The sequence below is a fragment of the Stegodyphus dumicola genome, chromosome 1 (assembly GCF_044657685.1).
Source record: "Stegodyphus dumicola isolate Sdum_Otavi_A_Nest chromosome 1, ASM4465768v1".
Taxonomy (NCBI): Eukaryota; Metazoa; Arthropoda; class Arachnida; order Araneae; family Eresidae; genus Stegodyphus; species Stegodyphus dumicola.
In genome coordinates this window covers 117940390-118084568 of record NC_140768.1, presented here as the reverse complement: position 1 = coordinate 118084568, position 144179 = coordinate 117940390, and the positions used below count along the sequence as shown (strand labels likewise).

The 144179-nt window shown below is 33.1% G+C and overlaps 1 protein-coding gene across 1 annotated transcript; it reads left to right on the top strand.

Annotated features, from left to right (window-relative positions):
* The first annotated feature begins 41038 nt into the window (after window positions 1-41038).
* On the top strand, window positions 41039-126675 carry LOC118192583 (tudor domain-containing protein 5-like). Its single transcript, XM_085813814.1, has 14 exons — window positions 41039-41123; window positions 42236-42384; window positions 50659-50715; window positions 58347-58491; window positions 60339-60481; window positions 62398-62506; window positions 71502-71578; window positions 83397-83458; window positions 88830-88899; window positions 93840-93923; window positions 113134-113265; window positions 115596-116044; window positions 122145-122306; window positions 125918-126675. Exons 1-13 carry the CDS (start codon window positions 41039-41041, stop codon window positions 122278-122280), a joined length of 1698 nt encoding a protein of 565 aa, XP_085669940.1. The 3' UTR covers window positions 122281-122306; window positions 125918-126675.
* The last annotated feature ends 17504 nt before the right edge of the window (window positions 126676-144179 follow it).

The following is a 144179-nucleotide window of genomic DNA, read 5'->3' as shown; positions in this document are numbered from 1 at the left end:
CGGAATACGATTTCTATTTTTACTAGATTTACGTATTTAGCGCCAGTGTCCAGTTTGGCGTGAAAAAGATAACCCTCCAACCAATCACAGCAAAGTACACTTTTCCGTAAACATTTAGCGTTTGTCTGTACATAATTGTTCAAACTCCCTTTTTGCCCCCTCTCTTATTTTGATTATCTCTTGTTTTTCCCTTGGCTCCTTATCTTTCCACCACAGGGTGAAAGACTTAGTGGCTGCAAAACCAAACATTGCACATTCTATACAAAGCTTACATACAGCTTTGATTGTATCTGTGCGTAGAAATTTTGAATGCAGTATATGTTATTATTCCTGCGACTTGTCGATGCAAGTTTCTGTGAGATGTGGAAGATTTAATGTGAAATTTCCTTTATATTTGTTTTGGATTTCTTAATATATATTTTAAAATTGTGATCTTTTAATCCATTAGCACCTGCATGAAATTTCATAACAAGCAGCTATGTGAATGAACCTTTTTTATCATTCCCGTGGAGGATGCTGTTGTAAATTTTAAGTTATTTTTCTGGAATTTTAACGTGAGTATTTCAGAAGTGTATATTATTATTATTCTTAATTTATTTGTAATTATTATTAGGAAGTGAAGTGTAAAGGTAATTTCATTTTTCGGTAAAAGGATAATATATAAAGATAAAATTTGAATTATTTTGTTAGCCATGTTACTCCCTTTTTAATTTGTATAAGGGTGTGCGTTATTTTTCTGCTGTTTTTAGTGTTAAGATTTAATTTAGAAATGGAAAATTTCAGTTCTAGGTAAGCATGGTTTAGTGTGCAGTTAGTTAAAACATAACATGCAGAGGATATAAAATAAATTGAATATGTGAATAACTGTATTTTACTAATCCTTGTAAAATATTTTCTAAAAGGGGATATATTTCTGTATTTATTTGATCTTTACATTATGGTAACTTGGCGATTTTTTGGCGAAAATTTGGCAACCAACTCTCCTACAGCAACCCTCTATTTTTTTCCCCGCCGCCATTTTGTCTTCACGAAGTAAAGACATGTTTCTTTTCTTCTTATCTACTGAACACTTCTTCCAACAATCTACTAGCCGAATTACACTTATGCTAGAAATTTTATCAAACAAAACTGCTTAATCATGACAAATATTCACTGCAAAATTGGGAAAAAGTGCACAATACCATACTCCTTAACGCGTTTTTCAAAATAACACATACACATAAACCATGTACACGCCGACTTATTTATACTTAAAAAAACATCCCAGAATTGCACAAAAATGGCATTGCGCACACTCTTCACTATATCCATGTACACTGCTTTTTTCTCATAAATTAGAAAAATTTCACGAAAATACATGACAATTTTCTGAATCTTTAAACCCGGTAAAAAGAACATATATGAAATTACCTGATCGCGAAAAAGTATTTACCCTTTCCAAATATGAACATTTCCACATATAAAACAAATAAAATATCCAAAAACTTTTACCTCTAAATCATCTATTACATTATACACTTCACCAACGAATTCATACCGCAAGCATTACAAATACTTAGTATCAAATATTTAAATTATTTCCATGCACGTTTACTTCAACTAAAACGTATACCAAATTCCTACAAACATAAAATTTACAAAATAACTATCATTTCATTAAAATATAATTAAAAACACTACTTAAAATATAAATGAGCACATACATTAAATTAATAAAAATTACCTTACAATCCTAATTACTTTAAACTAAATCATTGCTAATAACAATTTTCCCAATAATACCAAATTCCTTTCCACCTTACATTTAGAACAATGCATAAAAATAATATCCTCAAATAATTAAAAATACTAACTTACCTAATCTTCTTCAGAATCTTGATTACGTGGCGGATACGCTTTTCTAATTCATTCAATAAAATTATTGAAAGATTTTTTCTGCGAATTTTTCCTCCATACTTCCTCCGCTAAATAAAAAGCAAACTTCTCTTTATCACAATGCCTAAATACCCATTTCGAATTCACTTTAGTTAGAACCATGGGATCCAAAAATTAAACAACACTGTTTCACACAACACAGAATGAAGCTAAATACAAAATTTCCACATTTTTTCCCGATTTCCCCCCTTTTCCGATTAAAGAACCGTAATTCGTCCATTAATATCACATGACATATCCCATGATCTCCCATTTCCCTCAGGCAAAATAATGCGTAATCGAAAATGAGTACTGCTCACATTGTTACCAAAGTCCCAGGTAGTAACCTTTATCGCCTCCAAAATGTCACCAAACTACCAGTTACCATATTGTAACGATCAACCGTTACTGTTTACCGCAGTCAATTTCTTTTCATGCATGCTTAGAATATTTAACAACAAATCACATTTTCTTAAGCCCGAATTGTAATAATGCTGTTTACGCTCACCAAGACCACTACAGAAGACAAGTATCATTAACTCCTTAATATTTCTCCTCAAAACACAAAAAGTGCTTTAAAGAGTAGCTTTATTTAGAAAACAAATGTACCTCATATTAAGTCTTCCTCCCCATATTTATTTAAGAAAGCATAAAGTAATTGAAAAAGATCACAAAAATATAGGGCTAATCTTTGGAATATGGTAACAGGTAATTTGGTGACATTTTGGTAAGGCGATAAAGGTTCCTAGCTAGGACTTTAGCAGTGTGCATGGATAAAGTCAAGAGCGTGCGCAATGCTATTTTTGTGGAATTCTGGGATTTTTTTTAAGTGAAAGTAGGTTGACGTGTACATGGATGATACCATGTATATGCAATTCTCAAAAACGCGGCAAGCAGTGGGCGATTCTGCACATTCTCCCAATTTCGCACTTAATCTTCGTCATGATTAAGTACTTTTGTTCCATAAAAGTTCTAGCATAAGCGTAATTTGGCTAGGAGATTGTTGGGAAAAAAATCTTGAGTAAAAAAAGAAAAAAAAAATGCCTTTACTTCGTGAAAACAAAATGGTGTCCAAAAAAAAAACAAACTAGCAGGTTGCTGTAGCAGGGTTGTTCGTCAAAAAATCGCCAAGTTACCATAATCCGAAGATTAACCCAAAACGGCGCTATAATTTAAAAGTGACAGTTTTCGCTAGCTGAAAGTTACAGATTGAAAACAACTTAATTAGCTAGTTTGTTCACAATCTATAAAGCGGAAAACTTGCAGAAAATCACAATGTAAATAATTATAAAAAAATGCAGCTGCAGTAATTTATTGGTTGTGGCTGCCATCCTTTTTACTACAGGTTTCCATTCTCAGATTGCCACAAGTGTGGCACTCCTCTTACATCTGCTTCAACCATACCTCTAATAACCACAGAGTTGTCAGACAAAATTTTGTTGGTATATTCCAGTCTCTTGAAATTTAGTTTTACTGTGACCTGAGGTTTGTTCTTTTGTTCCAAGGTAACCCTATAAGAAAAACATTTGATGGGGCCAGAATGAAACTTTGCCTCATTTGTAAAACAATATAAATGCATTCATGAAAAAAAGAAAAAAAAAAAAAAAAAAAAAAAAAAAAACATTTTTACTTTATTACTGTTAAAAGAACACCAGGTGTATTAAAGCGATTAAGTATTGGGCTAATCTTTGGAATATGGTAACAGGTAGTTTGGCGACATTTTGGTAAGGCGATAAAGGTTATTAGCTAGGACTTTAGCAGTGTACATGGATAAAATCAAGAGTGTGCATAATGCCATTTTTGTGCAATTCTGGGGTGTTTTTTCAAGTGAAAATAGGTCGACGTGTACATGGATGATACCGTGTATGTGCAATTCTTAAAAACCAGGCAAGCAGTGGACGATTCTACACTTTGTCCCAGTTTCGCACCTAATCTTTGTCATGATTAAGCACTTTTGTTCCATAAAAGTTCTAGCATAAGCGTAATTCGGCTAGCAGATTGTTGGAAAAAAATTTCGAGTAAAAAAAAAAAAATGCCTTTACTTCGTGAAAACAAAATGGCGTCCAAACAAAAACTAGTAGGTCGCAGCGTTGGTCGCCAAAAAGCGTTGGTTAGCAGCGTTGGTCGCCAAAAAATCGCGGCTAATCTTTTGAATATTGTAACAGGTAGTTTGGCGACATTTTGGTAAGGCGGTAAAGGTTATTCGCTAGGACTTTAGCAGTGTACATGGATAAAGTCAAGAGTGTGCACAATGGCATTTTTGTACAATTCTGGGATGATTTTTCAAGTGAAAATAGGTCAAAGTGTGCATGGTTACCGTGTATGTGCAATTCTTAAAAACGCGACAAGCAGTTTGCGATTCTGCACTTTCTCCCAATTTCGCACCTAATCTTCATCATGATTAAGCACTTCTGTTCCATAAAAGTTCTAGCATAAGTGTAAATCGGCTAGCAGATTGTTGGTTGTTGGGAAAAAAATGTTGAGTAAAAAAGAAAGACAGACTTCGTGAAAACAAAATGGTGTCCAAACAAAAACTAGCAGGTTGCTGTAGCAGGGTTGGTCGGCAAATTTTCGCCAAAAAATCGCCGAGTTACCATAATCCAAAGATTAACCAAGTATTGAATAAGTTGATTCTAGCAAGAGGTATAATTCAAATGAAAAGAGTACTGTTGATTAATAGGGAGCCGAAATAAATTATTGGGATTTACTTCAGGCTCTTTTTAAAAAAATCAAGGAGTTTGGCTTGGGCAACATTTTTTTAATATAAAAAGTTCACTAGTTAAAATAATTAACAAGTAATATACTATTGCAGGAAATGCTGATTTTCAGATACATTAAAATTACCAGCTTTCGTGCAGTTCTTAAGAGTTCTTAAAAGTCCTTAGGTTTTTTTTTTTGGAATCAATATTTGGCCCTTAAAAGTTCCTTAATTTCACCCAAATTGGCAGAATGTCCTTAATTTTAATCATCTGAAATTTTTGTCTGTTTTTACAACTGCCATTTTGAGTGTGAATTAGCATTTTGGAGGAATATTTTTGGCGATTCACTGACAAATATGTATTTTATGGGTTATCGTTTGAATTCTTTCAATTTCTAATATAAACGGTGTGATACTTGAGTTTCTGAGCAAAACATGAAATCTATTTAACATTGAGTAAATTACTGTCTCACTAATTGGCGAAATAATGCCAAGCTTACAATGGTTTTCACAAGAAATTGCCAAAAGTCATCAAATGGGGTGATTATTTAGGTCCGGTCCCTATATCTCTGTAATATATATTGTACACTGGTGTGCAAAACTTAAGCAACACCAGGGTTTTTTGCCATAACTCCATGAGAAATCAACTGAGAGACATGAAATGAAAGAGAGCATTATGTACGTAAAGGATGACGAAAGCATCGGAGCTGAAAAAGGAATACAATGCTTACAGTATGGAATCAAACAAAAACAAGCTTTATTGAACACATAGAATCGTGACTCATGATTGTCTATCCAAGAGGAAGAACAACAAGCAGATGCTTCTTAATATGGGATATGCCCTCCCCTCACTGCAATGGTTGCTCCGCACCATCTCCGCATACTCAGAACCAGCTGGTGCAACATTTCTTGCGGTAGGAGTGCCCATTCCTCAATCAGCATCTGTTTGAGTTGTTGGGTGTTCTTCGGAAGATATAAGCGTGCTGCAATACATCTCCCTAAAGCATCCCATACATGTTCGATGGGATTTAAATCTGGGGAGTACGCTGGCCAATCTATTCGAGTGATATCTTCACTTTCCAGTAGCTCCTCAACAGCAAGAGTCCGATGTGGCTGTACATTGTCATCCATAAAAATTAAGTCTGGGCCAATAGCACCTCGGAGCAGATGCACATGGGGAAGAAGTACCTCCTTACAATAGCGATACCCGGTTACAGACTCTCTGTCGAAAATGTGGAGCTCAGTTCGTCCGTTCAGCATAATGCCTTCCCAGACAAGAACTCCAGGACCACCGTTATGGTGTCTTTCCTTGATGTTACTGGGGTAAAACCGGGTACCGACCTCTTTCCAAATCAAAACTTGCTGAGAATCGCTTCTGGTACTGGACCGACTCTAATTCGTAAAGAGGACACGACTCTATTGATCAGTTGTCCAGTTTTTGTGCTCTCTGCACTACTGTAAACGGTGGCCATCTTTTAACGGGAGGCAGCGTTCAGGATGGCCGGCGAATAGGCCCCCTTTGTGAAGGCGTCTGGCCACAGTAAACCGCGACACTTATCGCCCCATTGCTGTACAGAGTTGCTGAGCAGTGGCGCTTGCTGACTGCTGTCAGCCTCTTTTCGCCTGCAGGACAATATATTGGTCATCCCTTGCAGTTGTTCTCGGGCGACCACCACCAACCTTTCTAACAGCTGTACCTGTGGTTTGGAACGCTTTCCAAGCACGCAAGACGACACTTTTGTTGATTCCGAACTCAGCAGCTCTACTGGTGACAGTACGCCCCTCCTTCAGCTTTCCGATCATTCTTCTACGTGTGAAGTCGTCCAGGTGATTTCTTCTAGCCATATTTCACGAATTGACTCACTGGCGCTTGCAGCGAATATGTTGAATTGCGTCTCCGCCCTTCCTTTTATTCTAATGTTGAGCTTCGCAAGCCGACATCATGCATTTTGTGTACGCTCACGTCGCCTCTAACGTTTTGTTCCTGATATTTGCATACGCATGACGTTTCTACTGACTTACGTATTTATTGTACTGATCTTCAGACCTCCTTTTCTGCAATTTCATGGCTATTTGCTAAATTTTTACATTGTTGTTTAAGTTTTACACACCAGTGTAATTCAAGGCACTCTTTAGACTGAACTGGTTTCAGAAATGTATGTATGGATGTATGTGTTCATATATTCATGTACGTAAATGCGTATATATACACATACATGAACATGTGCGCACATATATGTATTTCTGAATCCGGTTCTGGTGACAGAGGAGTACCTAATTCAATAAATGTAATTGGTCACTATATTAGCTAACCATATTAATTAGTATTTACAGGCGCAGTCCACCATATGACTAAAAGAAGGACCGGCATTAGCTAACCGTATTTGGTCCTCATATGCCTTCCAGTAATTTTGAGAAGCAAAGAGTACTTGAAATACCTTGGCAGCCGGGTGAAAACTATATAAAGCCAGAGAGAGCATCTGCCCTCAGTTCTTGTTCTGAGTTGTTAGTTCACAGCGACTTCAGAGTATCGAAAGCTTCACCTTTTAGATGCTCTTTGCTCGCACAGTGTTTAATGTTGTTTAAAGTGTAACTACTGATTGTACTCTGTGTTGTTATGAACACCTGTACAAGTATTTCTGTGGAAAGTTCCAGAAGTCTAAAATGTTTCTTTTGATAACACAGACGATAAGTAAATTTTATTAACTTATCACCTGTGCATTCGCTGCATTCAATCTATTACAAACTCGTACATATGCAACAATTTTATATTATGTTTAATAATAATGTATGCTACAGTCAAATTTGTTTTAAGAATGGTATTAGAAAAATGAAGTTCAGGTATAGACAAGTGCTTCAGTTTATTCAATATCTCTTGCTTATAAGTCATTGTTATTTATTTATTTTTGATTAACGTTCCTTAAAAGTACTTAATTTGCATGCGCAGAAAGTATGTGAACCCTGATGTACGGATTTCAGCATGCATCCAAGTTGCTGTGTAACAGGTTTGCATAGCTTCCAACTCTCCCTGGGGAGACTCTCAGTTTTTCATCACATCTCCCAGCAGATCACATATCTCCTGTTTTAGACTTTTTGCCTTTAAGAAGCAGAAAATGTTTCCTAGCAATAAATGAATTCATTTAATTAATGAAACTTAAATTAGGCAAATTGCATTTCCATACCTCTAAGGATTTTCAGAATAATTTTCCTATTAAATTTTATTTTAAATGAATTGTGTTTTTTTCTTATTGCATTTTATTGACCTTATAAAATTTCATTTGATCCAAATTGTCTTAAGTTACTGTAGACAACTGTATATTTTTATATGAAGATTAAAGAAATGTTTAATTAGTTATATTTATGCTTAATTTTGTGTTACATCAGTATGTGGTACATTTCTAATTTATCAACACAATAGTATGTATATTATTAATTTTACTTTTCTTCTTCTTCAATGGCCAGACAGCCCGGGATGGGCCCTTGCCTTCCTCAGAATCAAATTCCAAGCTCTTCTATCCCTGGCCATGGACATCCAATCGGTTATTTTTAAAATTCTTAAGTCTGTTTCCAAACATTCGAGCCACCTAAGTTTAGGTCTCCCTCTTTTTCGAGTGCCGAATGGTCTGGCCGAGAAGATCTTTTTGGGTACTCGATTTTCATCCATTCTGCTTTTAGCTTTTTCTGTAATCGCTCAGGTCTCAGCAGAGTATGTAAGAATGGGTCTGATTAAGCTTAAAATTAATTACTGATTAATTAAAATCTTTGTTTTTCTGCTAATGAAGTTAGACTTCAAGTATTTTTTTAGACCGAGAAAACATCGGTTAGCATCTGTGACTCAACTACAGATCTCGGGCATTAAATCATTGAGAGTATTATTCTCTGATCCTAAATATTTAAATTTGCTAACAGTTTCAAATTTGTAATTCCCAATTTCAAAAGAGGGATTGCTATTATTACCACATGGCATGTATTTAGTTTTATTTTGGTTGATTGCTAGATGCATTTTGCTGGCTGCAGCCTCTAGAGATGTAAAAGCCTCTCTAAGTGACTCGGGACTGCATGCGACTATGTCAATAATTTTACTTTTAGTTTTGATTTATTTACTTATTAATTTTATTATTATTTATTTACTTTTTATATTATTAATATTTATTTACATTAAAAAATACTGAGGTAAATAAACTTTCCTTTCCTTTCCTTCTTGAGATCTTCTCGGTATAAAAGTGTAATAAAATTAAACTGTAAATTAGCCAAAGAACATAAAACTTCAAGTATCCGATTAAATGCTAATACATTTTACATCAGAATTGAAGAACCACGCATTATAAAATGAATTAAAAGTCTGGAGTTCATTTGAAATGGTTTCACTCTGCAGCATGAAAATCTCCCTGTTTTTAAGATTTCAGAATTGGCAGCTATGGGTGTGTAAAAAAACGGAATTCTCATCCATCTCATTAATTGTGAGTACCAGCCTTATTCATTTTTAGATAAGATTAACCAAACTCTAATTATTGAAAAGATTATGGATTTGCTTCTGTTAACTTAACTACTTAATATTGATATAAAATTAAATGCATATTAATTAATTGTATTTTAAAAATATGAGTATACTATTAGTAACATATGCTAAAAAATTGTTTTCTAAGGGTTCAAGAACTAGGTGGTCTGCAAAAACTTTCTAATTTTTAAAAGTTGTCTGTTGGAAAAAGTCTGGGAAATGCTGCAATAAAATAATTACTTCTCAGTCTTATACCGTTTTATTTTGGTAATGATTATAATGATGCCACATGCTAAGGTTCATAGATTGTTTTAACATCACTCAGTAGACACTTCCTATTTTTATGAAACAAAAAGTGGATTGTATTATGTTCTGCACATCTTACATAGGAATGCCCCTTACATGAAATTACATAGGAATTACAATGGAATACGTTCCATGGTGTTCAAATGGATTGAAGAACAATAAACATAAAAGCTAATTTTCCAGCAACTGAATAAGTTTGTCAGTATGGAGCTTGCTTCAGAAAATACCTTAAAGCGGTGTCATCCTAACAGGATATGGGCTCTTGGCAAACCAATGTGCTGGAGCCTCTCAATAGTTACTCGCAGAAATGCAAGTGATACATGATTGGATGAGCATGGGTCTGCTGTGCTTATGGTTTCTCTGGGCAAGTGCCCAGCAGGTGAATACATTAAGACAGCCTTGTCTTCAAGACATCTCTCTTAGACAACCTTTTAATGCTTTGCTGTGATAAATAATCTCAATCTGTAATAAAAACAAGTATATGTAGTGTTACGTTAGCCTTTTAGTAACCTTGCTTTTCAGCAGTTTATATTCATCATTTCAAATATATGGACTAATATCCAATTTGAATAATTGCAATGTAGCTGTCCTGGTCCTATTTATTATAATAATGATCAGCTAATTTTGTTTTTGTAGATACAGAGTTTTATTCTAATAAAGGATCGTACAATTAAAATAACATTACATAAAATGGCTGAAGGAAGGAACTGACTCCATGTGAGAATTTTTTGGTCAGGCTTGGAAAGGCAATTGACACAGGGTCATCACATTTATCAGTTTTTAAATTGTGTATTAGTAATTTTCAAAAATTTGCAATTATTTGTAGTTTTGAAATTATATAATAGTGTATTAAAATTTATCTTTTTTTCCTTCAGATTTAAAGGACAAAATGAACTTAAAAGACATAAAAGAAAAAATTAGGAGTGTTTTGTTTACTTTCAAAAATGGATGTCTTTTGTCAGAGTTTGCTAGTAGTTACCAAAGCCTGATTGGTGAAAAACTACCCTGCGAAAAATTTCATTACACAACAGACTTCAAATTTTTACTATCAGTGCCTGATGTTGTCTCTATAACATGGCTCAAGTCTGGAGATTTTTTATTAAAAGGAATTATTACCAATGAATTTGAGGAAATCCTGAATCCTGTTTGCTTGCAAAAGGCTTTGAATTCTGGGCCTTCTGAACAGCTTTCACATGAACTTCCACTACGTTTCCAAACACAGACTCTGGAGAAGTCTGTTGTAAAAGACTTGAGGAACAAATTAGTTGAACTTTTTTTAAATCATCCTGAAGGTCTTCTTTTAAGTAACTTCATGGAGCATTTTATAAAATTATTTGGATTAAAATTTCCTTTCAAATCAATTGGCTTTAGGAGTTTAGAACAGTGCCTTGACTGTGTTCCAGAACTCATTTTAAAACATAAAGATAAAGATACAATTATATACCATAAATCATTTTCCAAAGATAGAAATAAGGATAAAAGTACAATGCAGAAATCATTTATGATAGATAGAGAATCTGCATTTGAATTGAAGAGCAGGAATAATTCTAGGTGTGAGATGTCCAAGAATTACAGATTTTAGTTCGGCAGATTGGGAATTAAGATGTAAGTCTTTTTTTTTTTTTTTTTTTTAACTTTACTTGACAATTTTGTGCCTTTTAGCACCAGAGGTGCTATTAGTATATTTACTTTTTTGCTTGTATCACTTTCATGTTTATATCACTTTTCATATGAAAGGATGTTGCTGCCAGATATTATCACCTTGTATTATTCTTAAAGAAAGTGTATAGTCAAAAGTGTATGGCAATGCATAATACGCTTAGGAATTCAAAGATATGCTGTTTTTAAATATTTTTTGCTTGGAATATTTTATGGGACGTAAGTGAAAAGAAAGTGAGGTTTATTAAATAAAGTTAAAAAGACAATAATAATAAAAAGACAAAGTTGTGTAAGTAAAACTGAACTTTGATATGGTGAGCTGAGAAAGACTGAAAAGAATTAATGGTAACACTGCACTGATTATTCTAAACAAATGCTTCTTTTAAAAAACGTTTTGTTGAATTTTATGGGACGCAAGTGTAGAGAAAGTAGTACTTAATGATAAAGTTAAAAAGGCAGAAAAATTCTGTCATGGTCATCTTGTTTAAAGAAACTGAACGTTGATAGAATAGCTGAAAAATGTATGCAACACTTATCAATTTATCGGGAATTCTTAAAACATACTGCTTTTAAAAATTTTCGATTTTATTCTTATAGTTTGCATGGTGTGAGTGCAAAGAAAGCGGTGTTAAATAATTAATTAAAAAAAAAAGCTTATAGCAGTTTAGGAAGGCCTTAAGGCTGCATACATTTGCACAGTATACAAAAGATGTGTGGATTTGAACTGACAGTCACAGTTCTATCCAGCATCTGCAGAACTGGCCCAGTACAGTCAAAAGTCGTTAATTCGGACACTCATAATCCGGAATGATCTATAAGCTGGACCTCAAAGCTACAAACTTTCTGCACATGCGTCGTGTTGAAGCATGCACATAGGCATTTGCGCGTGCACGTAAGACCTTTACGGCTGCGATTATGCATGTGCGCATGCGCATAATACGTTTACGCATGCACGTTTAATGTATAACGGGCGGTATAAGCTAAGCTAAAATTATCTAATTCAATTAATGTTGCAGATTGCGTTGTTCCTTAATCTTCAAATTGGATCCGGCTTATTATTTTTTGCAGACTGTTAGAGCAATTTTATAAAAGTAAGCTTGAACTTTTGATTATGTCAAATAGAATTTCCGATATATATTTACTAATATGTAAAGGATCTACAAAGAGAAAGTATGTTTCGAAGTCCATTAAACAAAAAGTGGATAAAGGCATATCCTTTGTTTTTCTAACCATTCCGAAATCTGTTTATCAATTTCATGCTACTCTGCGGCGGGGAGGGGGGGACGCTGCGGCGCGCAATGAATTGGAAGTTGATCTGTCAGCACTATCCTTATCTTCAGGGCAGATATTTTTATTTTATTTGGCTTATAATTCCTTACTAAATGTAGTATCTCATCTCGATGTACTCCGTCTTTGATATGATTTAAATCAAATTCCTCATCATTATAATTCGCTTCCGATAGTGAAGAAAGTGACACAGAGGTTATTGAAAACGAAAAAATTTCGATTGACAAATTAGTCGATATTCTCGACACAGCAATTATAGGACTTGAACAGCGGAACTTTGTAACTGAACAAGAAATTATGTCTGTTTGTAGAATTAAAGAGAATGTATTATCACATAAAAAATGAAGCAACTTATTACATTGAAAGAAATGTTTAATAAAGTAAACAAATAAATATTAAGCTTTTTTTTTTTTTTGTAAATTTTGATACCCTTTAGATCATAATTGTTCTTTATTTCATAAATTACGGTTTCATATTTTTAATTTTATAATTTCTGCATGCCATCTTACCAGATTTAAACTGATGATCTATAATCTGGAAAAATCGATAATACAGAATCGCCGAACTCCCGACGAGTCCGGATTAACGACTTTTGTCTGTATTAATGATAAGGCTTCTCTGTTTTGGCTTTACTGTAAAAACTCTTCCCATCATGATGTAGATCTGCAATGGATCCCTTCACATATTGGTCTCAGTGGTAATGAAATGCCTGGTACCCTGGCTAAGGAAGGTACTTATGTGACTCTAACTACTGGCACCCTGACCTTTTTGGAGATCTGCTTGAGAGTTAAATCTACTGTTGCCTCTTCCTAGCATTATCCGACTTATGGTTGGTACTCTGGGAGGTGCTATTGCTTTTGGTGGATAATCGTGCTCAGCAGACTACTTTGACAAAGCTCCTAAGTGGACACTTGAAATGCCTTAAATTTGACTGGGGAAATAAGATCTACCCCCATCTGTAGGAAATGTAATACTAATAATTTCACTCCTAGACATCTTCTCACTTGTTTGAGACTTGTATAAGAAGATCTATTGAAAAGACCTACCTGTATATTGGAAATATTAACGGCTCTTGGATTCGTGGATGATGGTCTAGCCTAATGGCTAACCAGATAGGATCAGCAACAATAACAACAAAACAGAAAAAACATTGCATTTTTAAAAGTGATTTGAGAGATATATAACTTTAACCAAACCTCTGCTGCACCGTTAGAAAGCTAAATCCTTTAATTTTTTTTTTAACTATTTTATTTTCAGTTTTAAAAGGTTAAGTTTTTGAGAATGTAAAGTTTCTAAAATATTTAAATTAAAGCAGTCTTTCTGTAAAAATCTAACTAATTTTTTTTTCTTTAGATTAGGTTCATGTTTATTGTAAATTATAAATGAAAGTGAAGGAATATAATTGTTATTTATTTAATTTCCCACCCCCATTTCAACAAAGATTTTATAATTTATAAATAAAAAAAAATTATTCTGTAAAACAAAACATAGTAGAAGGCCAGAAATCCATACAGCTTAAAAGTATTTGTTATGTGGATTTTTTGTTATAAAAGAAAAATTGCTAATTATTAAAAAGCCTTTGTGCTTAATTACAAAATTGACAGATTTTAAAATGTTTGCTAAAGATATATTAGATGGTCGCTTTTACTAGCAGGTTTTAATAAGTATATTTAGATTGTATTATTGTAGTTATTCATCAAAGCAGAATTTGTAAACAGCAGATTAAAATAAAAACTTAAAAGTAATTTCTTGTAGACAAAAAAAAAAGGGGGGGAGGGCATATAATAAGAATGCTAGGACAAAAACATATAAAAAGGCAAGTAAAAATTATTGGTACTTTTCCATTTCGCCGGCGCAAATCTCGCCAAGTAGACTTTATTAGCAACAACATACAGTAGATGCATAAAAAATGTTTAGTTGTAAGAATTTTTTATTTTGGAGGCATAAACATTTTAATATTGTTTAAAATTTTGTCAAAAGCCAATAAATAAAGACAATAAATTTGTAAAAAAACATTAGTTTAAGAATTTACTATGCTTTCATGGTTCAACGGTTCATATTAAATGACCTCAAGTGATCTCATCTCACGTAAACTACGCTACAAAAATCTAATTCTCTCAGTAATTATCTACATTAATTTCAAGTTAAATCTTAATTTGGAATACAAATTAAAAGCAAGAATTATTTCAATACGTACGAATAACTTACTTAGAAATTATGTAAAACTGCAATGCTTTACTTTGCTAGTGCATTCTTGTTAGAAATGATGAATTTAACCCTTGACTTTGCCTTTTCTATATTTTCGCCTTTGAGTGAGCGCTATGATTACATCCTAATTGACTTAATTATCGCAAATGGCGTTAGGGCATAAAATTGAGCTATCTGGTAAAAATTCTATGTAATTGTATGCCAGTATTGAAAGAAACAGTCAATCTGATAAGAAATGGCTATGACTTGTTTTGAAAATGAGGCATTAAAGATTATCAGCAAGGACATCCCGTTTGGCATCAGTTGTATTATTATTGCCGACTTTATTGCCTGCATCTGCAAAATGGAAAAGTACCAAATTATTTTACGTTTTCAAACTTTGGTTTTATAGAAATTTGTTTTAAAATCTTAAAATGTTTTATTTATTAGTGATTATTTTATGATCGGTGACTAAGCTGTGGTCTAAAAATTTCGTATATTTTCCTTCTTTTGAAGAAGTACTATTAAATTTATTTAGTTAAATTTTCATCAAACAGCATCTTTTGATCCTCAATCATAATTGAATTTTTTTTTTCTTTCCACTGTGTTTAAAATATTATCTATGATTTCATCATTAAATAATGATGTTTTAGTTCAATAACTCTAACTTGCCATGTTGTTTTCTTAGAACACTTTTTCATTTCGCATCAGCCTTCCACCAGTGGCCAAGTGGTTTAGACTGCTGATTACAGGGAGATCAACCTGGGTTTGATCCCTATCAAAGGAACTGGCTGTATGTTTGGTTAGCATGGTTTTTTCCATGTGTAATGGGAATATGAGCCAGTTTCCCTAATAAATTCCCACATGAAAGGCATCTCTCCTCTTAGGCAGATAAGCACTTTGTCATAATTCAGGTAACCTAACCTAACCTTCTCAAAATTTCTTTTGAATAAAATAGCAATACCTAAGATTTAATTATTATAGGATCGTAATTGCAGAAATCTACTACTACCGCACTTTGTTTCAACAAAAACTAAATCTGTAGGGTAAGTTATATTATATATTTTATAAAGCAGACTTAAAAAAAAATAATTTTAATTTAAGAGTTTTGTGGTTTTTCAGTCTAATTAATTGTGAATTTTCCCTATTCACATCTGGTAGGATATGTGGGTTTTTAATACTTAGGTATGCAAACTAATTTTTTTCCAGCAGCATTGTTATCAATTTGCCAAAGCCTCGCCCGCGTGTGTACAAAAACATGCAAAATATGTAACTTATTGTGATGAACAATTCGGTTAATGTATACAAAACATTATAGAATAAATTTTTTAATTGAACTAAATTTGCCAAATAAGGTAAAAATTGACTATAGAAATTGCCTAGGAGACAGAGAAATGTCACCAAGTGAGGAGTTAAGTCACTAAACAACTTGGTTTCAGTTTCAATCAACCATTTAAAATCAGATGAATAAGTAACCTTAGTTTGATGTGTATTTCAATTAACTTTGTTGATTTTGCTTGCAGCACATGTCTTTCTTCTTTCAGGAGGGAAAAAAAAAAGTTCTGTTTATTCTTTTCTTTTCCTTTGAAGAAATAAAATTCCCGAAAATATCTCTTACAAACTAAGTTTGCTTTTCTTGCTTAATTTAAAATTTTACATTAGCATGTTATCTTCCAATAATGGATGCCCTCCGAATATTAAGATCAGGGATACAGGTCAAATAATTTTCAGAAAAACATGATGAACAATTCATAAAGTTTTTAAAATTTTCCTTGTTAAAATGTTAGGAAAGTATCTTGGGGGGTTTTGGTCACTGGTTGTGGGAGTGACTGTCAGTGTATAATTCTTAGAAAATAAAAGGTAAAAGGTACTAAAAGGTTTACCTTTTAGTCGATCTTCTTTCTTCTCCAAAGCATATCCGGGAGTATTTTTCCTAAGTACATCTACACACTACTACTCACAGAAAAAGGTAGGCTTCTAAGATAAAAAGATATTTAATTTACATCACAACACTAAACTAAAATATATATGTAACACAGAAGAATGAGATTAACATGTTTCACTCAAACGTCCATCACGAGTTCTCAAAGTTCAACTAAAAAGTTCTGATTTAGTTTTTACTGCACGCATGCGCAAATCACGTGGTTGTTGGCGAGAGTGTCAACATACTCCCACCTTTAAATATGCTGAAAAATCAAATTTAAAACTGTAACCTTTGAACAGGCTTTACCATTCGATCACTTCTTGTAGTCTTCGATGGAATCTTTTCGCTGTTAAGATCTTGAGGCAAGTCATTACAAATATCAGGATCGCAGTAAGTCTCTGTTTCATCTGAAGAGCTGCTTGCCACATTTCTAAATCTAGACTGTTCATCTGATGATGTTATCTCCAAAGGATACAAACGCTTGGTTGGTCGCAAAACTTCTCCAAGCTTAGTCTTGACCTTAACTAAATGCACATGTCCATCCCGAGATTTAAAAATCTCGGTTACTTTCGCCAATAACCAGTCTGTTCGCTTCTTATTATCGTCGGACACTAAAACAAGATCTCCTATTTTCAAAGGTTGTGAAACTTTTACATATTCATAATTTTGCCGTAACTGTCCGAGATATTCGATTCGAAATCTTTTACGTAGATCTTGTAAAAGTTTTTGTCGATAAATAAGCCTTTTGTTTAAAGATTTCGCATCTATATTGTCCAGATCAGGAACTCCAATTTGTCGAATCTCACGGAGAAACATGGAAGGTGTGATCGGAGATAAATCTTCCGAGACATACGTCAATGGACAATTATTCATTATTGCTTCACAGTCACACAAAATTGTTATCATTTCTTCATGATTCAGAGTTGAGTTGAGTTGAGTTGAGAGCAGAATCTGGACACCCGTGCGGCTTACTAAGACTATTTGGGTCTAGTCCAGGTTCTGCAACTATCCGGGGCAACACCTCATGGGGTCTATAAGGGCATACATTGGTCCTGTATACATGCTTACATAGTTACATAGTTCATAATATATGCTTACATAGTTCATAGTACATGCTTATATACAAGTAGTTCATAATACATAGATCTTTCATAATGCTTGCTTACGTAGTTCATACATATACATGCTTACATACGTAGTTCATACATATACATGCTTACATAGTACATATTGGCTTACATAGTTCATAATATATTGAGCCTGTTACGTAATACATACATATAGTTCATAATAATTTTCATTGCCCATAGTACATACATGTTTCATAATATATTGAGCCTGTTACATAATACATAGTGGCTTACATAGTTCATACTTGCTTACATAGTTCATAATATATTGAGCCTGTTACATAATACATACATAGTAGTTCATAATAATTTTCATTGGTCATAGTACATACATGTTTCATAATATATACAATAAAAATAAAGATAATAATAATAATAATAATAAATTTAAAAAAAAAAGATAGAAGAGAGAGATTGACAGGGAACTACTCCACACTGCACAAATCTGTTCCCAATTCCTCCAGTTTCTGCATTATCTTGCATATTTTGATGCGAAATGCTGGCTGTTTGATCAGATAACGCTTATGAGAAGTTGCCTGTTCCGGAAGCTGCACATGTCACTGTGCGGTTAGAGGGCATTGGGTCAAGTAATGGTCTGGTTTACCAATGCCTCCACAGACACAACTTTTGGTATTTGCAATTCCTCTCTCATAGTAATAAGAGAGGAAAGGCCCGTGCCCCATCACAAATCTCGTTATTTGTGGGGATGACTCGAGATGATCGAGCGAAACGTTATGGTAATATTCATAGGTCTTCCTGCTTTGTTCGGTAGAGTCCCATTCCCATTGCCACTGGTGCTGAGCTGCTGTCCTTGTCACTTTTTTAAGGTGAGACCACGTGTGTTTGGTAATTACGCATTGTGCATCTATATTGTGAGCTGCTTCTTTTGCTAGCCTGTCGGCTTCCTCATTACCTTGAATGCCGGCATGTGCCTTTATTCAAGATATGAGGATATTCATTGTCGACGAACGCTCCTTCAGCGTGCCCTGAATCTCCGCTATGATAGGAGAAGGATGTCTGGGATTTCGTAAGGCATATATGACCGAGAGGCTGTCTGTAAGGATATTAACAGTGGATCCTACTGGGGGGCTTGTTAACTCGATAGCTTTACGAATCGCAATTGCTTCAGCCTAGAAAACGGAATTATTCTGTCCCATATGACCTTTCCATCTTATCAGCGTTTCCTTGTTCTTAGTTACTATAAGGTCACAGCCTACTTGTCCGTTGACTTTTGAGCCATCCGTACAAACATAATATTGATCCTTTATGTCAGAGTCATCTTTCCATGATGTGTGGGCCGAGACTCCTTTTCCGTAGTTAGACGAATGGATGACATTTACTGGCCTTATTTTTTCATGGAGGCTGTGCTGAGAGGTGGTGTGTGCTACAACCCCTTTTCCATGGTCTGAAGGATGGGTTGCATTTATGAGATGTTTTGTTTCATACTCCTCTGGATCATAGCATAGCGGTTCAAAAGTAGTGCAGAGATGTAATTGGAGAACAGTCGTTACTGCTGCTTCTTGTGCTGCTCTAATATGTAATGGCAAAAGTCCCGCCAAGTATTGTGGCTGCCGCTGTCGATGTTGTACAGTATCCTTTTGTAATATCCAAAGCGAAGGGGCGTTGTATACTACAGTCAAAAGTCGTTAATTCGAACACCCATAATCCGGACCTCAAAGCTAAAATCTTTCTGCGCATGCGCATAGGCGTTTACGCGTGCGCGCAAGACTTTTACGACTGCGCATATGCGTCTGCGCAAGCGCAGAATACGTTTTCGCGAGCGCATTTAATGTATAACGGACAGTATAAGCTAAAATTATCTAATTATCTATTTCAGTTAATGTTGATGATTGCGTTATTCCTTAATCTTCGAATTAGATCCGGCTTATTATTTTTTGCAGACTGTAAGAGCAATTTTATAAAAGTAAGCTTGAACTTTCGATTATGTCAAATAGAATTTCCGATGCTGGAGCTCCCAAAGGATCTACAAAACGAAAGTATGTTTCGATGTCCATCAAGCAAAAAGTTGAATTGCTACAAAAAATGTATAAAGACATATCCTTTGTTTATCTAACTGTTCCGAAATCTGTTTATCAATTTCACGCTGCTCTGCGCGGGGGGGGGGGGGACGTCGCGGCGCGCAATGAACTGGAAGTTGATCTGTCAGCAGTATCATTATCTTCAGGGCAGATGTTTTTATTTTATTCGGCTTATAATTCCTTACTAAATGTAGTATTTTATCTCGATGTACTCCGTCTTTGATATGATTTAAATCAAAAATCGTCATTATAAATATCACGAATACAAATTAAATAGTTTTCTTTGTTGCAATTTTCTAATTTCGGCTATGCGTAATGTATGCTTTACGCATGCGCGCGTTGAAAGAAATGTTTAATAAAGTAAACAAATAAATATTAAGCTTTCTTTTTTTGTAAATTTTGATACCCTTTAGATCATAATTGCTCATTATTTTATAAACACGGTTTCATATTTTTAATTTTATAATTTCTTCATGCCATCTTACCAGATTTAAACTGATGATCTATAATTTGGAAAAATCGATAATCCGGAATCGCCGAAGTCCCGACGAGTCCGGATTAAAGACTTTTGACTGTACTGAGCAATTTCCTTTTCCTTTCGTTCATTGGAGTTCCCCAGATTGCCGCTCCATAGAGGGCCATTTTTTCCACGACGGACTGATAGAGGATTTTTAGGATATGTGGTCTAAGGCTCCAGTCTGAGCCTTGAAGCCTCCTTAAGGTATTTGAAATTGCGTGTGTCCTCGCGCGGACTGCTCTGAGATGAGGCAGCCAGGAGAGCTTTTCATCGATTATAAGCCCCAGCAGTTTTAGTTCCCGAGTTCGTTTGATTGTACGGCCCTTTAGTTTCAAAACTGGATTTCTTGCAAGAGTTTGACCTGGTTTGTGTACGATCAAATACTTTTGCTCCAAGATGGTGAGTTTCTTGCCTTCACAGAGCCGTACAAATTGTGGTATGGTCTCATTACTGTTACTTTCCAGCTGGTCTCTCGATTTGCCTCTGATTATAAATGTCGCATCATCAGCAAAAGCAATCACCTTTGTGTGGGTTGGCCACAGTGATTTGAGAATGGAATTAAAAGTTGCATTCCATAGGTCAGGACCTGCACATGAACCCTGAGGGCAGCCCCTGGTCTGCTTTCTCTCAGCAACTCCTCCGTCATGCACTGCTACAAGAGTGCGATCAGAGAGATAACTTTTGCACACCTGCAGCAGATTATCAGGGATCTGAGCGTCATGAAGTGTTTCCAGGATTGCTGGCCACCACAGGGAATCGAACGCACTTTTCAGATCCAGATTGAGTACGGCTACATGGTTGTTAGAGTCATACGCGTCATAAATTCCCTTTTGTATGGCACTAAGAGCTTGGATAGTTCAGCGCTGGTCTCAAAAACCATACTGAGAGTCTGTGATCTCACCCTTAATCTCCAAGTAGTGTAATCCACCCTTAATCTACAAGTATCTTTATTCTCTGAACTAAAAGTTTCTCATAAATTTTCCCTATGGCGGGCAGGAGACAGATGGGCCGGAATGAGGCCGGATCGTTCGGGTCCTTTTCTTTCTTTTGGAAAAGAATAATTTGCCCTGTCTTAAAGGGCTTGGAAAAATAACGCAGTTTGAGCAATTTATTGTAAAAATTTTTAGGAAACGTTGGTTTTGCCTGATGCATCGCCTTGACAATGTTGTAGTCTAACGAATCGGGCCCTGGGGCTTTGTTTCTCGGTAGATTTCGCAAAACAGCGCAGACTTCAGGCTGCGTGAATGACATGTCATCTTCTGTTGTGGAGTGTAGAAGATAAGCTGGATGTTCTGGATTGGAAGCATCCAATGTATTGTCGTCTTGAAAGACTGCATCAAGAATCTTGGTGAGTGTTGCCGCGATAGTGCTCCTGTGCTCCTCTGTCGGTTGCGGATTACTGGTGCCGTCTATGTAGACCTTGTGAATTGGAGAGGCAAAGACCTTATTCGTTGCGATTTTATGCAATACCCCATAGGGATTTTCATTGTTTGTGCAAAACGCCCTCCAGCTGTACAACTTGGCTTCTAGAATGGCCTTTTTATACTGGGCTTGTGCTTTTTTGTAGATAATGCTTAGTTCTTCTCGGCGTTCTGATTTATGCTCCGACTTCATCTTTCTGCGAAGAGCTCGAGTCTTACTCCTTTGTATCCTGAGGCTTTTAGTCCACCAGTTGGCAACATAGTGTACCTTTGGAGATTTGATTTGGAAAGTCGAATCACAAATGGCCTGAAGCTCTTTAATTAGGATACTAGTGAAGTTATCAACATCATCTGTATTGTGGCAGTGTTCTAAATCTTGTTCTGCACGTGTGAGTGTACTGCGGGCCTTTTGGCTGAAGAGCTTTAACGTCCTTCGCTTGAGTTTGTACCTCTTGATTGAGAATTTTTTATAATGGTGTCCTATGCTGTACATAATGTATTTATGGTTCGAGTTAGACGGGGTATCATCAACCATCCAGGAATGCAATTTTGATGTAAAGGCCGCTGTTGTTAAGGTTAAATCTGGCCAACCCTGCCCGTGAATTGTTTCATATGTAGGTTGACTGCCTGGAACATTATGCAGGACGAGATTGTTACAGGCAATGAAGTCCTCTACCTGTCGCCCTCGAGCATCAGTATCTGAGTAACCCCACAGTTCCGAGTGGGCGTTGAAATCGCCCGCTAGTAGATGGTGTGCTTTTGGATATGCTTTCAGGATTTCTTGTTGCTGATCAAGTGAGGCTTGCATGTCTGCTGTAGGAGGAATATAAATGTTAGTAATTAGTAGGTTCAGTCCTATTGTTTCAATTGCTATAGCAATTATGTCTCTTGAAAATCTGATTACATTGGGAGACCATCTTTGGCGGCAGCAAATGGTGGCAACTCTGGGTTCATCAGTAGCATTGACTACTGTCCATGAAAGTGGGAAGTTGATGATTCTATTGCCATGCTGATAATAAGGTTCCTGAATGAGTATGAAGTCAATTTCATGCTCCATTGAAATTCCTCCGAAGTGTGTGAGTTGGGCCGTTGCTGCTCGTGCTCTTTGCAAGTTTATTTGCACAAATTTGACACCAGCAATATCCGTGATCAGCTCATTCAGGTTCCCGTTGCTCAGTGCAACAGGGTGGGAGTTTTGGAGCGTATCATAACTTGATTGAGGTAAAACGGTTTCTTCATCAGGAATGGGTACTCGGCCTGGCCCATTAGTATGCCGTGATGTTACGGATGTAACTTGCAGCTCGTTGGTGTTCCGGACATTGCGGTGAGTAGGCAGGATGCCTGAAATCATATTTGAAGCCGTGTCTGTGATTTGAATCACTGCAGTTGATGCAGATAGGGTGCTGTGAGTGACATTCTCGTACACTATGGTTGTCTCCGCAGAAGGAGCAGTAGCTACTTTTGCTTTTACAGACATCTTGGGTATGTCCCAGCTGTTGACATTTGAAACAGCGTCGTATTCCGAGATGGTGTGCACATTCCACCCCGTGAACACCTTTTTGACTGTAATGATGGCTGCAAAACTGGAAGGCTCACATTCAAGGATCCACTTAAGTCTGTTAGACCTTCTCTCCTTGAGCTTAAAAAGTGCTCTAATCGCATTGTGGGAGGCATTTGCTGTGCTGCAGAGTTCAGCGATAATATCCTCTGGCGTGACTAACTCTGGTACGTTGTGAATGGCACATCGTGGTTTTCTTCTCTGCCTTCTATGCAGTTCGGCATGTACATTTGCATGTTCCAGGTGTTTCTCGAGCCTGTTGACATCCTGTGTGGATTTGCAGAAGACCTCTAGCCCTCCTTTTTTGGTAGGCAATATTCTGGCAACTGTCACCTGAAGTTTCGAAATCGGAGCTTTCTCTTGAAGTTCCTTTTTCAAGTCTGCTTGAGAGATATTGCCCTTCGGCTGTATAATTAAACTTGGCTTGCTAGACTCTCGTAATATGTCTGCAAAGGTTTTCGGTTGTATGTACTGAGGACAAGGAACGGGAAAAGCTGTTGAAATGTCCAGGGCGCTCCAGTCGTCGGTGTTAGTTGCCACGTGCACAGCTGGTTCTTTAATCGTGTTCTTTCCAGCGTCAGCAAAAATCGACTGAACTGTGCAATCTGACCCGTGGAGTGCCAGACTCTTGAGTGCCTCAAGAGTAGACAGAAGTCGTACTCTCTTGTCCTGAGGAATAACAAATTTTCTACTTCTTTTCCGTTTTCCGATAGCAGTGCATTTGTTAATCAAAGTTGTAATTTTGCCCTCGTAAGTTATTTCATATGAGTAAGTTGGAGGTGCCCGCGATGCTGACTCCGACATTACTGAGGAGGATGATGAGGCAGGGGCTAAATCCTTTGCATTTGCATTGGCCATTGGTACAAGATAACAGGAAATAAACAGTGGGGTCGTAGGCACATAAAGGAGTCACAGAGTAATAAGTACAAAACTGAGTATCAAGGGTCCTTGAGTATGATGCTATAGTGAGTGAAACCACAGGGAAACACAGAGAAATATACGGTCAACTTAATAATAACTAAAATGAGATATTACTAAAGCAGTGCGCATAAGGAGCATGTGGAAAACACTACAGAATCAAGTGCATAAGAAAGCGTTACACACAGAAATACTTTTGGCATTAAAATCTGAATGGGCTGAGAGTTACTTAAAAATGTAAAATGTATTAAAATGTAAAATAATGCTAATTTTTACACCATAACAGTTCTAGGCAATAATAACAAAGATAATACTTCTAGCCACAAAATCACTGAACGGAAGCATATAAAACAATCGTGAGTGAAGGATATGAGGATAATAAAACAGTTATAAATAGCATATAAAACAATCGTAATTGAAGGAAATGTGGACAATATAACAGATATAATAAAAACAAGTGAAAGTTATTGCATAACCTTAATACGAAACAGAATTTCAGAGATTAAGAATTATACAGTCAAAAGTCGTTAATCCGGACTCGTCGGGACTTCGGCGATTCCGGATTATCGATTTTTTCCGGGTTATAGATCATCAGTTTAAATCTGGTAAAATAGCATGCAGAAATTATAAAATTAAAAATATGAAACTGTAATTTATGAAATAAAGAACAATTATGATCTAAAGGGTATCAAAATTTACAAAAAAAAAGTTTAATATTTATTTGTTTATTTTATTAAACATTTCTTTCAATATAAGTCACTTCGTTTTATGTGATAATACTTTCTCTTTAATTCTATAAACAGACATAATTTCTTGTTCAGTTACAAAGTTCCGCTGTTCAAGTCCTATAATTGCTGTCTCGAGAATACCGACTAATTTTTCAATCGAAATTTTTTCGTTTTCAATAACCTCTGTCACTTTCTTCGCTATCGGAAGCGAATTATTATGACAAGGCATTTGATTTAAATCATATCGGAGTACATCGAGATGAAATACTACATTTAGTAAGCAATTATAAGCCAAATAAAATAAAAACATCTGCCCTGAAGATAAGGATAGTGCAGGCAGATCAACTTCCAATTCATTGGGCGTGCCGCGGCGTTCAAGATAAACAAAGTTTAGATAAACAAATGTTAAAATTTAGATAAACAAAGGATATGCCTTTATTCATTTTTTGCAACAATTCCACTTTTTGTTTAATGGACTCCGAAACATTCTTTCGCTTTCTAGATCCGTTACATATTAGTAAATATAAATCGGAAATTCTATTTGACATAATCGAAAGTTCAAGCTTACTTTTATAAAATTGCTCTAACAGTCTGCAAAAAATAATAAGCCGGATCAAATTCGAAGATTAAGGAACAACGCAATCTGCAACATTAACTGAAATAGAGAATTTTAGCTTAGCTTATTCCGTCCGTTATACATTAAATGCGCATTCGTAAATGTATTTTGCACACGCAAATTCGCAGCCGTAAAGTTCTTACACGCATGCGTCAAAGTGACGCATGCGCAGAAAGTTTGTAGCTTTGAGGTCCGGATTATGGGTGTCCGAATTAACGACTTTTGACTGTATAACACATTTGTGGGAGTTATTACAAATCATAAACACAGTGCACAATACAAAGGATTTACACACAGAGATATAAAACTAACAGTAATATTAATAGTTATTAATATTAGAATAAGTACTCATAAAGCAACGGTAAAATTAAAAAAAATAATAATAAAATAAAAAATAAATAAATAAATAAATAAATAACAATTAACAATTAGAGAAACATCCTAGTAACAGTGGGATAGTGGGAATGATAAGTGTGTAGATAAAGTCGCTAGAATGTCAATCGTAAACAACAGAAACGTATCAAAAGGGACACTGGAGGCGAGCTACGCTCAAAACAGCAAAGTGCTAAATGTAAACAAACATGCGTGCAGGGCGACTGTCAACCACACTCCACTAGACTAGACGAGCATGCGCTCTAGAAGGGTGACAGGAAGTCGTCAGACAACTGCGATAAGTGACCTGTCCTGCTGGTCCAACCGCGATAAGTGACCTGACCTTCATGATTCAGAGATGATCGTCCTAAAACTTTGCGAAGGATTCTTTTCAGGACTCCTATTAATCGCTCCCACCATCCTCCCCACTAGGGAGCTGATGGCGGAAGAAATTTCCATGTGATCCTGTGGATACTAGCTTGTTCTAAGATTTTATCCCAATTTAAGCTTTTGAATAATCTATCACTTCCTTTGAAATTCGTTCCATTGTCGGAATAGATGGTGTAGGGTCTTCCACGTCGAGCAATGAAACGTCTCAGCGCTTGCAAAAAACTTTCAGTTGATAGCGAGAAAATCAATTCCAAATGTACTACGCGAAAAGCAGCACAGGTAAAAATCACTATCCATGATTTTTGATTTCCCTTCAATATCAAAGGTCCAGTCAAGTCAATACCTACAATCTCAAAGACTGCTGCTTCTCTTACTCGGTCTTCAGGGAGAGGAGCAATGGGTGTTTTCGAAGAACTAGTATCAAACCTCTGACATACAACACAGCTTCTTATGACTTTCTTGACAGTCTTTCGTGTTTTCAAAATCCACTTTTGTTCTCGTAAAGCGGATATTAACAATTGTACTCCTGCATGATTGTTCATTTCATGTTTAGCTCTAATTAATTTTACTACAATAGGATGATCTGAAGGAAGAATCATCTCTTCTCAGAATTCTGGTTTTAACCCTAAGGATTCCGTTAGAATCAATCATTGGTTGAAGTACACGTAATCTTTTGTCATCTAATCCAGAAAATGATTCACTCTGCACTAATCTCAAAAGAATTAATTCCGCTCCTTTAATTTCTTCCGCTGTAATTGTTCCAAAAGTTCTTTCATTAGGACTTAGTCTGACATTTTTAACAAAACGGAAGATCCAAGATATTGTCTTTAGAATGGCATTGTACGAAGACATCTTATCAAAATTAACTTCAGTTATAGCATTTGAATTAACTGCAGAAATTATTGTCTTCTTTCTTTCAGCATTTATAATGTCAAAATTCGGTACAATTTCAGAGGCAGGCCATTTTTCTGGATCATTTCTCAACCAATCGGGACCCTCCCACCATTTCGATTTGACTAAGGTTTCCGGACTGCATCCTCGTTAAGGGAGGTCCGCTGGATTTAGCGTTCCAGGAATATAATTCCAGTTGTTGGGATTACTTAGAGTATGGATTTCTTTCACTCTATTGTGAACGAAAACGGCCCAGTTTTCATTCTTTTTTATCCAAAATAATGCATCTATAGAATCACACCAATAATAAATAGACAAGCTTTCTAGTCTCAAATCTTCCTAAACATGATGTGCCAGTCTAGCACCAATTGTACAAGCTAAGAGCTCTAGTAGTGGTATGGAAATAGGCTTGATAGGTGCCACTCTGGATCGAGCTGAGATGAGCTGACATGTAACGGAATTTTCATTACAGCTTCGCATAAATGTGCATGTGGCATAAGCAGATTTACTCGCGTCACAAAACACGTGTAAAGATAAATCGGAAATTCTTTCGAAGTCAGCAAATATTCTTCTGGGTATAGCTATTTTTTCCAAATTGTGCAATTTATTTTTCCAACCTTCGAATTTATCAGAAATGCTTTTAGGTAAATTGTTATCCCATGAAATCTTCTGTTTCCAGCATTCTTGAAGCATTAGCTTAGGAATCAGAGTAACAGGAGCAGTAAACCCAATCAGGTCAAAAATCCTGTGTACTATTGACAATATATTCCTTTTGCTGACAGCCTGTTTCGCAGAACTATCTTTAAAGTCACAGGACAAAGTGTCATTTGATAAATTCCATTTCAACCCCAGAACTGATATGGTTTTATCAAAGTCTTCATTGCAAGGATTTCCTTTTAAAGTTTCACCGCTGGGTTCATTGTAACACCATCCCCTTAAATCAAATTTAGCAGTCGACATAATTTCCTTCGACACATTAATGAAAGTGTTTAGTTCTTCAATAGTATCAACGCTGGCCACACAATTGTCGATGTACATTGAGTCACTTAATTTCTTAGCTACCTCTTGTTGATGTTCAGGAACATTCTCGAGATGATAATTCAGTGTGGCGGCGAGAAAAAAAGGGCTGGCATTAATGCCAAACACAATGCACTTACGTCGATATATTTTCAATTTTTCAGAATCTCCTTCTTCCCACCAGAGAAATCTAAGAAAGTCTCTATGTCGAGGACAGACACCTGATTGCAAAAAGGCCTTATGTATATCTGAGATAACCCCATATTTACCTAGGCGAAATCTGTTTAAAATACTCGGTATTAATTCCAAATAATTTGGGCCCTTTTCTAAACAGTCATTTAAGGACACGCCATTCCTTTCCTTCGCTGAGGCATCGAACACAGGTCTCATCTTTGTGGTTGAACTTTCCTTAATTACAGCCCTATGTGGTAGGTAATGACAATTTTCGGTTTTCTTATCTTCAACAGTTTCTATAATACCTTCTTCAGCCCATTCGTTAAAAATATTTTCATACTCTTTCAAGCAGTTTTTTGACGCAGGATTTTAACCTTTTCTCTGCTAATAATCTGTTGTCAGGTAAAACCTCATGCCCTTCTAACCAAGGAAGAGAGACCTGATATCTACCCTCACTATCTCTCTATAATGACTGACGAAAATATGTTTTAGCGATTTCATCAATTTTCTTTCTTGTGTGGGTAGTAGCAGGATCCGTTATTCCTAACGAGTCAAGACACCATAAATCCGAAATTTAAGCATCATTAACATGAAGTGACAATACAGTTTTCGTACTGTCAGAGAACTCATGCTTTTCAGTTTTCCCCATCATTGTCCATCCTAATCTAGTGTGTACGCATGATAACCCACATTTTAGTTGCCTAACCTTCCCTGTTAGAAGCTTTCCTGCCACATCTGCACCTAAAAGAACATGAATTTCTAAATGTGATTTTTCTTACATCAAATCCACAGATTTATTCTTCATGTCAGTTAAATAAATTCCATGTTTTCGCAGTTCAATCGGATATGTATCTCTACGAATTTGAGAAATGTCAGTACATATTTTATCCTGATCCAGAACCTGAAAATTACAGTGATAATCACCTTTAAGACTACTCAATCTAATTAAATATTTACTATGAGTTTCTTTCTTTTCAATTCCTCCGAACAAACCATGGATTAATTCTTCTTTACCACTTGTTTTATAATTCATTATACTAACTGCATACTTCGAAATGTAGGATCGCTGGGAACCACTATCTATTAAAATTCTCACATATTTTTTGATTCCATCCCCACAAAGTTTTACTACTAAAGTTTGCAAATTTACTAACTGCATGCAAGATTTATTTGTCAGAACACAGTCCTTTTTATTATTTTCATCCCCAATAATGTCTGTAGAATTATTTCCGTGAGAGTTACACATTATTGACAAATGAGCTTTACCGCACATGGAACATTTAACTTTGGTCTTGCACAAGCAGAAGATATGGTACCGGTTCAAGCATTTAAAACATAATCCATGCCTAAGCAATTTTTGCTTTTTTTCATCTAAGGTTAAATGACTCGCATTCCGACTTTCAGAACTTTCATGATCTGAATCACAAAATATGCAGTTCGAATGTTTATAATTTTGATTCTCATTTGTAGACAGCAACTGTGAGGCAGACTATACATCTGGTACCCGTTTATCATGCCAAGTTGACAGCTTGCTTCCACGTTTTGTTTGTCCGGGGATGGGGGGGGGGAGAAATTGACGCCGCTTCTTTCGACTGCAAAGCTGTTTTTTCCCGAGCAATTAATTGCTGAGAAAGAAATTCCACTAGGTGATTCAAATAGTAATTTGATTTTTGAAATGTTTTATTATATTCCAAAACCAAATCTGCGGGCAATGTTTTAAGCAAAATAGGTGTTAACAAAGCTCCATATGTTTCTGAGGTCATATTTAATGATTCAAGACATCGAATATGTTTTTGTATGTAATTGAATAACTTACGGAAATTTTGAATGTCATTAGAATCCTTTAGAGGTCTTATTTTCAGTAATTTATCTATATGGGCATTTATCAATACATCTTTATTTCCAAATCTTTCTGTGAGTAGTTTAACTGAAGTTTCGTAATTTTCTTCGGTTAAATCGAAACCGTCAGTGGTGTTATAAGCAGTACCTCCCAAAAAGGATTTCAAATAATTAAATTTGCTTATAGCGTCAAGCATTTTATTTTGGTGTATGGCTGATGAAAAAGTGTTCCAAAATGTCAGCCATTCGCAGCTCTCGCCATAAAACTTCGGAATCGTAAGTTTAGGAAGCTTCACATTATGATTTTCGATTTTAACATTTTCTATACTTTCACTTAACTCTTCAGTGCTTCTTAACACACTAAATTTTTGTTGTTCTATATTAATTTCTTTCAATTTTTTTTTAGCTTTGTATTTAAATGTAGTTATTCTTTCATGATATTCGTCAACACCGTTTAATTCCTGGTCTAGATCCTTTATGTCTATTAATTTTTCTATATCGGTATCTATTTGTTTTAACTTGTTCGATTTTTCATTTAAGAGTTCTAAGGAAATTTCTAGTTCCTCTGCATTCACTTCTGTTTTTGATAATTCAGTTTCGATTCGGCCAATTAATTTTGTAATGGCAGCTCTTATGTGGCCGCATTTCCTTTTCAATGTATAGATGAATTCCGTCATTATTTAATATATATCAATAATTCAACAATTCGCGGCACGGGATGCCAAAAAATGTATAATTCTTAGAAAATAAAAGGTAAAAAGGCTTACCTTTTAGTCGATCTTCTTTCTTCTCCAAAGCATATCCGAGAGTATTTTTCCTAAGTACATCTACACACTACTACTCACAGAAAAAGGTAGGCTTCTAAGATAAAAAGATATTTAATTTACCTCACAACACTAAACTAAAATATATATGTAACACAGAATAAGATTAAAATGTTTCACTCAAACGTCCATCACGAGTTCTCAAAGTTCAACTAAAAAGTTCTGATTTAGTTTTTGCTGCACACATGCGCAAATCACGTGGTTGTCAGTGAGAGTTTCAACAGTCAGATTACCCTGTGTTGAGTGGCTGCAGGTAGCGTATCTGACTCCTACTAATGATTGGGTAAGTTGTGAAGTTGCATACTTCTACTGCATTTTAAACTCGAACATATTTATTATTACTAGAATTCTTTACACATCTGAAATTGTGGAAAGTTAATTAGAGGTTGCCTGTTCGCATAGAGCAAAGCCATCATATTTTTTTTATATTTTACATCTTTCGTATTCAGTCTCAATTGCTATCGCATATGTAGTCTTGAATGATCTGCCATTTGCATGGAATAAAGATATGGAGCTAAAAAGTTAAATTCTTCTGTGCCGTTGTTGGATGTCTTACTTATACTCAGTCACAGCAATGTCCGGTATTCTGATGCCAAGTTTCGTCATTCATGCACCTGACTGCCACAATATTGCATATATATAATTCATAGATAGGTATTAAAAATGAATTATAGTCCTCGTAGTGTGAAGAGTCTATTAAAGAAGTTCTCTCTAGTCGAGAGTTCCGTAATGTTTAGACTGAATTAGCCACGCCTCCTTAATCTTACATTAGCATTTTACATCCTCTGATTCGTTATATCTGGAATGATGTCAGTGGAAAAATCAGATCATGGATTCGTCACTCCTCCTGAAATCGAGTGGCTTTGACTACAGACACGGTGCAGAATGTTGAAATCTCCTGACACTAAGCATGAAGTTATGTCTCTGTAATGTCAAAAACATGTTGTGTGACACATTGTAAAGTCTGGGAGCCGTGAATTGCAGGGACTGCATACGCGATCTGCTTATCTCTCTGTGGTCCACCGCAACCTATTTATATGTTTTTTGTTGTAATTATATTAAATTAGTTAAATTCCATTGTTATTCTGAAGGAAATTTTTTCTCCTCGTCTAATATTTAGCTGTGGAAAACATGATCACATTTAGCAGTTCCTGCTGTACTTCGTAGTAAGCAAGGTATAATTCTGTAAGTTATTGCTTTAGAATGGTACGATTAAATGATTTATCCTTTTTAACCTATTATGTTTGTTTCTGTCTTTTGTATTCACTGGTTGTTAGATTATAATTCAATTAACTTTTGCATTATGAATAGGATTACTGCATTGTTTTGTAACATAACTAGTGAAACAGCACAAATAAAAATGGGATTGAAGATCATCATAGGATCTAAAGGGATGAGAAAAATGGTGGTGATGATCAAAGGTGAAAGTTTAACAGAATAGAATCTTCATGAATACATGTTTCAAAGCCTGAATAGTTGTTTTAAAGTGAACTAAGTTCAATAAACATTTCCAACATTTTTTTTTAGTAAGAAATGGTGAATTGATGAACTTTGTCATTAGCAAAGCACATGAATTTATGTGTATGTATTATTTGATATCCTATGATAGTGAAACTGGTTAACCCCAAGGCAATTTTATGAGACCCGCAAGTACATTTTAGTATATTTCATATATTTTTAGAAAATATGTCGCTGCAAAGATTTTAAGATTTTAATTATTTGAAGTTTGAGCTTAAGTAATTTCCATTACCTTTAAAAACAAATGTAATTCACCAGAAAATCTCTAAATGGAGCTAATTGATTTATGCTGTGATATAAATCTTGTTCAAAGATTGAAAGATACAAATTTGAGGAATTTTACATACTTGTCAGAAGAAAAGTATTCTTAGTTATGAATTTTTGTCATATTATAATCACTTTGTTTGGGAGCTTTTTTTCATAATTGAAAGAGAAAAGAACCCGATGAGCATCTATAATCCACAACGAAGATAATTTCTGGTAATTTTTCTGCAGTGCACTGACATTACAAAAACAAATTTTGTATTTACATAAAAAATTTATAATTATATACATACAAACCTATGTATTTTAATTTATTCATTGAATAAAAAATTTAATAAATAGACTAGGTTGTCATTATTTATTCTCAAGTTTTGTTCCTCTTGAAAAGTTTTCTCTCTTTATTTGTGCTTAAAATTTTTAGAATAATTTGAAATAAATGTCAATCTGACTTGTTAATATTTAGCTGTATGTTTTAATGACAAAGTGTAACAGACAAAAATATCTTGCAGGCACCAAATTTTTAATTTCAAATAAATATAAATTTTATTTCTTCTCCTTTGCATTGTAGCTATTATTACTGTGTATGTATTTCATTTTGCTGGAGAAAATATTCTTGCCCATCTGCTGTTTTAAAATCTGTGTATGCACGAGACCACCATTCCATGGTACACATCGTTAAACAAAAGGGCTGAATATTCATTTGAGCCGTAAGAAAAGCTCTAATTTTATGAATGTTATTGTTTCAATCAGAGAAATATTACTATCCCAGCATGATTCTGAAATGAAATGACGAAGCATAGAATGGAAGTCTGGAAATTCTCCAAAAGTGAAAATCATTCCGTGGTGAAAATCCAAAATCAAAATAAGTTATCATTGTCTTCTGCAGTGGGGGAGGAACTGTATATGAAAAAATCTTATTCAATGAGTAAGTTGTTACTGTCATATCAGTAACTGCTTATTAGCAGGCCTTCCACATGCTTTGTGATTATCTGAAGTGTTGTGTAGATTGCAGAAGTTACTTTGAATAAGTCAAAATTAGTAATTTACTGTTATGTATTGCAATTTTGATTTAACATGGCTGCATGGAATAAACTAGTTATATAAAAGAATGTACAGTGCAAAGTTCCAATATCCAGGATGATTTAATATCCAGATAACTGGCCAAAAAATAAAGTAAAATAACAATAGAAAAATCCCCCTTCCCTTACAAAAGAAATAGAGAATATAATGCTCAATAAAAAGAAGTAGGTGTGCCATAGAAGTGATTTTTCTCCCAACCAGCAGAGTGTTTTGAAAGACTTCCTTACTAGGGAGTAACATAACCATTAACAGTACATTGATTGTTGTTGTATTGATGCTGCCCAGGATCACTTTATCAGCCCTCGAGTTGAGGGGCAAAGGCAGCACTATATATTTGCCACTCTGTGCAATCTCTACGAGTCCTAAATTTTGCTGCATTGTACCTCCCTAAGTTCTAGCAAGTTTGCTGCCTTTAAATTCTGCTGCCCACGGGTAAATTGTAAATCTTCTTCCTTCTAAATAGTGCTTGAAGTGTCTAATTGAAAGATATATGCTTAACAGTTCTCTATCATACGTGCTATATTTTTTATGAGTATCGTTTAATTTTTTAGAAAAAAATGCTGTTGGTTTCCAAGATGAGCTTTCATAGTGTTGTAATACTGAGCCAATCGCCCTATCTAAAGGATGCCAGAGGTAGGTTCAGAATTGGAAAAAGACAACAGTGCGGTGTTCACCATGTCATTCATACATTTTCAAACTGTTTTTCAGCTTCTTCAGTCCATTGAATTTTACGTTTGTCCATTTAGCTCCTTTAAGATACTCGTGTAACAATGCTTGATTCACTGCATAATTTAGGTAACGACGACAAAAGTTAAGTATTCCAAGAAAAGTTCTAAGTTCGTGAATTGTTTTTGCTTGTTTGTAGTTGGTAATAGCTCAAACTCTTTCTGGCAAAAAACTGGAGCACTGAGGTGTAATTAGGAATCCTAAAAACTTGGATTTGTTGAACAGCAAACACAGATTTTGAAATAGTTATTCTTAAACCAAAAATATTTAGTCTTTTGAAAACTAGTTTAAGGTGATTTTCGTGTTTTTCATGTGTACTGGATGCAATGAATATATTGTCTAAAAAGGGAAAAACAAATTCTAATCCCCTATTTAGACAATCGTTGGAGCATTGCAGGAGTATATTTTAAACCGAAACTCATTGTGTTAAATTCATACAAACTGAAAGGAGAGATGATAGCCATTTTACATTTGTATTCTTTTGCAATGGGAATTTAAAAATAAGCTTTGAATTAATCAGTTTTAGAGAATATCTTTGCACTTTTAAAAATACGATGAAAATCTTCAATCCGAGGAATAGGGTATTGGCCAGGTATCATCTGCATATTCAATTGGCGGTATTCTCTGCAAGACCGATATGAACTGCCCTTTTTCGTAACAAGGTGCAAGGGGCCTTGAACACTGGGAGTTTGATGGACGAATTATTCCATTGTCAAGCATAAATTTAAATTCCTCTTTAGCTATAGCTAAGCATTTTGGATCAAGCTGTCATTCCTTTGAATAAATGGCTTGACCACCAATCGTAATAAAATGTGTAACACCATGTTTAATTTGAATAGGAAAAAGACTAGGTTTAGAAATTTCGGGATATTTCAACAGTAAATTGAAAATTTTTATGGATATGTTTAATGTGGTTACGGAGTTATCACTTGAAATAGCAGCAATATCACACTGGACTCTTATTTATATCGATAAGCAAGTCATATTTGTGAAGAAAGTCAGCTCCTTAAATGCTTTTTGTGATACAGTCAAAAGTCGTTAATCCGGACTCGTCGGGACTTCGGCGATTCCGGATTATAGATCATCAGTTTAAATCTCGTAAGATGGCATGCAGAAATTCTAAAATTAAAAATATGAAACCATAATTTATGAAATAAAGAACAATTATGATCTAAAGGGTATCAAAATTTGCAAAAAGAAAAAGCTTAATATTTATTTGTTTACTTTATTAAACATTTCTTTCAATGTAAGTTGTTTAAGTTTTGCTTCGTTTCATGTGATAATACTTTCTCTTTAATTCTATTAAACAGACATAATTTCTTGTTCAGTTACAAAGTTCCGCCGTTCAAGTCCTATAATTGCTGTGTCAAGAACACCGACTAATTTGTCAATCGAAATTTTTTTGTTTTCAGTAACCTCTGTCACTTTTCTTCGCTATCGGAAGCGAATTATAATGACGAGGAACTTGTTTTAAATCATATCAAAGACGGAGCATATCGAGATGAAATACTACATTTGGTAAGGAATTATAAGCCAAATAAAATAAAAACATCTGCGCTGAAGATAAGGATAGTGCTGACAAATCAACTTCCAATTCATTACGCGCCCGCCGCCGAGCAGCGTGAAATTGATAAACAGATTTCGGATTTCAAAACATACTTTAGCTTTAGATCCTATACATATTAACAAATATATATCGGAAATTCTATTTGATATAATCGAAAGTTTAAGCTTACTTTTATAAAATTGCTCTTACAGTCTGCAAAAAATAATAAGCCGGATGCAATTCGAAAATTAAGGAACAATGCAATCATCAACATTAACTGAAATAGATAATTAGATAATTTTAGCTTATACGTCCATTATACATAAAATGCGCACGCGAAAACGTATTCTGCACTTGCGCACACTCAGATGCGCAGTCGTAAAAGGTCTTACGCGCACGCGTGAACGCCTCTGCGCATGTGTCAACGCGGCGCATGCGCAGAAAGTTTTTAGTTTTAATGTCCGGATTATAGATCATTCCGAATTATGGGTGTCCGAATTAACGACTTTTGACTGTATTAGCAATTATGAATGGAAACTGAAAATCATGACATAATCCCAAACCGAGATTTAGCCTTTTTATGTCATAGGTGGAGATATCTGTGCCATTAACTGCATACAGTTTGTATTGAGTTTTACATTTATTCTGTAAAGTAGCAAGAATTATGCTTACGTCAGCTCAGCTATCAACAAGAAAGTGCAAATTTGATCTTCAGTTATGAATGAATAAACGAAATTTGTGACAGCCCTTCATATTTTCTGCAGAAGAGTTTGCCGCTGAACCTACTGTAGATTTGAGTTTTCCTGGTTTTTGAAACTTGTTTACCTAAGCACATGGCGGCCAGCATTTCTGTGGAATGCATTTTGCTCCAAATCGGAAATGATAGAAACAAAATTTGCCAATTGGGTCATATTGTTTACAAGATTGGCTTCGAGATTGTGAATGGGAATTATGTGATTCCATAGTCCCGTGTCCTAAGCGAATGGTTATTTGATCGATTTTTTTTATTCAAGAGATGTAAATTTTTGCAACAAATCAATTACAGGAATGGAAGTGGCATTAACACTAAATACTTCTTGCTTCCTATTCATATCACTAATTTTATCTGACATAGATGCTAACTTGGTTACATCTTCATCACTAACTAATAATATATTTTTTATTGAGTCAAGTAGCTTCTCAAGCCATACTTCATCACTAACTAATAATATATTTTTTATTGAGTCAAGTAGCTTCTCAAGCCGTAATGTTTTGATTAAATTTTCAGACACATCTGTAGTAGCAACTAATTTCAATTTCTGCAAAAGTTGGCCTGGTTTCTTGTCTGCAAGCTCTGTACCAATATTAAAATGCTTAATCCATACATTTTCACTTTCCTTAAATAAATGTAATAACCTAGATTTAGCATCAAAATATTTTGTGGCACTTTTGTTCGCTGCAAAATTTGCCCAAATATTTTCGATGAACCTAAGTTCAAGCTGTGAAACTAAATAATTAAATTTAGTTTCTTCTGAAATGATATTACTGATTTTAAACTGTGCTTCAACTTAAGAAAACCTTATCTCTGCCTTTCATTTCAAAAAGGGGGTATTTTTACACTCACCTTATAAAGTTATGGCGACTGCATGGATTCAGCAGTTTCAGATGAGTCATTTGTTGTCATTTCAAAAATTAAACAGGGTCACCAAAATGTAGCCTTGGCTACCGATGTTTAAACTAAATTGTAATAGGAGCAGGAAAAATTTACAAACAAATAACTAAGTTTATTGCTTTATTTTTCAGCTATCAAAATGAGCTGCTACTAGAATAGCAACATTTGAAAACAGAAGTAATCATGAATCATTACTCGTTGCCATAAAATACTTTAAATAAAAAATAATTATTACTCTTGCAATAACTGGGCCACTACACTATTTCCATTTAAGAATTAGTAACTGAACTTTCAGATATTTAGTTTTAAAGTTTATTCATTATTAAAAAGAATATTTTCTTTGCATATACAGGAATACCTCACACAGTGCTGATCCCACTATAGTATGGTTAGTAATGTGAGTAATAAATTTCACTCAGTACTGATTGATTCACTGTTGTGCAGTTTGGAAAGATTTTGCACCAAAGTAATATAGCCGAAATGTTCCCGCTAAAATATGTACTACCAAAATGAAAGGTTTTGATTGGTCTTAAATGCATGCACAATTCGCCGAGAGACGTGACTCACAGAGTAAACTTACCTTAAATCTCTACAATAGTCATATTGCATGATCATTTATCATTCTCACTATCTGATTCACACTGCCTGATCTGCTCTTTTCTTTAAATTTTATCTGTAATTCATTCCATAACCCATTTATAATGAAACAAAAATATGATACTAGTTGCAATAAGACAAACAAATATAAATTACAGTCAAAAGTCGTTAATCCGGACTCGTCGGGACTTCGGCGATTCCGGATTATCGATTTTTCCGGATTATAGATCATCAGTTTAAATCTCGTAAGATGGCATGCAGAAATTCTAAAATTAAAAATATGAAACCGTAATTTATGAAATAAAGAACAATTATGATCTAAAGGGTATCAAAATTTGCAAAAAGAAAAAGCTTAATATTTATTTGTTTGCTTTATTAAACATTTCTTTCAATGTAAGTTGTTTAAGTTTTGCTTCGTTTCATGTGATAATACTTTCTCTTTAATTCTATTAAACAGACATAATTTCTTGTTCAGTTACAAAGTTCCGCCGTTCAAGTCCTATAATTGCTGTGTCAAGAACACCGACTAATTTGTCAATCGAAATTTTTTTGTTTTCAATAACCTCTGTCACTTTTCTTCGCTATCGGAAGCGAATTATAATGACGAGGAACTTGTTTTAAATCATATCAAAGACGGAGCATATCGAGATGAAATACTACATTTGGTAAGGAATTATAAGCCAAATAAAATAAAAACATCTGCGCTGAAGATAAGGATAGTGCTGACAAATCAACTTCCAATTCATTACGCGCCCGCCGCCGAGCAGCGTGAAATTGATAAACAGATTTCGGATTTCAAAACATACTTTAGCTTTAGATCCTTTACATATTAACAAATATATATCGGAAATTCTATTTGATATAATCGAAAGTTTAAGCTTACTTTTATAAAATTGCTCTTACAGTCTGCAAAAAATAATAAGCCAGATGCAATTCGAAAATTAAGGAACAATGCAATCATCAACATTAACTGAAATAGATAATTAGATAATTTTAGCTTATACGTCCATTATACATAAAATGCGCACGCGAAAACGTATTCTGCACTTGCGCACACTCAGATGCGCAGTCGTAAAAGGTCTTACGCGCACGCGTGAACGCCTCTGCGCATGTGTCAACGCGGCGCATGCGCAGAAAGTTTTTAGTTTTAATGTCCGGATTATAGATCATTCCGAATTATGGGTGTCCGAATTAACGACTTTTGACTGTATTGAATTTACAAGAAAAGCTAGAAATTATTGAAATTCTGGAGAACAGTGCATCATATGATTTTTTTTTTTTTTTTTCTCAAAATTTCAAGCAATGAAAACATAAATGAGTCTTCATTTCAAGAAATTGTGAAAGATAAAGATACATATAAGGTATATGGAATAGCTACTAATTCTTTTGCTTCCCAAAATTTTTAAGACAGTGAAGTCCTTTGATGTTAATTTGAATTGAGGATTATAATCAAAAGCGAATTCCCTTAAGTCAACTAGAAATTTAAGCAAAAGTATTCAATCTTTTTTTTTTTTTTTTTTCCCACTTAAAAAAATGTCTGAAAACAAAAGTGATGAAAATTTTCCATCAAACTATGAATGGTTCTTTTGCTTTAAAAACATTCAGATAATAATAATATCTGAATATATAATGTTCGCGCCGTAGGTGAAAACGCAAGTGCAGATAAAGAAGTAGTGTTAAAATTCCCAGAAGAAATAAAATAAATTATTGAAGAAAAATGTTACCTCAATGAACAAATTTTTTTAATGTGAATGAAACTGTGTTATACTGGAAGAAGCTGCCTTCTAGTGTGGTGATGGCGATAAGGAGCGCGCCTTGCGCCCTCCGATAAGTGTGGCAACCCTAGAGGAGAAGCTTCTTACGAGTAGCGAGCAGAGCGAAACAGGCAGGCTGTCGGGGAGTATGCGCGATGTTCCTAAATAAAGTTTAATTTTTATTGTGCACTATGTCTTGTTAATATTTATATTAATGCAGTAAGAACATAATCTGTGATATGGAATTCGAGGATTGGTGGTAAAAACATAACAGGAAATCACCATACTAGAAAGTATTTGTCAGAAAAAGAGCAATCTCACTTAGGCTATAAAGCACCAAAGCATTGAATTACCTTACGGTTTGGACAAAATCTATTTAATGATGCCAAACTGAAGCCCATGCTTCTATATATTTAAAGGGATGTACTAAAAATCTCATTACCTGTGTTTTGGCATTCTAATAATAAGAAAGGTTGGTTACTAAAGTAGTGTTTAAAAGTTGGTTTAAAAATTATTTCTGCCCCTCTTCTAAAAGTTACTGTAGAAAACAAAACATAACCTTTAAAGCATTATTGTTATTAGGTAATGTACCAGGTCATCCTACAGACTTTCTTTTCTAATCTTTGTAGTAATGTCAGAATTCATTTTCTTTCCACAAATACTACCTCTGTGCCCATGGATCAAGGGGTTATCTCAGTATTTAAGGCTTTTTATTTGAGAAGGACACTTTCACAGGCATTCGAAGCAACCAAGTGAAAATGCCCCATCTTTGGTCACATTTTGAAAAAAAAAATAAGAATATATAAAATGTTATTGAAAATATCAGACAAGCACGGATTAAAGTGAGTAAAAATAATGAGAAGAGTGTTGAAATATGTTTTGCCTCATTGCACTAATGATTTTTGTGGCTTTGATTTTCAAATGGCACAATCTGAGCAGAAGACATTAAATTTGGGCATGGTTTAGGCTTTGACTCATTGGATGCTGCCAATGTTATGGACTGTATTCGAACGGAATTTCAGTCTCTTGATGACAAATCTCTCATCGACATAGAAGAAGAGCGACCTTATAAAGAAGAAAGTGAAACTGAAGAAACTGTGCAGATGGGGGATATTTCACATTGAATGATCTCGAAGAATTATTCAATGCCATTGAAAGAGCATGTGAAGTAATTGAAGAAAATGATCCAAATGAAAAAAGTAGCCTTGAAACAAGGCAAAAATTAAAATTAATGCAATTCTTTTTATTGCATGATGAATAAAGGGCGAAAAATTGGTACAAAAAACTTTGATTTTCTGGGCCCTTTTTTATTTCATTTTGTGAACACACAATAAAATATTACAAACAGTAGTGTATTATGTATTGTCTTTTTTACCCTTTTATTATTTTCCATTAATTTTAAGAAAGTGCATAAATAAATATTTCTGTTTTCACAAAATTTGTGAACAAATTATTTATTTTACTCTAGAAATAACATTTCACTCAGTGTGGCTTCATTTAGTGCAGTAGGTGCCCACCAGCGGCCGAGCGGTAAAATCATTGAACACGGGTAGTTCGGTTTGAGGTTCGAATCCCGCGAATGGGCTGGCTGCATGGGTGTTTTCGTGGTTTTCCCCATGTGTAACGTGTATACGAGTCAGCTTCCCTTAGAAAGTCCTCCACGAAGGCATCCCTCCTCTTAGGCAGATAGCCCTCGAGGCTTTGCAATAATTAAGTAACCTAACCCATTTAGTGCAGTACTTTAGAGTAACCAATTAACAGTACAGAGTGAGGTATTCCTGTATTTTTATCATTTAAAAAATATTTTGTTCATTGATAAAACTCTCCTGATTTCAAAGCCTCCTGACTTTTTAGTGTTGTAAGTTAGCACGTATGTGTGTATATAATGGTTTTAACGGGTCTAGCTAATGCAATTTCATGTATCCAGCTCGTAATTAGTAGTAATAGGGAATAAGAACTGCATTTATTTAAATAACTTAATTTGTTAATCAATGTCAGATTAAATTCAGTATCAAAATTAAATATTGTATGCTTTTTCGAATGAATTGTACATGTGTGCTAGACTAGTCATTTTAGGTAGCTAGCAAGTACGGATATATATCATCATAGTTTTTTCTGCAGTAGTGTTTTATTTGCATATTTTTTAATTTCAGTATGTTTATTAGATAAGTGAATTTTATTATCTTTTTCAGTTAGCAAGAAAAAGAATGAATCTCTCACTGTCTCGAAAACAAACCAAAATTATGTGAACTTAGAAGAAAGCAAATTACCTGAGCAATCAGCAAGCTGTGACAAAAAACCAACATCAATTCCAGAGGATGTCAGATTGAAACTTCAGAAGGTAATTCATAGTTTTGTGGATTTTATTTGAATAAATTCTGGCATTAGGATATTTAAATATGCTTTAAAATGAGTGCTGTGTTTATAAAAGTATAATTTGTAAGGTATGCATTTCATTTCTACTGCGAAGATAAATTAGAAATTAGCAGCACTATGCAAGATTTAAGCATATACACTATGCAAGCAAAATTCAAGTTGAAAATTTAAAAAAATCTTTTTATGCTGCATATTGATGTTGTATGTTAATATTTCATTATTTACTTGCTAGCCTTCAATTCCTTTTGACAAAACTCGAATTTTAAAGTATTCCAAAATTTAAATGCTATCTTAGGCATGATTAAAAAAAATATTCTACTCTTGTAAGGAAAGAGAAAATTAAAATTACGGACCCTGTCAAAAGTAATGCAACCCCCAGAAATTGTTCTGTAAATTGTGGATTATGCATTGAAAAGAAATGCATATGTCATCCAATAGAATTGATTTTATTTATATGCCAATACCATAATATTTATTATATGGCAGGGGTCCTAATAATAATATGCAATGTAATTTTTACACATGTTACAATAGCTGGCACAGGATGTGGCATACTGTTACACAGTAGGCATTTGAAATCCCGTGGTGCAGCTTACTATGCTACTTCATCCGTTGGCATAGAATGACAACATTTTTTGGTGGCTGTGAAAGAGGACAGCTCTCATGTAGTCCGATGATGCAAAACCTTAATGGGCATCTAGCCAAGTTTTAGTATTCTTCAGTGGTTCAGGTAATTATGAAATACAACTTTATCTCAGGTGCAGAAAATTAAACCTTATCACACTTCAGTGATGAGACTGAGATACATTTGATATATAGTTTTACTGAAATATTTACAAGTTAAATATTATTAATTGGTTTTACGTTTTAAAAATATGCCTCTCACAATCTCTCTTTGTGCCATTTTTCTCAGAAAAAAAGCAAACATAAAAAACATAATAACGAGAACTGAAATAACTCTTGCGCTCATGCGAAAACTCTCGGATGACACGCCACTCTCTTTTTTAAGCAATTTCCATATACTCCCCACCTATACTCATGTTAAGGAGCATAACAATATTAACATTAATTAACATATGCTTAATGCTAATTAATAGGACATGTATAAAGGAATAACATATAGTAACTTACATCAAAAACACAAATGATGCTCTATAATTAAATGGACATAATAATCAATAATATAAACAGTTAAAAGCTCAAAAAATGACATCAAACATCTAAAGTAAATTTCAGTTGGATATAAAAGCTGGACAGCTCTTATGAAGCTTACACAGCTTTGTTGTGCGAATGATGCACGCTTGTATATGTACATCTCATCCCACAATTACTTCTTCAGCTACTCCCATATCCCATAGTAGCTTAGATTGTTTTGGTCCTTTTACTAATACAACGTACCTTGTCTGAAGGTTATGCTCAGTTAAAGGATTAGCAAAGTTATGAGTGTTTCTAAGCTGTAGCAAATATTACTCTTTTCACTTGATCCATACTAGTTGTAAGAGCTTAGACTGGTAAAGCTTTTATCTAATTAGTTTCTTTGTCCGAAACCTTCTTAAAAATTGCTCAGGCAAGTTAATGGTGTTGCGTCCTAGAAGGAAAAATTGTGAGGGTGTGAGAGTGCGGGGTTCACCCAGCTCATTGCTCTTGTAAGTTAAGGGTCTACTGTTTAACGCACACTTGAGTTCAGTTAATATTGTAGAGAGCTCTTCAAGAGTCAGTAATGCTCTACCTAAGATTTTGTTCAGAGGATGCATCTTATTAAACGCTCACAAAATCTTCCCCACCATGGGGGGAACGTTCAGCGATGAATGTCCATGTAATTCCTTTGGATGTTAGGATGACGCTGATTCTTTTAAATACTCTGATTATTTCACATTTTCACATGTGCTGCGGAAATTCTTGGCATTATTAGAATAAATCACCCTCTTCTCACTATTAAACATCATAATGAAAAAAATTAAACCTTTGTTGACATATCTGAAATCCCTTCAGTGTGCACAGCACAAGTGACGGCACATGCAAATAAGGTTATGTATACCTTTTTGTGGATTTCCACTTTTTCTCTAATAATAGCAACTCCAGTTAACTGAATATTTACCACTGTGAACGGATTATTTTCTACTACACGATCTCTTGGTAAGTGACCTGTTAGTTGTTTGGCGGTCTTCACTGCGAACTTTTTATACATAAAGCAGGCATTAATAATTTTTGTTACCACTTCCTTTCCCTTAGGTATCTAGAAATTATTCCAGATTCTAGATAATGCTGATTCCACTCTTGGATGGAAAGACTTCACATGTTTGTTTATAACCACAAAGTTGGTAAACTTAGATTTTGGCAATATGGCTGGGTATTTTTCATTTTGCAATAAAACAGCTTGCTCTCAATGTCCTTTGAATGCAATAAACCTATATTGTCAAGATAAGGTACTATACAGTGAAACTTTTAAGTGGTATTTGTTTATTTTCCTTTAATAACTGTGTCTTGGTGAAATAACTGTCACTTTGTACTCTACTAATCCAATATTCTTCTGCTTCTTTAATCTCTGATGCTGATAAGGGGTCATTTTCAAAGTCTGTTTTATTCAGCCTTCTCAATCGTTTTACCCAAACCATAACTCTTAAGTAATTTCCTTAAACTGCTAAATTTACTGTCATCTATAACAATTTCTCTTGGGGGGACAATTGCATGAACAATTGTATTTAGTCACTCTAAAACTTGATCATCAGCTATTTTTGCTTTAAATTTTTGTTTCAGCCATTGATTGTTAGGACATTTCAACCAGGGAAAACCACACTACCAAATGCTATCGTTGATAAATGAGTGAACATTTTCTCCTCAAGTTAATGTATTTGCAGGATTTTCTAATCCCGGACAATAGTTCCACTTGTGAGGTGATGTACACTCCTGGATTTCCAACACTGTATTCGAAACAAGTTGTTTCCACTCATGAGCCAATCCTTTTGTACACTGCAAACAAATTTCTAAGTCCGTCCACAAAGCTAACTTACCTACCAAATCCTGAAACACTTTTGATAAATATTGCCCTAACCTAACTGCAACTAGGGTTTCTATCAATTGTAACCTAGGGAGGGACAGCTTTTTTAATGGTCACATTCTACTCTTTGACGTTACAAATGACATAGCAACTTCTCCTCTTTTACTCTCGCATCTAAAATATGCTACCGCTCCATAAGCAACAACTGATGAATCACAAAATATGTGAATCTCAAATGAATTATTATCACTTACATTTTCTAGAAAACAGTACCTCCGTATTTTCATCTCACTCAATCCCTTAATCTCCATGTACCACTTTCTCCATTTAGATTGCAAATCCTCTGTCAATTCTTAATCCGTATCTACGCCTCTCTCCCATATTTCCTGAATAAGCCTGTTACTTCAAACAACAAAATGTGAGAAAAACCCAACAACATCAAACACCTTAGCTGCTGTAATCACTACTGATCTCTTAGTGTTTTGCAAATTCTAAACTGGTCAACAATGACTAATATCTATTCTCAACTTATCTTCCAAATTTCAGACTAACCATAATACCTTATTACTTCTCTCACCCTTTTCAACACACAACCTGACCTGATTCTACAAATCTTACAACTCTTTAGAGTTAGCATTTAATTTCCTTAAATTAAAACTTGCATCACTTAAAACAGACACCACTTTGGAAGAAAGATTGAAAGCTGACTCAACACTATCCACTTTTATGCAGTGCATTGTTGCAAACCATTATACAGTACAAAGTCCGTAATCCGGACTCATCAGGACTTCGGCGATTCTGGATTAGAGGTTTTTCCGGATTATAGATCATCAATTTAGTTCTGGTAAGATAGCATGCAGAAATTGGTGGTCAAGCCATTTATTCAAAGGAATGACAGCTTGATCCAAAATGCTTAGCTATAGCTAAAGAGGAATTTAAATTTATGCTTGACAATGGAATAATTCGTCCATCAAACTCCCAGTGTTCAAGGCCCCTTGCACCTTGTTACGAAAAAGGGCAGTTCATATCGGTCTTGCAGAGAATACCGCCAATTGAATATGCAGATGATACCTGGCCAATACCCTATTCCTCGGATTGAAGATTTTCATCGTATTTTTAAAAGTGCAAAGATATTCTCTAAAACTGATTAATTCAAAGCTTATTTTTAAATTCCCATTGCAAAAGAATACAAATGTAAAATGGCTATCATCTCTCCTTTCAGTTTGTATGAATTTAACACAATGAGTTTCGGTTTAAAATATACTCCTGCAATGCTCCAACGATTGTCTAAATAGGGGATTAGAATTTGTTTTTCCCTTTTTAGACAATATATTCATTGCATCCAGTACACATGAAAAACACGAAAATCACCTTAAACTAGTTTTCAAAAGACTAAATATTTTTGGTTTAAGAATAACTATTTCAAAATCTGTGTTTGCTGTTCAACAAATCCAAGTTTTTAGGATTCCTAATTACACCTCAGTGCTCCAGTTTTTTGCCAGAAAGAGTTTGAGCTATTACCAACTACAAACAAGCAAAAACAATTCACGAACTTAGAACTTTTCTTGGAATACTTAACTTTTGTCGTCGTTACCTAAATTATGCAGTGAATCAAGCATTGTTACACGAGTATCTTAAAGGAGCTAAATGGACAAACGTAAAATTCAATGGACTGAAGAAGCTGAAAAACAGTTTGAAAATGTATGAATGACATGGTGAACACCGCACTGTTGTCTTTTTCCAATTCTGAACCTACCTCTGGCATCCTTTAGATAGGGCGATTGGCTCAGTATTACAACACTATGAAAGCTCATCTTGGAAACCAACAGCATTTTTTTCTAAAAAATTAAACGATACTCATAAAAAATATAGCACGTATGATAGAGAACATCAAACACCTTAGCTGCTGTAATCACTACTGATCTCTTAGTGTTTTGCAAATTCTAAACTGGTCAACAATGACTAATATCTATTCTCAACTTATCTTCCAAATTTCAGACTAACCATAATACCTTATTACTTCTCTCACCCTTTTCAACACACAACCTGACCTGATTCTACAAATCTTACAACTCTTTAGAGTTAGCATTTAATTTCCTTAAATTAAAACTTGCATCACTTAAAACAGACACCACTTTGGAAGAAAGATTGAAAGCTGACTCAACACTATCCACTTTTATGCAGTGCATTGTTGCAAACCATTATACAGTACAAAGTCCGTAATCCGGACTCATCAGGACTTCGGCGATTCTGGATTAGAGGTTTTTCCGGATTATAGATCATCAATTTAGTTCTGGTAAGATAGCATGCAGAAATTATACAATTAAAAATGTGAAACCGTAATTTATGAAATAAAGAGCAATTATGATCTAAAGGATATCAAAATTTACAAAAAAAATGCTTAATATTTATTTGTTTACTTTAGTAACCATTTCTATCAATGTAAGTTTTTTAAGTTGCTTCATTTTTTTGTGCTAATACTTTCTCTTTAATTTTATAAACAGACATAATTTCTTGTTCAATTACAAAGTTCCACAGTTCAAGTTCTGTAATTGCTGTGTCGAGAATACTGACTAACTTGTCAGTAGAAATTTTTTCGTTTTCAATAACGTTCTCTGTTACCTTCTTCATTATTGGAAGCGCGCATGGGTAAACACTTTACACGCATGCGTAGAGGACGCGCACATCAAACGCCCATACGTAAGTTTGTTGCTTTGAGGTCCAGATTATAGATCATTCTGGATAATGGACGTCCGGATTAGAGACTTTGTACTGTACTTATCATCAGTGTTCTCAAAAATGGTTCATTTTCATTGCATTTGAAAGAAGCATGCCAGAGATTAGAACTTGATCAAACAGATTTCTTTCAGGCAGGTATCATAGCAAGGACACCTAAGCATCATAACAAGTGGCATCCTCAAGCCAGCTATGCTCGTAGATGGTGAAATTTAATTGGTTAAATAATTTGCTGAATTTTATGTCACTTAATGAATTTCTGTTTTCTGTTGTTCATGGAACTAGTCCTCTCTTTTCTTTGAGATTAAATGTATCAGTAATGTATAAGGGTAAATAAGGTTTGAGGTCTTTGAGGTTAAGTGCCTTGTATGTATTACCGTGTCCACTGGCCAAATAGCATGATTTAATGCAATTTATGGATGACTGTGTCCTTTAGAATTCCACTGTAATGATTGGCAACCATTGTCAAAATTTCTGCCTATGGCCATTAGGATAATGCATAAGTAACAATGTATTAATACAAAAACCTAGCAAACCAATTGTGAATAGTTCTGTGTGCTTTAGTATTGCTCCTGTACACATCACATGACATAACAATGCATTGCATTTTAACCTTTTAAGGGGGAAGTAAAGTGTAATGTTACAAAAGATAGGATTGTTTTAAGCCACTTCATTGTCTTTATCAGTGGACATGGATGCTTTTGTTATATCTCTTTTGTATACTGCTTCATTTATATGTACAGGTATCCCTGTTATTACACGATTTTGCTCTTACATGATATAAAAATTGTGGAAACCCTCATATCTCGTGCTGACACAGTTTCTGTATAGCATGTTACTGAATATGCAGAAACTCTCTGATAATACTTTATGTATGTATGTATGTATTTCAGTAACACAATTTTTATTCTAAACATTTTCAAAGTTGAATACTATGCCATTATATATGATACACAACAATAATCTATTCATATACACAAAAATAAAATAAATTCTAGGCATGCTCACTTTCTCACATATTGAAATTCTTTTGAAATTGAGTCGTGCCCATTATTTACACAGTATATAGGTGCTCCGAGTTATCATTTGGTATATTGCATTGGTAAATAAAAACGTTTTGAGTATGTGCTACTAATTAGCTTTGTTCATTTGATAGGGCAATTGTAGCAAAATTATATTTCAGTTCCACATTATCTCTGAACGTAAAAGAACTATTTTTAGCCAAAAATTTATTTCTTTGGAGATAAAAATACAAATTGTGAATCCTTTGTCTAAAGGAGAAAATACATCTGATATTGCAAAAAGTGTAAATTTAAAGAGGCAATAGTGAGAAGCATTAACAAACATTTTTTGTTTTTAAAAGTGTTTGGAATGCATACCTTTATTTTATATTCATTATTAGTTTCGTATAGCACTGTTTTACACAACACAGTATTTTCTAGGAATATATGTGCTGGGTTAAGGAGTGATGCCTGTAATTTGGGTGTATATAGGGATCAGTCATTAGTAAGCTATGCCATGGATTCTCAACTGTAAAAGGAGAATTCCCTTCTATGAACTCCTCCCTAACTATGAAATTTCTCTCTAAAAGGGAGAATTCCCTTCTATGTTTTGGTGTTATTAAACATTTTCTATACTTTTTGTCATTTAATATATATTTTATATATTTAATTATGAGATTAAAAATAATCTGAATCTTAGTAAATGTTATCGAAAGGAGGGGTAGTAATTTTATGGCAGTGTTGACAGGGATGCATGGGACGAAACAAGTTGAGAGTAACCGAGTTATGTGGATTTGGCTCAAACTTCTAAATAACCTAATAATTGTAAAAAATCTCTTTCTTCTTCCAAAATTTCTTTGGGAAAGGGTGTAGTTTACATTGGTGATATGTAAATGTGTGATGTAATAATGATAATAATAATAAAGTTTTAAAATTTGGAGAAATTAAAGATGTGATCATACAGAAGTTTTTTTTTTTTTTTTTTTTTTTGTAGGATAATAAAGCAAATTTTGCAGAAGATCTGTTTTCTAAAGTATTGAGAAATACCATGTGCAATTTAGTGTGTTCCTCTGAAAAGAATAGTGCATAGACTATACTAGTAATATTTTATGCTTTTAATTACTTGACAACTGCTTAGCTTCATTTAAATAAACCTAATTGTGAAACAATAATTGTGATTACCATTGAAATTATTAATTTGTTAGTGCTTAAGGAAACATTAGATATTGAAATTATTGCACATTATACTAAATTGTAACTTAAGGGAACAGGCTGTATACAATGTGCACAGACTGCTAGTAAAATAATGTTAAGATTAGTTGTAGTTAACAATCAGGTTACCTTCTAAAAACATGACTTGCATTTATTCCTAACTAGTGTATAATTAGAAAAATATTACATTATTAAATTATCAGCTGTTATTTCTTTTTCTTTCTTTCTTTCTTTTTTTTTTTTTTAAATGCCAATTTTCTCTAATTTTAAGTTTCCCCCAACTTGTATATAGGTTATTGAAAAATATCCTAGTGGAATGTATGCTGCTGATTTTCCATTGCTTTATGAAGTAAGTAATATGCTTTCATAAACTTTATTTTATATATTATTCTTAAGTGTTCTTATGTGTTTGCTTCTGTTTCTGTTTGTATAACTAAGGTATCAAGTGTTTGTTCAAATATAATACTTTTCTCTATGGTGATATAATTAAGTGATGTTATATGATGAAAAATCCATTGTATGCTCAAAGTACATCCTTATCACCATGGTTGGCATATTAGATATATTATCCAAATTACAAATTCCATTATAGCTGAATTTGTTTTCATTAAATGTCCTCAGAAGGCATATAGAATAAGAGATTTTTCTCTTTCCTTACCCTGTGCCTTCATTTTGGAAATTGAATCATGTCAGGCTAGAATTGTGAGATTCAGAGTTGAGATTCTGCCAAAGGAACTGCTGATTTTTCACATTTCCTCTTCTACAGGTGGTCCCTGGACAAAAATGTAGTGGTTAATAACTCACCAAATGAATTTGACAATTTAATCACCTGGATACTCATCTTTACTTTTTATAATTCATTTTAAATTTAGCAGCACTTAGGGCTAATTTCTAACTTTTGGTACTATTGTACTTACTTCGTGCATCATCGACTACTTTTGAATGGGGGATAATGTAAGGGACTTTTCTTCTTCCTTATCATGAGTCTTCATAGTTTAATTTAATTAGAAGCACATCTGGTTACCATTGGGAGGTCTGGACTGCTTCAAATAACCCTAATGGCTTTGCAAAAGTCATTAATTATTTTAAATTATTTTTAGTGATTAGTTATTTTAAACTAATTTATATTTATAATTATTTTTTAAACTACAGTCAAAAGTCATTAATCGGACACCCATAATCTGGAATGATCTATAATCCGGACCTCAAAGCTACAAACTTTCTGCGCATGCGTCTTGTTGACGCATGCGCATAAGACCTTTATGGCTGCGAATATGCGTGAGCGCATGTGCAAAATACGGTTACGCATGCGCGTTTAATGTATAACAGATGGTATAAGCTAAGCTAAAATTATCTAATTCAGTTAATGTTGCAGATTGCGTTGTTCCTTAATCTTCGAACTGGATCCGGCTTATTATTTTTTGCAGACTGTTAGAGCAATTTTATAAAAGTAAGCTTGAACTTTCGATTATGTCAAATAGAATTTCCGATATGTATTTACTAATATGTAAAGCATCTACCAAAGCGAAAGTATGTTTCGAAGTCCATTAAACAAAAGTGGAATTGCTACAAAAAATGACCTAACCATCCCAAAATCTGTTTATCAATTTCAGGTGGCTCTGCGGCGGGGGATGGAGGGGAGATGGGGGAACGGCGTGCTATGAATTGGAAGTTGATCTGTCAGCACTATCCGTATCTTCAGGGCAGATGTTTTCAACGCTGCTGTGGGCAATAAATTGGAAGTTGATCTGTTAGCACTATCCTTATCTTCAGGGCAGATGTTTTCAACGCTGCAGCGCAGCAGGCAATAAATTGAAAGTTGATCTGTCAGCACTATCCTTATCTTCAGGGCAGATGTTTTACTTTTATTTGGCTTATAATTCCTTACTAAATGTAGTATTTCTTCTTGATGTATTCTGTCTTTGATATGATTTAAATCAAATTCCTCGTCATTATAATTTGCTTCCGATAGTGAAGAAAGTGACACAGAAGTTATTGAAAACGAAAAAATTTCGATTGACAAATTAGTCGGTATTCTCGACATAGCAATTATAGGACTTGAACAGCGGAACTCTGTAACTGAACAAGAAATTATGTCTGTTTATAGAATTAAAGAGAAAGTATTATCACAGAAAACGAAGCAAACAACTTACATTGAAAGAAATGTTTAATAAAGTAAACAAATATTAAGCTCTTTTTTTTTTGTAAATTTTGATACCCTTTAGATCATAATTGTTCTTTATATCATAAATTACGGTTTCATATTTTTAATTTTATAATTTCTGCATGCCATCTTACCAGATTTAAACTGATGATCTATAATCCGGAAAAATCGATAATCCGGAATCGCCAAAGTCCCGACAAGTCTGGATTAATGACTTTTGACTGTAATATCTATATTATATGTACTACTATTAACTTTTTAAAACTGTGTCAAGTTCTAAATTCTTCTTTTAAAGTAGTAAATATTGTATTGAATTCGAAAAAACAATGTATTTATGTAATTATTCATCATTTGGTTGTACTGGAAGATTTTTGGTTTCATGTCACATCTCTCGGTATCCTTGGAGATAGCTAAATCTTTAGCCTTAAATAAGGAAAGTGCTTTTCAACAGTAAATAAAATTTACCGAATTCATGAAACTTAAATTGTTCATATTTCATTATTCCATCCCTAGTGATTAACAGCAGGATTTTTCTTACTATATTTTATTGGATTTGAATTTTCTTAATCTACTGTAGATGTTTTTAGAATTTTTTATAAAGATTCAACCAGTGTTTCATCATTAAAGTTATATTTAATTTTCTTTTATATCAATATATGGTACATTATTAAGTGTGCCCTTACAATAATATATACATAGTATCACATTAATAATTTTATTTTATTTTAATCAAGTTTGAAAATGCTTTGATAAATTCATGTTTTCTTTCTGCACTGAGGATTTTCTCAATTCCAGAAAAGTAAAAATTGGAATTAGATCAAGAATATTAAATTTAGAATATCTAATTAAATATTAATGTCTCAATCATATTATAAACAGTTAAATAACATAACTGATGCATCATAAAGCAAATTAGATCAGTTTTTGAGTTCTTTTGAAATGGTGCCACTGTGCAGCTCGAATACCTCCTGAAATTCCCAGTTTTTCTTATTTGAATGCTAACAGCTATATGGTTAATAATGATATTAATGTGTGGCTGAAAGCATGCTGGATTTGAAAAAAATTGAAGTATTAATTGCTGATTGAAGGAGATGCAAGAATAAAAAAATTAAATTAATCTAATTGTAAAACGTTATACAGTCAAAAGTCGTTAATTCGGACACCGATAATCCGGAATGATCTATAATACGGACCTCAAAGCTACAAACTTTCTGCGCACAGGCGTTTACGAGTGCACGTAAGACCTTTACGGCTGCGAATATGTTTTTGCGCATGCGCGTTTAATGTGTAACGGACGGTATAATCTAAGCAAAAATTATTTAATTCAGTTAATGTTGCAGATTGCGTTGTTCCTTAATCTTCGAATTGGATCCGGCTTATTATTTTTTGCGGACTGTTAGAGCAATTTCATAAAAGTAAGCTTGAACTTTCGATTATGTCAAATAGAATTTCCGATATATATTTACTAATATGTAATTTGTATCTACAAAGCAAAAGTATGTTTTGAAATCCGAAATCTGTTTATCAATTTCACGCCGCGGATTGGAAGTTGATCTGTGAGCACTATCCTTATCTTCAGGGCAGATGTTTTTATTTTATTTGGCTTATAATTGCTTACTCAATGTAGTATTTCATCTCGATGTACTCCGATATGATTTAAATCAAATGCCTTGTCATAATAATTCGCTTCCGATAGCGAAGAAAGTGACAGAGGTTATTGAAAACGAAAAAATTTCGATTGAAAAATTAGTCGGTATTCTCAACACAGCAATTATAGGACTTGAACAGCGGAACTTTGTAACTAAACAAGAAATTATGTCTTTTTAATAGAATTAAAGAGAAAGTATTATCACATGAAACGAAGCAACTTACATTGAAAGAAATGTTTAATAAAGTAAACAAATAAATATTGAGCTTTTTCTTTTTGTAAATTTTGATACCCTTTAGATCATAATTGTTCTTTATTTCATAAATCACGGTTTCATATTTTTAATTTTGTAATTTCTGCATGCCATCTTACCAGATTTAAACTGATGATCTATAATCCGGAAAAATCGATAATCCGGAATCGCCGAAGTCCCGACGAGTCCAGATTAACGACTTTTGACTGTAGTTGAGATTGCCATTGAAACAGTTAATTCATTTGCACTTAAGTAAATATTTAATTAGATATTGAAGTTACTGCAAATTATACTGAACTGTAATTTAGCAGTACAGGCTCTGCACAGTGGGCACAAATTTCTTATAAAACAAGGTTAAAATGAGTTGCAATTATAATCTAATATTACAATCTAAAAATACAAGTTAAATTTGCATCATCAGGTTACAGTATAAAATTATGAGATAATTTTACATCGTTATGCATTCTTTGCTCAAGTTTATAGTGTATGATTTTAGAAATTTATTTTAATTTATTAATTACAGTAATGATACAAATGTTTAAAGCTGTCATTAATAAATTTGTTGTAAATTATACCTGTAAAGATAGATTAGTAAAGATATAATTTATTAAGAAGTATGTATATGTTGCTTTTAAAACGTAAGTGATAGGTCTTATATTGCATGAAATGGCAACACTTCTCAGAAATGAGATCTGCAGTTTGTATGTATGATGAACTGTACATCTTGGGTAAAATAGAAGAACTCACAGCTGGCCATCTGTTCATACATATTAAATACACTAGTATGTAACATGCTATGATGTAGCGTGACATAATAAATAAACATTTTTAATTGATGAAGAAACATTATCAACTCTATGTATATTATGCTGAGGCTGGAGTTAGTTAATGAACGGCACTAAAATATACATGCTTATTGCTGTTTTTAAGAGATAAAATAACTTTTCGGAATGTTTGATTTCATCATAAAAGTTTTTATCTTTTCTTTCTTTTCTTTGAGTTTTATCTTTTTTTTTTGCCTTTCTTTGTCTAAATTTTTAGCAAGATAGAGCATCTGTTACTCTTCTTCATTGCACATACAGCATCAAGTATGTGTTGCTAGCCCAGAAATGGCTCAATATTCAGAATAATGCTTTCTACTATGTAACATTTCCACATCACCAATAAAACCTAAGCCATATCAAAGTGTGTCATGGAATTCCAGTAACCATTCAAGTGTAATTCTTTGATTCTATTTGACTGTAACAAAAATGTTTATTTAGGCCATTTGGAAGGAAATTATTGTCATAGTTTTTCTCTAAATTGCATTCCTATTGTAATAATTATTAAATATGAATAATTTTCCTAAAAATTGGAAAATTACTTAGCGTTCCTGTCAATATTCAACAGTGGAAACTTTTTAATTTTGTCTCAAGTAGCCGGTACAGGATCAAAACTATGTGTAAAAACAAGATTATAACTATTGAAATTTATCAACAGAATAATCTGTCTTACTCTGTAATGTATATGAAACAATTTAACAATAGAATAATTTGCACACTGATTCACCAGGTGTTTAAAATCACTGAAATTATGTTTAGATTCTAATTCCCTTGTTACTATTAAAGTGTTGTTTATGGACCAATATCTTTGAGATCAAAGGTTCCAAATTCTTTATTGTTAGTTAACTTACTGAATATGGCAAAACTATATCATGTGTAACATGTATACAAGCCAGTTTCCTTAGAAAGTCCTCCACGAAGGCATCTATCCCCTTAAGCAGATAGCCCTCGTGTGCTTTGCCATAATTAAATACACCATGGCAAAACTATGAGGGCGAGCTGCTTTCTAGTAATTTCTCACCAGGAGTGCCTTTATGAAGGACTTTCTGAGGGAAACTGGCTCACATTCACATTACGAATGGGGAAAACCAACTATGCACCTGGTCTGTTTGTCTGGGTTTGGAACCCAAGGCAGCTCAAACTACAAAGTGGTCTTAACACTCGACTACCGTTGGCCTTCTTTAATTCTGAACACGGAAACATATAACATGAAAGCTAATGATTGGCTGATACAAAGGCATTCAGAAAATTATCAGAGTGCTCATATTAAATGGCAGCACATCTGATCAAGAAATCGATCATAAGGATTCTAAAAATTATGTTCGTAATCTGTAAATCATATTGTTGACAATACGATAATTAGTATTTAAAAAATTTTCCAACATTAATATTTTGATTTAAATGTTGTTAAAATCACTTTACTAAACTACATCAGAAGGCCTTAATTTCTTTTAAGAACAGATTTTTTTTTTTTTAATAGTTTTCCTTTAAATTGCATGAATAATGTTGGCCTTTATTTTGATGATGTGGAAAAGTAGGTGAAATGCTAGGGTACATTTTAACAAATAAAGTTTTTGCCCTTTAAGCATAAATGTTATATATATGTATTATATTTTTTATATATTTGGTATCTGGTTGTGAAAATTGAACTTGTTTTTTGCTAATTTGAAAGCATTAGTTATAATTATTGGAAAAAATGTAGTTCCTGATGGAGTTAAGTAATCAAATAGATTACCTCAAACTTAGGGGCCCCTGAAGTAATTTCATATGGTCTGTGTTCATGTGCAATTTCAGTTATGTATTTGTTGCAGAGATTCCAAGATTTTGGTTATTTAATGTCTAAATTGACATTATTTTCATTAGCTTTAAAAATGCATGTGAGTAATATACCGGAAAATTCATAAGTGGAGCAAATTAGTTTACAGTGTGATATAAATCTCAGTCAGAGTTTGAATATACAGACTTTATGTACTTTTATTCATACTTGCCAAAAAATAAATACACTCAGTTACAAGTTTTGCACTAAGAATAATCACTTTGTTTGGAAGTTATATATGAAATTTATTACATGTATATATGAAAGCTACTTTTTAAAAAATTAATAAAAAAGGAACCTGATTGACTTATATGAAGTCCATGATGAAGATAATTTCTAGTAATTTCTCACCAGGGCTTCAAACTTTATTGGTATCAAAACACTGTCAAATCTCAAGCTGTAGTAAGAAATAAAGAAGTTTATAACTATTTGCATACATACAAGCATATATGTTTTTATTTTATGCATAAAAAATTTAATAAATGAAAGAAAGCAATTAGATTGTTATTATTCTCTGTCAAGTTTTGTTCCACTTGGAAAGTTTTTTCTAAAAATTCAAAGTTTTCACAATTTGTTTAATTTTAGTTTAAATTTAGTTGTTTAACAGTTAATTAATCATGTTAACATTATTTGAAATAAATGTCAATCTGAAAATTTTAATATTTACCTGCCAGTATATTTGAATAACAAAGCAGCAAAAATGTATTGCAGGTATTAAACTTGAGATTTCAAATAGAAAATATGTGTAGATTTGAATTTCCTCCCCTTCTGCAATATCACTCTTCTTTATGTATGTTTTGATAAATATTTTGTAAGTAAAGTTTAAAAGTTATTTTAAATGATTAATTTTATGTAATGAAAACAAAAAAAATTTAAAAGAAAAATGTTTGGCTTTTTAGCTGTTTATTAACACTATTTCACGCTGTTTCAATGCTTAACTGTCAGTAATGCATTTTATGCAATATCTAAGCTTTAAATAATGTTTTGTTCTATTGGCTGTTTAATATTTCACGTATTTGGATAAAGTTCACAAATCATTATGTAAATTTTCAGATATGAAATAAAAACTGCAATTTTGTTGAAAAATATTGAGCAGTCAGAGGATAAAGTTTGTAAGTTATTTCATTAACACTAAACTAGCATTTAGGTTATTTTTTAAAGTTTTTATACAAGCCTTAAATTTGCTGTTTATCTTGCTACTATTAATTTGCAATATAATCTTTGTGGAGGATCAGCTTGTTTGCGAGATTTCATTCTTTCTTTTCTTTTTTTTTCCAGGAAGTTAACCATGTTAAGTTTGATCTTTATGATCTGGGATACATTAGTCTGGCAGATTTTGTAGATCATGTTCCAGATATATTGAAAAGGAAGCGTATAGCTGGCAGTAAAACAGATTGGCTAATTTTCCCTGAAAATTTGAAAAGTAAATATAGTTAATATTGATACAGTGCAGTTTTAAAAAGAAAAACAATCAGGATGTAAACCTCCTCCTTCCTTATTTACATTATTTTTAAAGCATGTTTAAATATCAATGAGTAATTAAACTAAATGTTTGTGTAATATATGTAAAATGATAAATTTTTTTTTTTAAATTTTATAATTGTGATTAGACTGCTTATGGTTCACAAATATTTAGAATTTTAATAACAGATAAATCATGAAGCACTATAAAATATGTATAACATGGCTACCAACTTTTCCAGTTTTTATCAAATCTGGTAGATTATAAAATCTCCCAATTTTTAATTTTTACTACTGGTGCATCTGTGCCAGTTTACTCAATTAACTATAGAATGATTGTGAATGGTTGATATAACCATGTCATGCATTAGATGAAGAAGAGCACAAGAACAATCTTATATTGAATCTACATACGTGCTCAAATCAAAGTGAAGTGGAGAGAACATAACATAACTGACAGGAAGTCCCCATCTTCATTCGACCACATGAATGTTAGCTAATTGATTTTAACATTTGGCATTAGTTATTACTTGTATTACTCTCATAATAGTACTTTGATAAATAAAAAGCTTTTGTTCAGTACTCAAGATTTTGTCACTATTGAAGATTCAGAAAATTACAAATGAAACAAAATTAGTCAAGAAAGTATAAAATTTAAAATATCTAATTAAATATTAATATGTTTGCATCATTATCACATTACAAATAGTTCAATAACCTGAATCATGATTCTAAACTAAGTTTAAGTCAATTTGACATTCTCTTGAAATTGCCATGCAGTACGAAAACTTTCCAAATTTCAAGGTTGGCAGTTATGGTAAAAATACACAAATAAAAGCATGAGGAAAGAACTAAATACTGACATTCCTAGTTAGAAAAAAGACCTTTTACCTTAAATTGCCTTCATGCCATTTTTACGTCTGTTGGTATTAAGAACTATTTAATAACTTTTCAATATTTATTTTAATTTCTAGATTTTAAAAAAAAGTTTATTTAGTTCTACGTTAGATTACAGTGTCAGATTCATATATTTAAAGCCACCTTGCATGCAATTTTTTTTCCTTCTAAAATACCTTTAAAAATTTAAAATAGTGTTATATTTGGGCCAATGTAGTATTTTGAAACTATTTGCTGTAAGTGATAGAAATATATTTTAAATCTTAAATTGTAAAGATGTAAAATCTTAGACTGGGGAAAAATTAATTTTATTTTATTTATTTATTTATTTTAAGTTTTGATTTAATTAGGATATGTTTAGTGTATCAAATGGCACTTAATCCTCTAAATAGCGTGGTTTTGTGAATTTTCTCATCAAGACCTGTGTTTAAATGGCTTTTATTACTTAAATTTGTATATAATTATTTATTTTAGTCTCTATTTTCATAAAGTTTCATTCATTAAGATGATATTTTAGCATTAAAAAATGTAAGAAAGAAAAATATTTTAAGTTATAAGCTAATGCAGTGATGCAACTCAGGTAGTTAATATTAAGAATTTTCACTTACAAGTCTGTATTTAGATAGTAAAAATGTTTATTATTTCACAGAATTGCTTTAAAATAAAAGTAACAATTGACTTACATTCAGCTTCTACCCAGAAAAAGAACCTCCCATTTTTTTTTAATTAGAGGGAAAAAAAATTGTGCCTGCTTGTTTTATGCAACTTATTTATCTGTTTTGAGAATTTTCAGATTTGGTTTGAAACTGTTCAAATTTACAAATCAATGAGCTGCGAAAATCTTTTTTGTAACTTAATTTGTAATAATGAATGAATTCAATTTAAATTTTCCATGTATTATTATGCTTGCAGAAAAAACTATTGTTAAAGATATTTTGTCAAAAGACAGTGATCAGAGGATTTTTTACATTGAAAGAACTATTTGGAATATTAGGAAAATGTTAGCAGATTATCCAGATGGCATTACTTTGCAAGATTTTCTTCATGTGTATAGTGTAAGTATTATAAATTTCATTTGCTTATTTTTCTATTTTACTGTAATTCTGAGTACACTTTATGTACATGTAAGCTATAATCACTAATGATCAAAAAGGTTCATTTTTATTTAGAATTTGATACTGAAAAGCAAATAGGGAAATATTTTGATTCCAAATTATTGAATACTTTTGTAACTGGAATTAGCAAATCAGTAAAAAATATTGTGTGGGAACATCAGTTAATTAAATATTAGGTGTACTCATTCATACTTTTTTTTTTTTTTTTTGTAAATTTATTGTTTATTTGCAGAAACTGAAATACAGGGTGAACCAAAATTATGTGAATTTGTCAGAAAAAATTATAGAATTAATTATGTGAACACTGTTTGAGAGATAGCATTTACCCAGAGTTTTCATTTTACAGAGTCAACCTGACCACCAGCATGAGAAATGCACTCAAAACATCGCTCAACAGTACAATTTAGTGCCCGAACACACACCTTTTATTCTGTCCTTGAGTTTTTCAAGGTTTTGTACTATACATGCACTCCTTTATCATACCCCATAACCAGAAGTCACAGGGTGTGAGATCCAGAGATTGGGGAGGTTATAACAATGGTCCATTGCTACCAGTCCAACAGTCTGGTAATGTTTCATAAAAATAAGTAAGAACAGTATAAGTAAAGTAGGGCAGTACATCATCACGTTGAAAATAACCTTCTCGTCTAAGTTGTAGGGACATGCTATCAGTGGTAAATTCTTTCATCGTTTGCAGGTATTCATATGTGCATTCACATTGTTGTTGGTCGCATGTCAAGGTCTTTGAATAGAATTCAGTTCACTATCTTCTGTGAAATCCCTATTTCCAGACTGCAATGTCTTGTCAATTTTAATGGACTCCATAGTATGGCCTCCTTCACTATAGCAATTTTTACTTCACTTTTTCCAGTTCTAGATCGCCCCACATTTCCATGGTAATTGTCTGCTATTGATCTAGTTGCTGCATACTTCAGGTAAATATGATAAATTGTTAAATGAGTTGGTAGCTGTCTGTCTGGAAACTATTTTGCAAACCTTTGATGCACTTCTGACGCCGACTGCACACCTTCCATTAAGCTTGCAACAACTCTTCTCTTTTCTATGTGAGTCTGTCAGCCATGAGTACTAACAACCTGGAATAGAAAATAAAACAAAATTAAGATTGTTCACATAATTTTGACTCACCCTGTATATTTTTATTTTGAAAAATAATCTTTATTGTTTTTGTTGATGTAGTCTGTTACCTTTATTATGAATTGCATTGTTTAAATTTATCATTCATTTCATCAGTTAGGTATCTTATTCACAAAATAAAGATATAAGTTTTTAGAAAGTGCATTTATTGCTTTTAAATTGCTCAATATATTAAGTAGTTGCAGTTGTAATATTAGAGAAAAAGTATGTTAAATTTACCTGTTTAAAAGGAAAAAAGTAAATTATTTAGGCATATTATAAGATAAAATGTATTTATTTAATTATTTGAAAGATATATTTCTTAAAAAGGCTTATGCTAGTCGACTCGTTTGGCACATATCTTTTAAATTACTAATCGTACATATATTTAATTTTTAAAATTTTTTATTCGTGGTTAATTACAGGTAAGTGTGTAGTGTTATGCTGAGCATTTACTTGTTAAGTGCTTTGTCCATGTGCCTGGTATACTTAATGGTAAACTGTTAAATTTGCACTAGAATGAGCCATGTGTACTTAATATTTCTTCTGTCCAATTATATAAAAAATCAACCACCCATTACTTTTTTCAGTAATTTCTAATAGATTTTGACTTTAATTATGTATTAAATATGGGAATATTTTAGATGCTAGAGTCAGTGAAATTCAATGAAATATTCGTCTGTCAATCAATTCAACACCTTTTTTTTTTTTTTACTTTGCAGATTAACAATGAAGAGCCACTCTATGTCAGAGAGCTTGGTTTTAGTGATGTAGAAAGTTTCCTTTTAAGTGTATATGAGCGAGTCCCTTTGCGAGTTGATACAAATGGGCGTAAGTATATGACAATTTTCAGAGCTAAAATTGTTAATGTGTCTTGATTTGTAGGATAGATCAATATGGGACATACTATGATATATGTCGCCTGTATATATATCATCACATGATATATACAGGTGACAGTTATTGAACTATATAAAATAAAACATAAATTATTTAAAAACTACTTAGTGCACAATATTGAATCAACATGTAAATGTCACTACAGATATTCGGATTTAGGTTATGACATATTTGATATGCCTGCCGTCTTTGGCTGTAATGTGGCGCAGGTGAATGGCAGAATACTGCATGACTCGCTAAAGTGTCGAAGCAACAATGTTGTCAATGACCTCCTGAATGGCAGTTTTAGCCCAGCAATGGTTTTGGGGTTATTTCTGTACACATTGTCTTTAGCATAGCCCCACAAATATGAGTCACACATGTTCAGATCGACAGAATACGGCGGCCAAACGAGTCCCATTCCAGTGGCCTCTGGGTACCCCAGAACTAGAATGCAGTCCTCAAAGTGCTTTTCCATGACATCAAATGCTCTTTTGCTCTGATAGTATCGAGCTCCGTCTTGCATGATCCACATCTTGTGGAAATCAGGAGCACTTTGTGTTGCGAAGCGGTATCTTAACTTTAAATTAATAAACCTAAGAATACATCACTGCGAGTGGACTGTAAAATTTAACCTTTATTCGGCGGTTTTAACTTTCGAACACAACACAGCACAAAGTAACACGACAGAGTTACAATTAGCGGTTTTAAGAATGCAAGAACAAAATGCGAACTACGCATACAATCTGTGCATTGCGAAATAATATCTCACAGACAGGCAGAGAGCTCTGGTGGCTGAAACATTCCGCCCGGCGTTGAAACATCGTTTCAAACTAAATAGCTTTTACAAAATGAAATTATCATAACAATATTAAATTATGCAAAAATGTATCATCAAAATATTCACAAGAAAACATAATATGAAATTATGCAATGAAACTAAATTATTCTCAAAACAGATGCACAGAAGCCTTGATACAATTCAGGAACTTATATAGCTAAAGCAAAGTACAAAGTTATAATGCTTTAGGAAAAAAACTTAATTATTGATAGGCAAAACACTAAGTTTGTGAATTGGCCTTTTGAAAACTCCGTTAGCGGTTTTGATCTTCACGATACGCACAATATTATCTGAGCTAGGAAAATCTTCCTGGTTTTCCTCTTCGAGACACAAAGCGCTTTAAAGCGGCAATAAATGATTCTGATGTAAGATTACCTACTAATTCAATATGTATAGCTCTTGTAGTAAAACACACGAATACACAAATGTAGCATTTCATTGGTTTTACTCCTCGACCTTGCCTGGGCTTCACTTGAAATGGCCCGGCGTAGTCAATTCCAACTTTGGAGAAAACCTTTGACGGAACGACTCTAGACGATGGTAAATCAGACATTATCTGGGTAGATGTTTTAGCTCGTACACGATGACATTTCACGCATTTCCAAATCTGTTGTCTTACAACTGACCTAGCGTGGATTATCCAATATTCTCTTCTAATTACTGATAGCAATAGCAGGGGGCCTGCATGAAGATGGAATATATGAAAATGATTCACTATAATCTGTGTTATGTGATGTTTCTTGGGCAACAAAATAGGATATTTTCTGTCCTGCGCGATGTTGGATTGTCTTAATCTTCCTCCAACGCATATAAGTCCATTCTTATCGATAAAGGGGTTCAAAGAAAGGATCTTACTACTTACTTTGAATTTAACGGTTGATTCTTTTTCAGAAAATTATATTCATTAAAAAACTCATCTATTTGAACTACTCTAACAATTGCATTTCTAGCGTATTGCAATTCTTCGGTTTTAAGGTAACCCTTAAGTCTTGTTGCGGTAGATTTAGCTGAATTATTCGCAAACCGAAAACACCATGCGATGATTCTTTTAAGTTTCAAAAATGATGAAACTTCATTAAGGACTGGAATTTGCGAAGCGACTGTTCCAATTGAACAAGAAATATTTTTCCGTTGTTCCCTTAAAGACTCTTCTGAAAATGGTAAGTTGATAGAGAACGGAATATTATTTGAATTAAGCCACTGAGGACCTGTCCACCACAAGTCATGAGTAGAAAGTTCTGAAGGCAAAAGACCTCTTGATGCGCAATCAGCTGGATTCTCCTTTCCTTTTATGTGATTCCAATGCGATGAAGGTAAGACTGATTGAATTTCTGAAACGCGGTTGGCTACGAAGGTTTGCCAGCGTGTTGGTTCTGATTGTATCCAGGACAAAACTATCATTGAATCACTCCATGCGTAAATACTGTCAACATGAATTTGCAATGAATTCTGCACAGCTTGAACCAAATGCACTAATAGAACTGAGAAGCAGAGTTCTAAACGAGGAATAGAGATTACTTTCAGGGGAGCTACGCGAGTTTTTGATGTTAGTAGCTGCACCGAAATTGAAGAATGATTTGAAGACTTTAAATAAATCACTGCGGCGTAAGCTTTCTCTGATGCGTCACAGAAACAATGAAGTTCTACATTTGTAGATTTGGGCAATAATACTCTCCTAGGAATATGAATGCATTCAAGATTTGCGATATCTTCACAATAGATTTTCCATCTTTGATTGATTTCATCTGGCAAGGGATCATCCCACGAGATTTGTAATTTCCATATGTCTTGAAGCAAGATTTTTGCTGCAACTATAAAAGGTGCTAACCAACCAAGTGGATCAAAGATTTTCGAAATAGAAGATAAAATTATTCTTTTAGTAGAACACTCTCTGTTTTCGAGATTTCCAAAGTGACAAGTAAACTCGTCTTGCGTTGGATACCACTCCAAACCCAATAATTTTATTGATTTAGTATCAACTACTGCACATGAAGAATTTGAGTTCCGAGCACTCAAAGCAGTTTCCAAAATCGAGCGATCATTAGTACACCATTTATGCAATTGAAAGCCACCTTTTTGTAAAAGTTCACTCAGTTGTGAAATTAACTCTACTGCGTCTTCTACTGTGTCTGAACCAAGTAGGACATCATCAATATAACAATTGTGTAATATTATTTCAGCTGCCTTTGGGAATTTAGTTCCTTCCTCAATTGTTAGTTGTTTGAGTACGCGAGTAGCCAGGTATGAAGCGGAAGTAGTGCCGTACGTAACTGTGCACAACCTGTAAGTTTTAATCGGCTTCGATGGATCATCTCTCCAAAATATTTTTTGGTAATCGCGATCTTCATCATGAATTTGAACTTGTCGATACATTTTCAATAAGTCGTTAGTAATGGCTATGGGATAGCATCTAAACCTCAAAAGAATAGTAAATAAGTCGTCTTGTACCTTGGGACCATTCATTAGCGTGTCATTAAGCGATATCCCTGATGTAGTTTTGGCACTAGCATTGAAAACGACGCGTAATTTTGTGGTAAGACTGGATTCTTTTAGCACGTGATGATGAGGTATATAATAATGAAAATTTACTTTATCTGGATTATCATCGGATAATTCTTCCATGTGTCCAAGTGATAAATATTCGGACATGAAGTCTTTATACTGTTGATATACTTCAGGAGTTTTTATTAATTTTTGTTCCAGACTAAGAAACTTGCGAAAGGCTGATGGTCTGGAATTACCCAACTCATTTCTTTTAGGCTTGAATGGCAGTTTTACTGAGTAACGACCCTTTTCACTACGCACGTGATTTTCCACGAAATGATTTTCACACAATCTTTCCTCTTTAGTTAAAGGTTTCGATGTGGGAATTTGTTCCAAATCCCAAAATGATTTAACTAATTCCTCCGTGTTTACGTTTAGCGTATTGACTGAAACCTGCTTACGGTTTGGGAATTCAAAATGTGTAGTTCCAGCAATTATCCATCCTAACTTAGAACAACATGCAAATGGAAGATTTTTGCCCCTTTTAATTACCTCGCCATTTATTAAAGTAAGGAATACATTAACTCCAAGTAAAATATCAATTTCTCCCGATTCATGAAATGTAGGATCTGCTAAAGTTAAATCCTGGAAATTTTCATATAAATTCAAAGGTAATTAAAAGGGACAAAAATCTTCCATTTGCATGTTGTTCTAAGTTAGGATGGATAATTGCTGGAACTACACATTTTGAATTCCCAAACCGTAAGCAGGTTTCAGCGGGGCGGAATGTTTCCTGTAATTTTGTCTATTATGTAAGCGGATGTTGAAATTCTGTAATTAGTATTAAAATGAGGTGTAAACAACAAGTCAACTTCTCCAGTAGTAGTTGTATTGAAAGTACCTAAGCATGACACTAATATCTTCGAATCCTTTATGCTCAATCCTAAATTGATAGCTGTTTTCCGACGAATGAATGATTTTTCACTACCTGAATCTAGTAAACATCTACAATTTATGAATTCCTGGTTTGAGTTTTGAACCTTAATTAAAGCAGTACACAAAAGTACATGACTACGTTTACCATTAGCATGAGCTCCAAAATGTTGATTTTCATAGTTGTTTGCACAAACAGTTGGAGAACCCTCACTCAAGTTGTTTTCTGGTTTAATTTGCGATTTCGGAACAAACACTTGTGCTTCCGGTGAAGGGAATCTAGATGCATTTTTTGGTTTGAAATTATTTTCTAAATGCAAAATGCTATGATGATGCTTAAAACAATGCTTGCAGGTGTTTGCACTCTTACACATTTTAACTTTATGGACATTAGACAAGCAATTAAAACAAAGTTTATTAGTCTTAACAAACTCTATTCGTTTTCGCACTGGTAAATTTAAAAAATTAGAACACCTGTATAAAAAATGATCTTCTTTACAAAATAAGCAGGTAGAATTAGAAATCAGAGAAGTAACCCTATTATACACTGGTTTATCTGATTTATGCGTTTTTCTAACTAAAGGTTTACTGTTCTGTAATGTTCTAGCGTAATTCTTCAAAAATTCTATCAAGTCATTCAACTTTGGTATTTCATCTTTTTTTAATTGACGCTCCCACCACAACTTTGTCGAAACGTCAAGTTTTTGCAACATAATATACAACAACAAAGTATCACTAAAATTATCTATCCTTTGATCTAATATTTCCAATGAGCGAGTTATTTCATTTACGTTATCTACTAAACTTAATATCGAGGATGCAGATTCCTTTTGTATTTGTGAAACGTTAAGAATTCTTTTAATAAAAGCAAATATCTGTTCTCTCTTATTAGAAAATCTCTCTTCTAGTAAATTCCAAGCAATACTGAAATTTTGATCAGCTATGGGAATTGACTGAATAATGCGATAAGCATCATTTTTCAAAGAACTCTTTAAATATTGTAATTTTTGAGCTCCAGAAAGATTTGAATTGTTGCGAACACTAGCATTAAATAAATCTTTAAATGTTATCCATTCAGTTAAATTTCCGCTAAATGTGGGTAAAGATAATTTCGGTAACTTTAAACTTTCAGAGATTGATTCAGGTACGACAGGTTTGTCGCCATTTGCATTTACTACCTTGTAAATCTTTAACTTACGAATAATTTTTAAGTGAACCTCCTCAATTTTCTCTAAAATCGACTGTTCTTCGTCAACGAAAGTGTCTATTTTTTCATCATCACAATTTGTATAAATTTCTCTAAATAGAGATTTAAAATCTTCCTTAAAAATTTTACATTTTTCTAAGATTAATTCAGCTTCAGCATTATCTAAGTTATCATAATTTATTCTCTCAATGAATTTAGTTAACTGTGTTTTCAAAATTTTCTTTCGCTTTTTTTCTATATCTGACATTTTGAAAATATTCTAAATTCTCGATTTTACTAATACTTTAAACACAACAATAGTAGCAATAAGGAAATCTCAAATGCAATTAAAATGCGTTAGCTATTTCACTCACCTCGAACACTGTATTCATTCCGTAAGTCTTGAGAATTCTAAACCGAAATTGCATTATCAACTCCATTACGGACACGTAGAATTCTTATTCACAAGCGTGGGTTTTTCTCGAAGCTCCGGCTCGACGGACCAAATAATGTTGCGAAGCGGTATCTTAACTTTAAATTAATAAACCTAAGAATACATCACTGCGAGTGGACTGTAAAATTTAACCTTTATTCGGCGGTTTTAACTCTCGAACACAACACAGCACAAAGTAACACGACAGAGTTACAATTAGCGGTTTTAAGAATGCAAGAACAAAATGCGAACTACGCATACAATCTGCGCATTGCGAAATAATATCTCACAGACAGGCAGAGAGCTCTGGTGGCTGAAACACTTTGGATAATGGTGATGAACGTTGCGGCGCGCAGTGAACTGGACGTTGATCGGTCAGCACTATCCTTATCTTCAGGGCAGATGTTTTTATTTTATTCTGCTTATAATTCCTTATTAAATGTAGTATTTCATCTTGATGTATTCCGTCTTTGATATGATTTAAATCAAATTCCTCATCATTATAAATATATTTATAATTTTTTTTTTATAATTTCTGCATGCCATCTTACCAAATTTAAACTGGTGATCTATAAGCAGGAAAAATCGATAATCCGGAATCGCCGAAGTCCCGACGAGTCCGGATTAAAGACTTTTGACTGTATGATATTTATTAATCTCTTCCCTCCCCGCATATCATATATGGTATGGCTCAGTTTCCCTGTATAGGCCTGTCAATTTAAATGTGATGCAGGAGTGAAATATCACTGACAGTCAAATCATATATTTGACATGCTGAAATGGAATGTTTAATTTCAAATTTTAGATAAGCATAAATTATGTCAGAATGCTGCAGAAACTTACTGAATAGAAGCAGTAGAGTATTAGCATTGTTGTTATGAATATTATTTATTATTTTATTTTACAAAAATAAAATGTGGGATGCTAAGTTGAAATGAAAAATTGCATAGCTGTCATTTGAAATCAAAATTAGAGGTGATTAGAAAGAAAGATATGTCATCTATATGATGCTAAAACAGGCTTAAAAGTAACCTCTTTTGCTGGACAGTTAGCAACGTAATGAAAGCAGAGAAAAGTTGCAAAGTGTTTGTTTCTTGAATGATGAGAAATACATGAATGATGAAAAAGTCAAATAATCTGATTGCTGTGTGCACAACAAGAAGCATCCCTAAAACACCTCATACTCTCACATGTTTCACAGAAAGTAGTTAAAATTTAGATTTTTCTGTGAAAATTACCTTGTGTCATATTTGAGACATCTATTTCAGATATTCTTTTACCCATTTTGTTGTTGCAATGCCATTTTCTGCATTAACTGTTCCACTGGTGGATGCTTATGAAATTTAACATAATAAAGGGGATTTTTAGTAAGTACAGAAATTTAAAGATCATTTTTGCATTCCTTTTTATGCTAAATATAAAATTTTATTTAGGGATCACTGCAGTTAACATTTATTTTCCATGAGTTTGTGTGTTGCAGGTAGAATAGTTACATTTAATAAACCTCTTTACGCCGAATTCGATACAACACAAAATCTATATTTGGTTCTATTTTAAAGATGCTTACCAGCAGAGAGGCAGAACCCTAACCTATTTTGCTTTAGATTCTGTTCAATATTGTTAAATAAGGTGACTGCATTGAATTTTTGGGATTTTCCCCACCTCATGTAACAAAGGTCCAGGCCAGTTTCTTTCAGAAATCATTCATAAAAACATCCCTCCCTCTCCTTTGGCAATATACGAGGGCTATCCAGAAAGTAGATTACGTTTTGGAATAAAAAAATAAACAAAGTATAGGAAACAAATTTTATTATATACAGATGAAAGCCACACTCAAATACTACTTTTCTACATAGTCACCATACAAATTAAGGCATTTATCGTAGCGATGTACGAGCTTGGAAATTCCTTCGTCGAAAAATTCGGCCGCCTGCGCCTTCAACCACTTCGTTACCTCTTCTTGCCTTCCATCTTGCACAAAACTTGTGGTAACCAAGCTTTTCGCTGATGATTTCGTGCAACAAACTTCGCGAAATTTGTGGAAAACTCAAAGAAAGTTCCGTTATTGTGAAATTTCGATTTTCACGGACTTTAGCATCGACTTTTTCGAGAAGTTCGGCGGTCACTATGCTGGGTCTCCCACTTCGATCTTCGTCGTGAACATTGGTTCGGCCATTTTGAAATCTTATGACCCACTGACGCACTCCACCTTCAGTGATAATGTTGTCCCCATACACTTCACGAAGCTGCCGATAGATTTCTATCGGTTTACAGTTTTTTGCAGTCAGAAACCTTATTACTGAGCGCACCTCGCAGCTCACGGGATTTTCAATTAACGCAGACATTTCAAACCGTCACAGTATCTGAACGGAGCACAGCACGAACCTCTCACTAGCACGGCTAGATGCAGACTGAGCTGCGCAACGCTCTGACACCAAGATGGCCGCGCTAGCCCCGCCCCTAGCGGACACAGGCGGAAACGTAATCTACTTTCTGGATAGCCCTCGTATTTTGAAATACGTAAAGAATTCGGCCGTAAGTGAAGCCTTTAGTTCACTCTCTGTTAAGTCATTTTAGCATCTGAATAATGGTATTTTTCATGTAGGTGGATAAATATTTATCTTTTGCATTGATAAAATCAACTTTAAAAAATAGAAACAAAGCAAAATATGTGTTTAATTCTGTATTAAGAAAAGAAGTTGTTTTAAAATAAAAGTAAATTTAGTAAAAGTCTGAAATGTGGTTTTATGTGATCTCTAATAAAATAGTATCAAATGATAAAAATAATACTTTTTAAAAATAATATTTTAGTACTTTTTAATTGGAATATGATTCGAAATTTTCTTTACATCTTGCACAGTTTGTGCGAGAGTTTCAGTGGTTTACCAACTCTATGAATTCCACAGATATATTTTGAATATGGCCATAGATTTGCAAATAAACAAGTTAAATGTACATTTTTATTTTTTGGATCCTTTTTTTGTTTGGGTGTTTTTCTAAAGTAAATGTCAAGTATACCATGTTATTTTTATTTTTCTTAAATTTAATTTTAGACTTAATTTCATTTTAGACTGCAAAACTCTTCATTTGATACCAGATGGTGATATTTCGAGAAGGCAGCATTTACTTGGAATTGTTGGAGATGAGGTAAATAAGAATAATTTCTTGCTACACTATGTATATATAAAAATATATATAATATTAATACATAAATAAGAAAAATGCAATATATCCTTTTATTTTGTGAACAATAGGGAAATTCATAAATTTACCTGTTCTTAAAATAGGTAAATTTATGTATTTTACTTATTTTACAAATGTTTTATGATCTGTTTTTTACTGTAATTATCACACAGACTGCTTATGCTTTTGAGAAGGGGGCTTCATATATTTACAATTCAAAAATATGTCTGTAGATAGAGAAAATGAAAGAATTTAAATGATAAAGCAATAAAAAAAAGTACCATTTGTATGAGTTTTCTAATTTTAAATCTGAAACCTTTGCGGCACAGTGTATCCGGTCCGGACACACCTAAAAATTTCCTTCTGTACGCACAGAAAAATTGAATGAAAAAGGATTTATAGGTTACTCTGAAACTTCTTTATTTATAGTAGATGGCAGCTCAACATAAACCAGTCCATATATTTTAGCCATGTTTAGTTTTTTTAAGACCCTCATTTTTTAAAAAAAAAACTTCCAGATTTTTTTAGGGTATAAAAGGAATAGTTTGAAAAGAAATTTCTATGTTATTTTTTTGGCTGTATGCTAATCTCCTTATTCTATATTAGTTTTAAATTTTTACCTTGAAATCTTGCTTAAAATCAAATGGCGAATCCTAGGTGTGCCCGGACCAGGCTCACAGATAATCTAGGACAATTGAGAGTCTGTATATTCTTTTTTCTCCACATCTCATCGGTCAGTTCATTGAGAACAATGCTCGTTTCAGCACTCTTTTCAAAGTTCTATTCAATCAGTATGCCACTTTGGACACACCCACAGAATTAAAACGATAAGTTCTATCTTCACAAAATTTTACTTGTGTACTCCTCTAAACCTAATTAGACTGCCTACTTTTTTTTTTTTTTTTGAAATACCAAAACTCGGACTTTAAAAGGTAGTGTGCCGAAAAGGGTTAATAAACCAGTGGTATTTGTTAAACTTGGATTTTTCATTAAGTATAACTACAATAATCACTTTTCTTTAAAACATATGTTTTGTTAAAAATGATCTAAACTTCAATTCTGTTTACTATGTATTCTCAAAAGGTTTTATTTCCAGCTTTTTTTCTGAAAATACAATCGAAACATATATGGTTCAAAATTTAAATAATTTTAATTTGTCTTTATATTTTGAAATTAACTTTTTTAACCACATGATATTGCTTCTACAGATCCAGTTTTCTATACAAGAACTTCACCTAATTTTTATAGTCTAAATAACTCTATATGAAACTTAAAAATTTTAAACTTGATAATTTTATTTTCTCATATTTTTAAATTGACTTTTTTCAGTTATTCTTCATGATGCTGCTTCTCCATGTTCGGAATTTCCTATACAGAATCTTCCTCCTAATTTTGATTACACAAAGTATAGTCCAGTGTATGTAGCAGAAGTATTTCACCCTGATCATTTCTACGTCCATCTAGTCGGACCGGAAATATCAGATGCCTTGGACATACTTTGTGACAAATTAAAGTAAATAGTTTTTTTGATTCATGTAAATTGTAATAGAGTACAAAGTCCAAAATCCGGATGTCCGTTATTCCAGAATGATTCAAAATCCAGACCTCAAAGGCACAAACTTTTTTTTTGTATGCTTTATGCGTGTGCATTTGATTTTTCCTTCCATAATAAAACAAGTGGAGATTTTCACTTAAAAATTCCAATTCTTAATTTTATTTAGGCACTAAATAAAATACCTCATTGTGGAAAAGCCATGTAAGCATAAATTTGTTAGATTAATAATTTGCCTCCGTAGCTGAGTATCTGCTTGGCATACATCTCAAACTGAAATATTCACCTCTTTTATATCTGATGCTGACCTGACGAGTCATTATTTATTATATTTTGCTTTCATCACTGCATATTTATCAATACATAACATCTTCAGTAATAACTCATGCAGTGATGTCTAAGCTTTTTTTTATATATTAGTAATTGAATAACAAGAGTATAGCAACCTTTTATGGTAACATTAGCTGGGCGATGATTATAGATTTTTAAATGCTCTAAGAACTGTTGACGAAGAAAAATTCAACAAAAATTTCTTTTCGTATGCTAAAAATAAATTTTGTTAATGAAACTCATAGGCCAAAAAGAGTACATATAGTGCTATTTTAATAAAGAATAACTGATATGTTATTCACCATAAACCCAGAAGTGGTGGTAGAATTTAGAAAAGACAAAATTTTTGGAATTTGGGGAAGCACCAAGCGGAAAAGTTAAGGGATGAGAAGTTTTTTTTATAGTTTAAGGAAAGCACTGTGATCCAAAGTTTAGGCATGGCAAAAATTTAGAACTTAGGAAGGCGCTTTGTAGCAGAATTTAGGACTGGCAGAGCCTGCACCAGGCAGTATCTAGTGCTGGCCCTAGATAAAGCCTTATAGTATATGTGGCATATACTATGAGGCTTTATCTAGGGCCCGGTGCTAGATACCTTATAATATATGTGTAATATAATATGTAGCCTTATAGTATATGTGAGAGTTTATTTATTTGTTAAAAAAAAAACATGCACGCCCTCTAGCATTTAAAGGAGTAACGATTTTATCCGTTATAGTGCAAATAAGAGAGCATGAATGACACAAGCTTTTATGGTAAATTTATAGGTTACTCTGAAACTTCTTTATTTATAGTAGATGGCAGCTCAACATAAACCAGTCCATATATTTTAGCCATGTTTAGTTTTTTTAAGACCCTCATTTTTCAAAAAAAAAACTTCCAGATTTTTTTTAGGGTATAAAAGGAATAGTTTGAAAAGAAATTTCTATGTTATTTTTTTGGCTGTATGCTAATCTCCTTATTCTATATTAGTTTTAAATTTTTACCTTGAAATCTTGCTTAAAATCAAATGGCGAATCCTAGGTGTGCCCGGACCGGGCTCACAGATAATCTAGGACAATTGAGAGTCTGTATATTCTTTTTTCTCCACATCTCATCGGTCAGTTCATTGAGAACAATGCTCGTTTCAGCACTCTTTTCAAAGTTCTATTCAATCAGTGTGCCACTTTGGACACACCCACAGAATTAAAACGATAAGTGCTATCTTCACAAAATTTTACTTGTGTACTCCTCTAAACCTAATTAGACTGCCTACCTTTTTTTTTTTTTGAAATACCAAAACTCGGACTTTAAAGGGTAGTGTGCCGAAAAGGGTTAATAAACCAGTGGTATTTGTTAAACTTGGATTTTTCATTAAGTATAACTACAATAATCACTTTTCTTTAAAACATATGTTTTGTTAAAAATGATCTAAACTTCAATTCTGTTTACTATGTATTCTCAAAAGGTTTTATTTCCAGCTTTTTTTCTGAAAATACAATAGAAACATATATGGTTCAAAATTTAAATAATTTTAATTTGTCTTTATATTTTGAAATTAACTTTTTTAACCACATGATATTGCTTCTACAGATCCAGTTTTCTATACAAGAACTTCACCTAATTTTTATAGTCTAAATAACTCTATATGAAACTTAAAAATTTTAAACTTGATAATTTTATTTTCTCATATTTTTAAATTGACTTTTTTCACAAGCATTAATGAATTTTCACAAGCATTAATGAATGATTCACAAGCATTTCACAAGCATTAATGAATGATTGGTTTTAAAATCACTTCATACCCGAGGCTCGGCAACATTTGAATTCGGTTGGTTTACCCGATGACTCAAAAATAGTCCTGATTGTGGACAACTGTTCGGCTCATACTTCACTTAAAGTTTTATTGAAAAATAATGTATCCGTATTATTCTTCTCTGAAAGTCCCTGAAAGTCCATCATTCAGTCTATGGATATCGGAATAGTGCACGCGCTGGAATGCAAATATAAAGTAGCATTTTTAAAATCCATGTTAAATTTCTTGAACAGTGGCAAGAATTTTTGAAATATTTTAGCATAAAATTTGCTGTGTAGAGCAGGGATGTCAAACTCATAGGTACACTTGGGCCAAACAAACAAGGTTTAACTTTAGGCGGGCCGCAAAAAAAAAAAATCAATATTCATAGAAACGTAGATTTATTTCGAATAATACAATAATAAACACATATATATATATTCATATAGAAAAGAACAAGAAAAATTTAATGTTTACGTCCTGATACTTGACATCTATTCTCTGCTATTATCTTTCCTAGTTCGGGAGAAATTTTGTTTGCAGTGATAACTTTCAACGCTGACCCAAGGTGAGCATCATTAATACGGTTTCTAATAGGAGACTTATTACCTTTCATGACTGAAAATAACTGCTCGCACCGATAAGTGCTACCAAACATGGAAATAATTTCATATGCGAATTTTCGAGTATTTTCAAACCTGGCTGGTAAATATTTGTAAAATTCAGGCACGCCCACTTCAATGAATTTTGCTTTCAAATTTGAGTTGCATTGAATCTCGATCACCTCCATTTGCATATGGCTGGGTACTGAGTCAATACTTATTGAGAAAATCGAAGAAAGTAAAAAAAATTGTCTTCGAGGGAACTAAAATCATTAAACCTCGTTTCAAATTCAGTTGTTAAATTTGCAATTTTTTCTGCGTATTTTTGATACGAACAAGTATCTACTAAACTTGATTTGTTCATGCTGCACGTCGGGAAGTGCGTCAAATCTTCATTTTTAAGTTGTTTTTCCCAAAGAACTAGTTGACATTTGTATGCTTTAATTATGTCAAACATGTTCGTAATGATATGATCTTTTCCTTGTAACAATAAATTTAAATCGGTTAAGTGTTTGGTTATATCAACCAAGAAAGATAAATCTTGTATCCATATTGGATCGTAAAACAAACTTACGTCTTGATTTTTTGTTTTTAAAAACTGACATATTTCTTCTTTCAAATCCCAGAATTGTTTGAGAATCTTGGAGCAAGATAATCAACGTACCTCGGTATAGTAGGACAAACCCGAATATTCACTATCTAACTCACTTAAGAAAGCAGCGAATTGACGCTGATTTAAACCTCGAGATCTTATAAAATTTATAACTTTTTTTATATATGACAAAACATTCTCCGTATTTATTACTTTCGTGCATAGAACTTCTTGATGTATAATACAATGTATATGATGAATGTTTGAACCGCGAATTTCACTAAGTTTTTTTCTTAGTAATACTACGAATACCTTGTTTTTCCCGGTCGTTGATGGAGCGCCATCTGTAGCTACAGAATTTAATTTTGCCAAAGGTAGATTGTATTTTTGCAGAAGTCCAAAGCACAAGTAAATATATCTTCTCCTGTGGTAGTACCAGGCATCGGTATTAGTTCCAGTAATTCCTCAAAAATGTTAAAATTCTTGTCACAAGAACGAAGAAACACTGCTAATTCAGCTTTGCCACTAATGTCCGTGCTCTCGTCACAGGCAATGGAGAAACTTTCGAAACTAGATGATTTTGCTTTGATCTGATCACTTAAATTCGCTTAAATTCAGTAACTCTTTCCGCAACTGCATTTCGAGACAATGAAATTGATTGAAAAGCCTTCACATTTCCAGGACAAACGTAGCTTGCATGTACCGCCGCTTCACTTTCTTGCAATACTTTACTAAACATGGACTGTTGCTTTTTCACTCCTAACTTGAGCTCTTTCAACTTTTCTTCTCTCATTAATCCTTCGTAATTGTTATATTTCGATTTGTGTTGTTCGTAATGATGTTTAATATTATATAACTTTGGTACATTAATAGTATTATTACATATCAAGCAGATTATTTTATCTTTTATTTCACAGCAAAAATATTCTAATTCCCATTTTACTTGGAATATTCTATGTTCGTCAGCAATTTTTCGTTTAATTTTACTACCACTTGGTTTTAATATAGACGTACTGAATACAAAAGGCTGGAATAAACACGATTAACGTTAAAAAGTTAACAAAAATTTATTCTTTCCACAAGAGATAAATCAAAATGCTGAAATATTTATTCAAAAATATTCTAACAATATCACAAAATGTCAAACGTTTAGCAAAAATCAATTCAAAACAGAGAAACTAATTCTATCTCACAGCGAAATCGCTACAAATCAATCACAGCATTAAGTAAACAAACAGTTTGCTAGAACTACAGCTACTACTGAGATGAGTTGTTTGTTCTCGGCTTTTATAAGCTTTATAATTAATTTCTCGAATATACTGGATACATCTATAAATATCTGGATTTTTGTGGATGGCAACAGCAATTACGAGATATTTATTTATTAGGTATTAAATGCACGCGCTGTTCTATTTTTAACCTTCCAACGCAGCTGTTTTTTCAAAAATCGCCTGCGTTGCTAAGGCAACATGAAGCAAATCTAATTACAATTCTAAATAAAAAAAAACTAAATAAATAAATAACTATGAAATCCGTAACAATTAGAATTAAGTAATAATTAATAATAAAGCAAAGTGCATGCACATGCATGCACCAATATATCGTACAAAACTATGATTGGAAAACTGAGACCATGAGTTCGGCCACATTCGGCTATCGGGGGATGCATACAAGTTCTGAGTGCACGTGTCCCCCAAAAGCCGAAGGTAGCTGAACGCAAGCTACTCACACGCATTTGTAATTTAACCCCTTCGTGCCGACTGTCACGTATACATGCCAGCAACGAACACACTTATCTACCGGTCGACACGCAGGTGTGCCAGAGCATTGTTGCGTTTACTACCGACAGTCACGTATTTGTGCCAGTACCTTGGAACGTTTTTCAAACTATAATTTCTGCCACAAGATGGCACTGTATGTCCATATGGTTTCAGATACATGTACATTAGACCTTCTACTCGAAATGAGAGAAGCATGACTCACATACACGTGTTTTTGATTATATAAACAAACGGGGAACTAAATGTTTCCGAATGGCGTGATTTATGACGTCTCTTTAAATCGCACTTTATTCGCACGTGGTAGTTGTTTATTGTAAGTAGAAGTTTTATATGCGCTAAAACGTTGAGTATTTCGGTTTACAGTTCAGTTTTTAGAAAATAATTAGATCTTGTTAGACGTGAATTCTTTCTGTTTTTACCGTTTCAATGTCGAAGCGTCGAAAATGTTTAACAGAGCATGAAATAGCAGAAATGATGCAAAATATTTCAGATATTGATTCTGAAATTCTGATATTCTGATATTGATTCTGAAAGATTAACTGAAAGACATTTTCCAAAACTTTGTTCAGAAGAGACTGATAAGAAAATGAGACGACGATGCTTCGTTTGTTCACATTCCCGGAAAATTCCTCCAAAACGGCAAATGAGTTATTACGAGTTCAAGGAATGTAACGTAGGACTGTGTGTAGATCCCTGTTTTAAAATTTTTCATACGAAAAGAGAATTTTAAGTAATATATTTAGTTTTCAGATGTATAATGTTAAAAGTCATAAAATGGTGAGTAATTAAAATAAAATGTGTAAAATATGCATTTAAACAAGAAATAAGGTAATTAAAGTATGTATATAAAAATATCTATAAAGCATAAGCCGTTTAAATACTCTATAGAGCATTATTAAACAATGCGTTGATACTTCGGAGATTTCATGGATTTAGGCTTAGTAGCAAAAAAGCCCCCGGCCCTGGAGAGAGGCTCGTGGAAGACACTGCTGGCCTCCGCAATAAGCACGCGTTTTCGCTACCCGGCTCGAAGGGGTTAAGTAGTGTGTGTGTCAGCTCGCTGTGAGTAATCTAACAACACTGAATAAATTATCGTTAATTACTTAGCAGTAAACATTTCATTTTTTTCTTCGTCGATATGTTATTTTATTATTATATATTATTATTTGCCGATATATTGGCCGGGCCGCAAAAATATTTGTTGTGGGCCGCGAGTTTGACATCCTTGGTGTAGAGCATCGTAAGATCATGGGAGAATGTGTCTCCAGATACTTTAAAAAGGTGCTTGGCATAATTTATGGCCAGCTGCCATTTTTCAGGGTGGGGATGATGATGATAGTCTCACATTTGAAGGTTTTTGGATATTTTAAAAAGGTGAAATTTTCCAATTAATGGATTTTGTGAAGAAATGTGGAGAGGCTGTAACAAATGAAGATGATATAACAGAAGTTTTTTATTGCGATGACAGTGCCCCAACCATCAATCAATTAACGGATGGCAAAATCTGTAATTTGGTTCTAGATCCAGAAAATACTGCTACCGATAGTGAAGAAAGTGACAGAGGGTTATTGAAAATGAAAAAATTTCGATTGACAAGTTAGTCAGTATTCTCAACACAGCAATTACAGGACTTGAACAGTGGAGCTTTGTAACTGAACAAGAAATTATGTCTGTTTATAGAATTAAAAAGAAAGTATTAGCACAAAAAGCAAAGCAAAACAATTTACATTGAAAGAAATGTTTAATAACGTAAACAAATAAATATTAAGCTTCTTTTTTGTAAATTTTGATACGCTTTAGATCATAATTGCTGCCTATTTCATAAATTACGGTTCCATAATTTGAATTGTATAATTTCTGCATGCAATCTTACCAGATTTAAATTGATGATCTAATGTCCGGAAAAATCCCAAATCCGGAATCGCCGAAGTCCCAACAAGTCTGGATTTCGGACTTTGTACTGTAGTAGTATTGATATTGTGCATAATGGAGTATTTATTTGTCTTTATGAATCCTTGGTGAAAATATTGGTTTAGCACATTTGTTCATTGCTCAGAAGCAAACATTTTCGCTTACCGCAGGTTATTTTCTCTAGGTTTGCTTTTAAAATACAATGGTTTTTCATGTCTGCTTCTTTGGCTATCAAAAATCTTCACTTTTAAAATATAGTGCTGTTTGAACAGTTACTGATATGAGCTTATGCATTTGATTTTAAACATTTAAAGTTTTTCATGCCTGCTCATACTTCACATTTCTTCAGCTATTGAAAGTTTTTGCTTTTTAAATTATAGCAGTTTATCATTTCAAATATTTATTATGCTTACTATTTTCGATGAAAAGGAAACTGTATTTCCCCCCCCCACAAGAATAAAGAATTTTGTTCCAAAGTAAAGAATTTGTGAAAATAGGCAATTATGTGTAAAAGAATCATTTGATTGTGTAACGTCAGCAGCTGCAACTACAAGAAGGTCTTCTTTCTGACAACCGAGGGCCCACCAGTGGGTGAGCAGTAAAATCAATGAACACTTTCCTTTTTTCATAGTGAAATGCAGATTCCATTATTTGGTGTTTGTGTGTGTTATCTCTATATTTTCATCTCTGAAATATATAAAAATTGTGGTACTTATGTCTTGACACAACCACCTTAGTAGAAGTCACCAAATTTTCAGAATGTGACAAATTCTGGCAACTATGCGCGTTACCATTTTTCTAGCAGCCATGCCTGTAACAGTCCTTTAATCAAGTAACACAGCTATTTTCGTATGCTTTTGTTTTTGTTGTATTCCAAATTCCAATGGTTTTTTTAAACAAACCAGGATATTTTTTGCCTTAATTTTAAAATATTAGATTGTGAAATTTGTCAACAATTGAAGAAACTGCAGTAAAATTTCTGCAAGAATACACAACTTTTCTGAACGTTTTCTGAAGGGAGCAATGACGAAACACATTTAGTAGATAGTTGCTGTTGCCAAGGTGTATGTGAAGCAGTCTGCACAATTCTTACTGACATTTTCTAAGTAAAAACAGATCACTGTGTACTTTAGGAGCACAGTGCAAAAAAATTACAGATAGGTTTGAATGTGCTTTATTTTTTTACATATTGAATAATTAAAATTTGTATTTTAAGTTACTAAAGTATGTTTTCTTTTTATATGTTGTTTCATATGTTACCAACATAATATCATAAATATTGATAGTTCGTGAATCTATGTCTCTATATACATACATATATATGTGTATATGAAAGAACAAAAACCACCAACTTGTGCACGATAAGTAACTTCTACCTTTTCATCTGTAAAAAATCGCCAAATTGCGCTAAGGTGGTTACATTAATACTTAAGTACTGAAATTGTTTGGAAAAGCATAATTGTAAAATGGTGATTTTCTTAAATTTTTGCATTCACTTTGTAGAAATCTCATGATAATTAACCTATAATCTTTTTATTTGAACTGTGCTATCAATTCTGTTTTTCATTAGCTCTCACCAGATAGATTAAATAAGATAGATATATACAAGAAGAGAATTCTTGAAAGCGAGGCAGAGAGCTTTGGCAGCAATGCTGACCATAGTACCATTTCCTCATTCAGCTATGTGACTTACCTTGTCCAGCATTTGGCATTTTGAAAGCCAAATCATGCTCGCATTTAATTAGAATTTGGACCAACACTTGTTAAGCTTTGTACATTAAATCTCCTGCTTCAAAATTACTTAGAGCAATTACTTGGAATCCCACAAATAGCAGAGATTAAATCTTAAGCACAAGCCGTGCATCTGTTCAGTTTAAAGTTTCAAATAAAAAGTTTGTTTAAAGGGCTAAGTTGTTATTTCAATAAATGGAGTGATACTTGCCCGATAATCACTGTTGCGTCAAGAAATTAAGTTAATTAAGAGTGAAATTCTTCATCTTATTCATTCTGAACTCCTTTAAATTAATTAAGAGCAGTACTTCAGTTTTCTTCATTTAGTACTTATACACTCTAAGGTAAAGTTTGTCAGTTTTGCAGTATCTGTATTGAGAAATCAAGTTACAGATGAAAGCTGACAGCATGCAGGATTGTTCATTCTCATCCTTCTAATGACTGTTTATCATGGGAGAGTGAATAAGTCTTATGTGAATAACAAAAAGTTGCTGCTCAGTGGACAACTTATAACTGCTGCCTATGCACAATATAACCTGCTGTTATTCATTGAATTTTTGTTTTCTACCTCCTTTTTTTTTTTTTTTTTTTAAATACGTCTAGTACAAGAGTAATTTTCTATCTCTCTTTGAATTTTTCCCCCTCTTTAATTGTGTTCCAAAATGGTGAGATATTTGATGTTTTTAATAAGTCAATCAGCTTTTACTTTTTTGAGAAAGTTCATCTGATTTTGCACCCCTTTTTAAAATTTGTCAGGTTTGTTCTTGCATATGTATAATATCAAGGTTTTCTGAAATACAGGTCTCATGACTAGACATTTCTGCTAAGCGTACTGCTGTTAGGGCTTTAAAAAATTAAATCAAAATTAGTAGTACAGAATTAGTATAGTGTAAGCAGTATATCGTCAGAAATATAAGTAGAATGTAAATTAATAAATCTAGTTTCAGATCCTTTTTAATCTTTTTTGCTTTTATATTTATTGTTTAGAATAATTGGAGAGAGTAATAGGAAAATTTATAATCCCTAATTATTTTGCATTGTTTCTAATATTTTTGCTTTTATTATATTTTTTGTGGAATATATCTATAATTTTTTTTATGTAAAAAATTTCAAGTGGTCTTTATGACTATGGTTGGACAACCCTATGTTAGTGAGTATTATGCGTATTCTTTCAATTGTTTCTGTAATCAAATTATGATCAAAATTTGCAGTGAATTCTTCTATGGACCAGTGGGAAATGATTACAAAATGAAAAATGTGGACGTAAAAGTTGGAGCTATATGTGCTGCATTGTGGCCACGTGATAATAATTGGTACAGAACAAAAATAATATCCATACCATCAATGGAAGAGGTTGAGGTTTTTTTTTTTTTTTTTTTTTTTTTTTTTTTTTTTTTTTTTTTTTTGTGTGTGTGTGTGTGTGTGTGTGTGTGTGCGTGCGCAAGTTTTGTCAGCTTTATTTAATATTCTGAAAATTTTTAATTGAAAGCCATTACACAATTTCATTTATAGCTCCTTTATGTTGATTATGGAACCAAACAAGTGGTGTCATCAGCATTGTTAAGATATATCCGGTAAGTTGACTTTTTAATTACTTGAACACCATTTCACATTTGATATTACAGATGTATCTCATTTTAGTATCCTTTGCAAATCTTATCTATTAATGTGTTCTGCACTTCATTTGGCTTACAAAATGCTGCATTTTGTCAACTGTATACAGTTATTGTCTGGTTCTGATAATTCCACAAAATTCTAAACTCTTCTTTTAAACAAATTACCTCCTTTCTTCTCTGTAATTATGGTAAGCTAAATATCATATAATGATCCAGGTGTTCAGCAGATGCTGATGTATTTTTTAAGTCTGATTGTTATTTAATTGCATCATCTTATGATTTTTTTTTTTTTTTCTTGTGTTTGTGTGTGTGTGCTTCTGTAGATTTGGAAAATTGAATTCATAGATTGATCCTTGTAATATTAAGAACTTATTCATTAAAATTACACTGATGTCCAAAATCATTTTTATGTGCATAAAAGCGTTTTTCTGGGAAGTAACCAATCAGTCTGATTCATTTTTACTTCTTTGTATGAAGTAAAGGAAGTTCTGTAATCATGAAAATTTTCACGTATTGTATTTAAAAAAAATATCCATTTTGATGGCTGTAGACCATAAAGCTGTAGGAAAAAATAACTCCTTCTCAACACTAGTTTCTGTCTGTAGCAGTTTATCACAGTAGGAACTTGACTGCTAGATTGATGAACTTAGAGCTTCCAATCATAGAATTTTTGTGGGGGGGGGGCAAACTAGCTTTAGGAGAATGGTTTCTAAATCTTCTGACAAAAGGAACCTGTCTCCAAATTGTAGTTGGAGCACCAGAGCTCATATCAACAACAATCTAGTCTTCTTCAATGATGAGTCAAGGCTCAATTTGATGTATGATTCTAAATACCTGTATATATAGGGATAATGTCCTTATATTTGAAAATAAATTATGAAAGCCCTTGTAAGTGCTTACTTTTTCTCTGAAGCACTTATTTTTATTTTATTTATTTTTTATTTTTTTAATGCTTATTTTTTGTTTTTAGTGCTTACACCCCTCCCCCTGCATCAAAGCCACAACTAAGTAAACAACTTTTTCTTTCTTATCTGGAGCGTCAGATTGTGAATCATACTTCCGGAAATAGCTTTCTCCGCATTAGATTAACCTTTAACCTTTGATTTGCGCAAGTAGGGACAGGTGTACGTCATTCTATTGGTCAAAGAGTTGTGAAAGGGGTGGAAAATTCTGGTATATTTCACATACTTTTCCTCCCACCCACAGACTATAGAAGTTCCAAATCCCATGTGGTCAGTTTGTATTCGCATTTTTATGATCGTTATGCAGTGAATGCTGAAGTATAGCTAAACTTTATAAATAGGTGTGTTTTTAACACAGATTGGCTTTCTAAGAAAGAATATTCTGAATGGCTTAAACAAAGCGAAAATAATCGCACCAGGCCATGTGTTCCCGGTGTAAAACTGAAATCAGCATAGCAAGTATGAGAGAGTTTGCTTTAAAATGTCACATGGATTGTAAGTAAACTTTTCTCTGTTAAATTAAAAGATCCTAAAAGAAAAAAAAACTCTCTTAGAAAGAGAAGTTAGTGTTTGAAAATAAAGCAAATGAACTTGCTGCAAAGGCTAAAGTTACAAAAGACTTTAATCTTTTAAATAAATCTAATGAAATGTTAAGAACTATTTGAGGAAAACAAACTCTCTTAAGAGATTTGGATTCAGACATTAATGATAAGAAAGAAAAGAAAAATAAAAAATAAAGTAATATTACTAATTAATAAGCATTTCATTAATAAGCATAAATCTTTTTCCTTATGTTGTAAAGTACTTTGTATGAATATAATAAATACAGTTGATTATTATTTATTTTCCTTAAACTGTTATTTCATCGTAAAATCTTGTAATATAGTTTAGTTTTGCATAGGATTCTTTTCCCCCTCTCATTGTAAACTAGTTCTATAAATTGAACTGTTATTTGTAATTAAAAAATAATTGTAATTGTTTCCCATGGTTGAGTAATGCTGATTCTGTCTTTAAATACTGAATTTCTCGGATTTTTAATTACGGTTAAATCTCATTTTTATTTTAAGCTATGCAGTTGTGTATACATGTAATTAAACAGGTGCTCATTTTCTTTTTAAATGTGCTTGAAAAGTGCTTATAGGTGCTTATTTTTAAACTAAAATGTGGCTTTTAACCCTGAGGGAAAATCGAAAACAGAAAATCTCTCACAACAGCTATCAAATTAGGGCATGTAACTGTTTTGGCTTCACAAATGGGATGATAAAGGGATGAATAATGATAAATGGACACCGTTTGATGCATATGTTCAGCAACAAATCTCTTCATAGCACTATGAAGCACTTTTTAGCAATGCATGCAAATTCAAATTCTTTTTGTGGATGAAAACATGTAAACCTCTAGCAAACCAGATTGATATATTTCTTGAAACCAAAGACGTGTGAATCAAGTGACCAGCCTTGATTTGAATACCATTAAGAACTTGTGTGACAAACATGTCAAATGCACAACCCTTGACTCATTTTTTCTGACCCTCTAATTCCTCCAAGAAATTAACAAAAAATACATGATAATTAAAAAATATATACGAATAATATATTAATAAACATTAGAATTCCACCAAACATCGAGATGTAACCTCGGACACTAAAAAGGATTTAAGATGTCATTTTTGCAAAAAATAGGTCCTCAATTGACATTGAGAAAGTGCCAGACGAAATTTAAAAAAAATCAGTGATCAACTCTGAAACAAGAATTCAGTTAAGTATATATTCCTAAATTTTACAACTACATGTCTGCATGGTTCCCAGAAATCTGCAGGTTCGCATCATATGTGATTTCCATGCTTGATTGCATATATCAGCGTGAACAATTTTTCTCACTTGTAATAAAAAACAAATTTCCTGCGAGATTCAGGTTAACAGGCATTCATCTAACGTCTGTTCTGAAAACTGTAGTGTGTGTGCAATGTGTCTCGAGATATCCAAAAGCTGGATGCAGAGAAAAGTTGGCAATGTGTATCCATCTACTGTCAGGATATCTTTATTTTATTTTTAAGAATTACAGTATTATGTAATATCATTTGTATTTACTGACTTTTTTTAAAGGCATCATGAAGTATGAAAATGCCTTTTTTTTTTTTTTTTTTTTTTTTGGCTTGGTTTAGCTGTTAACCGATAACTATATAGCCCACTTAAGGCACTGAGTTTGGCATCCTGCCCTAGAAGAAGCTGTTGCATAAAAAGAAAATTAAAGACCATTTTAATTGAAGAGTGTAACATACTCCATATACTAAAATTAACAATGTTAGTGAGAGTATAAAATTGCATATTATGCTATATGTTTTTGCAGTAGGAGATATCTCATTCCTGTGCGTTGTCAGAAATCTGTATTTGTTTCCAAGGTATTATATTAGTTCCTAAAATGTTATTGCTACATTTGAGTAGTTCATGTTTTATGCATATAAAGATTATTTTAGACTACATTTAAATTTTTGACTGGGGTATTATTATTGGAAACATTTGAGTAATGAAAAATAAGTAACATTGGCAGTTTTCAGAAACCTCCTGAAAGTAATTCACTTAACCATAGTGACAGTAGTTTTAAAATGAAATAAAAGTTATATGTAACTGGATCATATTTTTTTTTTCTTTTCTTTCAGGATTAAATTTTGAGTTTTAGGGAAAGTTTTAAAGGCCAGTTTAAATCTATTTTAACTCTGTTTTATAAATGCATCATATTTTTATTCAGAATGACTGAAATTTAACTGTATTGATAGTTTCAACAAATAAAATCTGTTCACTTACATCAGATAAGAGGAAAAGTTGTAATGTATTGTTTTTAAGTCAAAAGATTGAAGTAATTTATATTGGACACTGGAACATGTTAATTTTCCTACATGAAACATTTAAGTTTTAAGAAGAAAGGAAAAAGCTCTTGAAGAAAGTTGAAATTGCTGCTGTAGCAAATACAGAAATGAAAAACCGTAAGAGTATTATTGTTTAGTAAACTATTTTATATAAGGCAATCCCTTTTTTTTTATGAATTTTAAATGTAGGATCTACATATTTTTATAAAGTCTTGATCACAAAATGTTGATGTTTAATTGCATTCCCATGTATAGACTTATTTTATAATTTATTTGGGTTCATAATAGTTATACAGTCAAAAGTCGTTAATTCGGACACCCATAATCCGGAATGATCTATAATCCTGACCTCAAAGCTACAAACTTTCTGCGCATGCGCGTAAGACCTTTACGGCTGCGAATTTGCGTGTGCACGTGCGCAAAATATGTTTACGAATGCGCGTTTAATGTATAACTGACGGTATAAACTAAGCTCTAATTATCTATATCAGTTAATGTTGCAGATTGCGTTGTTCCTTAATCTTCGAATTGGATCCAGCTTATTATTTTTTGCAGACTGTTAAAGCAATTTTATAAAAGTAAGCTTGAACTTTCGATTATGTCAAATAGAGTTTCTGATTTATATTTACTAATATGTAACGAATCTACAAAGCGAAAGTATGTTTCGGAGTCCATTAAACAAAAAGTGGAATTGCTGCAAAATATGGATAAAGGCATATCCTTTGTTTGTCTAAACTTTAACATTTGTTTATATAAACTTTGTTTATCTTTAACGCCTCGCGCAATGAATTGGAAGTTGATCTGTCAGCACTATACTTATCTTCAGGGCAGATGTTTTTATTTTATTTGGCTTATAATTGCTTACTAAATGTAGTATTTCATTTTGATATACTCCGTCTTTGGTATAATTTAAATCAAATGCCTCATCATTATAATTCGCTTCTGATAGCGAAGAAAGTGACAGAGGTTATTCAAAACGAAAAAATTTCGATTGACAAAAATAGTCGGTATTCTCGACACAGCAATTATAGGACTTGAACAGCAGAACTTTGTAACTGAACAAGAAATTATGTCTGTTTATAGAATTAAAGAGAATGTATTATCACATAAAAAATGAAGCAACTTAAACAACTTACATTGAAAGAAATGTTTAATAAAGTAAACAAATAAATATTAAGCTTTTTTTTTTTGTAAATTTTGATACACTTTAGATCATAATTGTTCTTTATTTCGTAAATTACGGTTTCGTGTTTTTAATTTTATAATTTCTTCATGCCATTTTACCAGATTTAAACTGATGATCTATAATCCGGAAAAATCGATAATCCGGAATCGCCGAAGTCCCTACGAGTCCGGATTAACGACTTTTGACTGTATATGTAAATATGTATTTAAGGAGAGTCTCATTTGACTTACTTTACGTATTGATATACTCAGATATGCCTGTTCTTTGTGATTCATGAGAAATAATATTTCGCTCAAAAATATTTATTTTTTCTAGGCAAGAGTTTGTGAATTTGCCTGTTCAAGCACTTCAGTCTCGACTTGCTTTTATTAAACCAAAGGAAATGGTAAGTATTAAGTTTAGAATTGTTTGCAAAGTTTGAAATAACTGTCTTTTCATTTTCATTTTATATTACATTACTTTACATCAGGTTTTATTACCACAGTGTTAATCATTCACACAGCTTTGCAAATAAGCGTGTGAATGGGTAATATTTTCTCTGACAGATTGTCTTACAGATTATAACAATACATTGCTTATAATAATCTGAGCAGATATTATTCTTACTAAAAATATCTTGGAAAAAAGTATCATCTGTAGCATACGATACTGGCCTTGAAATATTGTATTTATTACTCCCCCTCACCTGTCTCCCAAATCTTTTTCAGTATATGATTTCTAAGCTTTCATTTATTGTAGTAACATGTCATGCATATTAAGATAGCTAAGCTTGTATGAGTAAGAAATAATATCATGAAAAGTAATAAGTGTAAATGAAATTTAGAATAACTTACATTAGTTGATTTAGTTCTGTGTGCTTTTTATAAGCTTTTGTTTAATTTAGTCATGGTGTTTGTCACTCTGAAAAACTATCAAGTTCAAAATTTGCAGAGTCTCTGTGGATGATAATAAAATGCAGTGAAGTGATTATTTTTTTTTTTTCAAAATTTGATTTAAAGTATTTTAAATTGGATGTTTAAGTGATTTTCAGCATATATATTCATTTAACAAACTAAAAATATCAGAATTTTAATTTTCACATGTGATAAAATGAGATAAAATCATTTAAATGAAGCTAATGTGAAATGTTTAATAAAGTTTCTGCCTACCCCCTCAGAATTTTTTTTTTTTTTTTTTTTTTTTTTTTTTTTTTTCTTCCCTATTTGACTCAACAGTTAAAACAACAACAACAGTTTAAAGTGAAAGAATTACTTGTCCTTGTGTAAAAGCGTTTTTTTTTTTTTTCCAACTGAATGCTTTAATTGATAATACAAACAGTACAATAATTTAGACGAAAAAGATGAAAATAAAGTAAGATTTAAAAAATTTATAAAAAAGCTTTTATTTAAAACTTAACAAAATAATGAACTGAAAATAAAATAAAAAGAATTTACCTATAGTTTCATGGGAACAAGAAATTAAATAATTCTCTTAATTAGTAATACAGAATTCATTGACAGTTTTATATCATGAATAATAAAATTGTGAGCATCCAAATAACATAATTGATAAATTGAAATGTACTGTCAAAAGTGTAAATTATTATCTTAAATTTATCAAGGGCACCATATGCTTTTATTATTCGTTATATAAAATGTAAATTAAAAGATCTTATGTACAGCTGATTAGCAACAATGTGTTCTCAGGTTTCTAATTCTGAAGCTGTATGATAGTTTTTTTTAGTTCATAATTAGTTTTTGAGTTTTAAATAAAAGGTTTTTTGACAAAAACTTTTTTAACCTTATTTTATTAACCTCTTTAACTGTCGCGGAAAACATACAAGATTCACTTCCTAGTGCCACAGTTTTTTTACACACAGGCGCACATAGTTTTGCGATATATTAAGGGGAAAATAAGTACAAGGTCTGCTGTCTAAAAAATGTTTCACAAAATAAAGAATAAAAGAAAAATGAAAATAGATAATTTAATGTTTAGAGTAAAAGTGTAATAAAAAAAATAAAAATGATGTTTGTATAATGAAAAAGATCCCAAAAAATAGAGTTTTGATCAATTTAGTTTTATACCAGTAAAGTGTAATATCAGGTTTAAGTGCTGTCCTTGTAAAATCAGTATACATAAGTGGAAAGTGTGGAGGCAGCATAGGCAAGTTTTTTATATCAAGTTGTACAGAACGGTGAGCATCTTTCAGAGAATAGTCACAATCCTCTTCATCTGACATAATATCATATTATGAGGTGTCCGATCCTGAAGATGACAGAAAGTAATCATGTATTTCACTGTCATACATATTTGTGAAAAAAGCACCTACTAAAACAATAAACAAAAATGGAAAACACAGAATGAAAAGTACGTTTTACTCAAACAGAAACACAAACAATAACTGCTCAGTCATTACTCATCACTGTCAAAAACAAAAAGGAAACTGTAAACAAAAAGTAAACGCAAACACGCAATGGATTGGAATTAATGGAAGTTTTCCATCAAAAAGCGTTCTTAATAAAGTTAGGGGAAAAAACATGAAAGCAGAACCTTTAGTGCTTGTAGTAATCACCACCCAAATCTATGACTTTCTGCTAACATTTTGGTAGTTTTCCAAAGCCTTCAGCCCAAAAACTTGTGGCAAAAAGAGATCAACCTCATTTTGGACATTCTGTGCAGAATGGAAGATAACATCTGCAAGATGTAGCTGAAACTGTGAAAAGGGTAAAGTCTGAAAGAGTGATGTCAAGGTTATATGGTGGGTGTGGAAAAAGGCCCCATTCGAGTCTGTATAGACTCTAGCTGGTGAATGCTTGCATTATTGTGATGTAGCATTACCTTTTTGCGCCAGAACTCAGTTTCGCATTTTTTCTTGATAGCAGTTTCAGCACCAAGTAGTATCTTGCTGTACACCTTACTGTTGAGGGTTTTTGTCTTTTTCCAGATACTCTTTGTGTATGCACCATGGCAGTGCCACCAGATACAAAGCATGATCTTTTTTGCTAGTCGAACTGCGCTTTGCGATGCTGCCGATGGGCTCACCAGGCGCAGACCGACCTTTTCCTCCTGTCTTGTTGAGATAAATCCACTTTTCATGGTAAGTGATGATCCGATCCAGAATTTTGTCCTTGCAATGATATTCAAGCCTATTAGTGCTCGCCCGAACACAATTGTCCTTATCTGCTTGAGTCAGCTCATGTGGCACACAGCATTTGAATTTCTGCTTCAAATTTATGTGACCCATAATGCTACTAATGGACATGGCTCTAATGTCTAACTCCTTAGCAAGCTCTCCCAGTGTTTGTATATTGATCCTCTTCCATAATTATCTCTTGCAGGCAGGCCATCAACATCAGTAGGCTGGCCAGAGTGCTCTGCTTCTTGAATGTCATAGTCCTTGTTTTTTAACTTTGGTACAAAACCTTCACAGCGTCATATGATACAACATTAGTACCTTATGCTATACACATGATTTGGTGACATTCTGTAGCTGACTTTTTGCAACAGAACTGGAAGTAAATGATGGTTCTAATCTGGTAGCATGATTGTTCCATTTCAAACACTTTGTACTTCATGATAATGGTATTTGTTTATGAATTTCACTACACTGTTCTAAAGCAAGTCTCTCTCTCTCTCTCTTTTTTTTTTTTCAAACATTAAAAATCGTTTAAAAAATATGATTAAACATGCTAACACGAACTGTTTTTGCAGACGATATTTGCAGTGGTGGGAAACTTTCATTAAAACTCAACACATGTTTCAAATTAATATTCTTAATAATATGAAATTATGTACGATTTTTATCGCATGGTAGTTTTCAGGACTTTTAAAAATGGATCACAATTATTGCTGATAAAAATGTATCTGAAATCATACCTGAAAACTTAACATGCATAGCTGTCTATAGCAATAATTTTGCTGCTCTGATCAGTATGATGATTACAGTTTCTGGCTGCCATACAGCCTGGGTTTGAATCTCAAAGAAAGCACGGATGTTTGTAATGCATACATTCTTTATGGGGCAAGGAAACTTCAAATATCATCAAGTTAAAAGTCTTCTTGAGAATTTATTGATAGCAGATCCTAGGATCCATCTCCAGGGGTGTTTCACATCAAAATTGGGACAGAAATGGGGCAAAAGTTGACTTGTCACCTATTAGTTGTTCAAGGTTCTGGACAATAATAAGTTGCTACTTCTTGGCCATGAAGAATTTGTAAACTCGAATGAAATCTTCTCAGACCAGCAAGATAAGAAACATCAACAGCATTCGAGTGCATTTCATGTAATTATTTAAAACCACCTCAGGTAATTTTTAGTACATTATGGCTATTTACTATCATTATTATTAGAATAATCTGGGCATTGAAAGTGTTTTCCTCTCTGTCATATCTTTCTTCGGGATCTGGAAAAAAAATCTATTGTACTTAACTATACTACTAAACTTGCTAATATTATTTGTACTTGATATTTTGTCATATGTGCAGCATATTCTGAAAAATCTAATTTGATTCATTTCTCAAATTGCTGCTGTGGATCTGAACTTAACAATTCAAGGATGTTTAAGAGTGCAATTTTTTCAGAACAACATGTATAAGTAATTAAAGTAACATAATTAGGCATTATTTGACATCTAAATGTGTAAGGAGTTCATATGTTCTTTCATTTTTTTAAAAAATTGATTAATAGTCCAAAGGGCCATGTCCCTGAAGGACTATTGTTTTCATTTTGAGATTTTGCGTTGGAACTTTATAAATGGTGTATCACTTTTCAAATCGATGGCACCAAATACTATCACCCTGTATTATATTTGAAGAAATTAAATAATGAAGAATCTGCATAAATGTATGTTTGTTTCTCGCATTGTGATAAAACAACGGTACCTAGAGCCATCCAATTTTGAATGACATAATCCTACTGTGAATATGGCCATCTGAAAGCCCAAATTTGAAATTTGAAATTTGTTTTATTATCGATTTCATATTTTGCGAAATTTTAACGAATTTTTGGTTAACAAACTCAATGATTTAAAAGCGAGCAATGGCAACACTCTATGAGGGGGAATCCTTTTTGTCTCCTGCACCCGGAACTCTGTATTGAAAATTGCAAAGATATGCTCATTTTAAAATTATTTTGCAACATTGCTATTGAACTGAATTTTATGGTTTAAGTGCAAAGAACATGATATTTAATAAATAAAGGCAACACACAAGATATTAGAAACACACCCCTTTGGACGTAATTTAAAATCTGAAAACTTTCACATTTTTTTTAAACTTATTTATTTATTTTTGTGATTGCTTTTTCTAAAGCATTCAATTAATATTTTGAATGATTTATTGTTTCAGACCTGGCCTATGCCTTATGTCCAAAAGAAGCTTTTTAGTCTCTGCAAAGACAGGCAATTAATGGCAAAAATAGTAGAGAGAAGGGTAAGTGTGTAACTTATGTATAATAAAGCAGAAAATGTGTGCTCTATGTTTTGAAAAAAATGATAGTAGAATAGGGAAAATAAAGGATAAAAAAATGACAGAAAATAACTATCATATTACTATCTATTCAATGAAATATAAAAGAGTAAAAGGAAAATTATATCATAGCATGTTTTTATTGTTTTACCAAGAACAATAAAATTAAGATTCCATCATTGCTATGCACTTAACAGGTATTTTAACAAGTCATATTATCATTTGTTATTGTTAAAGTTTGTGTGCCAAAAAATACCATTTTATAGTAACTATGGTAGTAGATGGTATAGTAATTTAGTTTTTTTTATAAAGTAATTTCTGCAAAATGTTGTAAATAAGCAGAAATGGAAGTCAATGCTAGCATGTTCAAGTATCCATGTGGTTCAGATGTTCATATTTAAATGTACATATATCAATTGCAATTATCTTTAATAATCAATTAAAACATTAATAAAAATAATTCTGTTACATTTAAACATTTAATTTATGATTTTAAGACTGATTTAGGTATGAACATTTTTAATTTTTAATGATTGCAAATTTCACGATTATTTTTATAACAAATATTATTATATTGAAATGTTATGCCTTATTAGTATATTAAGATGATAGTATTATATCAGATTTACATAATTTTAGGAAAAGTAGCATAGAGAATACTTATTTATTTGTCAATTTTTGCTGTTACATTAATTTTTCACCCTGCCCCTTTTTTAACCCAAAGAGGTGGTAGTCCAGAGGGGCTATTAGATATAATGGCACTTTGTTGTGCTTCTCTATAAATGGTGAATCACTTTTTAAATTGTTGTCACCAAATTATCGCCATGTATTATATTTAAAGAAATAAGAAATTTAAAAATTAAATAATTAAAGAAATTAAATAATGAATCTGCATGAATGTATGCAAGATTTTTGCATTGTGAACAAACAACTGTACCTAGAGCCATCAAATTTTGAATAACATAGTCCTCCATTCGGACATGGACACCTGGATGCTCAAATTTTAAATTTGTTTTATTGTGTATTTCATATTTTGTAAAACTTTAATGAATTTTTTATTAACAAACTCTATAATTTTAAAGTGAGGAATAGCAACACTGTACATATAAAAATATTTTTTTAATCTTTTATAGTTTTTTAAGAAATTAAAATTCTTTAGAAAACAAATTAGAAAACAGATTACATAAATTGGTTGAATATGAATTCCCTGTTGGAATACCATTTGTTTCTAGGTAAAGGAATTTTGAATAATTTATGTAGTTATTGAAAGACAAAAAACATGGATGTTCTTTCCTTTTTTGCAAATCCAGAAGAGTAAGCATTTCAGGAATAAAATTTGATAGCTCAAGATGTTTTTCATAGTTTTATTTAAGTGGGAGAGATGTATAGAGATTTTCATAGCAGTGGATATTGTAAATTTTTAGATTTTTAACTTTCTCAATTATTGGTAAGTTGTGAATAATCCAACAGTAGATTTTAATCAGCATTAAATTTATTAAAAACTAAATTGCATATTAATTAAGCAGATTTGTGAAAATATTTATTTATTTCTTGTACTGTTTGCTATAAATATAAAGTCTGTCAGACTTTATGAAATTTTGGTATTGCATATAGCAGGCATGAAAGTTTTCCGCTTTTTCCTGGAATTCCGCTTTTTTGAACGTCACCCGGACTGTATCTGAGATCAATGCAGAACCGTTGAGAAATCACGACCAGCAAATGAGGGAGGGGGGTAAATGGAGGACATGCTCTCTCTCTTTTCTTTGTAAAAAAACTTTACATTATGCCATCGTATAATATTACGCCGGGTTAGCGATCAAACGCGGGCAACTGTCGTTGCGAACTTTTCGAGTTTGCCTGAGCCGAGATCGCGAAATACGTTGTTTCACATACAAGCGTCTAGCCCCTCACACGCTAGTTTCCTCCTGGTTCCTCCCTGAACATCTGCGCAGATTACTGCGCATGTCGTCATTTCCCTGAAGGCGCCTCGTATTTTTACTCTGCTCTTTGACTGCTGTGGTAGCGTGTGATCGCTGATACAGTTCTCTTTTTTTTTATTTTGCTTCAATTATTATATCTTCTGCACAAAATTAAGAGAAACTGCCCATTTCAGGGCCAAGTACTTCTGTTTCCTCAGAAGGTATTTTTGATTCTAAATCAAATCAAAATCAGGAAGGAGTAACCGTGTGTGATAATTCCAATTGTGGTATGTGTGATAATTCTGATTGTGTTGTGAGTGATATGGTTCATTGTGCAAATGATTTTAGTATAGCTGAGAGTGATTTTGTTTGCCGTGATTGCTTAAAACTTTCAACTATAAATACAATTTGAAACGCCATGCATATAAATTTCTTTACAATAATACTACATTAATTGAGTCTCTGAAAACTAAGTTCTAATAGTATGGTTGATTGTGCAAAGAATTTTAGTGTGGCTGAGAATAATTTTGTATGCTCTGATTGCTTAAAAACGTACCAAAATAAATGCAGTTTGAAATGCCATACCAACACATTACACTTTACTACATTATTGATTCTTTAAAAAGTGGTCAATCACCAAGCTACAAATGTGAGGACTGCTATCTGAAATTTAGTGACCTAAAAATTGGAAATATCATCAAAATAAAATTCATACTTCTAACAGGTAATTATGTGTGTCCTGTATGTTATGCTAATTTTGAAAAGCGAGAAATAATATTTCATTTCAATAATGTTCATGATGTTGATTTGAATCATACTGAGCTACAATTTAATTCATTTGATGATTTTTTGGCATGGAAGGCAGAAATTGAAAATAATACGAAGTCAAAATTTCTTATGGAGTAAGCATATTTAATATACATGGTGTAATGCCACTGTTCAGGAAATTTTATATCAGAAAGCAAAGGAAAGCATCACTTAAAAATCCTTGATAGCAATAAAATAAATGCATATTGCCCAGCTGCATTAAAAGTAACAGAACATACAGATGGCAAATGTATAGTGTCATATCAGAAAAATAGGGCCCACCAGCGGCTGAGCAGTAAAGTCGCTGAACACTGGTAGTTCAAATCCCGCGAACGGACTGCCTGCATGGGCGTTTTCGTGGTTTTTCCCATGTGTAACGTGTATATGAGCCAGTTTCCCTTAAAGTGCGGTAAAATCTTAGTATACGGTGCAGCCTTGGCACGACTTTGAAAATTATCGCCAACACCAAAAATGATCCAAAGAACATCTATATATATATACTATACACACATAGTATATATATGTACAGACATAATATATATACTATATACATAGTATATACTATGTTTAACTGTATATTTTCTTTGAATGACCCGATAACTACTCATTTTATATGTCCCGTTTTTACTGCTCATCATAAAGTCGCCAAATCCCGTGTGCACCGGATACTAGGATTAAACCGAAAGTGCTCCACGAAGGCATCCCTCCCCTTAGGCAGATAGCCCTCGAGGCTTTGCCATAATCTCTCACACACACACACATATCAGAAAATACATATTGGGCATCGGAATGATTTAGGTCACTTATTTTTAACACCAGATGAAATAAAAAATATTGCATCAAAGATAGCAGAAAAAATTTCTCTGGATAATATTTTAGATGAAATTAGAAATTCTGTATGAGATGCTGGGCTTGAGAGGGTTCATTTACTTACAAAACAAGATTTACATAACATCAAAAAATCTTTCAATTTGTCTTCTAATTCTGTTAAACATGAAAATGATTGGGTTTGTGTAGATATGTGGGTACCTGAAATGCAAAATTCTGAACATCCATGCATTTCATTTTATAAAACCCAGGGATCAACATAGCATGAGTGAATATTGTACACAATATTCATTTCTAAAAGGAAATGATTTTGTTTTGATAATGATGACAGAAGCACAAAGAGAGATACTGAAAAAATTTAGTTCCGACTTGTATACGTATTGATGGTACACATGGGGTGAATGCATACAGATTTGAACTCGTAACTTTACTTATAATAGGTGATTTGTGCCAAGGATTCCCGTGTGCATTTTTAATTTCTAATCCATGTGATCAGCCAGTGCTGATCATGTATTTTTTTCATGTATTAAAAAAAAATGTTGGGCAAATACAACCACAAATATTTATGTCTGAAATGGGTTTACTACAGAAATGTCTTTTTTGTGCATGGCATTTTAATAGAGCCTGGACAAACAATTAAAAAAAAATCAATTGTGTTGAAAAGCAGGCAAAAACATATAAAATTATTAGATCTCTCTTAGAAGAACAAGACATTCATACTTTTCATACACTGACAGAAGCAGCAATAAAATTACTTAAAGAAGATCCTGACACTATTGAATTTGCAAATTACTTTGAAACATATTATTTACAAAATACATCTAGCTGGGAATACTGTTATAGACTTCACAGTGGTGTTAACACAAACATGCACATCGAATGAATTCACCAAACATTAAAATATATTTATCTTCCTGGAAAAAATGTTAAGAGATTGGATAACACTATACATGGTATTATGAGATTTGTAAGAGATAAAATTATTAACTGCTTAATTACAGCAAATAAAGTTAAATTAACAAGTAAGATTTGGGTTTTAAGAATCAGACATAAAACAAATGAAACACCATGTTTATAAGTAATAGAGAATGAGAATGGGTGGTCTGTTTCATCAATACATACAGAAATATACACTATACATGAAAGTAACAAAACTTGTACATGTCACATACAGTGCACTGTGTGTAATCTATGCATTCATTGATATATATACAGCTGTATTGATTCATCAGTTTGTAGAGACATTAGGTATTTTTTTGGAAGCATACAAAATGAAAAATATGCCTTGCCTTCGCAGGGAATCAAACCGCGGACCTCACACCATGAAGGCATGCCTTGAAGGTGGGAGAAATACTTGTCCCTTTTAAAGGGCGACTGGGGTTTTTAGGGGACCTAATTGCCCAATCCTGGGTGTGGAGAACAATCATCTAACACCTTTTTAGTTCGGGTGCCACTGTACTGACATTAGAATTTTACATTGGAAGCAAGAGGGATTGAAAAATTGGCAATGCCTTTGCCGGGAATCGAACCGCGGACCTCTGGATTATGCGCCCAGCGTGTCTTCTTCTTGGTGTGGTGTGCAGACCACCACACCAAGAAGGCGAGAGAAATACCTTATAAGTTAGGTGGAGTATGTGCAAACACACTAGAAATACTGCTACTTATTAAATACATTACTTACATCAGCACACTAGAAATACTGCTACTTATTAAATACATTACTTACATCAGCACACTAGAAATACTGCTACTTATACTACAACTACAATACATAATGAATTATCCACTTATTATAGATGATGAAAATGAATTTTGAATTAAGTAGCCGAAAAAAAATCACTGACCCTTTCACTGGAACACAGAAGGAATGAACTAAAACAAACATGTTTAGAATTAGTGGATTCATTAAAATCTGACAAACAATGTGATGTGTTAAACAAGATTCTAAAGTCAGCACCACTACAACTATAAGCTGCTGATATGTTAAATGCACAAGAAATACATTTCCCAACTGCTAATAAAGATATTCCACCTAATAAAAATATAATATCCAAAAGATTCTCAAATACAAAATGAAAAGGAAACTGATAAAACAGTAACTTCACAGAATGAAGATAATAATACAATTCTAAAAATTATTTTGGATCACAAAAATTTTACACATAATACCACAGAAGAAACTTAACACATCTAGTTAAAAATATATATTTTAACAATAGTCATTAGTACCTATTCACAACTCCCTTTTAGACTTAGACTTAGACTCTATAATTGACCGAGCTATTGCGAAGAGCAATGTTGCCGGTTCCAAAATTAAACCCCAAGGGCACTTGACATAAATAAATCCGGACGTGGAGAAAATCTCAGATGAGAAAACGGAGATAAGGGGAAGAAGAGAAGTACCAAAAGGAGCAAGACAATCCAATCGGACAAGTTCGCAAAAGGTGACGAGCGATCATAGCTTTCAAGGAGGACCCAAGACAATGGAAATCAATGACAACAATACGAGAAGATACACTACAGCAATAGTTCCAATGGCAAATTCAAATATAATTAAACAACATCAATCAGTAGTGCTAAATACAACACAATACAAAACAACTATACAACACAATTTAAATACAATTATTCAACGAAGCAACAGAAGAACTTCAATCAAAATCAGATGCATTGGAAGTGTAAATAGCTAACAATTGAGGATCTAAGTGAAAAGTTGTCTCCTCCCATGAAGGTGTGAGCTGCAAGTGGTCTGACGCTTCTATCTTCGAAGAGAATTTCATAATTAAAAACTTGGGAGTAATTAACAAAGTCACATTGCACAGCTTTGTTGAAGAATTTTTCATTAGATCTTCTGATGTAATCTGGAATCGTCTCAAGTTTTAAGTCTCTGTGTAAAAGTTTATTGCGGATAAGATAGTGAGAATCAGTAATAATGCGCAGAAATTTGTTTTGCACTACTTGTAATTGATGCAGTTGAGTTTGAGTGACTGTGTTCAAAGCAGGAGCAGCATAACAAAGTATCGGTCGAATGCAAGTGGTATATATATGTTTTTTGGTACGCAAGCTAAGATTTGAATATTTTCCAATGACCGGGAGAAATCTGCATATTATGCCCATGGCTTTGCTCTTGACACTATTAATGTGATTAGACCATGTGAGCCTTTGGTTCAAAATAATTCCTAAGTATTTGGCCTTTGTGACCAGAGGAACAGTTTCCTGAAAAAGGTAGAGGTCTTTAAAAGCAAAGTTTTTCTTAGTTTTGCTAAGAATTAAAAGTTGTGACTTGCTAGCATTGATTTTTTACTCGCCAATTTGTGCACCAGTCTTCTACGGCATAGAGGTAATTTTGCATTTTCTCTATTGCATGATTAGCTTGAATGGATTTAATTGCAATCGCCGTATCGTCGGCATAACATGCTAACAGAGAGTAATTGTCCAAACCAGGGTGAAGAAAATCTGATATGTAGAAAAGATACAGTACTGGACCGAGAATACTTCCTTGTGGGACGCTGGATCTTATAGGTCTTGAATTGGATTTTTCATTTCCTTGAGCGACGAAGAAAGTGCGGTTTTGCAAAAAGGAGAAGATCAGAAGAATGAGCTCTCTAGGAAGTCCCAAGTTGATAAGCTTGAAGACGAGCCCCTCATGCCAGACGCGGTCAAAGGCTTTTGCCACGTCCAGCATAAGGAGCGCAACACTTTGCTTGTTATGGAATGCAGATCCCACAAATTCTACAATTCTTACTAGTTGTCGAGTAGTACTGAGGTTTTTTCTGAATCCGTACTGATCATTAGGTAGCAGGTGAAGGAAAGGTTCCAATCTAGTGAGAATAAGTCTTTCATAAATTTTACCAAGGCTGGATAACAAACTGATAGGACGATAGCAATCAGGCTTGGTCACATCTTTACCCGGTTTGGAAAGAAGAAAGATCTTGGCTTGCTTCCAAGGATCAGGGAAATAGTTGAGAGCAAGACAAGCGTTGAGAATACTAGCGAATTTACTGATAAGTTTTCTAGGTAAGTTACAAAGCATTTTATTTGTAATTTGATCACTTCCAGGAGCTTTTTTGATGTTGAGATATTTAATAATATTAGTAATTTCCATAGGAGAAGTAAGCCTTGGGATGTTATGAGCCGAAGAAGAATGAAGCCAGGAATACACATAGTTTTCGAGAACATCTTTAAAGGTCTGATTCATAGGCTCCATATTAGGAGTAAACTGCTTTTCCAGGTATTCAGCGAAAATATCGACTTTATCTTTAAGTGAGTAGGCAATTTTAGTATCCGTATGAATAGGTCTATTATTAATACTACTTCTTTTAAGATTTTGAAGATACTTCCACAGAGAACCGTCATTAATATTAAGTTTAGATATAAAATCTTCTCTTGTTTCCTTTTTAAAATCAGTGATAAGTTTCTTGATTCTTCTATTAAAAATATTGATTTCTCTTTTAAGGGCAGGGTCCCAGTTACGGTGCCAAAGCTTCAGCAATCGGTTTCTTTCTTTGATAATGTCTCTGATACTGCGAGGAAGTCGAATATTATTGTTAGTTAATTGAATGGTAACTGTAGCATCTCTGAAAGCTTTCAGTATACTGTCAGAGAAGATATGAATGGCAAGATCGATATCCTGTTTGGTAGAAAGTGAAGTGAAAATAGGAGGATGTTTGATTAAGATATTGTGAAAAGTAATCCAGTCAGTATTATTTCTGGTAATAGGAGGGTCTTCTTTAGAAACACCAAGAGAAGCAATGACAGGTACATGATCAGATGTAAGTTCTGCCTTGACTTCCAAGGAAATAGGGATAGAAGTATTTGTAAGGATAATATCCAAGATGTCCGAGAGATTTGGAGAGGCAGGATGATAAGTGGCTTCAGAAGGTACATGTAATGCGACAGGATGATTGCAGATAAAATTATGCATAATACGTCCATTGGTGTTAGCAATATTTTCTACTATTTAATATTTGTCAAGATTTTTATTTTCTAATTATTCAACCCCATGTACATTCACATGTTGTGCACTGGCCATTTTATTATGTGTAGAATTGTTTAAAACTAACTGAACATTGTAACAATCTCATCACAGTTTTGTGAATTGCCACATGCTGCTACATTTTTATTTTGGGGTTTTAATTATTAATAACATTAAATAGTAGAAATCTTAATTATTTTTATTGCTAACTAGCTTTACATACGTGGTATTCCTGTACTTTGAATAAGGCTTACTTGTACATTATGCAAACTTGTATTTTATGCCAATCAGTCCCCCTCCCCACACATGTTGGTGTCAACAATTATTCATTTACAGCAATAATTCATAAGTTTGTCTTATGGATATCTGAGATATGAAGGAATATGTAAAGAACACGTTCACCCCCTTTGGGGCCAAATTTTGAAAACGTTTGAAATGGATTTTTAGATATTCATATTCCATACATTTTAAAGCAAGAATTTTATGTACATCTGTTTCTTCCTTATATGAAAGAACATAGAAACACATTTTGCCCGCAGAATCTTAAAAAATCGCTTCTTAAATAACATCTTCGGTACAAAAGGAATAAGCTCCGAAGTTTTGATATCTCTAATAGCTTTGGGCAATGATTTGTAGGTGAATAAATCAGGAATTCTTCCTTTATGTATAGATTTATAATAAAACATCTGAACAAATAAATATGTATACCAATTAAAAAGAAAACTATTTCAGAAAAACTAATAAAAGAGATTAATTTACACTCAGTAATGCACACCAAGTTCGCAACGTTTTAAACGCGCGGCGTTTTAAAAAAATCGGCTTTGACCATGCCGAGCTTTTTGGAGTAAACACGCTGCGCATGAATCTGCGCAAATGATCAGGGAGGAATCAGGAGGAAACTAGCATCTGAGGGGCTAGACGCTTGTGCCTCGTGCCAGTAGTGTGGTTGCAGTGGTCCGAGATGGAAGCTCTTATTCCTTCTCCTGCCGCCTGCGAGGTTGGGTCAGTGATAAAGTTCTTGAATGCAGGTACTGTGCCAACTGAAATTCATTGTCAGGTCTATGGGACAAACATCATGAGTAAAGCAGATGATGCATCGTTGGTGTAGGCACTTTTCAGAAGGTCGTCAAAGTGCTCATAATGAAGAGTGCAGTGGCAGAGAGTCCCTCATCAATGATGATCTTGTTGAGCTTGTGATGGAGAACCGTTGCTTCACAATTACGAAGCTGAGCAGAAATTTTCTGCAGATATCACAATCCTTGTTGCAAGAGATTGTCACTAAGCACCTGCTGTTCAAAAAATTGTGTGCCAGGTGGGTGCCGAAAAACCTGACATCTGAACACAAAATTGAACGCTTAGTAGTAGCACTGACATTTCTGTAACGGTATCTCGATGATGGCGACAAGTTCCTCGATGGAATCGTCACGGGCAATCAGACTTGGATTCTGCACTTCACAGCGGAAACCAAGCAGCAGTCAATGCATTGGCAGCATAGTGGATCTCTAGTCGGGACGAAATTCAGACGCTATCGGTACGCAAAGTGATGTGCAGAGTGTTCTGGGACAAGAAGGGTATTCTGCTCATTGAGTTCCTTCCACGTGGTGAAACAGAAAACGCTGACCGTGACTGTGAAACACTGTGGAAATTGTGACGCGCCATTTGAAACAAGAGGCGTGGAATGCTTACTGCAGGTTTTGTGCTCCTGCATGACAATGCTCGTCCACATATGGCTCAACGCACAGCAGCGGTTTTGATGGAATATCTGAATAAAGTGTTACCTTTACAGAAAAGTAACACTTTATTCAGATATATATATATTCAAATAAACTACAAACAATAAATAACAGTGACTAAATAATATATAAACAAAACTGCCGCTGATTCATAATTAGCCATTTAAAGATTTTTTAATTTTGCCTGGGCAAATATTTCCTCCATAATATCTTTAATTTTTGCTTTTCTATGTTCATCAATAGTAATGACTTCAAATTAGCTTGCTTCATCGCACTCCTTAATCTACTTTTTACAATTTTTTATTTTGAAAAAGTTCTTTCACATTCATCATTATAGATAGAGTGAGTACAAACGTATAAGCAAAAAAGACATTGGCATCACAACTACATAAATTATATTTCAAGAGTAATTTATATGCACACAAGAAATTGCATTTAGCTTTGTATGAGTGGATGAATGCTCATGAATAGATAGAGCTTTTTCTCTTTCTGACTCAATATTAGATTCAGAATAATGATTTTCAATTGAATTTTTTATTATTTCACATTTAATTACTAGGTCCTGATATTCGTCCTTAAGAATTTTAACCAGCTGTTACACCTGCATAATGCCCTAATAATATAGAATAATACAGTCAAAAGTTGTTAATTCGGACCTCAAAGCTACAAACTTTCTCATCGCGTTGACGCATGCGTATAAGACCTTTACCACTGCGAATTTGCATGTGCGCGTGCGCAAAACGCAAAATACATTTATGAATGCGCGTTTAATGTATAACGGACGGGATAAGCTAAGCTAAAATTATCTATTTCAGTTAATGTTGCAGATTGCGTTGTTCCTTAATCTTCAAATTGGACCCGGATTATTATTTTTTGCAGCCTCCCTAACTATATTATATGCTAGGATGTAATCTAATCCTTTAGTCTGCAAATATTTCATTACTGGCTCAGTATATTGAAATATTTTCAAATATACATGAGCAGACAAAATTATTCTAAAAGTTGATATTTTATCCAGAATAGATTTTGCCATTTGTCGTATCTGTGCATTTTGTATACCATTGGAAGATATACTTTTCAGAGAAAGTATTAATTCTACGCACATACCTTCCCTCGCAGGGCTGTCTCGCCGAGTCATCTGTGTCAATTCGATTGTTCGAATTTCTTGATCAGCCCATAACCGCACCAGCCCACCAGCCTTATCCACCACTGAATCTTACGGATATCTAAAGTGTGAAGAAATATGTGAAAAACATGTTTTGCCCCTGTGGCGACTTGCCTATTACAACGCTGCCAGTCTGGTAACCCATAACAATGAAAGACAAAATATTTATTCTATTCTATTGTTATGATTATTAACGATCTGCCTCAATTATTGTACTACCTTAATAAAAATTGTATTACCACAGTCCCCTACCCCCTTGGGGGCTGAATTCTCAAGGGTAGGGGTCCTTGGGGGGGGTCAGACTTCTGAAACTGGTTTTTAAGTATTCATGTTCCATACACTTTAAAGTAAGGCTCTTGTGTACATCTGTTTCTTCCTTATATGAAAAAACGTAAAAACATGTTTTGCCCTCCCCCCCCCTTGGGTGCCGAATTTTCAAAAATCTCTTCTTAAATGACACCTTCAGTAGACAAGAAATGAGCTCCTAGCTTTTGATATCTGCATCTGTAATAGCTTTGGGCGATGATGTATAGATGAATGAATGAATAAATATCAGGAATTCTTTTATATATAGATTTATAATTAAACAACTAAACAAAACGGTGCAAAAGGAAAAAGACACAAATCAAAATAATATATTATTTGATAGAAAATGAGAAACAACCAAAAATCAATATCAAACATGTAAATATGTATCCGACTTAAAAAGAAAAATACTGTAGAAAAACTAATAAAAAAATTTATTTACACTGTGTAATGCTCAGCACTTTCGTAACTTAATGGCACGGTGTCGGTGCCAGCTGATTCCTTTCTGCATGCCGAGCTCCCTGACATAAACACGCTGCGCGTGAATCTGTGCAAATGATCAGGAGGAAACTAGCATCTGTTAGACGCTTGTGTTTCACATCAAGCCGAAGTAGGTGGGGCTTATGTGGAAAGGCAGAACTAGATGTGTACGAATCAGGACTTAGAAGAGAAGGGCTAGCTCATAGAGCTTTTCCCCCTGAAGCAGAAAGTGAGAAGTGATGACGTAGCCATGATGACACTTAGCGCGCCAATATAATTCACAGCTTGGAAATTAGCGTTTTTGAACCAGCGTTTAAAATGAGCTGTGTGTGAAAGATAGCTATAATTTGGAAGAGGCAATGTTACTGCTTTATGCATTTTAGACTGAACCGTTAAAAAATTTAATAATGCTTACTCAATTTTAAAATAATAGATAAAATGTGCTACTCTTTTAACATAAAGTTCCGTGGTTTTTTTTATTTTTATTTGCAGGTTTTTTTTATTTAATGCACGTTTATTTTTAATCATTTCTTTATTTGCATGCTGAGAGAATTTTTATACTGCTTCTAAGATAACTATAATAGCAGCTATTTAAATTTACTCAAAAAACAACTTTACATTGATGTAGGTTTAAACATATATGACATATATGGCAACATTTCTGTTAATTAGTTATCAACAAAATTAGTTTGTTAAATACTTGTTATTCTTGTTGGTGCTATTTTGGTACTATTCATAATACCGAAGATATTATCGATTAACTCATAGAAGTCAGATGCTTTCTGATTTCCTGTGTGGTAGAGTAAACCTTTTGCGGTACTTTTTGAAAATAATGTTTTCTCTGGAGCGACTTTTTGTCTCTCGTTTGTTTCCCTTGACCATTAAATAATTTGGTTTTAGTTTGTGACACAATTTGATTTCTTCTCAATCTCTATTTAAAACCTCTTTAATATCAAAATTTCAAACAGTTACATCTTCTAAAACAAATCCTCTATCTAAAATGCGGTTTCTCAGTAATTTGAGGCAGAGCGCGAAATGAGACCTCCGATTAAAACAAACTGCACATTTTGAAAAGAACCAACTTAGTCCAGTTTAGAGTCATAGCAGAGTTTTCAATCTATATGCATTTCGTCGAAACTGAGAACGCATATTTTTTTCTACAGAATACAAATATTCGCCTATTTCCTTCTTTAGAGTAAGAACATTACTTTGAATTCTTGGACTACACTAAAATTACAAAACACTAAAAAATAAAATAAACACCATTTCTTTAATTGGATAATACTAGGTAAAGATATTCCAATTTTTTTTCTTAATTTTTTTTCTTTCCAAAAATCATAGCTTTAAGATGACAGAGCTCTTATGACAATGCAACGTGAAATATTTTCACTAGTCAACCTGATTTTTTTCTTCTTTTTCAGTAATGCATTAATTTGCGTCTTTATAAAAATAAGCTTTAGGCATTTTTCCAAATTCTCCGATTTGTGCTCCCACCCTCAAATTTCGCTATTTGAGATTTTAATTTCTGATACCAATTTCTGTCTAGATGTCATCCACCTTCTTTGTCGCTGAACAAACATTCTAAAATTTTTCTTTTCTCTATTTTTCAATACTTTAATACAATTTAATACAATTTTCTAAGGATATTATTTTGTTCTTCAAATTATCAATGCATTCTTGTTTATCCTTAAATATTCAGGATGATCTACATTTTCATTTGTGAGATTTATTTCAAAATCATTAAAATTTGATTTATTATTGTCATCATCAATTTCGATTTATTTTTGTCATCATCAATTTTGATTTATTTTTGTCATCATAATTTACTTTCGGCACAGCATTCCATTTCAACAGTTTCTTTTTGTGGCTATCCAAACAAGCGATTTTTCATATCATCTTCATAAACACTGCATAGAAAATGTTCGCTGCAGATTTTTCCGCTCTTCACATTAATAGAATCTTCTCTTTGACATTTGTGTATCCATTCTTTCGTCAAAAGCAAACTCTCATTTGGATCCTTTGGTCCCATGAAATAAAATATCTCATCCTTTCATACTTCTGTAAGTGCTACGGCACGTACGATACTTTACAATATAGAATTTAAAATAAAAACTGACTAAAATTACATATATATAAATTATTTTAAATATATACATTATTAGAAAGCAGATTTATATATTATTAAAATTAATTTGGGACATGTAACCTCTAGAAAATCGTCTCGCAGCTCAATGAAATTACTGTTTAAACGCGTGAAATCAGGACAGGTGGCATCACAGTGACGTCAGATTATTGCCTGTTACGTCCCCCCATTAGGCTCGCGTCGGCGAGGAGTTGAACAAAGAAATGAGCTTGCCCTCGTACGAATATCGAATCAAAGAAGAACAAGCAACCGTCAAACGAGAGCTGACTTCAATAATTTCAGCGATCGGTGCTGGCGCCATCTGTCGGACATACGGATGACCACTTGCATTCTCCAGTACACAGTAAAAATTTAAGGAATGCTCATAAATTGTACAAAGAGCTAGAGATAGAAAAGGAGGAGCGAGAATCTAAAAAAAAAAAAAGCAATTAAACATTGCGGAAAATAAAAAAGAACGGAAATTAGAAAAGTAGGCTGCAAAAGTAGCAAAAAAGAAAAAGCTTTTTCCCTAAAAATTTTTAATCAGGATCGAGTGAGACTGAGACAAAATAATTATTTTTTGTATTCCTCCTTTAACTATATGTTATTTTGTAACTATATTATCTCACATGACTACTTTTTCTGGTGTTATATATAGTACTGTTTATTGAGCTAACAGTGAAGATAATTGAAAGCTATAGTAACAGTTATATGTATATATTTTTTTTTATCTCTAAAACTTGTCATTGCCTGAAAATGGGCAGTGATGTATAACATAAATATGTATATTAGTGTGTTGTAATGTTGTGTACAGTATTCATGTATCAACTGTTAAATTAAGTTACATAAAGAGCATCTTAAAGAAGATTAATTCATTACAATCTCTTGGTGATTTATTGGTTTTTTTTTTAACAAGTGGAAGATAAAATTAATAGCAAAATAGTAAGTACAAGTATTATTTTAGTTTAATTATATGTATATTTTTAATAATTTTTATATTAAAAGGTTGATATTTTATTAAAATGTGTTTTTTTAGGTTGCACGTGTGCAATTAGTTTTTGTGTAATTTTGTGTCCGCGCGTTGTTCAGCTTTTTTTGCGAACTTGCACTTTCGTGCCTGATATAGATTAGCAGTCTGTTTGCAATAAAAAGAGAAAGCTCCCCTCTTTTTTTCCCCATTGAAAAGCATAAATTTTGTTGATAATTATCCTTTCTTTATTTTTGGAAATTCAATATGTTGTTGAATTGTGCTGTTCTTGTTCATTAATAGAAATGTAGAACTTTTATCATAAAATACTGAAGTTATTGCTTATTAATTTTGGTAACAGTAAATTGTTTTTTAAATGAGAAAACTTCTGAAGTAAATTCTTCCAATTTTAAATACCTTTAAATTGTTTTAAATTTTCTTTTTGCTTTGATTTATTATTTCATTCTTCGGTTCTTTAAAAAGATGAGAAGGTAAACATAGTAGAGAACTTGCTTTCAATAGGAGCTTATTAATATCAGCAGAAATGCTTTCTATGTAATTGAACTTAGAAATGTATTTAACTGGTCTAAATTTTGTAGCTTTTTTCATAAGCTGCTTAATTTCTTGATCCTCTATAATGTCAAGATTTCCTGTAATAATATACCTATATTGTTCATCCACATATGGTAGAAATCTCTCTTCAGTAAAATGTCAAATTACAGAAAAATCTTCATGATGGTTGGTAATATAATTACTCAGTTGCTTTAAATTTTTGTTGAGCTTGATTTAATATATAGATAGATAGAGATCATCAAAACTTCTATGAAGAAAATCGATAGTACGGAAAATTCTTTTATATTTAGATGAATTACAGTTAAATTATAATTTGGCAAAATCAAGTACTAAATCCTTGCTGAGGCAATTTCCTATACACTTATATTTGATAAAATTTTGTATGATAAGTGATGTGATTTTTTATGATCTGAGGGAGTGAATAAAGGTAATTAAGAATATTTTTTCATAAAATTAGGCTTAATAAATAAATTCTGGAATTTGGATTGCTATGAAGTAGTATTTATGGAAGTTTTCACTTTTTTGCTTTTTCCTTTGGAAGCTCTTTGTGTTTCCTTGCTGAAAAGACTGAACTGTTCATAAACTGTAGCATAAAAATCAGATTTAGTATTGATAGAAGAGTTTAATCCACATGGATAAAGCATTATGAACTGGAAAACATATGAAGATTCTTTAAAAAGTTTATTTTTAAGATTAAGCACAATATCTAAAATCCTGATAGCAATATTATTACATACAAATTAAAATGTTCTAGTTCCTTTGTGGTTGAATTAATACTATTTTTGTTGATTGCATACTTCCTAATGTGTGATCTATGATTGTTGATTCTGATGCTAAGATTATTTTTAGTTTGTCCAATGTAAACAAGATAGCAAGTTTTTCATGTTATTGAGTAAATGCAATTAAAATATTTTCAAAATATATTGTTGTTTAGTAGCGAAAGGGTTGAATGAAGTTTCATTATGTCTACAAGATAATCAGTTGAAACTCTAACATTCCATAATTTCAGTATTCTTGTTATGAGCAAAAAGTAAAAGTAATGAGTGTGCTAGCCTAAAATAGAGTAAAGTTTTATAGAGGAAAACTTTAAACCTTTGTCTTTGTGCTGGTTAGTTCTGAGCCCTCAGGTTTTGTTGAACTATTAGAGTAGTAAAGGTACTAATAGCTGCTTACTTGTATTACAGTGTGACAAATATTTATTTAAAAGCAAAATTATCCGAAGTTATTTCCATGTGATATGCTGCTGAAAATTAATCAGTATTGACAAAAAGTAAGAAATTTAGAACCAATTCCACAAAGGCCGAAAAGAAATGAAATTCAAATTTCAAAATTCCGTATAAATATGTAAAATTAACCAAAATTTTAAAGAAATGTGAAACCTCAAAGAAAACCTCAAAGAATATGTTCTCTGTTACTACATTAATTCAATTTTAAATTGAGTAAAAAGTGTCTAATTCATTTCTTTTGCTTTATTTGACATTATTATTTTAATAGTGGATGTGTCTTTGTATTTTTCTTAAAAGAAAAATATAAATTAATAAAATACGTAATTTTCTTAAAAGCAAAATTCTGACACTGCATTGGGAGGAATTCAAAATTTTCTGGTGAACTGTTATAATTAAAAAAATTAGAATGGTTCATCAGCTAATTTTGTATAATAGACACACAAGGTTTTCAAAGGGGAGATTCAGTTTTGGCTGATGTACCTCCTCTTGATAACGTTATATCAGATTTGATTGCATTCCTCTTCCTATGTATTTATTTTTGTGGCTTTTGTATTTTCTGGGGTTTTTGTATTTCATATTTCTTTAATTTTTTTGACTTTTGGGTTAATTATACATATTTATAGGGAATTTTGAAATTTACTGGTATTGAATTTCACTTCTTTTGGATCTTTGTGGAATTGGTTCTAAATTTCTTGCTTTTTTTTTTTTTTTTTTTTTTTTTTGTCTCTGTCTCTCTCTCTCTCTCTATATATATATATATTATGTACTGTGTGTTTATAATATAGTATATATATATAATAAATGCAAAGGAAAAGAGGAAAGCAGTGTTGATGCATACTTAGATCCATATTGAAGAGGAAGAATTCTGATTGCATCGTAAGCTAATGTGTTGACTTCGTAGTATCTAAAAAACTTGGCAGTCGAGGCATTTTTAATTCCATTTTTATTTTCAATTGACATATCTGGCCACAGTTCGCTTGGCATTAGTCGTGCCTTTGTACTGAACATTTACATTTTTTATAGTATTGCAATATCAAGCAAGACAGCAAAGTTGCATCCTAGCAGCGTAGAGAGGGAAGCTGAAGTGTGTAATTATGCAAGATGGAAGCACACGAAGAGAAAGGTTTGAGTTAAAAGTTTCAGTTCACAATTATTACGTCATCAGCGCTGCACATGCCATGCAAAAAGGAAATATCTAGAAATGACACAATTGAGAGAAGTTATTATGATTTTTAGAATCGAGAAAGAGAATTAAAGAGTTATCGTTAGTTTAAATTATAATTTTGATTCACATATGTTTTATCTCACATATATACATACCTATATTTACTCACATATTCCTTCCATTTGTTTTTCCTCTTTATATGAAAATAGAGAGTGAATTATGGGAATAATTTAATTTCTGAGGATGAAATTACACTAAGTGCATAATAAATTAAAAGTATTTATGGACAAACTATAAGTTCTATCACATTATTATTTATTTAAAAGAAACTTACAATTTCAATAAAAAATACATAGTAATATTAGAGTATCTAATGAAATGTCTTCAGTTCCACTTCTCTGAATATTAAATATCACCCACTCTTTTTGTTTCCACTGCTAGGCCTCATATTATTTAGTGCTACTGGAGCTGCTGTTTGTGTCATTCATCTGTTAGAGCATGCAAATTGTCAATATAGTCGCTGTTGTCACCATAAAGTTTTTCTTCCCACATGCAGTGATGATCAGAACCATCAAGAAAGAGTAATTAGATATCTCCATTTTCTTGAAGCTGTTCATTACATTTGCATCATAAATCAGAGCCCATGAACCCAAAATCCTTGAACAAATCAATTGCTAAGACAAAAATGATCATCATGGGGAGGAATCTATTTTAAAATTTAAGGGAGCTTCCTTTATAAATATGTTATTAAGGTAGGGAGGGGAAAAGTATGTATATTTTTTTTTAATCTCGTGCAAGGCTAGGAAGGAAATATGTGAGTAAATACAGTATATGTGTATCTTCTGTTGTTTTTTATTCATTAAAATATTTTGGTACTCTTCAGTAACTTTATCCTCCTCTTTATATAGGCTGATGGAATTCTTTCAATGGTATTGTGGGATACCAATGGAGGAAAGGAAATCAATATTAATGATATCTTAGTTGTTGAAGGGTTTGCAATGAGTCAATTGGCTCATATGTACTCTTTTGAAGCTGGCCAGGTGAGTGTATCAAATTTAAGAAATTTCATGAATTGTTTCAGAAAAAGATTATTTCATGTCTATAAGAGATCTCTTATAAGCATGGAATAATATCTTTCTAGAAAAGTTTGTTTTTTTTATCTTATCCAAGAAAATAGTTTGTTTTAAATATTAGTTGTGCAGATCAACTCTTCAGAGAATGATTGTTGAGATTTTATTAAATTTGTTTGTTGTGAAATTCCTTTGCTGCTTTCACTTGTCAATATGACAGCAGTCTTGTAGGAGGATTTCTTAGTGCCATCAATAGAAAACATCTGTTGTCCTTTAATAAGCATGAGGAAAGCAGTTAATTTAAATAAATATTTTGATATATTTGTCTTCCTATCAAGTACAGTATTCTTTGAGATAATCCATATAACTTACTCATTAATCCACTTACAAGTTTGTTTTCATATTTGTATATTTTGTATTCCTTTGTGTTTAAAATATTAGGTTTTAATGAAAGTTTCTCACCACCATGAATGTCATCTGCGCTAACAGTTGGCATGTTTAACCATATTTTGTCAAATGATTTTTAGCATTTGAAAGAAAGAGCCTTCCTTTAGAACACTGTGTTGTGAAATTTGTTAAAAAATAATGTTATCATTAAGTACAAGGTGTCTGAAATGAAACTATCATGCTACCAGATTAGAATCATCATTTACTTCCAGTTCTATTGCAAAAAGTCAGCTCAGTTTTAGTCAACCACTTAAAGCTGGATCAAAATAAATAATAAAAGGTGTGACTTGGATTTTCAATAATGGTGGAGATCAGACACAGGTCCCTCTTTTACAAGAGGAGGGGGGGGGGAATTCTGCAATTTTTTTTCCCTCTATAAACATCTATACTAAACAAAATTTTTTTTTTTTTTTTTTTTTTTTTTTATGTAATTTTAGATTGGCAATTTCTCTTTCAAGGAGGGATGCCTTTTGAATATTATAAGTCATGGCACAGTATTTGCCAAAAGTTTTCCAGAAACATTTTGAATAGTTCAAAAACAAACTTTTGCATTATCCTAATTAAAATGCTATGAAAATACTTATTGTATGTTTCTAGTTATATTTATATTAAATTAATTAAATTACATTGCTATTTTAATCAAATCAAATATTCATGGACAAATGTGATGACACTAAGCGCTACGTATTGTAATATGGAATGAGATCATTGTATTCCACTACTTTAGGTTTAGGAATTCATTATATGCATAGCATTACATCACTTAGACTTTCAATCAGAAATGAATTTTGCTCTCAGGATGTTATTGATTTATGGAAATTCATTGAAGACACCTTTCTCATGCTGTTATATTTTTCTGCTACAGCTCTTTGATAGTGACTTTGTTTTAATGTAACTGTACATGCAATGATGTTATTGACAGATTAAAGACAGTGATGTTATTGACAGATGCATAGAGAAAACAATCGCTTCTGGATACTTATGATGTTAAGTGTGTTACGTGTAGTCATCTTACAGTTGTTCAGCCAATCAGGCATCATAAACAAGTTCTTGAATTCAGTTACATTTAAATAAAATATTACACTTAAAAGCCTATTTTTTCCCTTTTAATTATGCCCTTATTAATAGAAACTTTACCCAGGACCAAGTGGTTAAAAACTGCAGAATACCAAAAATTGTGTATCAGGTTGATTTTTGTGATTTTTCTTAATTGTAGCACGAATATGGGCCAGTTTTTCCCTTTAAAAGTTCTCCACAAAGATATCCTTTCTCTTAGGAAGATAGTTCTTGTGTCCTTTGCCATATTCAGCTAAACTAACATAATCTTATCAGTTAAGGTATGATACTTTATCATATGGCAAGAAATAAAAACCTTGCAAATAATTAAAATATATTCTAGTTATTTTTAAATTCCTTAAATAATGTACTTAATGTATAATTTCTCAAATTATTTGCAGCATCAGTGTCACTTAAAAAATATGTTTCTAGTATCATATATTATGTGGCTGTATTAAAATAATAGGAGAAAGAAAATTTTATTTAGTTATTTTTTGTTTTTATAGTTTCAGTTATAGCAGTACATTCTTATGAGTGTAAACATTGTCAGCTGCTTTAAAACAGTACCGTTCTTAATAATTGATTTTTAAGTATCATTAAAAATGTATTTATTACTATATTTTACAGTATTGTTTAATCTGTGTAACTGATATTTTTCAGAAACATTTACACCGTTAATATCAGTATTAAAAGACATTTCTAATGTAATATATTTTATACCTAGATTATGGAATAATTATTGACTCTGCATATAGTGCATGTATTAAATTTGTGATAACTTTTTCTCTCCTTTATAGGCTTCTGTTGGAAATAACACACCTTCATTTCAAACTGGTAGTACCCTGAATGTTCCTAACATAACTCCTCATGTTGCTGGAGCAACATCCCTAGCTGGAAGTGATATTCTTAATTTATTGCAGAGCTTAGCTATTTGCTATGCACAGAATCCTCAGTTGAATCAGCAACATTTTCAAAATGAAATTATCAATCCATTTTTTAACGTGCCTTCTAATGTGAATACTGGAAGTCCAAACGTTCAAATGAACCTACTCTCAAATGGCACAAGATTAGTCAATCATTTTCCTATATTTCCTTTGTCTGATCCAAGTGCATATGGAGCTAACATACCAGGATATGCTAATCTGCCTGTTGCTGAGCATAACAGCCAATATATGAAACCTGAAACTGCACCATTTTGTGTAAAGGAAGTGAAAGAAATGAAAAAATCAGCTGATGATTCTGAGAGGTATGAAATTTTTTTGTCTTAGATTTGTATTTGATTATCAGTTTTTATATTGATAAACATCTTAATGTAACTTTTTAATATCAGGATCTAGAGCAGTAATTTCCAACAGGTTTGATGAAATTTTAAAGGGTGTCAGTTATGATCAAGAGTCAATATTCACTGGCAGTTGATAAGCATAACCAAAGTACTATTCAATTTTTAAAAAAAAATATTTAGGAAACTGATAGTTAATTGTTTATTGATATAAAGCTGTATGATGTAGTAAGGAAGAAACCATATAAAATAAATATAAGGGGAAAATGCATGGAAAATTATGTAATATATTTTTTAAATCAATATTATTTTTTAATGTATAATTTTTTTATAAAGTAAAATGTAAAAACACAGGAAAACATAATTAAAAGGAAACAAAGGATGCAAAGTTAGGGTGGCAAATAAGAAAAAGTTGGAATGTTTTTGTTTAAGTGATTTAAAAATTAAATTAAGCAATTTTATATTTCCAAGAAAGTTTTTGAATGCTGACCAAGCACTTTTTAGAAGTTCTGTCATTGTTCTGATGAAATGTTCATCTTTAAGGAACTGCTGAATCTGTGCAACATCAAACACCACAGCCTTTATCTTTTCAAATGACAGGCTAGAAAATGCTGAAACGAGGTACTTGAAACACTCTCCTTCAGTTTGCAGAGCTTTAACAAATTGCTTCATAAGACCTAGTGAGTGAGTGAGTGAGTGCACTGCTATGATGGCTTCTGACCACGGACATGAACCAAACGGAATTATATACCATCACGGCGGGGAAGACTCCAGAGTAACAAGGTTGAATGTTATATACTAATAACAGTTTTTGCATATTGATAACTGCTAGGCACTAAGCATTATTCTGGTTATCTGCTTTAAGTTCTGAACATTTGAAACATTATAATGTTATCCACGGTTGTTTCTGCTTAGGCAGTGTCTTGAGATTTTCTCTATTTTATCAAGGGCTATTCTGTTTTTGAGTGTGTTAGTCGTCCACATTGCCCAGGCACAGTCTGCTGGTTTCTTCAAGTGCCAGGTTCTTGTATGTACACAATGGAAGTAATAATGGTCCGTGTCGCCTTCCTCTCCGCATTCGCAGAAAGGAGTATCCCTAAGTCTGAATCTGTTCAGGTATACTGGGAATGATCCATGACCTGTCGAGAACTGTGTTAGGCTAGCACAGTGGGTCTTTATTTCCATGTTAACTTTTGGCAGTAAGCGAAATGTCCTTCGTCCTACCTCTACCTCTGCTTCTGTCCATCTACTCTGCCAATTTTGTAGCAGACTTATCAAAGTTGTTCGCTTAATATGAGACCAAGGAAGTTTAGTTGGTCTTTCTAATATATCCATGCAGTTGGCTGCCTGCTTGTCCAGTAGGTCAGCAGCTTCATTGCCTTGAATCCCTGTGTGAGCGGGAACCCATTTTAAAGTGGGTCTTTGCGAAATAGGCATTGTCAGAAGCTGTTTCTGAATTCTGTATACCAAAGGACTCCGGCTGTTTTGACTTGCGATAGCCGCCAGACTTGATGCCGAATTACTGAGTGTGGAGAATTTCTCCTGTTGACATGTGTTCGCATATCTAATTGCAGCACTGATAGCTAGAAGCTCTGCTTGGTATACCGAGTTGTTCAAGCCTAATTTCCTTTTCCACTCGAATGTTACAACTCCATTTTCTAGTTAACAGAAGGCGCTGCTCGTGCCGTTCTCAGTTTTGGAGCCATCTGTGAAAAGGTTATTACTGTACCTCTGAATTGGTTGGTCGTTTATACTGATACCGTCGGAGAGATTAAAAGCTGCTGGATGAAAGTTATTGCAGTTGTTTTGCTCCTCGTAGTCCGACTCGTGATAACTATGGCCCCAGAGTGTTGAAGTTTGACCCAGCCTGGTAAGCCTTACGATAGCTGCCTCCCTTTCTACTATCAAATCTAGGGGAGGATTTCCTGCTAGTTGTTGTAGGGCTAGTGTTGACGTGGTACGGTAGGCCCTGCATACTTGAAGTAGCTGCTGTCTCTGAATAGAGAGCAGGGATCTTTTCATATGAGAGGTAAGTTCACCATCCCAGATTGCTGCTCCATAAGTTATTGCTCTTTCTGTAATGGTTCTATGCCAAATTTTTAGTAGCTTAGATGAGATATCCCATTTATGTGAAGTCATGCGTCTCATGTTGTTGCTTAGGATGCTAATTCGAGTCCAGTTTCCTGACATGTGGCATCCAAAAAAAGTCTGTTGTCGAGTAATAGCCCAAGATATTTCAATTGGGGGAAACATTTTACCAGTATCCCATGGAGTTTAATGCTTCTGTTGCATCTTAGCTGCCTGCTGCGCCCTATGAGTAAAGCTTTAGTTTTCTTTGCTGAAATCTGAAGCTTATGTGCTCTGGCCCATTGGGAGAACAGATCAAGACAGTATTGAGATCTCATTTTGAGGTTACTCCTTCCTGCCACAACTAGCATAAAATCGTCCGCATAGGCAATGATTCGAGCATATTCTACGCTCTAAAACTGACGAAATGCCGAGTTTGCCACTATATTCCACAGTGTTGGTCTAAGGCATAACCCCTGTGGGCACCCTCTAAAGACATTTTTGACATAAATGCTGCTGTCTGATGTTACTTGTACTCTTCGATCTTGAAGGTACGAGTGAAGGATGGTAATAATGGCTGTTGGGCAGGCCATGTTGTGCAGCAAATTTATTACGTCTGGCCACCAAAGGGAGTCAAAGGCTTCCTTGATGTCAATGGCTATTGCCAGTGAGTGCAAATTGTTATCCTTGTTCTGTTTGATAGTGGCCATTATGTCTTTTATGGCATGTTCAGTTGAGTTGCCCATTCGGAATCCATATTGGTTGGGATGCAGGGCGTTGTTCCTTTGCAGGAAGAAGTCCAGTCTGTAAAGAATTACTCTTTCTAGTACCTTACCGAGCGCTGGCAGTAGACAGACTGGCCTGTAAGATGAAGGTTCTGCCGGAGTTTTGCCTGATTTTAGGAATAACACCACTTCTGCCAACTTCATATTTTTAGGAAAGTCCTGATGTTTCCAGCAAGCTGAAATGACTGCAAGGAATAGTTTTGGGTATCTCTCTAATGATGATATTATCAATTCCATCCGGACCAGGAGCTTTTTTGGGTGCCAGAGTACGTATGATGTTGTCCACTTCCATTTGTGTAGGAGGGAGTTCGTCTCTTCTGGTAACTTGCCGAAATTTCATACTGTAAGTTTTTCTCGCTTCCTCTTGCTCCTCTAAGAAATCCTCTTCATCATCATCAGGAAAAACTGCATTTATGATCTCATTGATTACTTTGATGTTGGATGAGGCAGAGCTATTCACCATAGGCGAAAGGGTCGTAGGACGAAACACCTTGTTATATGTTATCTTTTGAGTAGGTCCAAAGGCTTTAGTGACGTTACTACAGTAAGTTCTCCATGAAATTAACTTGGCCTCTTTAATTTTTCTTTTATATAAAGCTCTGGCTTTATTGTATGTTATCATTTTGAGTTGCCGTAGATATGGATCTACCGTGGATTGTGCTTTTCTGCGAAGTGCTCGAACTCTGCTCCTCTCTGTGTTAAGCTCTGGTGACTACCAGGATATCGAGTGTTTTGCCTTTACAGATTTCAAACGATATGCTTTGTGGGCAGCTTGCACTATTTTTGTAACTAGTAAGTCGTAGAGATTATCTAAGGAGTTTCTGTCCTGGCAGTTGTTGAAATCTTTGATAAATTTCTCTACATGCGCTCGAATGTGTTCCCGTAAAACTGAATGTCCTCCAAATGCCGTTTTGAATCTTTTCTTTATTATGTAGTCTATAGGAGTATCCAGCCTGTAAGTAATAATTTTGTGATCACTGAGTGACGGCAGTTCACTCACTGTCCAATCTTGTATGTACGAAGTTGTATTGGGATTTGATATTGTCAGATCTGGCCACCCTCGAGCTCTAGATGTTTCAAAGGTAGGCAGTGAGTCCTGAACGTTGATGACAATGAAATGCTTATTGTCCAAGAATTCTAGTATCGCAATTCCTTTTCGCTTCTCCGAGTCAGCACTCCATAGTTGACTGGTGGCGTTAAAGTCTCCTGCTATGATACAGTGTGATGCCCCAGTTAGAAGGTTAGAATTAAGTTCTGATGTAGAATGTCTGGATCACCAGGTTTCAGGTCAAAACTTAGTGGTCACTTTGACTGCACCCAATGTTTCTCATGAACTCTGCTGTCCTAGCAAAGGAGGAAGCAGATCATTTTAAGGTCAACACAATTGATCCATTGGGGCATGTGATATTGTAACAAATTAGCAACTCTTTTGTCTTCATATTCTTCACACAAACAAACTGCATGGCGTATTGGGACTGTACTAGATAAATTTTTGTTGTGTCGGAGAACACTATTCAAGCTGCACTTTGAACTATTGATGAACAGTTGCCATTGTGCTGCATTATAGTTTGAAATTCTCAGCTCTTCCATTAAACCATATATGTTATGGCAATACACAAATCCCTTATCACTTTGAAAATATTGCAGAAACACACTTTCTGTTAGTTGAAAGTAGGTTATCTTAGTTCCTTTTTCAAGCAAGTTTTTCTCTTGCAGTCTTGATGCTAATAGCTCTGAAGCTCTTTTGAATAGTTTGAAATTTTATGCTAAATCATTCAACTCATGCTGGTCAAATCCCTTACGAACAGAATCATCTTCAGTTTTAAGATCTTTGTCGTTTGCAGCAATTCTTTGAAAACTAGCACTTTCCTTGTTATATCCTGACATTTTCGCTATACAAAAGCTACAATCACTTGAGTTATCTTTGGCATTTGCCAAATCATAGGTATATCAAATGGAAATTTAAAACATGTTCCAATCATCCACATCCGTAAACTCTCAACACACTGTTTGCACACTTTGTGAGGGGCCCATTATTTATCTTGATAACCAATTTTCACTTTAAAATAAGCTGTTGTATGACTGGAAACGGTAAAACAGTACATGTATAACAAAACAAATCGGGGAGGGGGGCTGTTTAACAGTTAAGATGTGAACTAGCAGAAGCAGACATGAGGGAAAGGTTTCAGTTCATATATAAATGAAAACTAAGCACTAACCATGCATGCAAACAAGAACTCGAATTCCACGTCAGAATGCTTTTCACTATATCGGAGCGACACATAACAACTCACTACAGTATCTCAGGTGGAAAGTTATCGCATTCACATGAGGTGTGGATAAAAAACTTGATGTGGTGGAAGAAAACTAACTACAGTTTTGAAATCAGCATGCCTATTTAATTCTAGAGCTGTTAAAAAATCGAACTCATCAGAAACTGTTTTACAAATTGTTATCCGGTTTATATTATATGATAATCCAAAACTTCTGGTGCTTGGTATTGAAATACATAACAGACTGATTGAGAACAAAGTATTAAATTTGATTATACATGATTAACTGGAGGTTTACATGGAACTCTTAACAGATTTTTGTGGGAAAATATTGAATCACTGTAATAAGTTTTCACTGTCAGGTTTGTGAAATTATGTATCTTAATAATTAGTTTAATACACAATCAACATTATTTGTTTATAAATTGGCATTAATAATCTAAACGCCTTATGTATCAATTTATATATCTTTAGATCTGTGACACACATGTCTCTAAAGTTTCACCTCTATAATGCATTTGATCAAAATTTCTTTTTGCCCTAATTGTGCCTTTAATGCATATTATTTCAAAGGATAAATGTGCATTAAATTTATGTAAGGAGCAACCATTCTTTCTTACACCACTGTAAGAAAGAATGACTTCTCCTTGCATATTTTTTATTAATTTATCATTCTTTTTATTATGAAATTTTAATTCATTCTGGAAACCTGGGAATTTCAAATCATCACTGATTGTCAGTACTATATTTTTAGAAATCATTTTTTAAAATATTTTTTATCTTCTTAACACTTGTTGCTATTTAAAACATGAAATTGGTGGGGTATTCTACTGACCACACATCAGATTTTGTATTGACTGCAATTAGAAAATGCTTTTAAATTATCGTATTTGTATAGTGTATTTAATGCTACATTTTGTTTTTTTTATATCTAAATTACAGGCCAAAGATGGGTGAAAATATTAATGATTCTACTGGAAAATTAAAATCCATAGAAAAATTTGAGGAACTTCAACAGTGCCATGAGAAAGCTCTACTGCACATAAAAGGAATTAAAGAAGTGTATAAACATTTTTAAGTAGGAAAAAAGAATTTTTTTTCAAGGTATTTAATTTTGATAATTTGTAAGAGTATTTACAGTTTAATTTCCTTGCTTTTCAAATATATATTCATGTTCCCCATGTGCCATGTAACTTTTGTTCTTAGTAGTACTATTTGAATGTTTGTAATCATAAATACTAAAATGAAATTAATGACCACGAAGTTTATTAACTTTAGCAACTTAAAATATGCGATAGTTCTTTGTCCTTGTTTTATATTGTAAGCCAGATTTGCTTCAAAAATATATTGATATGCTGAAGTTAAACATAGGAATTGAATTCTTTTAAGCATTTTGATGCATTTCAATCAAATACCTTTGGCATTTAATTTCATTTATCAATATTTCCTACATTCACACATATTCAGATTACTTCTAGTTCTGCTTATTTAATATAAGTAGAATCCACTGCAGTATAGAGATTAGTTTTGTTTTCACGTTTTTTAATACATTTACTTTTCTTTAAAATGCATATTATGCTTCATGACCAAAAGTATCTGAACACTTGCAATGATGACTCATATACAGGCCTGTATATTAAAAATGTAGAGTAGGACCTCTTTTAGCTGTCATGATAATAGCCATTCTATTAGGGAGATTATCCACTAGATCAGCGGCTCTCAACCTTTTGACCAACGTGTACCACCTGAACAAAAACTGAAAATCTTTAGTTCTACCACTACATTTTACAATGATTATTTTTCAATTTCTCAATAAAAAAATATATTTTGCCATTTGCAAAACCTGTGGGCTATTTGAATTAAATATGCACACATAAAAAATATTAGATTAAAAATTGGTTACCATTCTATTTATCAAAATTTTAAGTTATAATATTTTAATTCTAAAATTTAGTGTGAAATTTGGGCCTGTTTAAGAGAGATCAATTTCTCTATGTCTGGTCTTATTTCACTTAAACGTAAATTTAAACATAAATTAGGATCTCCTTTTAATTTTGTTCTGTATTTATTTTTCAATTATAACATGCAAGAAAATCCTTGTTCACACAAATGGATTGTGCAAAAAGGTAATAAAAATTAATAGCCTTATTTGAAATGCCTTTAAATTTTTTCCCCCATTCAGACAAAAGTTAATAAGTGTGTTACTTTTGGAAATTTCTATCAATTGTTCCTTATCTTCTTGAGTTAAATTTCAGGTACATTTGAATGAAATGGATTTCTAATCCAATTTCCTTTTTCATAATCATCGGAAAAATACATGTTGAAATTGTTTATCAAAGAAAAACAATGATTTTTAATATTGGATGCTAATTTTTCCTTTATTTTCAAATTATTTTCAGTTAAAAAACTTTCTAAAAATGCTAAAAAGCTTAAAATATTATTTTCCAATTCTTTAATTAATAATTTATTATCTTTAATTAATAAATTATTTTCCAATTCTTGAGTTTTTTTTATCATTGCATTTATTTTATCTCTAAGGGTAAATAAATTAACACTTTGTCCTTTTAATCCTAAATTTAATTCATTTAACTGTCCAAAAATCTCAGCTAAATGTGTTAAATGCACCAACCATAATTCGATAAATAAATATTTTTGCAATTTGCATTTTGAATTACAGAGGAAAATTTGAATTTCTTGTTGAAGTTCGAAAAGACGATTTAAAACTTTGCCCCTTGATAACCACCTTACTTCAGAATATAATAAAAGCATTTCATGTTCACTGCCCATCTCTTGTCATAAAATCATAAATATTCTTAAATGTAAAGCTCGGCTTTTAATAAAATTAATAATTTTCACAGCTTGGTTCAAAACGATTTTCAGGCTTTCAGGGATTGTTTTGGTTACTAAGGTTCACGATGAATGGAGCAGTGCGTAAATTTACTTCCAGGTGTGAATTTCTTTATCTGAAAAATCACATTGGAATGTATTTCTGTTAAAGCTGAGCTTCATCATTGCATACGGCAATGCATTTATTCCAAGGAAAATCATTCTCAGACATAAAATTGTCAATTACTTTGAAAATTTCATTTGCAGCTGGTCTATCATGAAGAGTTTCACAAAATAAATACTCTTCAGCAATTTGTTTATCTCCTTCAAAAAGTATATGCACTAATAATTGAACAAGGTTCGTTATATCAGGGCTGTCATTCAAATGCAATGTGATATACTCACTCTGTTGTATTTTGTGAATAAGTGCTTCTTTTATGGAATTTTCCATTTCATGAATTCGTCAACTTACTGTATCATTTGATAATGAAATACTATTAAGTTCATTAGTCGCTTTTTCGTTGAATAATATTAAAACGATATCTTAAACTGCTGGTAATATAAGGTTTTCTCCAATAGTGTGAGCCCGCCCAGTCTTGACAATTCTTAGGCTTAGGGTATCTAGCTTCCAAGGCTTTTTCTCACGAAGTAACAAAATTTTCCATTATTTATTTACTATTTTTGAACTCCGATAATTTCCTCTTAAAATATTCTTCAGACTTATCCCTTAAATTGGCATGCTTAGATTCAATGTTTCTTTTAAGAAATTATGTTTTGATGCATTGATTGGATAATAGTTCACCCAAAATAACACATTAAGATTGAGGATCCATTTCATCTCTATTCCAAGTAAACCCAAATCATAAATAGCTTTCATTATATTTTCTATAAACAATTTTTCTGTTAAATATTATTAGTGCTAGTAGATTGTCCTCGATTCATCAAGTGTGAATCATCCTTTTCCACTTAGTCAGTCCTAGCCATTTTTCCATTTGGAAAATCTAGGTTTGTTTTATCTGTTTTTTCACAAATATTTAAATGCACAGTATAGGGAGAGTTCTTCAAATGATATTCTCAAATCACGTAGAAAAATAAGGAATACAAAGCAACAACAAGAAAAAATACCTGCTGTTAGAGAGAGCAAAAAAAAAGTAAAGCATTCTAATTGAAAGTAGAGCAATATGAGCTGGGAAATGGTGGCAACATAAAGTGTAGATAGCCTAATAAATCAATCAAATTTAAATGAAATAATTAATAATTACTATTGTCTTTTTATAGGAACTTTTTATTAAGTATTAAATATAACGTCTGTTTCTATTAATCTTTTTTAAAAACATCATTTATGACAAACTTTAGTATGTCTATGGCTAAAAGAATGTGAAAATTAAAACAGATATTTTGCTAAAGTGTATGAGTGGCTATTGACCTTGACAAGACTCAGATCACATAAATTTACAAGTATTAGAGAAAAAACTTAAAACAGGATGTTGGGACATTTAGTTTTTGAATTTAATAGATAAAATTACTTTGTTTCTTTGCGTACCACCAGTTGAGAACCACTGCACTAGATGTTTTTAGTCTTGCTTCTGGAATTCTTATTGTGTAATGCTGTGTTTTCTTGTCAATTTATGAGAGTATGTATTACCCATTATTTTCATTAGTTTTCTCAGTTGTAGATATTACACAGTTGTATTTTGTAAGTTATCATTTTTAGTGCATTTTAACTCAGTAAAACAATTTTTAAACTTAATTTTATTCACCATGTCCAAACAATGAGATAATTTGAGTACATTCAATATTATTCCTATGATCTCACTGTATTACAATTTAAATTTTTTCTGGTTTATTTGTTTATTTTTCTCATAATTATTCATCCCCCTTCCTTTCAGTTATCAAAGAATGCAAGTATTGTATGTCAAGGAAGAATGTATTTTGTCTTTCATTTTCTCTCATCATGAACATTATTATTCATTAAGTAAATCAATTATACACCGTTCATTTTAACTATATCATATATATTAACAATTCATCATATGCAGTATTATTTTAACTAGAACTGTGATATGAGAAGTCTGTGATATTTAAATTATACTTGTATTTCTTTGTAAAAAAAAATTTTATTGTTTCCAAATACTATTGTAAAAAAAGGGGAAAAAACTCTTGGAATAAAAATCAAAATGTTTATTAAAGCAGTATTTTTGTATCAATTATTATACTGTACTGAATTAAGAAGATCTTGCTTTTTTAAGATCAGAGAAGTAGCCAGATCCAAGAGATGATGCTATCTGTTTTCCCTCTTGTCTGGTAGGGGAATAATTTGAGCCTGACTTCTGACATTTCATTTCTCGCAGTGATAGGTGAAGTGTCAAACTCGCCTCACTCCAGATAAGCAGTATGGACCTATTTTCCTGCAAGTTAGCATGGGTGTTACTAATGTGGATATAACTCTTTATGTTGAATGATGCATCTGATATTTATTATTGTTGCCTGTATGATTGTTTAAATAGGACATTTGCAGGTAAAAAAAAAAAAAAAAAGTGAAAACTTCTCTTTGATGTGAACATTTGAAAATAAAAAAATATTTTATCATGTTTTAATACTATAATAAAGTCTATTCTTTCCACTCTTTGTTCCATTCCTTTTAACTGCTCTTGATTCAGCCATCTTTCCAGATCTTTTTTAACCCTTTGCGGGGCACTATACGTTAACGTCGGAATTTCAACAAAAAAAGTTGTATGCAGTCTATTTAGTTCTAAAGGAATATACAGGGAAAATTTTGTAAAAGATGCACTTACCGTTTTAATTCTGCAGGTGTTCCATGAGGTGGAACACTGCGCCGCCAGAGCTTTTAAAAGTGCGACTAAGCGAGCATTGCAGTGAAGCACGAAAATGAGTAGAAGCAATTGTATAAGAATGAAAAAACTCTGTATTATAGCTGTATACATGGTTTCCTGGATATACACAATATTCTTGAATATATACGGATAAATGAGATAAATATCTATATACACAAGTCCTATATACAAAAATATATACAAATTTTTGGAAAGAGTTAGACCTCTCCGCGCCATTTATGGAAAATTAATAATAAAAAAATTAACTACAATTAATATTAACAATAAAGAAAAATAAGCCTATGATATATACATACACGAAAAATATATACACAGTTATTGAAAATAAACGAGAATGAGACTAAAAATTGACAGCAAAAAAATTGCGCAGGTCTAAGTAAAGATGAGTCAAGCTACTAATAAAATTCCCGCCTAAAAACTAGTCCCAAAAAATTCGAGATGCCAATATTAGGGCTTTCATAACACAAAACACACCTCACCCCTCAATACTGCTTTGTTTGAATTGATTACCCCCCCCCCAAAGCAACAGAAACAGAAAACGTAAACAACGGATGTTCTCTCCTAAGCAGAGATGTTTTGATTCGTAACAGCATGAGATCGCTAAAGGCGCAGTGTTCGGGCTAATGGAACACCTGGGTTTATTCAATAATTCTGGGTATTTTTTTTTTTTTTTTTTTTTTTTTGTCTGAAAGATTAAAAAAAAGTATAGAACAGATAATTTGGACTACAGCCAGCAAAATTATGCCTATTTTTTTTTCCAAATAAAATTTTTTATATCATTAAAAAAATAGGGAAAATTACTTGAAAAAAAGTGGATTTTAATAACACATAATAAATGAAAACTGTGTGTCTCCTTGTGATATGCTGCTATCTACTGTTTAACCCTTTGAGGGGCAGTATATAAAATAATTTAAATTGTGGTAAAATTTTGCATGAACTATAACTTATGGACCGTAAAGACACAAAATTGAGACTTAAAAAAAAATCTACAGCGAAATCCTAAATTTTGAGAGTCGGTATATATATTATACCGGCGCCCCTCTAAGACAATTTTTTTCCAGGTAGGTGCCAATTGTTAATTTTTGATTTTCAAATTAATTTTGCGTACTTTTGATGTGCATCTGTAGAGATGGGGGCTTGAATATAGTTATGCAAGTCTGAAGACAAAATCTTTTAAAATTTCAGTAGAGATTTAAAATTTTAAAAATAAAATTTATGTTTTTTTGCACTTTGATGATGCAACCCAGCTGAATATACTTATGTAAAATATGGGTAAAAAGCTTTTGAACTTGATTTAAATTCAATATTATTATTTTATAAAAAAATTAGTAAATATGACAATGCATGTGTAAATCATATCATGCTGTAACTGAATTAGTATAATATTACAAGGAGATATAACAGTCAAAAAATTTAAAAAATAAAAAATGAAACTCTAGGACTCAGATGAGAAAGTATGTTGAATTTTTGAAGTCATATTTTATATTTTAGATAATATGTAAAAAACCATGGTTCATACTATGTTACAAAGAATCCCCCCCGCACACACACTTTAGATTATCGAGGACCGTAAGGGCCCCTTTTTTATTTTTTGTAAATATAGGTTGTAATATATCTTTTTGTTCAGGAAGAAACATCATTAAATAACTTTATTATTTTATACACCTGACTTTATTTTATACACTTATTTTTCGATTTTCAACTCCTTTGGCCTCCTAGGGGCTCCTTTTCAACTTTTGAATAAATTCTAGTTTGCATCTAAAACGGGCTTTAGAAATATTTTCCCTCATTTCACAAACTGTGAAATTTATTTCAAAAACAACCTAACCCTAAATTTCTCTTGCGTTCCCTAGTCTTTCATCTGAAATAAATAAAAGCATGCATTCAAATCAGCAGTTTTTGTGATTACACTAAGAGATAAACCTTCAGTCCACTTCCACTTCCCGTATTTTTAAGTGAGCTTTCTCTTTGTGTGATCTTATCACACCACACAAAGGGAAGAAGGCTTGACTCCCGAATGACAAATCAGTTGTCAATCACCTCCTTTCATTTTTGTTGGATTCTAGGATTTTGGAAAACAGGAAGCAAAGGGTGTCTTTTGGGGACTAACATGCCACATTTAACGCCTACAATTGTGTAAAATTTTGACCCCAGATAGCAATTTGGAAATCGATGAGTCCATCTCTTGGGAAAGAGTAAAGTGCTGAAGTTAAAATTTTAGCTAAATAGATACGAATGAAACTTGCACAGAGTAAAAAAAGAATAAAAAGAAACAAATATACTTGTATTCAGTCCTAGTGCAAGGTCAGTAAACTCCCCATTATTTCATGAACATAATACTGAATCCTAAACAACTTGTAAATTAATCATAAACAAATTGTTACATCATGAACTGTTATAATGTAAAGAAATGCTGTCATCTCTTAAAGTAGAGAAGAAGCCTGGTGCTGCCATCTATTGGCAAGGTACCCTCAGTAGGGGCGCCGTTATATATTATATACCGGTATTAAAAATGTATACATAATCTTCTTTTAATTATCAGTTTTGATTGAAGTGCAGTAAATATAAAAGGTTCAGCATGTGTACATCATATATTTACAGATTTTGAATTTTTTCTTTCCCTCCAATAGAATTTATTAATCTTCAAACATGATACCTTGGAACAAGGTATATTAATTTCATAACTTCAAAATATTGAGCATTCATAGGGTAGTGCTGCCATTTAGAATCGAAAGGAAACACTGGAAACTTACGATTATAGCTTTTGGTGTAGAGAAATTATAATTTTTTTCCGAGGTTAAAAAATTGACAAACAACCGGTATATATTATATACCGGTGCCCTTCAAAGGGTTAAAAAGAAAAGTTCCAAGTATATTATAAAGGCATTTTTATCTATTTACAGTTGAATTTAAAGGTTTCAGAAGTGATTCAATTTGGGTGTTCCATGTAGTGGAACACTGAGCCGCAAAGGGTTATGAAGGTTGTTAGTGATCAGTGAGACATGACAAAAAGCTTATTATCTGATCCGATCCCATACAAGAGTGGTTTTATCCGTCTCCAATGAGAAGGAACAAGCCACCAAAATAACAGCTACATATCTAACCTCTGTTCTGAAAATCACTAATGCGAGCAACATGTCTTCAGAATCTAAAAGCTGACTGCAGCAACTGGTGTTGGGAAAAAATCACTTACTACCAGTATTTTCTTATGTTCCTTCTTTTGTTCAAGACTTGCAGTATTATGTAAGATTTTATACATTTAATCACTTTTAAAATGCATCATTAAATGTGAAATCCGCCTCTCAAAACTGCAGGCATTCCCGACCATTTTCTTGCAGCAGCCTCTTTTAAAAGAATTATTTTCATTGCTTACATTTTCTATGTAATATATGCAGTCATAATACAAAAATTATGCATTAATAACTTAAAAATAACAATTAAGAGTAAGAACAAAAGTTTTAAAAAAGTGGTTTATTATATTTATGTTTTATTGAGTGTACAAGTGAAAACAAGTTTTCAGACACAAAATCACAGATTCTGATTGCACCAAAACTTGATGTTCATCAATGTGATTGCTGTGGTTGATATATTGATACAAAAGTTTTTCATAATTGGCATAAGACTGCCTAACTTAAATCACCTTGTTCAGAAATATTCAAACTCTTTCTTGTTTTCTGCAGTAAGTTGTTGACTTGACTAAAGACAAACATTCTTTAGTCAAATCAAGAAATCCTTTAATTAAGAAGAAAAAAAAGCCAATAAATTTTATCTGCCGACCAGTTTAATTTAGGGATATTTCTGTCAGATGTCTTTTAAATTCAAAATTTAACATACCCATGTATTTAAAATTAGACTTATTTGTACAACAAAACCTTATATTATTATGAATTTTGTACATATATAAATAATTTTAGTGAAATTGTTGTATTTTTTTGTGCAATATATCATGAAAATCTAAAGAAGCAAAGCTTGCCAGAAAAGTGAGAATACAAAGGCAATCCTATTGAACATTGAGTAAATGGCTATATCACTAAATTGCGGAGATATTGCCTAGCTGGGGATGGGTTTGGCGACTAATTGTTATTGGCAAGAACTTGCCAAAAGTTAGCAAACATGGCAACATTTTGGTCTGATTCTTGTATAATTAATGAGTATTGTAATTTAATAAATGTTATTGATCATTATATTCAACTATTACTGTATCCAGCTCTTAAATCTGACTTTCAATAATTTTGAGAAATGGAATTTATATTTCTCGGCAGCCAGGTGAAAACTATATAAGATCGGAGAGAGAGCATCCGCTCTTATTTGTTAGTTTAGAGCTGAATTTGGAGCATTGAGATATCCATGGTAGCTATACTGTTTAGATCTGCTTTGTATTGCATCGAGTTTATTGTTCTTAGTAGCTTGAAGTGTAACTACTAATTGTGCTGTATATTGCTATGAAGAGCTGTACAAGTATTTTTGTGAAAGGTTCCAGCACTGCAAAGTGTTTCTTTTCTTATAATAGATTCTATCAAGAAATCATTGGTTCTGGGTGCATGAACCTGTATATTGGCAACAATATTAATCAATAAATAACAATTTTATTAATGCATTTTTTTATTTCCTTGTATGAAGTAACAGAAGTATTGTAATTGTGAAAAATGTCGAGTATCGCATTTCAACAAAACTTAGTTTTGACCACTCTTGAATCCATTTGAATGATGTTTTTGCATGATATCTGTACATACGGACAGAACAAAGGACTTTTTTTTTCCAAAATGGATTTAATGTGGATTCAGAAGAGATTTTTTCTCATGATGTCTGTACATATGTATGTATCTTGCATAAGTCAAAAACAAGGAGCCTTAGAAGGTTGAAATTTTGCATATGGGACTGCTGTAACATTTAGTTGTGTACCTTCCTTTTGATTGCAGTTGGCACCACCAATCCTATATAATCAATCCATTCTGTTACCTGCTTCGGTGAGCTGTTTTTTAATTCTTGTAAGTTTGCTGATAAATTGTTCATTTTTTACTTTAAGCGATTGAATTGTATTGATCTTATCTTCTGGTTAAGGTATTTATGCCTTTAATTAATCTGCAAGCAATAATTGTAGAATTACAGACAGACAAAGTAGACAGATGTCTTTTGTTGCACCCGCTAAGTCTTTCTGCACCGATGGGCGAAAAATCAAGCATAGGTGCGAAGGAAAGGTATATAGAAAGGGGGGCAATTTCGTATTTCAGAGGAGAGTAAAAAGGAACTTCGTATATTTTATACGAGTTCGAAAGGCCAGGAAGAAAAGATGGGACAAAATAAAGTAAAAAATAAATAGCCCAAAAGAAATGGAGAGGAAAAAAAATTTTATTTATAATTTAAAAAAAAAAGGGCCTGTAGAAAGAAAAGGAAAGGAAGTAAGAGAATTTTGTTTAAAAAAAAAAAAAAAAAAAAAAAAAAAAACCCACGATTGTGTTCATGAGTGTAGTCAAAGTTGTTATCATTTACATTAAATACAGTCTTCCAGGTGTGTGTATTGAGTGTGTTTTGTAAAGCTGAATAGATGTAAAGATGGGGGAAAATTAATAATAAAATAATAAATATTGGGGGTCCAGTCACATAACAGTATAAGTCAAGTTTAGAAGCTAACTTTTGCTATAACAGGGAAACTAAAATTTAAAAATTTTTAAATTTAAACTTTTATTTTTTAACATGGAAACCAATATTGGCCTCTACCTTGAGACACAGTAACAGAAGACACATAAGATCAAGATACATATAATATCATGCAAAGTTATACATTAAACTAAGTAACATCATCTACTGCGGTTTCCAACATATATACTCAGAAAACACCATCAGATAAAATCATAAATCCAAAACAAGGCGAGAACATATCAGCAAAAATAAATAAGTAAATAAATTACGGAGTTTTTTTTTTTTTTTTATTTTTATTTTTATTTATTATTAATTAATTTTTTTAATAAGCATTTTATTTATTTATTAAGTTAATGGTCATAATTTATTATGTGTGTACTATTTTATCAATTTGAGGCACACTGTATTAATATATGCTTTTAATTTAAATAGATAGGAAATATAGATTTAAAGGAGCAAAAACTACAACTCTGTACATTCATTGAGGCCCGAGATCGTGTTTTTCCCTCTCGAGAAATTCCTCAAAGGGGCCCCAGTGGGTAGGGCTAACACTATTGATAAGGATAGCGTCCCTACAAGATGGTAACCAAAAAAGAACCACATGATTCAAAGCAATTACTAAGTATTTAATGCCAGAACATTATAAAATGAGCATAATAATAATAATGATCATAATAAATAAATGAATTTAAAGGTACGTTAGTGACACATATTTGATTTAGCTTAGAGAAAAGAAGTTCTACTTATCTGAACGCTCCGTCTTAGTGCTGCAAAAGATTGCAAGGAAGACAAGACCCCCCAGGTACAGGAGAACTCCCGGCCTTGAGAACGAGACAATGCAGAGGATATTCGCGAAAATTTTCTGAAATAAATGAAGATTTTCCGGAAAACACCTTTGAAAATTCAGGAGCTCTTCCAAGATCCTGCCTCCATCGTACATGATCACAGCGCCCTCTCCAATAATTGTAGAATTATCAGTTACAGTTACACAAAGATAGATGTGGTTACAGTTACATATAGGAATCCTATCAATTACAGTTATACAGAAATTGGAGAAAAATGTCTCCAAATGGTTGCCAAATTTGGCACATTTTTTTTATTTCTTTCCAAGCCATTTACTTTATGCTAAATGTATATTAAGATATTTCATGCTTCATTTAATAAGAGACACTATGATTTTACTGAAAATTTTACTAAAATTATTTACAAAATTCACAACAATAAGCATAATTGAGTTTGTATGTAAACAATTTTTATTGAAAATTAATAAGCCTATGAAAAGAACCGGGATTGATTGATGAGTTTCTATAGCTGTGATAAAGATAATTTCAATTAACTTTCCTCCCAGGCTACAGAATTTATCAGAATCAAAAAGCATCACGTTTCATAATGAAGTTAAGAAATTAAGACGTTTTTAATTACTTACGCACAAAATAATGTAGCATGCATATAGTTTCGTAATGGACTGAATGAACACAGGACCCATAGCAAAATGGCTTAGAAAAATTAATTTTTACCAAAAGAAACATATTACAGTTCTAGAATTTATCACAAAAGCACTCATACAGCTCTACTCAGTATCAGTGAGCACAATCAGTAGTTATACTTCAAACTACTAAGAACGTTAAACACAGTGCTATGCAAAGTGCATCTAAAAAAACAAAGGCTCCTGCAGGGATTTCTCAATACTCCGAATACATACTGAACTAAATAACAGAGCTAATGCTCTCTCTATTCTTACAAAGTTTCCCATACTGCCGCCGAGAAATCTGTAGTATTTTCCACTTCTTGAAATTACTGGAAGGCATATACAGTTAAAGTTACATGTAAAGGCTGCATACGGTTACAGTTACATAGACGGATGAGTTACATTTTTTTCAATCGATATACCAGTTACAGTTATTCAGAGACCAGACCATTTATTTTATTTATCACCACTGAGCAGGTCTCTGTGCTAAGGTTTATACCTAACAGAATAGTGCCTGCTCTCAGTGGATAGATCTACAATCTAGCAGCTGCCACCACCAGGGTGGGGCTAAGAGATCAGATGGCAAGTTTTTTATTATTATGGACCAGACCATAATGTTACCATATGGTAGCTAAGTTTGGCGACTTTTGGCTATTTCCTGCCAAACTTGGTGACAAAAATTATTCGCCAAAACCATCGCCAACTTCTCAATATCTTGCCAATTTTGCAAGATAGCCATTTATTCCAGTGTTAAATAAACTTGCCGTGTAGTCTTATTTTTCCAGCAGTCTGTCATCTTTTACAAGCATTTCATGTTATATTATGCAAAAAATACTACAATTTCACATATAATCTTGCTGAAGTTATTTACATATATACAAAATACATAACACTGACCTCTTTCCCTGAACAGCACGTCCCTTGCAGTACAGTTCCTGGACAGAAAGCCATTCTTAAATTAATTAAAATTAATGGACAACTAAAGCAATAGTTTCAACGAATTGCCTAGAACAAAATAAATAAATGCATAAATTTGCAAATTTATCTACGAATAGGACCATGGTCTTAGTGTACTATCTACATTATATACACTATGGGAACTATTTACTATGGCTAGATACGGGGCTAGTGCACATACTGCAGAGTTGCCAACTCTCCCGATTTAGGCGGGAGACTCCCGATTTTCGACAGCTCTCCCGCCAACCCGATTTACAATATATTTCTCCCGACTTTTTCTTATTCTTAAAATTTCTCACGATTTTTATGGAACTTGGCTTAATACTTCGTTATAAAAAAAATAAATAAATAAAGTGATTTTGGACGTCTGAAAGCAATTGAATTTTCTCTAGATTATATCTAAAACAAAACCTTGTGAATCAGATGAGAACTGCTTTGTGAGTGAAAGCATATACGTATCAAGAAACGTCGTTCTCCAATGGGCATCGAGCTCCACTGCGTGTCATCTGGTATATATTAGCCAATGAGCACAAAGCAAGCTTTATTTGGATGTTCTTTAGTTATTTCATTCATCTTGTCCTGAGTTGTGTGAGTACACGTGCCTTCGGGAAATAGTTTTAGAAATTATCATCTTTTGTTATGTTTGCGAGAAAGGTGAAATACTCATGTACGTTTCAAAAATCGTACACATTTGACTTTCCTTCCATTACTTCCTCAAGGAAATGTAATAAATTTGCGGTGTGTACCGTCTGTCATTGCGATTTTTCGATTTCGTATGAGGGAAGGGCGGATGTTCTCAAACATGTGCGTACACAAGGACAACATAAATAGTTTTGAAAAAAACGAAAAATTAAATTTTTCTTCGGAAACAAAGGACTAAAAAGTTATGAATGTACAATGTCTGTTCTCTGCTTTTTTACTGGAGCACAACCTGCCACTGAATGCATTGGATCACGCTACAGCTTTATTTAGAAAAATGTTTCCCGATGGTGAAATCGCTAAGAAATACTCAAGTGCAAGGACCAAAACAGGTGCAATTGTTAAAAAAATGGGTTTGAAAAATAAATCTTCAGTTACTGATTGCATTAAAACAGCTTCATTCTGCCTCTCTACGGATGGAAGTAGTGATACCGATTCAAAACTGTATCCAATTGTTGTTTCTTTTTTTAATCTAGAGTCTTCAGAAATTGAGTACAGTTTACTTTCTGTCCTCACTTTAGAAGGACATTCGTCAGGCTTTAATATAGCACAGCTAATTATGAAAACTTTAAAGGAAAATGCAGTCCCTCTGGATAATTGCTTAGCACTTGATGCCGATAATGCACCAGTAATGGTAGACTTGAAGATTGGTGTTGCAGGCATCTTAAAAGAAAGGAAAATTCAGATTTGCAGATTGAAAGGTGCACCTGTCACCTCTTAAATTTAGCCGCTGAAAAAGGAGTAGCTTCTTTACCAATAAATGTGGATAAACACATTGTTGATATTTATTATTATCTTGAAAGGATTTCTAAAAGGAAGGAAAAATTGAAACAGTTCCAACAGCTGCATAATACTGAAATGAGAAAAATTTTGAAACGTGTGTACATGCTGGCTGTCTTTAAAGAAATGCTTATCTAGAATCCTCGATCAATGGAACCCACTTCTTGCATTTTTTAAAGAAGAAGTAAATGCTTCGAGATTTAAAATAAAAGGCTCTATTTAAAGTTATAAAATACCTAAAGTAAATGGAGATGTAGTTACTGCTTCGATTGTTAAAAATAGGTTTGAGAAAAATAAAGTAATTTCTCCACCATTCACCAATTCAACTGGCTGTTCTCAAAATAATACCGCAAAATATAAGCGTAAAGCTGATACAAATGTTTCTCAAAATAAAAAAATTGCTCAACACACGAAACATTTTCCGATTACTGTATGTTCGTCTTGTGAAGAACGAATATTTATGTTTTTTCTTCGGACCATAACAAAGCATTTTGCTTTTTTTTTTTTTTTTTTTTTTTTTTTTTACAATTCATTTTGCCATCATTCGATGTTCTTAACACAGTTCTACAAAGCAGAATTCCATTAATTCATGTTTTGCAATCAATGATTTATGATCTGTTTAAAGACATTTTATCAAAATTTGTAAAACCAGTCTGTGTTTTGCCTTGTAATTTTGTATATGATGTGATTTATAGTGAAATAGAAAATCAGAAGAAAGATGAAGATTTGGTAATAGGAGCTGCAACTACAAAAGTAGAACTTTCAGAAGACAAAAATAAGTTTTATCTTTAAGTTAGAAGTTACTTCTGTCGAGTATGTGATTACATACTACATAAATTTCCAGTCAACGATGAAGTGATTTTGCATGCTAAAGTTGCTGATTTTTCTGCTCTAGCAAATGCATCTTTTTCTGATATAAAGTACTTTTTGAACAGATTTCCTGTGTTACTTCATTTAGTCATGAAAGATGATGATATTCATGTTGCCATTGATAATATTGCAGTCGCAATTTTGTAGTTTACGATTAGAAAACTGGATGAAGTTATAAAATCAGCTAGGTGGTTAAAAGGTGCACCTGTCACCAGTCCAGTGGAGTTTAATTGAAAAACTGAAAGGTTCTGATCGAATTTTAAAATATATTGAACTGTCTAGAATTATGTTGGCCATCTTGATAGTTCCCCCATAGTAATGCAGAATGTGAGAGGATTTTCAGTGCTGTTGCGAAAATGAAGACTAAATTTAGATCTAATGTTAGTGATCACACATCAATAAAACTTTTATTAGCTAAAGCAGGCCTACATAGCAATTGCTATGAACAAAATTATGAAATTTCTTTTTAAATGAAAGCAAAATCTGCCACTGTTCATAACATTTGTACGAAAACTGATTAAAGTATGGTTCCCCCCCTTAAACGATGCAAGTACTAAATTTTTTTTTTTATGTGTAAGGTATTTTTGTGTTGCTTGCATTTAAGAATTAGTAACTATTTAAAGTTAATTCATTATTAAAAACTACATTTTTATCATTTAAAAAGTTTTTTTAACATTGTGAAAAATCTCCTGATTTCTTAAAAAGAATCTCCTGATTTTTGAGTGTCATAGGTTGGCAAGTATGATACTGATAATTCGTCAAACCTTGGTTCATACTTCATTAGTTTGAGTGCAGCACTCAGGTTATCTGTTAGTCTGTTTCTTGTATCACATTCGATGTACAAAGCTGAAAATAGCTGTTCACTCGTATAAGATGATCCAAGCAAAGTAAGAATAGTATCCCCAAGTGTTTTCATTGATGTAAACTTATTTGTCAGAGAATTCCACAATTTAAGGATTTCATTTTCATAACTATTGATTGTGCTGTCTTGTGTGATCTCTTTACACTCCATCTTCTCAAGTGTTGCACGCAGATCAGAGAATTTTCTTTTCCACGTAGGGTTTTCTTGAAATTCCAATAGCTCCATTTCAAGATCTAACCATTGAAGCAAGAAAGATCAAGTTCTTCAAAGTTAGATTTATCTGGAGAAGTAAGAAAACACATGGTTGTTTCCATCTGACGGAGATGTAGAAATCTGTCATTAATATTCTCCTTTACAGCTGCTACAATGCTCGAAAATTCCTTGTAGATTTCTTCATGACTTGAAGGATTGTATGCAAATTGTCTAGAATTTTCTACATACATCTTTAGATTTGGAAAATATTTGAGTTGCTTACTTGCATGTTCTCTTTCAAAAACATGCAGTCTTCTTTCAAATGTTTTGATATCGCAAAACATCCTTTCTGCCGTTTTTCCCAAGCCTTGCATTTGCTTGTTCAGTATATTGAAGTCTTGTGTAAATTCTGTAAAAAACATAACATTATTAAGCCAGACCATATCAGTGAGCTGTGGATAATCCTGCCCTTTTTCATTCAAAAATAGCCTAATTTCATCCAAGCAGCTTATAAATATCTCTAAAACCCGTCCTCTTCTCAACCATCGGACATTATTATGCATAAGCAAAGTGTCATACTGTGTTTGAACCTCATCAAAAAGTGCTTGAAACAGTCGACAATTAAGTGCTTGAGACATGATGTAATTCACCATTTTGGTGACATCTTTGAGAACATCGTCTAATATTTTGCAGCTGTCTTGGCACAAGGAGCTTCTTGGTTAATGAGACAATGAAACTGAATAACTGGATGTTTTGCTTCTTTAACAAAGAACTGTAACTAAATGTTGAAGAAGAGACCAAATGTTGTTTCCAACGTGCAAGGTGCACCATCACTAGTAATTGAAACTACTTTTTCTGGTCTTGTTACAATAAAGCTTCTATCACAGCATTTTAAATATCTATTCCTTGTGTTCTTTCGGGCAAAGATGCCAATTTAATCAGCTGTTCTCTCAGTGTATCCCCAACAGCATAACTCAAAAGTATTGCTAGCTTTGCATGTTTATATCTGTGCTTTCATCCAAGCACATTGAGTAGCAGGCTGCCTTTTGTAAGTCAGTGGTGAGCTGCTTACAAAAGGCAGTAACATCACTTGCCATTCGCTGACTCGATCATTAACAGTATTTCTGCTAAATAGCATATCAGCGATGCGTTGTTTAATTTTGTTCTTATTTGGAAAGTCATGAAAAAGAGAATTACTCCCACACAACATGACCTCTTTGATTAAATCACCATTGGAGAGTGGCTTACCATGTTTTGCCATACACAGTGAAATTTGAAAGTTGGCTGTTGTTAGATGGTTTGAGAAAGATAATTGCAAAAACCAACTTTCTGGTAATTATGATTCATCAATTTCTCTTAAATAAACACCTTCCATTCAGCTTCATCAAGTTCCGCAACAATCTTGTGGTTGGTGTTAAAGTGCCGTCTGACACTAGATGTGCGACACACAACACTTTCCCCGTACAGAATGCATAATGCTTTCCTATTGTGTTCAATAATTCCAAATGATTATGTCCAGATCTCTTGAAATGATCTTCCATTATAAATGTTTAATTTTGCTTTTTTTGCTATAGTCATTTGTGAGAGTTCAAGACCTGGAGTATAGAAAAGCACTAAATTTAAAATTGAAGCATTAAATATAAATCAATCATATACTAGAATGAGGTAACATTATGAGCCAATAGTAAGAAATTGAATTTTCAAGAATAAACAATCTACGGCCGCAGCTTCAAATATGAACAGGAGATAACACTAACCATTAACCCGGACATCTCTTTGGGTGTGTGGTGTATTTAATTATGGCAAAGCACACTAGGGCTATCTGCCTAAGGGGAGGGATGCCTTCGTGGAGGACTTTCTAAGGGAAACTGGCTCGTATACACGTTACACATGGGGAAGACCACGAAAACACCCATGCAGCCAGCCCGTTCGCGGGGGACATTTCTTTGCTAAACTTCTAACTTTAGATTTCGTGTGCTCCTTTTCGGCTTTATTGGCCTTATTTTGGCTGAGCACATGTAAATAAGCTTGGTTTCCCTACTACGCTTTCTTGTTTTGCTTATATTATCAAATTGCATGTTTTTACATTATATTTATACATTCCGTTTAAGATATTAAATTAGAATTATTCATAAGTTACTTCAAAATGCTTAGATCTGAAAATTGAAAATCTGTTTAACAATGAAAGGATTAAAATTCACTAGCAGTCTGCAATAAATTTGAATTCGTTTAGCAAACATTAGCTGCTTCAACTTTGGCATATTTTTTGCCATGTAACAAGTAATATGATTGACCCAAACAATTGAAACATCATAAATTGGGTCAGTAAATATGTATATCATTTCTATGGCGATATATGAAAATCTTATGTGTAGGCTTAGGCCCTATGCCAGCGACATTATGTGATAAGTAAGTGAAATGTTCGAGAACAGACTAAAACACATATTTAAATTACATAGTATCTTTTTATTGTGATTATTGATTAAGGAAGTAATATTTTAGTCGCATGCCAGGTGATGAGGCTCTGCGTGCCACAGGTTCGCCATCACTGGGCTAACCTATCATAATGAACTACTCTTATAGAATGAATAGATGTATGTATAGAATTTTATGTCTTAACAGATCAAAACTGCGGCATCGCTCAGCCTGTTTAAGACTGTTCTATGGGGACTGTGTACTATAGCCATAGTAAGGGGCTAGCCTATCGTAATGAACAACTTTAGGCTTAGAAAATCTAATGATGTATGGATTTGAACATTGGCGTCGTTCAGCCTGATCACTTCTAGAGTAAATGTTCTCTGTAAACTCATAATCGCAATGCATTAAACTGTGCTAAAATCCTCATTCAGCACAGCCAAAATCTTGACAGGGTCTCTTTAATAACCGCTGGTCACAAATATCCATTTTCCGAAGCAACTATATAAATTCCGCTACAAATATTAATATTCTATAGAGGTTTTTAGCTGGGGCTAGCGAAAACAGAATGCTCCAACGACTGAGTACAAATTCTGATAGTCATCTAACATACAATACAGCAACTCAGCTGGTGGTAAGTAAGTAAATAAGCCTGTTCAGAAAAGTACTATCCCAAAGTGACTGTAGTTTAGGAGAAAGCCCATATCGTAGAATCGGATTTTATAACCACATCTTGTCACCTTCCTTTAATTGACGTCCTATAGCTCTTTAGTCGTATCATATCTTCATCGTCTCCGTCGCCAAGTCGACTCGCTCTGGTGCAAAACTGCATAACTTCAAACCGTGCCTAGACATCTTATATGTACACCTCAGACGAAGAAGTCACATCAAGAGGGCGACTAAACAAGAGGTCACAAGGCAGACGAAGGTCCCGACCGAAGACCGTCTGAGATGGGAAGTGGTAGTCTCGTGGACAGCATTGCGATAGGCCAGTAAAGAGTGGTAACTTCTGATCCTGTTAAATATTTTGCATAATTGCCTGTAGTAACGGCAACCGCCGTCAATAAAAGGAGGTGCTTTCCTTGGTAGCGGCGCAGTTCATTTTCAGTTCGAGCCAGAGTAGACCTTCCCGGGGTAGAAGCCAGGGGATGACTGTTCCGGTTCCCGTCTTGTTTCGGTTCCAGTCCTGATTCGGTCCTGTTCCAGTTCCAGTCCGGCTGTTTAAGTCCAAAACACGTAGGAGCTGAAGTCTGAATCCAGCGAATGGAGAAATATGCCGAAAGGGCTAGATGGATTTTGTCTTTTTAAAGAAAGTGTTCTTCACCGTGCCGGAATAGCTGATAATTTAAAGCATTTTGAATGTTTCCACCTTAAGATGTTAAGTTTTCGTTTATGATGTTAAGTTTTTCATCATTTTTGAAGTTCCAGTTCAATAAAACCTTTAAGTTTTAGACAAGGTTTTTGTGTTCTTCAGAAATTTTCGATTCGAAGTCAGATATATCACATAGGACTTAACGGGAAAAATCAACAGATCCCATTCTTGTTGATTTCTGGAAACCATCAGCGAGAGGTTATTAAGGATGGTTCGATTAAACATCTCTACCATGTCATTTGACGGGGATATAAAGGTGTCGTTTGGGTTCTGTCGATGCCGAATAGCTTGCAGAGTTCTTTAATTACAGCCATAAAAAAATTTCTTCTTTGATCGAAATGTAAGTGGAGAACTCCGAACCTGGAAATCTAATGCCGTATCTATTACCTCTGCTACCGTGATAGCCTCTTGATCAGGAATAGGATACGCTTCTAGCCACTAAGTGAAGTGATTAATGACAACGAGGATGTATTTTGGCCATCAGCGGTTCGTCGCAGGGGCCGCAGGTTGTCAAAAGCGATATGTTCAAAATGCATTCCTATATTGTAATGTTGCAACTTTCCTCTGCTGTGTTTCTTGGGTACTTCTCTCTCAACCCACATAGGCATCTCAAGATTCGCACATCTTGCATTACTCCAGTAAAAGCGCTCTCGAACTCTAAAGAAAGTTTTCATTATTTCCGAAACAGTTTTCTGTCGGGCTGCTGTATAGCTCTTAAGGACGTCTGTGATCTTGCAATTATCAGCTGCCATTCCATCATCCGATTCGAACTTCCGGTACAAGATGTCGTTTTGCAAATGAAGTGAGTCCCAGAGAGCCGCCTTTGTTTTATCTTAGGACTACTGGTTAAAATGTCATGCTAGGCTTTCTGTTTGAAGTTTCCATTAAATCAATTATGAGTTCAATGCCGCCGTCTTCCAACTGGTGTTTCTTGATTTCCTCACCCCATGGGTTTCGATCAGTCGATGTTCAAGTTGTGACTTGACGTGCTAGTGGATTAACCAGCTCGTATTTGGCTTAGACCTTGATACAATATTGGTGGGTCTTCTACATAGGGCGTCGGCGTTTCCGTGAGGAAAAAAAAAAATCTTGTTCATGTAAAGGAGGAACTGCTGGCTGTTGTAGGAAAGTGTGTCGCTGTTTTATTGTATTGCGACAGTTAGCTGATTTTAACGTTCACTCATTGTAAACAAATGATTTCATATGTGTTTAACGTGGGATTTACAGAAAATATGTGCAGTCAAAAGTGTCTTTTTTTTTTTTCCATAAAAATGATATTGAACCATTATATACTAAAAATATATTCATCTATTATATTCGTCTATTATATTTATATCTATTATATACATAACAGCACTAATTATCAGATACAATTTTGAGAATATCAAAAAGCAAAGCACTTAAAAATGAAAAAAGACACTCGTAATAGAAATATTATTATTCTATATGTATTATAGAAAATACATGCAATGAATAATACCATGACCAAACATTTCAAAAAAAAAAAAAAAAAAAGAGCAGATTAAGTATTACCTACCCCTCAGTACTTGAGAAAGCAATCCTGGCATATAACGTAGTTAACTTTTGATTACATGATATCACAAACATTTTCTTTAGATTTGTCCTACAAGTGGTTAAAACGGCTGAACACATAATGCCCACAACAATAAAAAATAAACGTTTAATTACTTTTCGACCACAACACGCTTCACAAACTACGTAATATTGTCAAACGTAAATACCGATTTTTTAATGTTTCTACTAGATGGCGTATCAGAGCGCTGGAATCGCGGATAGTGAACGATAAATCTAATCGAAGCGTCTTTCTTTCGGACAAGGCCGATGGGCGAGGCCCAAGAACTCGATAACGTCGCTTTCCTGCATTCTTATTTCTTGTTTAGCATTCGACAGACGTCTTAGATATGGCTTGTTTATTTGTGGTTGATCTCCTGTACAATTCTATGCTGAGCCAAACTGGTTCGACCTACGTTAGAAGATGAGCGGGAGAAAACATTTTGAAATTCTTTAATAATACATTCTG

Excerpts from the sequence above, each read along its gene's own strand:
- LOC118192583 (XM_085813814.1), top strand. The coding sequence starts at position 41,039 with ATGGACTGTATTCGAACGGAATTTCAGTCTCTTGATGACAAATCTCTC. Across the intron at positions 93,924-113,133 it reads CAAAAATAGTAGAGAGAAGG|GCTGATGGAATTCTTTCAAT; the intron begins GTAAGTGTGTAA and ends CTCTTTATATAG. Across the intron at positions 116,045-122,144 it reads TCAGCTGATGATTCTGAGAG|GCCAAAGATGGGTGAAAATA; the intron begins GTATGAAATTTT and ends TCTAAATTACAG.